The sequence below is a fragment of the Chiloscyllium punctatum genome, chromosome 26 (assembly GCF_047496795.1).
Source record: "Chiloscyllium punctatum isolate Juve2018m chromosome 26, sChiPun1.3, whole genome shotgun sequence".
NCBI classification, from domain to species: domain Eukaryota; kingdom Metazoa; phylum Chordata; class Chondrichthyes; order Orectolobiformes; family Hemiscylliidae; genus Chiloscyllium; species Chiloscyllium punctatum.
In genome coordinates this window covers 51859319-52003497 of record NC_092764.1, presented here as the reverse complement: position 1 = coordinate 52003497, position 144179 = coordinate 51859319, and the positions used below count along the sequence as shown (strand labels likewise).

The 144179-nt window shown below is 43.5% G+C and overlaps 1 protein-coding gene across 1 annotated transcript; it reads right to left on the bottom strand.

Moving 5' to 3' along the window:
• Positions 1 to 61253: 61253 nt before the first annotated feature.
• On the bottom strand, positions 61254 to 133377 carry lpcat2 (lysophosphatidylcholine acyltransferase 2). Its single transcript, XM_072547391.1, has 14 exons — positions 133183 to 133377; positions 130557 to 130699; positions 121214 to 121434; positions 118618 to 118730; positions 118444 to 118504; positions 117282 to 117340; positions 116265 to 116299; positions 87677 to 87731; positions 74974 to 75056; positions 74210 to 74335; positions 70505 to 70658; positions 67896 to 67994; positions 66532 to 66673; positions 61254 to 61710 (listed from the first exon to the last, which is right to left on the bottom strand). The coding sequence occupies exons 1-14, from the start codon at positions 133327 to 133329 to the stop codon at positions 61523 to 61525; spliced, it is 1626 nt and encodes a 541-aa protein (XP_072403492.1). The 5' UTR covers positions 133330 to 133377; the 3' UTR covers positions 61254 to 61522.
• Positions 133378 to 144179: the final 10802 nt, after the last annotated feature.

The window sequence follows — 144179 nt, the reverse complement described above, 5'->3', positions numbered from 1 at the left end:
GAATGCAGGTAAGTGGAGTTGAAGTGCCCATGAAGAGCCATGATTGAATGGCGGAGTGGACTCGATGGGCCGAATGGCCTTACTTCCACTCCTATGTCTTATGGTCTTATGGGTTGTACGGTTTTGGAAGTGGTCCTCCTGGGAGCAGATGCGGTGGAGACGAAGGAATTGGGAATATGGGATGGTGTTTTTACAGGGGGCAAGGCGGGAGGAGGTGTAGTCTAGGTAGCTGTGGGAGTCGGTCGGTTTATAATAAATGTCCGTGTTGATTCGGTCACCAGAGATAGAAATGGAAAGGTCTAGGAAGGGGAGGGAGGAGTCTGAGACGGTCCAGGTGAATTTGAGGTTGGGGTGGAAGGTGTTGGTAAAGTGGATGAACTGTTCAACCCCCTCGTGGGAGCACGAGGCAGCGCCGATACAGTCATCGATGTAGCGAAGGAAAAGGTGGGGGGGTGGTGCCATTGTAGCTGCGGAAGATGGACTGTTCCACATATCCTACGAAGAGGCAGGCATAGCTGGGGCCCAAGCGGGTGCCCATGGCTACTTCTTTGGTTTGGAGGAAGTGGGAGGGTTGGAAAGAAAGGGTGAAGACCAGTTCAGTCAGTCGGAGGGTGTCAGTGGAAGGGTACTGATTGGTACGGCGGGAAATGAAGAAGCGGAGGGCTTTGAGTCCTTCGTGATGGGGGATGGAGGTGTACAGGGACTGGATGTCCATGGTGAAGATAAGGCGTTGGGGACCGGGGAAGCGAAAATCATGGAGGAGGTGGAGGGCGTGGGTGGTGTCCCGAACGTAGGTGGGGAGTTCTTGGACTAAGGGGGATTGTGGGTCAGAGAAGTGGGTTTGTGGGTCAGAGGCAAGGAAATAAAGTGGGTTAGGTGGCAGTCAGAGGCCAGGACAGAAGGTGGGTTCGATGCCAGTCAGAGGAAAGGACAAAAAGTAGCTTAGGTGGGTCAGAGGCAAGGTTAGAACGTGGGTTGGGTGGGTCAGAGGCAAGGACAGAAATTGGGTTAGGTGGGTCAGAGGCAAGGACAGAAAGTGGGTTAGGTGGGTCAGAGGCAATGACAGAAATTGGGTTAAGTGGGTCAGAGGCAAGGACAGAAAGTGGGTTAGGTGGGTCAGAGGCAAGGACAAAAGTTGGGTTAGGTGGGTCAGAGACAAGGACAAAAGTTGGGTTGGGTGGGTCAGAGGCAAGGACAGAAGTTGGGTTAACTGGGTCAGAGACATGGACAGAAAGTGGGTTAGGTGCCAGTCAGAGGCAAGGACAGAGAGTGGGTTAGGTGGGTCAGAGGCAAGGACAGAAGTTGGGTTAACTGGGTCAGAGACAAGGACAGAAACTGGGTTAGGTGCCAGTCAGAGGCAAGGACAGAAAGTGGGTTAGGTGGGTCAGAGGCAAGGACAGAATGTGGGTTAGGTGTCCGTCACAGGCAAGGACAGGAAGTGGGTTAGGTGCCCGTCACAGGCAAGGACAGGAAGTGGGTTAGGTGCCAATCACAGGCAAGGACAGAAAGTGGGGTAGGTGGCAGTCAGAGGCAAGGACAGAAAGTGGGTTAGGTGGGTCAGAGGCAAGGACACAATGTGGGTTAGGTGTCCGTCACAGGCAAGGACAGGAAGTGGGTTAGGTGCCCGTCACAGGCAAGGACAGGAAGTGGGTTAGGTGCCAGTCACAGGCAAGGACAGAAAGTGGGGTAGGTGGCAGTCAGAGGCAAGGACAGAAAGTGGGTTAGGTGGTTCAGAGGAAAGGACTGAAAGTGAGTTAGGTGGGTTAGAGGCAAGGACAGAAAGTGGGTAAGGTGGGTCAGAGGCAAGGACAGAGAGTGGGTTAGGTGGGTCAGAGGAAAGTACTGAGATTGGGTCAGGTGGGTCAGAGGCAAGGACAGAAAGTGGGTTAGGTGGGTCAGAGGCAAGGACACAAAGTGGGTTAGGTGCCAGTCACAGGCAAGGACAGAAATTGGATAAGCTGGGTCAGAGGCAAGGACAGAAAGTGAATTTGTGGGTCAGAGGCAAGACAGAAAGTGGGTTATGTGTGTCAGAGGCCAGGACATAAAGTGGGTTAGGTGGGTCCGAGGCAAGGACAGAAAGTGGGTTAGGTGGCAGTCAGAGGGAAGGACAAATGTGGGTTAGGTGGCAGTCAGAGGCAAGGACAGGAAGTGGGTTAGGTGGGTCAGAGTCAAGGACGGAATGTGGGTTAGGAGGTCAGAGGCAAGGACAGAAAGTGGGTTAGGTGGGTCAGAGGAAAGAACAGAAAGTGGGTTAGGTGGGTCAAAAGCAAGGACAGAAAGTGGGTTAGGTGGGCAGGGGCAAGGACTGAGATTGGGTTAGGTGCGTCAGAGGCAAGGACAGAAGTGGGTTAGGTGGCAGTCAGAGGCAAGGACAGAGAGTGGGTTAGGTGGGTCAGAGACAAGGACAGAAGTTGGGTTAACTGGGTCAGAGACAAGGACAGAAAATGGGTTAGGTGCCAGTCAGAGGCAAGGACAGAAGTGGGTTAGGTGGGTCAGAGGCAAGGACAGAAGTTGGGTTAGGTGGGTTAGACACAAGGACAGAAAGGGAGTTAACTGGCAGTCAGAAGCCAGGACATAAAGTGGGTTAAGTGGGTCCGAGGCAAGGACAGAAAGTGAATTTGTGGGTCAGAGACAGGAGAGAAAGTGGGTTCGGTGGGTCAGAGGCAAGGACAGAAAGTGAATTTGTGGGTCAGAGGCAAGGACAGAAAGTGGGATGGTGGGTCAGAGGCAGGGACGCAGATTAGGTTAGCTGGATCAGAGGAAAGGACACACATTGGGTTAGGTGGGTCAGAGGCAAGGACAGAAAGTGGGTTAGGTGGGTCAGAGACAAGGACGGAATGTGGGTTGGGGGGTCAGAGGCAAGCACAGAAAGTGGGATAGGTGGGTAAGAGGCAAGCACAGAAAGTGGGTTGGGTGGTTAAGAGGCAAGGACAGAAGGTGGTTTAGGTGGGCCAGAGGTAAGATCAGAAAGTTGGTTTGATGGGTCAGAGGCAAGGACAGAATGTGGGTTAGCTGGGTCAGAGGCAAGGACAGAAAGTGGGTTGGGTGGGTCAGAGGCAAGGACAGAAGGTGGTTTAGGTGGGCCAGAGGTAAGATCAGAAAGTTGGTTTGATGGGTCAGAGGCAAGGACAGAATGTGGGTTAGCTGGGTCAGAGGCAAGGACAGAAAGTGAATTTGTGGGTCAGAGGCAGGGACTGAAAGTGGGTTATGTGGGTCAGAGGCAAGAACAGAAAGAGGGTCATGTGGGTCAGAGGCAAGGACAGAAAGTGGGTTATGTGGGTCAGAGGCAGGGACTGAAAGTGGGTTAGGTGGGTCAGAGGAAACGACAGACAGTGGGTTAGGTGGCAATCAGAGGAAAGAACAGAAAGTGGGTTAGGTGCCAGTCACAGGCAAGGACAGAAAGTGGGTTAGGTGCCAGTCACAGGCAAGGATAGAAAGTGGGTTAGGTGCAAGTCACAAGCAAGGACAGAAATGGGTTAGGTGGGTCAGAGGCAAGGACAGAAGGTGGTTTAGGTGGGCCAGAGGCAAGGACGGAATGTGGGTTAGGAGGGTCAGAAGCAAGGACAGAAGTTGGGTTAGGTGGGTCAGAGGCAAGGACAGAAAGTGGGTTAGGTGGGCCAGAGGCAAGGACAGAAAGTGGGTTTGTGGGTCAGAGGCAAGGTCAGAAAATGGGTTAGGTGAGTCAGAGGCAAGGACAGAGAGTGGGTTAGGTGGGACAGAGGAAAGAACAGAAAGTGGGTTAGGTGGGTCAAAAGCAAGGACAGAAAGTGGGTTAGGTGGGCAGGGGCAAGGACAGAAAGTGGGTTAGGTGGGTCAGAGACAAGGACAGAAAGTGGGTTAGGTGCCAGTCAGAGGCAAGGACAGAAGTGGGTTAGGTGGCAGTCAGAGGCAAGGACAGAAAGTGGGTTAGGTGGGTCAGAGGCAAGGACAGAAGTTGGGTTAACTGGGTCAGAGACCAGGACAGAAAGTGGGTTAGGTGCCAGTCACAGGCAAGGACAGAAATTGGATAAGCTGGGTCAGAGGCAAGGACAGAAAGTGAATTTGTGGGTCAGAGGCAAGAGAGAAAGTGGGATATGTGTGTCAGAGGCAAGGACAGAATGTGGTTTAGCTGGGTCAGAGGCAAGGACAGAAAGTGCATTTGTGGGTCAGAGGCAGGGACTGAAACTGGGTTATGTGGGTCAGAGGCAAGGACAGAAAGAGGGTTATGTGGGTCAGAGGCAAAGACAGAAAGTGGGTTATGTGGGTCAGAGGCAGGGACTGAAAGTGGGTTAGGTGGGTCAGAGGCAAGGAAAGAAAGTGGGTTATGTAGGTCAGAGGCAAGGACAGAAAGTGGGTTAGGTGGGTCAGAGGCCAGGACATAAATTGGGTTAGGTGGGTCCGAGGCAAGGACAGCAAGTGGCTTAGGTGGGTCCGAGGCAAGGACAGAGAGTGGGTTAGGTGGGTCAGAGGCAAGGACAGAAACTGGGTTAGGTCGGTCAGAGACAACGACAGAAAGTGTGTTAGGTGGGTCTGAGGCATGGACTGAAAGTGAGTTAGGTGGGTTCGAGGCAAGGACAGAAAGTGGGTTAGGTGGCAGTCAGAGGCCAGGACATAAAGTGGGTTAGGTGGGTCAGAGGCAAGGACGGAATGTGGGTTAGGTGGGTCAGAGACAAGGACAGAAAGTGGGTTAGGTGGGACAGAGGAAAGGACAGAAAGTGGGTTAGGTGGGTCAGATGCAACGACAGAAAGTGAATTTGTGGGTCAGAGACAAGGAGAGAAAGTGGGTTAGGTGGGTCAGAGACAAGGACAGAAAATGGGTTAGGTGGGTCAGAGACAAGGACAGAAAGTGGGTTAGGTGGCACAGAGGAAAGGACAGAAAGTGGGTTAGGTGGGTGAGATGCAACGACAGAAAGTGAATTTGTGGGTCAGAGACAAGGAGAGAAAGTGGGTTCGGTGCGTCAGAGGCAAGGACAGAAAGTGGGTTTGTCGGTCAGAGGCAAGGACAGAAAGTGGGATGGTGGGTCAGAGGCAGGGACGGAGATTAGGTTAGCTGGGTCAGAGGAAAGGACACACATTGGGTTAGGTGGGTCAGAGGCAAGGACAGAAAGTGAGTTAGGTGGGTCAGAGACAAAGACGGAATGTGGGATAGGTGGGTCAGAGGCAAGCACAGAAAGTGGGTTGGGTGGTTAAGAGGCAAGGACAGAGAGTGGGTTAGGTGGGTCAGAGGCAAGGACAGAAGTTGGGTTAGCTGGGTTAGAGACAAGGACAGAAAGTGAGTTAACAGGCAGTCAGAGGCAAGGACTGAAAGTGGGTTAGGTGCCAGTCACAAGCAAGGACAGAAAGTGGGTTAGGTGGGTCAGAGGCAAGGACAGAAGGTGGTTTAGGTGGGCCAGAGGCAAGGTCAGAAAGTTGGTTTGGTGGGTCAGAGGCAAGGACAGAATGTGGGTTAGCTGGGTCAGAGGCAAGGACAGAAAGTGAATTTGTGGGTCAGAGGCAAGGACAGAATGTGGGTTTGTTGGTCAGAGGCAAGGACAGAAAGTGGGATGGTGGGTCAGAGGCAGGGACGGAGATTAGGTTAGGTGGGTCAGAGGCAAGGACACACATTGGGTTCGGGGGCTTAGAGGCAAGGACAGAAAGTGGGTTAGGTGGGTCAGAGACAAGGACGGAATGTGGGTTAGGAGGGTCAGAAGCAAGGACAGAAGTTGGGTTAGGTGGGTCAGAGGCAAGGACAGAAAGTCGGTTAGGTGGGTCAGAGACAAGGTCAGAAAGTGGGTTAGGTGAGCCAGAGGCAAGGACAGAAAGTGGGTTTGTGGGTCAGAGGCAAGAACAGAAAGTGGGTTAGGTGGGTCAAAAGCAAGGACAGAAGTTGGGTTAAATGGGTCAGAGACAAGGACAGAAAGTGGGTAAGGTGGCAGTCAGAGGCAAGGACAGAAAGTGGGTTAGGTGGGTCAGAGGAAAAGACAGAAACTGGGTTAGGTGGCAGTCAGAGGCAAGGACTGAAAGTGGGTAAGGTGGGTCAGAGGCAAGGATAGAAAGTGGGTTTGTGGGTCAGAGGCAAGAACAGAAAGTGGGTTAGGTGGGTCAGAGGCATGGACAGAAAGTGGGTAAGGTGGGTCAGAGGCAACGACAGAAAGTAGGTTAGGTGGGTCAGAGGCAAGGATAGAGATTGGGGAAGGTGAGTCAGAGGCAAGGACAGAGATTGGGTAAGGTGGGTCAGAGGCAAGGACAATAAGTGGGTTAGGTGGCAGTCAGAGGCAAGGTCAGAAAGTTGGTTTGGTGGGTCAGAGGCAAGGACAGAAAGTGGGTTAGCTGGGTCAGAGGCAAGGACAGAAAGTGAATTTGGGGGTCAGAGGCAAGACAGAAAGAGGGTTATGTGTGTCAGAGGCAAGGACAGAAAGTGGATTATGTGGGTCAGAGGCAAGGACAGAAAGTGGGATGGTGGGTCAGAGGCAGGGACGGAGATTAGGTTAGGTGGGTCAGAGGCAAGGACACACATTGGGTTAGGTGGGTCAGAGGCAACGACAGAAAGTGGGTTAGGTGGGTCAGAGACAAGGACGGAATGTGGGTTAGGAGGGTCAGAGGCAAGGACACACATTGGGTTAGGTGGGTCAGAGGCAAGGACAAAAAGTGGGTTTGTGGGTCAGAGGCAAGGTCAGAAAGTGGGTTAAATGGGTCAGAGGCAAGGACGGAAAGTGGGTTAGGTGGGTCAGAGACAAGGACAAAAGTTGGGTTAGGTGGGTCAGAGGCAAGGACAGAAGTTGGGTTAACTGTGTCAGAGACAAGGACAGAAAGTGGGTTAGGTGCCAGTCAGAGGCAAGGACAGAGAGTGGGTTAGGTGGGTCAGAGGCAAGGACAGAAGTTGGGTTAACTGGGTCAGAGACAAGGACAGTAAGTGGGTTAGGTGCCAGTCAGAGGCAAGGACAGAAGTGGGTTAGGTGGCAGTCAGAGGCAAGGACAGAAAGTGGGTTAGGTGGGTCAGAGGCAAGGACAGAATGTGGGTTAGGTGCCCGTCACAGGCAAGGACAGGAAGTGGGTTAGGTGCCCGTCACAGGCAAGGACAGGAAGTGGGTTAGGTGCCAGTCACAGGCAACGACAGAAAGTGGGGTAGGTGGCAGTCAGAGGCAAGGACAGAAAGTGGGTTAGGTGGGTCAGAGGCAAGGACAGAAACTGGGTTAGGTTGGTCAGAGGCAACGACAGAAAGTGGGTTAGGTGGGTCAGAGGAAAGGACTGAAAGTGAGTTAGGTGGGTTAGAGGCAAGGACAGAAATGGGTAAGGTGGGTCAGAGGCAAGGACAGAGAGTGGGTTAGGTGGGTCAGAGGCAAGGACACAAAGTCGGTTAGGTGCCAGTCACAGGCAAGGACAGAAATTGGATAAGCTGGGTCAGAGGCAAGGACACAGAGTGAATTTGTGGGTCAGAGGCAAGACAGAAAGTGGGTTATGTGTGTCAGAGGCCAGGACATAAAGTGGGTTAGGTGGCAGTCAGAGGGAAGGACAGAATGTGGGTTAGGTGGCTGTCAGAGGCCAGGACATAAAGTGGGTTAGGTCGATCAGAGGCAAGGAGAGAAAGTGGGTTAGGTGGCAGTCAGAGGGAAGGACAGAATGTGGGTTAGGTGGCAGTCAGAGGCCAGGACATAAAGTGGGTTAGGTGGGTCCGAGGCAAGGACAGGAAGTGGGGTAGGTGGGTCAGAGTCAAGGACGGAATGTGGGTTAGTGGGGTCAGAGGCAAGGACAGAAAGTGGGTTAGGTGGGTCAGAGACAAGGACGGAATGTGGGTTAGGGGGGTCAGAGGCAAGGACAGAAAGTGAGTTAGGTAGGTCAGATGCATCGACAGAAAGTGGGTTAGGTGGGCAGGGGCAAGGACAGAGATTGGGTTAGGTGCATCAGAGGCAAGGACAGAAGTGGGTTAGGTGCCCGTCACAGGCAAGGATGGGAAGTGCGTTAAGTGGAAGTCAGAGGCAACGAGAGAAAGTTGGTTAGGTCGATCAGTGGCAACGACAGAAAGTGGGTTAGGTGGGTCAGAGGCAAGGACTGAAAGTGAGTTAGGCAGGTCAGAGGCAAGGACAGAGAGAGGGTTAGGTGGGTCAGAGGAAAGTACTGAGATTGGGTCAGGTGGGTCAGAGGCAAGGACAGAAAGTGGGTTAGGTGGGTGAGGGGCCAGGATGGAAGGGGGGTTAGGTGGGTCAGAGGCAAGGATGGAAAGTGGGTTAGGTGGATCAGAGGCAAGGACAGAGATTGGGTTAGGTGGGTCAGAGGCAAGGACATAAAGTGGGTTAGGTGGGTCAGAGGCAAGGACAGCAAGTGGGTTAGGTGGATCAGGGACAAGGACGATAGTGAGTTAGGTGGATCAGGGTCAAGGACAGATAGTGGATTAGGTGGATCAGAGGAAGGGACAGAAAGTGGGTTAGTTGGGTCAGAGGCAAGGAAAGAATGTGGGTTAGGTGCCCGTCACAGGCAAGGACAGGAAGTGGGTTAGGTGCGTCAGAGGCAAGGTCAGAGATTGGGTTAGGTGGGTCAGAGGCAAGGACAGAAAGTGGGTTAGGTGCCCGTCACAGGCAAGGACAGGAAGTGGGTTAGGTGCCCGTCACAGGCAAGGACAGGAAGTGGGTTAGGTGCCAGTCACAGGCAAGGACAGAAAGTGGGTTAGGTGGGTCAGAGGCAAGGACAGAAACTGGGTTCGGTTGGTCAGAGGCAACGACAGAAAGTGGGTTAGGTGGGTCAGAGGAAAGGACTGAAAGTGAGTTAGGTGGGTTAGAGGCAAGGACAGAAAGTGAATTTGTGGGTCAGAGGCAAGACAGAAAGTGGGTTGTGTGTGTCAGAGGCCAGGACATAAAGTGGGTTAGGTGGGTCTGAGGCAAGGACAGCAAGTGGGTTAGGTCGATCAGAGGCAAGGACTGAAAGTGGGTTAGGGGGGTCAGAGGCAAGGACAGAAAGTGGGTTAGGTGGGTCAGAGACAAGCACGGAATGTGGGTTAGGGGGGTCAGAGGCAAGGACAGGAAGTGGGTTAGGTGGGTCAGAGTCAAGGACGGAATGTGGGTTAGGGGGGTCAGAGGCAAGGACAGAAAGTGGGTTAGGTGGGTCAGAGGCAAGGACGGAATGTGGGTTAAGGGGGTCAGAGGAAAGAACAGAAAGTGGGTTAGGTGGGTCAGATGCAAGGACAGAGAGTGGGTTAGGTGGGACAGAGGAAAGAACAGAAAGTGGGTTAGGTGGGTCAGATGCAACGACAGAAAGTGGGTTAGGTGGGCAGGGGCAAGGACAGAGATTGGGTTAGGTGGGTCAGAGGCAAGGACAGAAAGTGGGTTAGGTGGCAGTCAGAGGCAAGGACAGAGAGTGGGTTAACTGGGTCAGAGGCAAGGACAGAAGTTGGGTTAACTGGGTCAGAGACAAGGACAGAAAGTGGGTTAGGTGCCAGTCACAGGCAAGGACAGAAATTGGATAAGCTGGGTCAGAGGCAAGGACAGAAAGTGAATTTGCGGGTCAGAGGAAAGACAGAAAGTGGGTTATGTGTGTCAGAGGCAAGGACAGAATGTGGTTTAGCTGGGTCAGAGGCAAGGACAGAAAGTGAATTTGTGGGTCAGAGGCAGGGACTGAAACTGGGTTATGTGGGTCAGAGGCAAGGACGGAAAGAGGGTCATGTGGGTCAGAGGCAAGGACAGAAAGTGGGTTATGTGGGTCAGAGGCAGGGACTGAAAGTGGGTTAGGTGGGTCAGAGGCAAGGAAAGAAAGTGGGTTATGTAGGTCAGAGGCAAGGACAGAAAGTGGGTTAGGTGGGTCCGAGGCAAGGACAGCAAGTGGCTTAGGTGGGTCCGAGGCAAGGACAGAGAGTGGGTTAGGTGGGTCAGAGGCAAGGACAGAAAGTGGGTTAGGTCGGTCAGAGACAACGACCAAAAGTGTGTTAGGTGGGTCAGAGGCATGGACAGAAAGTGAGTTAGGTGGGTTCGAGGCAAGGACAGAAAGTGGGTTAGGTGGGTCAGATGCAAGGACAGAATATGAGTTAGGTGCCCGTCACAGGCAAGGATAGGAAGTGGGTTAGGTGGGTCAGAGGCAAGGACAGAAAGTGGGTTAGGTGCCCGTCACAGGCAAGGATAGGAAGTGCGTTAGGTGGCAGTCAGAGGCAAGGACAGAAAGTTGGTTAGGTCGATCAGTGGCAACGACAGAAAGTGTGTCAGGTGGGTCAGAGGCAAGGACTGAAAGTGAGTTAGGTGGGTTAGAGGCAAGGACAAAAAGTGGGTTAGGTGGGTCAGAGGCAAGGACTGAAAGTGAGTTAGGTGGCTCAGAGGCAAGGACAGAGAGAGGGTTAGGTGGGTGAGGGGCCAGGATGGAAGGGGGGTTAGGTGGGTCAGAGGCAAGGACGGAAAGTGGGTTAGGTGGGTCAGAGGCAAGGACAGACTTTGGGTTAGGTGGGTCAGAGGCAAGGAAATAAAGTGAGTTATGTGATTCAGAGGCAAGGACACAGAGTGGGTTAGGTGGTCAGAGGCAAGGATAGAGATTGGGTTAGGTGGGTCAGAGGCAAGGACATAAAGTGGGTTAGGTGGGTCAGAGGCAAGGACAGCAAGTGGGTTAGGTGGATCAGGGGCAAGGACGAAAGTGGGTTAGGTGGATCAGGGTCAAGGACAGAAAGTGGGTTAGGTGGATCAGAGGAAAGGACAGAAAGTGGGTTAGTTGGGTCAGAGGCAAGGAAAGAATGTGGGTTAGGTGCCCGTCACAGGCAAGGACAGGAAGTGGGTTAGGTGGCAGTCAGAGGCAAGGACAGAAAGTGGGTAAGGTGCGTTAGAGGCAATGAGAGAAGTGGGTTAGGTGGGTCGGAGGCAAGGACAGAAAGTGGGTTAGGTGGGTCAGATACAAGAACAGAGTTTGGGTTAGGTGGGTCAGAGGCAAGGACAGAGAGTGGGTTAGGTGGGTCAGAAGCAAGGACAGAAAGTGGGTTAGGTGCCTGTCACAGCCAAGGACAGGAAGTGGTTAGGTGCCCGTCACAGCCAAGGACAGGAAGTGGGTTAGGTGCCAGTCACAGGAAAGGACAGAAAGTGGGTTAGGTGGCAGTCAGAGGCAAGGACAGAAAGTGGGTTAGGTGGGTCAGAGGCAAGGACAGAAAGTGGGTAAGGTGGGTCAGAGGCAAGGACAGAGAGTGGGTTAGGTGCCAGTCACAGGCAAGGACAGAAATTGGATAAGCTGGGTCAGAGGCAAGGACAGAAAGTGAATTTGTGGGTCAGAGGCAAGACAGAAAGTGGGTTATGTGTGTCAGAGGCCAGGACATAAAGTGGGTTAGGTGAGTCCGAGGCAAGGACAGCAAGTGGGTTAGGTCGAACAGAGGCAAGGACTGAAAGTGGGTTAGGTGGGTCAGAGGAAAAGACAGAAACTGGGTTAGGTGGCAGTCAGAGGCAAGGACTGAAAGTGGGTAAGGTGGGTCAGAGGCAAGGATTGAAAGTGGGTTTGTGGGTCAGAGGCAAGAACACAAAGTGGGTTAGGTGGGTCAGAGGCATGGACAGAAAGTGGGTAAGGTGGGTCAGAGGCAACGACAGAAAGTAGGTTAGGTGGGTCAGAGGCAAGGATAGAGATTGGGGAAGGTGAGTCAGAGGCAAGGACAGAAAGTGGGTTAGGTGGGTCAGAGACAAGGACGGAATGTGGGTTGGGGGGTCAGAGGCAAGCACAGAAAGTGGGATAGGTGGGTCAGAGAAAAGGACAGAAAGTTGGTTTGATGGGTCAGAGGCAAGGACAGAATGTGGGTTAGCTGGGTCAGAGGCAAGGACAGAAAGTGAATTTGTGGGTCAGAGGCAGGGACTGAAAGTGAATTATGTGGGTCAGAGGCAAGAACAGAAAGAGGGTCATGTGGGTCAGAGGCAAGGACAGAAAGTGGGTTAGGTGCCAGTCACAGGCAAGGACAGAAAGTGGGTTAGGTGCCAGTCACAAGCAAGGATAGAAAGTGGGTTAGGTGGGTCAGAGGCAAGGACAGAAGGTGGTTTAGGTGGGCCAGAGGCAAGGACGGAATGTGGGTTAGGAGGGTCAGAAGCAAGGACAGAAGTTGGGTTAGGTGGGTCATAGGCAAGGACAGAAAGTGGGTTAGGTGGGCCAGAGGAAAGAACAGAAAGTGGGTTAGGTGGGCCAAAAGCAAGGACAGAAAGTGGGTTAGGTGGGCAGGGGCAAGGACTGAGATTGGGTTAGGTGCGTCAGAGGCAAGAACAGAAAGTGGGTTAGGTGGGCCAAAAGCAAGGACAGAAAGTGGGTTAGGTGGGCAGGGGTAAGGACTGAGATTGGGTTAGGTGCGTCAGAGGCAAGGACAGAGAGTGGGTTAGGTGGATCAGAGGCAAGGACAGAAGGTGGGTTAACTGGGTCAGAGACAAGGACAGAAAGTGGGTTAGCTGCCAGTCAGAGGCAAGGACAGAAGTGGGTTAGGTGGCAGTCAGAGGCAAGGACAGAAAGTGGGTTAGGTGGGTCAGAGGAAAGGACAGAAGTTGGGTTAACTGGGTCAGAGACCAGGACAGAAAGTGGGTTAGGTGCCAGTCACAGGTAAGGACAGAAATTGGATAAGCTGGGTCAGAGGCAAGAACAGAAAGTGAATTTGTGGGTCAGAGGCAAGGACAGAATGTGGTTTAGCTGGGTCAGAGGCAAGGACAGAAAGTGGGTTATGTGGGTCAGAGGCAGGGACTGAAACTGGGTTATGTGGGTCAAAGGCAAGGACAGAAAGTGGGTTATGCGGGTCAGAGGCAGGGACTGAAAGTGGGTTAGGTGGGTCAGAGGCAAGGAAAGAAAGTGGGTTATGTCGGTCAGAGGCAAGGACAGAAAGTGGGTTAGGTGGTTCAGAGGCAAGGACAGAGATTGGGTTAGGTGGGTCCGAGGCAAGGACAGCAAGTGGCTTAGGTGGGTCCGAGGCAAGGACAGAGAGTGGGTTAGGTGGGTCAGAGGCAAGGACAGAAAGTGGGTTAGGTCGGTCAGAGACAACGACAGAAAGTGTGTTAGGTGGGTCTGAGGCAAGGACTGAAAGTGAGTTAGGTGGGTTCGAGGCAAGGACAGAAAGTGGGTTAGGTGGGTCCGAGGCAAGGACAGCAAGTGGGTTCGGTCGGTCAGTGGCAAGGACAGAAAGTGGGTTAGGTGGCAGTCAGAGGGAAGGATAGAGATTGGGTTAGGTGGGTCAGAGGCCAGGACATAAATTGGGTTAGGTGGGTCCGAGGCAAGGACAGCAAGTGGCTTAGGTGGGTCTGAGGCAAGGACAGAGAGTGGGTTAGGTGGGTCAGAGGCAAGGACAGAAAGTGGGTTAGGTCGGTCAGAGACAACGACAGAAAGTGTGTTAGGTGGGTCTGAGGCAAGGACTGAAAGTGAGTTAGGTGGGTTCGAGGCAAGGACAGAAAGTGGGTTAGGTGGGTCCGAGGCAAGGACAGCAAGTGGGTTAGGTCGGTCAGTGGCAAGGACAGAAAATGGGTTAGGTGGCAGTCAGAGGGAAGGACAGAATGTGGGTTAGGTGGCAGTCAGAGGCCAGGACATAAATTGGTTTAGGGGGGTCAGAGTCAAGGACAGAAAGTGGGTTAGGTGGGTCAGAGGAAAGGACAGAAAGTGGGTTTGGTGGGTCAGATGCAACGACAGAAAGTGAATTCGTGGGTCAGAGACAAGGAGAGAAAGTGGGTTCGGTGCGTCAGAGGCAAGGACAGAAAGTGGGTTTGTCGGTCAGAGGCAAGGACAGAAAGTGGGATGGTGGGTCAGAGGCAGGGACGGAGATTAGGTTAGCTGGATCAGAGGAAAGGACACACATTGGGTTAGGTGGGTCAGAGGCAAGGACAGAAAGTGGGTTCGGTGGGTCAGAGGCAAGGACAGAGAGTGGGTTAGGTGGGTCAGAGGCAAGGACAGAAAGTGGGTTAGGTGGGTGAGAGGCAAGGACAGAAAGTGGGTTAGGTGGGTCAGAGGCAAGGACAGAAGTTGGGTTAGCTGGGTTAGAGACAAGGACAGAAAGTGAGTTAACAGGCAGTCAGAGGCAAGGACAGAAAGTGGGTTAGGTGGGTCAGAGGAAACGACAGACAGTGGGTTAGGTGGCAATCAGAGGAAAGAACAGAAAGTGGGTTCGGTGCCAGTCACAGGCAAGGACAGAAAGTGGGTTAGGTGCCAGTCACAGGCAAGGACAGAAAGTGGGTTAGGTGCCAGTCACAAGCAAGGACAGAAAGTGGGTTAGGTGGGTCAGAGGCAAGGACAGAAGGTGGTTTAGGTGGGCCAGAGGAAAGGTCGTAAAGTTGGTTTGGTGGGTCAGAGGCAAGGACAAAATGTGGGTTAGCTGGGTCAGAGGCAAGGACAGAAAGTGAATTTGTGGGTCAGAGGCAAGACAGAAAGAGGGTTATGTGGGTCAGAGGCAAGGACAGAAAGTGGGTTAGGAGGGTCAGAAGCAAGGACAGAAGTTGGGTTAGGTGGGTCAGAGGCAAGGACAGAAAGTGGGTTAGGTGGGTCAGAGACAAGGTCAGAAAGTGGGTTAGGTGGGCCAGAGGCAAGGACAGAAAGTGGGTTTGTGGGTCAGAGGCAAGGTCAGAAAATGGGTTAGGTGAGTCAGAGGCAAGGTCAGAAAGTGGGTTAGGTGGGTCAGAGGCAAGAACAGAAAGTGGGTTAGGTGGGTCAAAAGCAAGGACAGACGTTGGGTTAAATGGGTCAGAGACAAGGACAGAAAGTGGGTAAGATGGCAGTCAGAGGCAAGGACAGAAAGTGGGTTAGGTGGGTCAGAGGAAAAGACAGAAACTGGGTTAGGTGGCAGTCAGAGGCAAGGACTGAAAGTGGGTAAGGTGGGTCAGAGGCAAGGATAGAAAGTGGGTTTGTGGGTCAGAGGCAAGAACAGAAAGTGGGTTAGGTGTGTCAGAGGCAACGACAGAAAGCAGGTTAGGTGGGTCAGAGGCAAGGATAGAGATTGGGTAAGGTGAGTCAGAGGCAAGGACAGAGATTGGGTAAGGTGGGTCAGAGGCAAGGACAGAGATTGGGTAAGGTGGGTCAGAGGCAAGGACAATAAGTGGGTTAGATGGCAGTCAGAGGCAAGGTCAGAAAGTTGGTTTGGTGGGTCAGAGGCAAGTACAGAAAGTGGGTTAGCTGGGTCAGCGGCAAGGACAGAAAGTGAATTTGGGGGTCAGAGGCAAGACAGAAAGAGGGTTATGTGTGTCAGAGGCAAGGACAGAAAGTGGATTATGTGGGTCAGAGGCAAGGACAGAAAGTGGGTTTGTTGGTCAGAGGCAAGGACAGAAAGTGGGATGGTGGGTCAGAGGCAGGGACGGAGATTAGGTTAGGTGGGTCAGAGGCAAGGACACACATTGGGTTAGGTGGGTCAGAGGCAACGACAGAAAGTGGGTTAGGTGGGTCAGAGACAAGGACGGAATGTGGGTTAGGAGGGTCAGAGGCAAGGACAGAAGTTGGGTTAGGTGGGTCAGAGGCGAGGACAGAAAGTGGGTTTGTGGGTCAGAGGCAAGGTCAGAAAGTGGGTTAAATGGGTCAAAGGCAAGGACGGAAAGTGGGTTAGGTGGGTCAGAGGCAAGGACACAAAGTGGGTTAGGTGCCAGTCACAAGCAAGGACAGAAATTGGATAAGCTGGGTCAGAGGCAAGGACAGAAAGTGAATTTGTGGGTCAGAGGCAAGACAGAAAGTGGGTTATGTGTGTCTGAGGCCAGGACATAAAGTGGGTTAGGTGGGTCAGAGTCAAGGACGGAATGTGGGTTAGGGGGTCAGAGGAAAAGACAGAAACTGGGTTAGGTGGGTCAGAGACAAGGACGGAATGTGGGTTAGGGGGGTCAGAGGCAAGCACAGAAAGTGGGTTAGGTGGGTCAGAGGCAAGCACAGAAAGTGGGTTAGGTGGGTCAGAGGCAAGGACAGAGAGTGGGTTAGGTGGGTCAGAGACATGGACAGAAAGTGGGTTAGGTGGATCAGAGGAAAGGACAGTAAGTGGGTTAGGTGGGTCAGATGCAACAACAGAAAGTGGGTTAGGTGGGCAGGGGCAAGGACAGAGATTGGGTTAGGTTCGTCAGAGGCAAGGACAGAAAGTGGGTTAGGTGGATCAGAGGAAAGGACAGAAGTTGGGTTAGGTGGGTCAGACAAAAGGACAGAAAGGGAGTTAACTGGCAGTCAGAAGCCAGGACATAAAGTGGGTTAGGTGGGTCCGAGGCAAGGACAGAAAGTGAATTTGTGGGTCAGAGACAAGGAGAGAAAGTGGGTTCGGTGGGTCAGAGGCAAGGACAGAAAGTGAATTTGTGGGTCAGAGGCAGGGACTGAAACTGGGTTATGTGGGTCAGAGGCAAGGACAGAAAGAGGGTCATGTGGGTCAAAGGCAAGGACAGAAAGTGGGTTATGTGGGTCAGAGGCAGGGACTGAAAGTGGGTTAGGTGGGTCAGAGGCAAGGAAAGAAAGTGGGTTATGTAGGTCAGAGGCAAAGACAGAGAGTGGGTTAGGTGGTTCAGAGGCAAGGACAGAGATTGGGTTAGGTGGGTCAGAGGCCTGGACATAAATTGGGTTAGGTGGGTCCGAGGCAAGGACAGCAAGTGGCTTAGGTGGGTCCGAGGCAAGGACAGAGAGTGGGTTAGGTCGGTCAGAGACAACGACAGAAAGTGTGTTAGGTGGGTCTGAGGCAAGGACTGAAAGTGAGTTAGGTGGGTCCGAGGCAAGGACAGAAAGTGGGTTAGGTCGATATGAGGCAAGGACAGAAAGTGGGTTAGGTGGCAGTCAGAGGGAAGGACAGAATGTGGGTTAGGTGGCAGTCAGAGGCCAGGACATAAAGTGGGTTAGGGGGGTCAGAGGAAAGGACATAAAGTGGGTTAGGTGGGTCAGAGGAAAGGACAGAAAGTGGGTTAGGTGGGTCAGATGCAATGACAGAAAGTGAATTTGTGGGTCAGAGACAAGGAGAGAAAGTGGGTTCGGTGCGTCAGAGGCAAGGACAGAAAGTGGGTTTGTCGGTCAGAGGCAAGGACAGAAATTGGGATGGTGGGTCAGAGGCAGGGACGGAGATTAGGTTAGCTGGATCAGAGGAAAGGACACACATTGGGTTAGGTGGGTCAGAGGCAAGGACAGAAAGTGGGTTAGGTGGGTCAGAGACAAGGACGGAATGTGGGATAGGTGGGTCAGAGGCAAGCACAGAAAGTGGGTTGGGTGGGTCAGAGGCAAGGACAGAAAGTGGGTTAGGTGGGTCAGAGGCAAGGACAGAAGTTGGGTTAGCTGGGTTAGAGACAAGGACAGAAAGTGAGTTAACAGGCAGTCAGAGGCAAGGACAGAAAGTGAGTTAGGTGGGTCAGAGGAAACGACAGACAGTGGGTTAGGTGGCAATCAGAGGAAAGAACAGAAAGTGGGTTAGGTGCCAGTCACAGGCAAGGACAGAAAGTGGGTTAGGTGCCAGTCACAGGCAAGGACAGAAAGTGGGTTAGGTGCCAGTCACAAGCAAGGACAGAAAGTGGGTTAGGTGGGTCAGAGGCAAGGACAGAAGGTGGTTTAGGTGGGCCAGAGGCAAGGTCAGAAAGTTGGTTTGGTGGGTCAGAGGCAAGGACAGAATGTGGGTTAGCTGGGTCAGAGGCAAGGACAGAAAGTGAATTTGTGGGTCAGAGGCAAGGACAGAATGTGGGTTTGTTGGTCAGAGGCAAGGACAGAAAGTGGGATGGTGGGTCAGAGGCAGGGACGGAGATTAGGTTAGGTGGGTCAGAGGCAAGGACACACATTGGGTTCGGGGGCTTAGAGGCAAGGACCGAAAGTGGGTTACGTGGGTCAGTGAGAAGAACAGAAAGTGGGTTAGGTGGGTCAAAAGCAAGGACAGAAGTTGGGTTAAATGGGTCAGAGACAAGGACAGAAAGTGGGTAAGATGGCAGTCAGAGGCAAGGACAGAAAGTGGGTTAGGTGGGTCAGAGGAAAAGACAGAAACTGGGTTAGGTGGCAGTCAGAGGCAAGGACTGAAAGTGGGTAAGGTGGGTCAGAGGCAAGGATAGAAAGTGGGTTTGTGGGTCAGAGGCAAGAACAGAAAGTGGGTTAGGTGTGTCAGAGGCATGGACAGAAAGTGGGTAAGGTGGGTCAGAGGCAAGGATAGAGATTGGGGAAGGTGAGTCAGAGGCAAGGACAGAGATTGGGTAAGGTGAGTCAGAGGCAAGGACAATAAGTGGGTAAGGTGGCAGTCAGAGGCAAGGTCAGAAAGTTGGTTTGGTGGGTCAGAGGCAAGGACAGAAAGTGGGTTAGCTGGGTCAGAGGCAAGGACAGAGAGTGAATTTGGGGGTCAGAGGCAAGACAGAAAGAGGGTTATGTGTGTCAGAGGCAAGGACAGAAAGTGGATTATGTGGGTCAGAGGCAAGGACAGAAAGTGGGTTTGTTGGTCAGAGGCAAGGACAGAAAGTGGGATGGTGGGTCAGAGGCAGGGACGGAGATTAGGTTAGGTGGGTCAGAGGCAAGGACACACATTGGGTTAGGTGGGTCAGAGGCAACGACAGAAAGTGGGTTAGGTGGGTCAGAGACAAGGACGGAATGTGGGTTAGGAGGGTCAGAGGCAAGGACAGAAGTTGGGTTAGGTGGGTCAGAGGCGAGGACAAAAAGTGGGTTTGTGGGTCAGAGACAAGGACAGAAAGTGAGTTAACAGGCAGTCAGAGGCAAGGACAGAAAGTGAGTTAGGTGGGTCAGAGGAAACGACAGACAGTGGGTTAGGTGGCAATCAGAGGAAAGAACAGAAAGTGGGTTAGGTGCCAGTCACAGGCAAGGACAGAAAGTGGGTTAGGTGCCAGTCACAGGCAAGGACAGAAAGTGGGTTAGGTGCCAGTCACAAGCAAGGACAGAAAGTGGGTTAGGTGGGTCAGAGGCAAGGACAGAAGGTGGTTTAGGTGGGCCAGAGGCAAGGTCAGAAAGTTGGTTTGGTGGGTCAGAGGCAAGGACAGAATGTGGGTTAGCTGGGTCAGAGGCAAGGACAGAAAGTGAATTTGTGGGTCAGAGGCAAGGACAGAATGTGGGTTTGTTGGTCAGAGGCAAGGACAGAAAGTGGGATGGTGGGTCAGAGGCAGGGACGGAGATTAGGTTAGGTGGGTCAGAGGCAAGGACACACATTGGGTTCGGGGGCTTAGAGGCAAGGACCGAAAGTGGGTTACGTGGGTCAGTGAGAAGAACAGAAAGTGGGTTAGGTGGGTCAAAAGCAAGGACAGAAGTTGGGTTAAATGGGTCAGAGACAAGGAGAGAAAGTGGGTAAGATGGCAGTCAGAGGCAAGGACAGAAAGTGGGTTAGGTGGGTCAGAGGAAAAGACAGAAACTGGGTTAGGTGGCAGTCAGAGGCAAGGACTGAAAGTGGGTAAGGTGGGTCAGAGGCAAGGATAGAAAGTGGGTTTGTGGGTCAGAGGCAAGAACAGAAAGTGGGTTAGGTGTGTCAGAGGCATGGACAGAAAGTGGGTAAGGTGGGTCAGAGGCAAGGATAGAGATTGGGGAAGGTGAGTCAGAGGCAAGGACAGAGATTGGGTAAGGTGAGTCAGAGGCAAGGACAATAAGTGGGTAAGGTGGCAGTCAGAGGCAAGGTCAGAAAGTTGGTTTGGTGGGTCAGAGGCAAGGACAGAAAGTGGGTTAGCTGGGTCAGAGGCAAGGACAGAGAGTGAATTTGGGGGTCAGAGGCAAGACAGAAAGAGGGTTATGTGTGTCAGAGGCAAGGACAGAAAGTGGATTATGTGGGTCAGAGGCAAGGACAGAAAGTGGGTTTGTTGGTCAGAGGCAAGGACAGAAAGTGGGATGGTGGGTCAGAGGCAGGGACGGAGATTAGGTTAGGTGGGTCAGAGGCAAGGACACACATTGGGTTAGGTGGGTCAGAGGCAACGACAGAAAGTGGGTTAGGTGGGTCAGAGACAAGGACGGAATGTGGGTTAGGAGGGTCAGAGGCAAGGACAGAAGTTGGGTTAGGTGGGTCAGAGGCGAGGACAAAAAGTGGGTTTGTGGGTCAGAGGCAAGGTCAGAAAGTGGGTTAAATGGGTCAGAGGCAAGGACGGAAAGTGGGTTAGGTGGGTCAGAGACAAGGACAAAAGTTGGGTTAGGTGGGTCAGAGGCAAGGACAGAAGTTGGGTTAACTGTGTCAGAGACAAGGACAGAAAGTGGGTTAGGTGCCAGTCAGAGGCAAGGACAGAGAGTGGGTTAGGTGGGTCAGAGGCAAGGACAGAAAGTGGGTTAGGTGGGTCAGAGGCAAGGACAGAATGTGGGTTAGGTGCCCGTCACAGGCAAGGACAGGAAGTGGGTTAGGTGCCCGTCACAGGCAACGACAGGAAGTGGGTTAGGTGCCAGTCACAGGCAACGACAGAAAGTGGGGTAGGTGGCAGTCAGAGGCAAGGACAGAAAGTGGGTTAGGTGGGTCAGAGGCAAGGACAGAAACTGGGTTAGGTTGGTCAGAGGCAACGACAGAAAGTGGGTTAGGTGGGTCAGAGGAAAGGACTGAAAGTGAGTTAGGTGGGTTAGAGGCAAGGACAGAAATGTAAGGTGGGTCAGAGGCAAGGACAGAGAGTGGGTTAGGTGGGTCAGAGGAAAGTACTGAGATTGGGTCAGGTGGGTCAGAGGCAAGGACAGAAAGTGGGTTAGGTGCCAGTCACAGGCAAGGACAGAAATTGGATAAGCTGGGTCAGAGGCAAGGACACAAAGTGAATTTGTGGGTCAGAGGCAAGACAGAAAGTGGGTTATGCGTGTCAGAGGCCAGGACATAAAGTGGGTTAGGTGGGTCCGAGGCAAGGACAGCAAGTGGGTTAGGTGGGTCAGAGTCAAGGACGGAATGTGGGTTAGGGGGGTCAGAGGCAAGGACAGAAAGTGGGTTAGGTGGGTCAGAGACAAGGACAGAATGTGGGTTAGGTGGCAGTCAGAGGCCAGGACATAAAGTGGGTTAGGTGGGTCCGAGGCAAGGACAGGAAGTGGGTTAGGTGGGTCAGAGTCAAGGACGGAATGTGGGTTAGGGGGGTCAGAGGCAAGGACAGAAAGTGGGTTAGGTGGGTCAGAGACAAGGACGGAATGTGGGTTAGGGGGGTCAGAGGCAAGGACAGAAAGTGGGTTAGGTGGGTCAGATGCATCGACAGAAAGTGGGTTAGGTGGGCAGGGGCAAGAACAGAGATTGGGTTAGGTGGGCAGGGGCAAGGACAGAAGTGGGTTAGGTGCCCGTCACAGGCAAGGATGGGAAGTGCGTTAGGTGGAAGTCAGAGGCAAGGACAGAAAGTTGGTTAGGTCGATCAGTGGCAACGACAGAAAGTGTGTTAGGTGGGTCAGAGGCAAGGACAGAAAGTGGGTTAGGTGGGTCAGAGGCAAGGACTGAAAGTGAGTTAGGTGGTTCAGAGGCAAGGACAGAGAGAGGGTTAGGTGGGTCAGAGGAAAGTACTGAGATTGGGTCAGGTGGGTCAGAGGCAAGGACAGAAAGTGGGTTAGGTGGGTCAGAGGCAAGGACAGCAAGTGGGTTAGGTGGATCAGGGGCAAGGACGAAAGTGGGTTAGGTGGATCAGGGTCAAGGACAGATAGTGGATTAGGTGGATCAGAGGAAGGGAGAGAAAGTGGGTTAGGTGGGTCAGAGGCAAGGAAAGAATGTGGGTTAGGTGCCCGTCACAGGCAAGGACAGGAAGTGGGTTAGGTGCGTCAGAGGCAAGGTCAGAGATTGGGTGAGGTGGGTCAGAGGCAAGGACAGAAAGTGGGTTAGGTGCCCGTCACAGGCAAGGACAGGAAGTGGGTTAGGTGCCTGTCACAGGCAAGGACAGAAAGTGGGGTAGGTGGCAGTCAGAGGCAAGGACAGAAAGTGGGTTAGGTGGGTCAGAGGCAAGGACAGAAACTGGGTTAGGTGGGTCAGAGGAAAGGACTGAATGTGAGTTAGGTGGGTTAGAGGCAAGGACAGAAAGTGGGTTAGGTGGGTCAGAGGAAAGTACTGAGATTGGGTCAGGTGGGTCAGAGGCAAGGACAGAAAGTGGGTTAGGTGCCAGTCACAGGCAAGGACAGAAATTGGATAAGCTGGGTCAGAGGCAAGGACAGAAAGTGAATTTGTGGGTCAGAGGCAAGACAGAAAGTGGGTTATGTGTGTCAGAGGCCAGGACATAAAGTGGGTTAGGTGGGTCCGAGGCAAGGACAGCAAGTGGGTTAGGGGGGTCAGAGGCAAGGACAGAAAGTGGGTTAGGTGGGTCAGAGACAGGCACGGAATGTGGGTTAGGGGGGTCAGAGGCAAGGACAGGAAGTGGGTTAGGTGGGTCAGAGTCAAGGACGGAATGTGGGTTAGGGGGGTCAGAGGCAAGGACAGAAAGTGGGTTAGGTGGGTCAGAGACAAGGACGGAATGTGGGTTAAGGGGGTCAGAGGCAAGGACAGAAAGTGGGTTAGGTGGGTCAGAGGCAAGGACAGAGAGTGGGTTAGGTGGGACAGAGGAAAGAACAGAAAGTGGGTTAGGTGGGTCAGATGCAACGACAGAAAGTGGGTTAGGTGGGCAGGGGCAAGGACAGAGATTGGGTTAGGTGGGTCAGAGGCAAGGACAGAAGTGGGTTAGGTGGCAGTCAGAGGCAAGGACAGAGAGTGGGTTGACTTGGTCAGAGACAAGGACAGAAAGTGGGATAGCTGCCAGTCAGAGGCAAGGACAGAAGTGGGTTAGGTGGGTCAGAGGCAAGGACAGAAGTTGGGTTAACTGGGTCAGAGACAAGGACAGAAAGTGGGTTAGGTGCCAGTCACAGGCAAGGACAGAAATTGGATAAGCTGGGTCAGAGGCAAGGACAGAAAGTGAATTTGTGGGTCAGAGGCAAGACAGAAAGTGGGTTATGTGTGTCAGAGGCAAGGACAGAATGTGGTTTAGCTGGGTCAGAGGCAAGGACAGAAAGTGAATTTGTGGGTCAGAGGCAGGGACTGAAACTGGGTTATGTGGGTCAGAGGCAAGGACAGAAAGAGGGTCATGTGGGTCAGAGGCAAGGACAGAAAGTGGGTTATGTGGGTCAGAGGCAAGGACAGAGATTGGGTTAGGTGGGTCCGAGGCAAGGACAGCAAGTGGCTTAGGTGGGTCCGAGGCAAGGACAGAGAGTGGGTTAGGTCGGTCAGAGACAACGACCGAAAGTGTGTTAGGTGGGTCAGAGGCATGGACAGAAAGTGAGTTAGGTGGGTCAGATGCAAGGACAGAATATGAGTTAGGTGCCCGTCACAGGCAAGGACAGAAAGTGGGTTAGGTGGGTCAGATGCAAGGACAGAATATGAGTTAGGTGCCCGTCACAGGCAAGGACAGAAGGTGAGTTAGGTGGGTCAGAGGCAAGGACAGAAAGTTGGTTAGGTCGATCAGTGGCAACGACAGAAAGTGTGTTAGGTGGGTCAGAGGCCAGGACTGAAAGTGAGTTAGGTGGGTTAGAGGCAAGGACAAAAAGTGGGTTAGGCAGGTCAGAGGCAAGGACTGAAAGTGAGTTAGGTGGCTCAGAGGCAAGGACAGAGAGAGGGTTAGGTGGGTCAGAGGAAAGTACTGAGATTGGGTCAGGTGGGTCAGAGGCAAGGACAGAAAGTGGGTTAGGTGGGTGAGGGGCCAGGATGGAAGGGGAGTTAGGTGGGTCAGAGGCAAGGACAGAAAGTGGGTTAGGTGGGTCAGAGGCAAGGACAGACTTTGGGTTAGGTGGGTCAGAGGCAAGGAAATAAAGTGAGTTATGTGATTCAGAGGCAAGGACACAGAGTGGGTTAGGTGGTCAGAGGCAAGGATAGAGATTGGGTTAGGTGGGTCAGAGGCAAGGACATAAAGTGGGTTAGGTGGGTCAGAGGCAAGGACAGCAAGTGGGTTAGGTGGATCAGGGGCAAGGACGAAAGTGGGTTAGGTGGATCAGGGTCAAGGACAGAAAGTGGGTTAGGTGGATCAGAGGAAAGGACAGAAAGTGGGTTAGTTGGGTCAGAGGCAAGGAAAGAATGTGGGTTAGGTGCCCGTCACAGGCAAGGACAGGAAGTGGGTTAGGTGGCAGTCAGAGGCAAGGACAGAAAGTGGGTAAGGTGCATCAGAGGCAATGAGAGAAAGTGGGTTAGGTGGGTCGGAGGCAAGGACAGAGAGTGGGTTAGGTGGGTCAGAAGCAAGGACAGAATGTGGGTTAGGTTGGTCAGAGGCAAGGACAGAGAGTGGGTTAGGTGGGTCAGAAGCAAGGACAGAATGTGGGTTAGGTTGGTCAGAGGCAAGGACAGAGAGTGGGTTAGGTGGGTCAGAAGCAAGGACAGAATGTGGGTTAGGTTGGTCAGAGGCAAGGACAGAAAGTGGGTTAGGTGCCCGTCACAGCCAAGGACAGGAAGTGGTTAGGTGCCCGTCACAGGCAAGGACAGGAAGTGGGTTAGGTGCCAGTCACAGGCAAGGACAGAAAGTGGGTTAGGTGGCAGTCAGAGGCAAGGACAGAAAGTGGGTTAGGTGGGTCAGAGGAAAGGACTGAAAGTGAGTTAGGTGGGTTAGAGGCAAGGACAGAAAGTGGGTTAGGTGGGTCAGAGGCAAGGACAGAGAGTGGGTTAGGTGGGTCAGAGGCAAGGACAGAGAGTGGGTTAGGTGGGTCAGAGGCAAGGACAGAAAGTGGGTTAGGTGCCAGTCACAGGCAAGGACAGAAATTGGATAAGCTGGGTCAGAGGCAAGGACAGAAAGTGAATTTGTGGGTCAGAGGCAAGACAGAAAGTGGGTTGTGTGTGTCAGAGGCCAGGACATAAAGTGGGTTAGGTGAGTCCGAGGCAAGGACAGAAAGTGGGTAAGGTGGGTCAGAGGCAACGACAGAAAGTAGGTTAGGTGGGTCAGAGGCAAGGATAGAGATTGGGGAAGGTGAGTCAGAGGCAAGGACAGAGATTGGGTAAGGTGGGTCAAAGGCAAGGACAGAGATTGGGTAAGGTGGGTCAGAGGCAAGGACAATAAGTGGGTTAGGTGGGTCAGAGGCAAGGACAGAAAGTGAATTTGGGGGTCAGAGGCAAGACAGAAAGAGGGTTATGTGTGTCAGAGGCAAGGACAGAAAGAGGATTATGTGGGTCAGAGGCAAGGACAGAAAGTGGGTTAGCTGGGTCAGAGGCAAGGACAGAAAGTGAATTTGGGGGTCAGAGGCAAGACAGAAAGAGGGTTATGTGTGTCAGAGGCAAGGACAGAAAGAGGATTATGTGGGTCAGAGGCAAGGACAGAAAGTGGGTTTGTTGGTCAGAGGCAAGGACAGATAGTGGGATGGTGGGTCAGAGGCAGGGACGGAGATTAGGTTAGGTGGGTCAGAGGCAAGGACACACATTGGGTTAGGTGGGTCAGAGGTAACGACAGAAAGTGGGTTAGGTGGGTCAGAGACAATGACGGAATGTGGGTTAGGAGGGTCAGAGGCAAGGACTGAAAGTGAGTTAGGTGGGTCAGAGGCAAGGATGGAATGTGGGTTAGGGGGGCCAGAGGCAAGATCAGAAAGTTGGTTTGATGGGTCAGAGGCAAGGACAGAATGTGGGTTAGCTGGGTCAGAGGCAATGACAGAAAGTGAATTTGTGGGTCAGAGGCAGGGACTGAAAGTGGGTTATGTGGGTCAGAGGCAAGAACAGAAAGAGGGTCATGTGGGTCAGAGGCAAGGACAGAAAGTGGGTTAGGTGGGTCAGAGGCAAGGACAGACTTTGGGTTAGGTGGGTCAGAGGCAAGGAAATAAAGTGAGTTATGTGATTCAGAGGCAAGGACACAGAGTGGGTTAGGTGGGTCAGAGGCAAGGACAGCAAGTGGGTTAGGTGGATCAGGGGCAAGGACGAAAGTGGGTTAGGTGGATCAGGGTCAAGGACGAAAGTGGGTTAGGTGGATCAGGGTCAAGGACAGAAAGTGGGTTAGGTGGATCAGAGGAAAGGACACAAAGTCGGTTAGGTGCCAGTCACAAGCAAGGACAGAAATTGGATAAGCTGGGTCAGAGGCAAGGACAGAAAGAGAATTTGTGGGTCAGAGGCAAGACAGAAAGTGGGTTATGTGTGTCTGAGGCCAGGACATAAAGTGGGTTAGGTGGGTCAGAGTCAAGGACGGAATGTGGGTTAGGGGGTCAGAGGCAAGGACAGAAAGTGGGTTAGGTGGGTCAGAGACAAGGACGGAATGTGGGTTAGGGGGGCCAGAGGCAAGATCAGAAAGTTGGTTTGATGGGTCAGAAGCAAGGACAGAATGTGGGTTAGCTGGGTCAGAGGCAATGACAGAAAGTGAATTTGTGGGTCAGAGGCAGGGACTGAAAGTGGGTTATGTGGGTCAGAGGCAAGAACAGAAAGAGGGTCATGTGGGTCAGAGGCAAGGACAGAAAGTGGGTTATGTGGGTCAGAGGCAGGGACTGAAAGTGGGTTAGGTGGGTCAGAGGAAACGACAGACAGTGGGTTAGGTGGCAATCAGAGGAAAGAACAGAAAGTGGGTTAGGTGCCAGTCACAGGCAAGGACAGAAAGTGGGTTAGGTGCCAGTCACAGGCAAGGACAGAAAGTGGGTTAGGTGCCAGTCACAAGCAAGGACAGAAAGTGGGTTATGTGGGTCAGAGGCAAGGACAGAAGGTGGTTTAGGTGGGCCAGAGGCAAGGACGGAATGTGGGTTAGGAGGGTCAGAGGCAAGGACAGAAAGTGGGTTTGTGGGTCAGAGGCAAGGTCAGAAAATGGGTTAGGTGAGTCAGAGGCAAGGACAGAAAGTGGGTTAGGTGGGTCAGAGGCAAGGACAGAGAGTGGGTTAGGTGGGACAGAGGAAAGAACAGAAAGTGAGTTAGGTGGGTCAAAAGCAAGGACAGAAAGTGGGTTAGGTGGGCAGGGGCAAGGACTGAGATTGGGTTAGGTGCGTCAGAGGCAAGGACAGAAGTGGGTTAGGTGGCAGTCAGAGGCAAGGACAGAGAGTGGGTTAGGTGGGTCAGAGACAAGGACAGAAGTTGGGTTAACTGGGTCAGAGACAAGGACAGAAAGTGGGTTAGGTGCCAGTCAGAGGCAAGGACAGAAGTGGGTTAGGTGGCAGTCAGAAGCCAGGACAGAAAGTGGGTTAGGTGGGTCCGAGGCAAGGACAGAAAGAGAATTTGTGGGTCAGAGGCAAGACAGAAAGTGGGTTATGTGTATCAGAGGCAAGGACAGAATGTGGTTTAGCTGGGTCAGAGGCAAGGACAGAAAGTGAATTTGTGGGTCAGAGGCAGGGACTGAAACTGGGTTATGTGGGTCAGAGGCAAGGACAGAAAGTGGGTTAGGTGGTTCAGAGGCAAGGACAGAGATTGGGTTAGGTGGGTCAGAGGCCAGGACATAAATTGGGTTAGGTGGGTCCGAGGCAAGGACAGCAAGTGGCTTAGGTGGGTCAGAGGCAAGGACAGAGAGTGGGTTAGGTCGGTCAGAGACGAAGACAGAAAGTGTGTTAGGTGGGTCTGAGGCAAGGACTGAAAGTGAGTTAGGTGGGTTCGAGGCAAGGACAGAAAGTGGGTTAGGTGGGTCAGAGGCAAGGACAGAAAGTGGGTTAGGTGGCAGTCAGAGGGAAGGACAGAATGTGGGTTAGGTGGCAGTCAGAGGCCAGGACATAAAGTGGGTTAGGTGGGTCCGAGGCAAGGACAGGAAGTGGGTTAGGTGGGTCAGACACAAGGACAGAAAGTGGGTTCGGTGGATCAGAGGAAAGGACAGAAAGTGGGTTAGGTGGGTCAGATGCAACGACAGAAAGTGAATTTGTGGGTCAGAGACAAGGAGAGAAAGTGGGTTCGGTGCGTCAGAGGCAAGGACAGAAAGTGGGTTTGTCGGTCAGAGGCAAGGACAGAAAGTGGGATGGTGGGTCAGAGGCAGGGACGGAGATTAGGTTAGCTGGGTCAGAGGAAAGGACACACATTGGGTTAGGTGGGTCAGAAGCAAGGACACACATTGGGTTAGGTGGGTCAGAGACAAGGACAGAATGTGGGATAGGTGGGTCAGAGGCAAGCACAGAAAGTGGGTTGGGTGGGTCAGAGGCAAGGACAGAGAGTGGGTAAGGTGGGTCAGAGGCAAGCACCGAAAGTGGGTTGGGTGGTTAAGAGGCAAGGACAGAGAGTGGGATAGGTGGGTCAGAGGCAAGCTCAGAAAGTGGGTTGGGTGGTTAAGAGGCAAGGACAGAGAGTGGGATAGGTGGGTCAGAGGCAAGCACAGAAAGTGGGTTGCGTGGTTAAGAGGCAAGGACAGAGAGTGGGTTAGGTGGGTCAGAGACAAGGACAGAAAGTGGGTTAGGTGGATCAGAGACAAGGACAGAAAGTGGGTTAGGTGGGTCAGATGCAATGACAGAAAGTGAATTTGTGGGTCAGAGACAAGGAGAGAAAGTGGGTTCGGTGCGTCAGAGGCAAGGACAGAAAGTGGGTTTGTCGGTCAGAGGCAAGGACAGAAAGTGGGATGGTGGGTCAGAGGCAGGGACAGAGATTAGGTTAGCTGGGTCAGAGGAAAGGACACACATTGGGTTAGGTGGGTCAGAAGCAAGGACAGAAAGTGGGTTAGGTGGGTCAGAGACAAGGACAGAATGTAGGATAGGTGGGTCAGAGGCAAGCACAGAAAGTGGGTTGGGTGGGTCAGAGGCAAGGACAGAAAGTGGGTTAGGTGGGTCAGAGGCAAGGACAGAGAGTGGGTAAGGTGGGTCAGAGGCAAGCACAGACAGTGGGTTGGGTGGTTAAGAGGCAAGGACAGAGAGTGGGATAGGTGGGTCAGAGGCAAGCACAGAAAGTGGGTTGGGTGGTTAAGAGGCAAGGACAGAGAGTGGGTTAGGTGGGTCAGAGGCAAGGACAGAAGGTGGTTTAGGTGGGCCAGAGGCAAGATCAGAAAGTTGGTTTGATGGGTCAGAGGTAAGGACAGAATGTGGGTTAGCTGGGTCAGAGGCAAGGACACAAAGTGAATTTGTGGGTCAGAGGCAGGGACTGAAAGTGGGTTATGTGGGTCAGAGGCAAGAACAGAAAGAGGGTCATGTGGGTCAGAGGCAAGGACAGAAAGTGGGTTATGTGGGTCAGAGGCAGGGACTGAAAGTGGGTTAGGTGGGTCAGAGGAAACGACAGACAGTGGGTTAGGTGGCAATCAGAGGAAAGAACAGAAAGTGGGTTAGGTGCCAGTCACAGGCAAGGACAGAAAGTGGGTTAGGTGCCAGTCACAGGCAAGGACAGAAAGTGGGTTAGGTGCCAGTCACAAGCAAGGACAGAAAGTGGGTTAGGTGGGTCAGAGGCAAGGACAGAAGGTGGTTTAGGTGGGCCAGAGGCAAGGACGGAATGTGGGTTAGAAGGGTCAGAGGCAAGGACAGAAAGTGGGTTTGTGGGTCATAGGCAAGGACAGAAAGTGGGTTAGGTGGGCCAGAGGCAAGGACAGAAAGTGGGTTTGTGGGTCATAGGCAAGGACAGAAAGTGGGTTAGGTGGGCCAGAGGCAAGGACAGAAAGTGGGTTTGTGGGTCAGAGGCAAGGTCAGAAAATGGGTTAGGTGAGTCAGAGGCAAGGACAGAAAGTGGGTTAGGTGGGTCAGAGGCAAGGACAGAGAGTGGGTTAGGTGGGACAGAGGAAAGAACAGAAAGTGGGTTAGGTGGGTCAAAAGCAAGGACAGAAAGTGGGTTAGGTGGGCAGGGGCAAGGACTGAGATTGGGTTAGGTGCGTCAGAGGCAAGGACAGAAGTGGGTTAGGTGGGTCAGAGGCAAGGACAGAAGGTGGGTTAACTGGGTCAGAGACAAGGACAGAAAGTGGGTTAGCTGCCAGTCAGAGGCAAGGACAGAAGTGGGTTAGGTGGCAGTCAGAGGCAAGGACAGAAAGTGGGTTAGGTGGGTCAGAGGCAAGGACAGAAGTTGGGTTAACTGGGTCAGAGACCAGGACAGAAAGTGGGTTAGGTGCCAGTCACAGGTAAGGACAGAAATTGGATAAGCTGGGTCAGAGGCAAGGACAGAAAGTGAATTTTTGGGTCAGAGGCAAGACAGAAAGTGGGTTATGTGTGTCAGAGGCAAGGACAGAATGTGGTTTAGCTGGGTCAGAGGCAAGGACAGAAAGTGAATTTGTGGGTCAGAGGCAGGGACTGAAACTGGGTTATGTGGGTCAGAGGCAAGGACAGAAAGAGGGTCATGTGGGTCAAAGGCAAGGACAGAAAGTGGGTTATGTGGGTCAGAGGCAGGGACTGAAAGTGGGTTAGGTGGTTCAGAGGCAAGGACAGAGATTGGGTTAGGTGGGTCAGAGGCAAGGAAAGAAGTTGGGTTAGCTGGGTTAGAGATAAGGACAGAAAGTGAGTTAACAGGCAGTCAGAGGCAAGGACAGAAAGTGGGTTAGGTGGGTCAGAGGCAGGGACAGAAAGTGGGTTATGTGGGTCAGAGGCAGGGACAGAAAGTGGGTTAGGTGGGTCAGAGGAAACGACAGACAGTGGGTTAGGTGGCAATCAGAGGAAAGAACAGAAAGTGGGTTTGGTGCCAGTCACAGGCAAGGACAGAAAGTGGGTTAGGTGCCAGTCACAGGCAAGGACAGAAAGTGGGTTAGGTGCCAGTCACAAGCAAGGACAGAAAGTGGGTTAGGTGGGTCAGAGGCAAGGACAGAAGGTGGTTTAGGTGGGCCAGAGGAAAGGTCGTAAAGTTGGTTTGGTGGGTCAGAGGCAAGGACAGAATGTGGGTTAGCTGGGTCAGAGGCAAGGACAGAAAGTGAATTTGTGGGTCAGAGGCAAGACAGAAAGAGGGTTATGTGGGTCAGAGGCAAGGACAGAAAGTGGGATGGTGGGTCAGAGGCAGGGGCGGAGATGAGGTTAGGTGGGTCAGAGGCAAGGACAGAAAGTGGGTTAGGTGGGCCAGAGGCAAGGACAGAAAGTGGGTTTGTGGGTCAGAGGCAAGGACAGAAAGTGGGTTAGGTGGGTCAGAGGCAAGAACAGAAAGTGGGTTAGGTGGGTCAAAAGCAAGGACAGACGTTGGGTTAAATGGGTCAGAGACAAGGACAGAAAGTGGGTAAGATGGCAGTCAGAGGCAAGGACAGAAAGTGGGTTAGGTGGGTCAGAGGAAAAGACAGAAACTGGGTTAGGTGGCAGTCAGAGGCAAGGACTGAAAGTGGGTTTGTGGGTCAGAGGCAAGAACAGAAAGTGGGTTAGGTGGGTCAGAGGCATGGACATAAAGTGGGTAAGGTGGGTCAGAGGCAAGGACAGAAACTGGGTTAGGTGGGTCAGAGGCATGGACAGAAAGTGGGTAAGGTGGGTCAGAGGCAACGACAGAAAGCAGGTTAGGTGGGTCAGAGGCAAGGATAGAGATTGGGTAAGGTGGGTCAGAGGCAAGGACAGAGATTGGGGAAGGTGAGTCAGAGGCAAGGACAGAGATTGGGTAAGGTGGGTCAGAGGCAAGGACAATAAGTGGGTTAGGTGGCAGTCAGAGGCAAGGTCAGAAAGTTGGTTTGGTGGGTCAGAGGCAAGTACAGAAAGTGGGTTAGCTGGGTCAGAGGCAAGGACAGAAAGTGAATTTGGGGGTCAGAGGCAAGACAGAAAGAGGGTTATGTGTGTCAGAGGCAAGGACAGAAAGTGGATTATGTGGGTCAGAGGCAAGGACAGAAAGTGGGTTTGTTGGTCAGAGGCAAGGACAGAAAGTGGGATGGTGGGTCAGAGGCAGGGACGGAGATTAGGTTAGGTGGGTCAGAGGCAAGGACACACATTGGGTTAGGCGGGTCAGAGGCGAGGACAGAAAGTGGGTTTGTGGGTCAGAGGCAAGGTCAGAAAGTGGGTTAAATGGGTCAAAGGCAAGGACGGAAAGTGGGTTAGGTGGGTCAGAGGCAAGCACAGAAAGTGGGTTAGGTGGGTCAGAGGCAAGCACAGAAAGTGGGTTAGGTGGGTCAGAGGCAAGGACAGAGAGTGGGTTAGGTGGATCAGAGGAAAGGACAGAAAGTGGGTTAGGTGGGTCAGATGCAACAGAAAGTGGGTTAGGTGGGCAGGGGCAAGGACAGAGATTGGGTTAGGTGCGTCAGAGGCAAGGACAGAAAGTGGGTTAGGTGGGTCAGAGGAAAGGACAGAAGTTGGGTTCGGTGGGTCAGACACAAGGACAGAAAGGGAGTTAACTGGCAGTCAGAAGCCAGGACATAAAGTGGGTTAGGTGGGTCCGAGGCAAGGACAGAAAGTGAATTTGTGGGTCAGAGACAAGGAGAGAAAGTGGGTTCGGTGGGTCAGAGACAAGGACAGAAAGTGAATTTGTGGGTCAGAGGCAAGGACAGAAAGTGGGATGGTGGGTCAGAGGCAGGGACGGAGATTAGGTTAGCTGGATCAGAGGAAAGGACACACATTGGGTTAGGTGGGTCAGAGGCAAGGACAGAAAGTGGGTTAGGTGGGTCAGAGACAAGGACGGAATGTGGGATAGGTGGGTCAGAGGCAAGCACAGAAAGTGGGATAGGTGGGTCAGAGGCAAGGACAGAAAGTGGGTTAGGTGGGTCAGAGATAAGGACGGAATGTGGGTTGGGGGGTCAGAGGCAGCACAGAAAGTGGGATAGGTGGGTCAGAGGCAAGCACAGAAAGTGGGTTGGGTGGTTAAGAGGCAAGGACAGAGAGTGGGTTAGGTGGGTCAGAGGCAAGGACAGAAAGTGGGTTGGGTGGGTCAGAGGCAAGATCAGAAAGTTGGTTTGATGGGTCAGAGGCAAGGACAGAATGTGGGTTAGCTGGGTCAGAGGCAAGGACAGAAAGTGAATTTGTGGGTCAGAGGCAGGGACTGAAAGTGGGTTATGTGGGTCAGAGGAAAGTACTGAGATTGGGTCAGGTGGGTCAGAGGCAAGGACAGAAAGTGGGTTATGTGGGTCAGAGGCAAGGACAGAAAGTGGGTTAGGTGGGTCAGGGGCAAGGATGGAAGGGGGGTTAGGTGGGTCAGAGGCAAGGACAGAAAGTGGGTTATGTGGGTCAGAGGCAAGGACAGGAAGTGGGTTATGTGGGTCAGAGGCAAGGACAGAAAGTGGGTTAGGTGGGTCAGAGGAAAGGACAGAAAGTGGGTTAGGTGGGTCAGAGGCAAGGACAGAAAGTGGGTTAGGTGGGTCAGAGGAAAGGACAGAAATTGGGTTCGGTGGGTCCGAGGCAAGGACAGAAAGTCGATTAGGTGGCAGTCAGAGGCAAGGACAGAAAGTGGGTTAGGTAGGTCAGAGACAAGGACAGAGTTTGGGTTAGTTGGGTCAGAGGCAAGGAAAGAAAGTGGGTTATGTGGGTCAGAGTTAAGGACAGAGATTGGGTTAGGTGCGTCAGAGGCAAGGAAAGAAAGTGGGTTAGGTGGGTCAGACGCACTTACAGAAAGTGGTTTATTTGGGTCAGAGGCAAGTACAGAAAGTGGGTTAGTGGGTCAGTGGCAAGGACAGAAAGTGGTTTAGTTGGGTCAGAGGCAAGTACAGAAAGTGGGTTAGTGGGTCAGTGGCAAAGACAGAAAGTCACTTAGGTGGGTCAGAGAAGAGTACGGAAGGAGTGTTAGGTGGGTCAGAATTTAAGTTAGCGACAAGGAGAGAAAGTGGGTTCGGTGGGTCAGAGACAACGACAGAAGGTGTGTTAGGTGGATCAGAGGCTAGGACAGAGAGTGGGTTAGGTGGTTCAGTGTCAAGGACAGAAAGTGGGTTCGGTGGGTCAGAGGCAAGGACGGAAATTGGTTACGGGGCAGTCAGAGGCAATTATAGAAAGTGGGTTTGTGGATCAGAGGCAAGGACAGAAAGTGGGTTAGGTGGGTCAGAGGCAAGGACAGAAAGTGGGTTAGGTGGGTCAGAGGCAAGGACAGAAAGTGGGTTAGGTGGGTCAGAGGCAAGGACAGAAAGTGGGTTAGGTGGGTCAGAGGTAAGGACAGAAAGTGGGTTGGATGGGTCAGAGGCAAGGACAGAAAGTGGGTTGGATGGGTCAGAGGCAAATTCAGAAAGTGGGTTAGGTGGTTCAGAGGCAAGGACAGAAAGTGGGTTAGGTGGGTCAGAGGCAAGGACAGAAAGTGGCTTTCAGTACCTTTCCCCTCTTTTTCCAGTATAGAATCTCTTGATTTGACACTGTTTAAAATTGAGGCACTCTGATGCCACATCTAAAATAAATGAGAAATTACATGTGTTAGAAGACACCATCACTAATATTTGTACATTTGTAGTTAGTCTTCCAATTTTTTTTCTGAACGTCTCATTTACCACCCCTCTACTCCCACCGCAGAAAAAAATCATGCCTCACCCACTGCAGCAGCTCTTTTCATCGAATCACTACAGTGTGGAAACAAGCTGTTCGGCCCAGGAAGTCCACACCGACCCTCCAAAGAGTATGCCATCCAGACCCATTCCCCTAATATTCTACACAGAATCATATTTGGATGCCAGAGCCTATGCAGGGCCCTCTTGTGGCACAGAGGTAGTGTCTGTACTCCTGGAACAAGCAACCCAAGTTTCAGTCCCACCTGTTCTAGAGTATCTTTGAACATCTTTGAACAGACTGCTTCAAAAAATGTTTCAGTTTTGTTGCCTTTTTTTAAAAAAAAGTCTAAACTTGGAGCTAAGGTTCATCATACAAGTTATAGTTAGAAGCAATTCAAGTGGTATGTTATATCAAGATTGGACTTTTAAATATATATATATTTTATAAGGAAAGGTTCACTAAAGTCAAATTTCTGGATTTCACAGTTTACAAGTTTCATACAGGTGAATTTTGAATAGGTGATAGACTCATCCTGATCTTAGGGAGGAGACAGATGGTTTTATACAAAATGCAGGGATAAAATAAATTAGGCTTTTAGGGAGATGTTAAGCTATAGAAATAGTTGAGTCCCAATTTTCGGAAAAGAATGATGACTGAAGATTGTCAGAGTAACAAGGTTACATTACATTCTTGTAAATGTTTCAGGAAGTGTTCATTTTTACTTTTTCCAAAAGCAAAATTGAATATTTGCACTGTATCTTTACAAAATGGATGGGAATATGAATGGCAAGTGTTTAGCGTGAAATGGCAAATGAGCCTGGTCAGATTGGGATGTGTGTGGGATGTGTGTTCAGTGTGGATGGGTTGGACCAAAGGGTCTATTTCTGTACTGTATGACTGACTGTAAATGGATTCCATACAGTCAGGTGACTTGCGGTTTCCTCCAGAAACAGACATGCTTCAATATATCTCTGGTGCTGATTGATCTTTTCACCATTCACCATTTCAACGAAAGAACTGAAACCATTAACAACTGCTGGACTTGCGAGGCCCATGAACACTGACTGAAAAATGTGTTGTTGGAAAAGTGCAGCAGGTCAGGCAGCATCCAAGGAGCAGGAGAATCAACGTTTCCAGCAACACATTTTTCAGCTCTGATCTCCAGCATCTGCAGTCCTCACTTTCTCCTCCATGAACACTGACTTATATTTGTAATTCACTCAGGAGGATAATCATAGCTGGAGTGATGAAATATCAAACAAACATTCTCCTCCCTCTTCACCTCATCCCACTCTGTATTAATTACATCAAAATTCAACCCATTGTGTGGACAATCCTCGCTACCGCTATCACATGATAGGAACAGGCAGGCGCAAGAACCAGCACTTTATTAATTCGAGGGTAGCCTCATGTCAATCTGGGGTATGGCAACTGGAGGGAAGCCATCGCTTGCCTGGCAGAAGACAGGAACCTACTTCAGATGATACTTTAGGCAGAAGCAAAAAGTTCCTTCTGCAAGATTATGTATGACTTCACCACAGGAGCTCAGCCACATTATTTTTCTGAAACAGCCAAAACCTTTTAATGTTTATTTTTGAGGAACTGAAAGAATCCTTTAGGTCTGCAATATTTCACCCACCACTGGATTGTGCAAACACGTGACCTGTTGTTTTCATCTTTGTCAGCAATTTACAGGCATGTCACATCTTTAGAAATCACCTGTCCTTGCTTGGATCTACTATCGGTGTAGATTAAACATTTATTGTTCATTTTAGGAGTTGAGAAATAAACATTTATCTTTTTTTCTTGAACAAAAGCCCGTTTCATGTCTTATTTAAGATGAGAAGAGGTTAAAACACTAAAAAGTGTTTTGTAGCAGTCAGCTGGAAGGTAGGTAAAGGGGGTAAATTACCATCTCCCCCCCAGCCATAAAATACAAGAGATGGTGGCAGCTGTTCAGATTTATGAAACACAAAATAATGGTCTCTGTAAAGAAATGAGAGAAGCAAGGATTTCATTGCATGTTTGATGCTCTATAATAGTATGAAGTTGTAAAATTCAACTGCTGCATGATGAAGGAAATAAGGAGCTTGCACTGATAGAATTTCAGCTGAAAACACAAACAATTCATTAAATAGAGGAGTTAATTGATCGGAGGAACAGATGGAATGGGAGAGGAACAGGAACTTCAAAGAAATGTACAGATGAAAGAAGAATCAATGGAAAAACCATTATCTACACAATTGTCTTGGAGGAAACAAAATAGTTATGAATGTAACTTTCACAAGGACAGTTTGTTCAGAAGTGTACATATCAAAATGTATGAAAGGCTGTAGAAATGTCATAACTGATGATAAACAAAAATTAATATTCAAGTGTACAATTTAAAAGGGATGTAACAAGAATAGGATGATCACTGAAAGAATGGTTATCTTAATTATAAATGGACAGTAGTGATTACTTTCTATAACATTTGGAAGTAAAAATGTTATATTTAAGAATAAAAAATATAGCAGCCCTTTACAAAACAAGCAAATTTCCAATGGGAAGGAAACAGAGGATAAGTTTAAGTGAGAATAGACAATAGACAATACACAATAAGTGCAGGAGTAGGCCATTCTGCCCTTCAAGCCTGCACCACCATTCAATATGATCATGGCTGATCATCCCTAATCAGAATCCTGTTCCTGCTTTAATCTCCATAACCCTTGATTCAACAATCCTTGAGTGCTCTATCCAACTCTTTCTTAAATGAATCCAGAGACTGGGCCTCCACTGCCCTCTGGGGCAGAGCATTCCACACAGCCACCACTCTCTGGGTGAAGAAGTTTCTCCTCATCTCTGTCCTAAATGAGGAAATGTCTTAGGATCAGTATCAGTTTAGAGGAATTCTTCCAAGTAAGAAGTGTCTAGAAAACAGGAAGTACAAAGTTTTAGGGACAGAACAGAATATAGTAATGAAGGTGAGGGAAAACAAAATTTAAGTATCTCTTTGGAGCAGAAAAGGTCAAGGGTGACCCAATTTAAATTGATTGGAGGTGTGATAGTTTTATTTTTCTCTATCTATTCTATTCTCTTTGGCATGTGGTTTAAGAGCTAGGGTGAGTGTTACAAAAATCATCTAGTCGGATTCAAGGTCTGGACCAAGTCTCTGGAGAGAGGTATGCACGGAAGGTCTTTTTCAAAGAAAACTGTAGGGATCAGGAATGCTTTCTCCCAAAAAGATTGCAGAAGCAAATTCCACAGGTCATTTTGGAAAACAAAAACTTGAGGTGTAGGACGACATTTGAGAATGGGAATTTATGAAGTTAAAGAAAAAGTGATATTGAGGGACAAAGCAGCGTTCCAAAGAGCCAGGTCAGTGAATATCCTTCTTCTGTGATGCAAGTTTCTAATGATCTTTTCATGATTCATCAAGGGCTTTTTTTAACGTTAAAGTTGGGAGTGGAAATGGTTCAGATGTTTTCTGATTGGATTGCTATTTCTCCAAAACAATCAGGATAAAAGGAGAAAATTTGCAGGAGTTAAGAGTCAATGCAGTCAAAAGACCAGATAAATAACTTCTATATCAACAGAAATATTGCAGTTCATGCTTCAATAAAATGTTTTTCTTTCCCAGCAAGTTTTGAGAATTCACTTAAGAAAATAGAAGTAATTTTGGGATGCTAGGCAGTCAATTAGATTTTTAAAGCAAATGCAATATTAAGCTTGAATATTATTCCTTATCTTGTGATCAGGAAAATAAAAACCATGTATACCAGGTAGATTATCAATTACTCCACAATGACATACTAGGTTCAAAGAGGGAGTTATTGAACAACAGAAAAGGCACTTCAAAACCCTGCTCGTGGTATACGTTTATCACCAGCAATTATTCCCTATTTCTAACTGCCCTCAAGATGGTAGTAGACAGGCAGGAGGCTGGAAGAACACAGCAAGCCAGGCAGCATCAGGAGGTACAGAAGTCGATGTTTCAGGACTGCCTTTTTGAACCACTGTAGTCCTTAGGCTGTAGGGATGACAGAATGTTGGGAATTCCAGGATTTTGATGCAGCAACAATGATGGAACAGGAATACACTTCCGATCAAGATGGTTCATGGTTTGCAAGGGAACTCGTAGGTGGCCTTATTCCCACATATTTGCTCTCCTTGCCTTTCTAATTGGTAAAGCTCACAGATTTGCACAGCATTGTTGAAGGAGCCTTGGTCAGCTCTAAGCCATCTTGTAGACAATGCAGTCAAATAAAAGCAAAATACTGTACTACAGATACTAAAAATTTGAGATAATAGCAGAAAATGCTGGGGAAACTCAGATCTAGCAGTATCTGGGGAAAGAGAAACAGTTAACATTAAACCCAGTTATGTCTTATTTGAATCTAAAGGAGTTACAAAAAGCCACATTGGACTCAAATGTTTCTCTTTGCTGATGTTGCCAGACCTGCTCAGTTTCTCCAGTATGGTTTTTAAAATTGTAGATTACACAAGCTGCCACCACAGCTTAGAAATCTTTCCTCATCCCCTCTAAACTTCTTGCCTCCTTCCCTTATCCCTTATGCCCCTGATCCCTCTGTGAAGAGGAGGGTTGCTTCCTGACCATCTTACACATCCCTCTCAATCTTATGCATCTCAACCACATCCACTCAATCTCCTCTGCTTCAAGGAAAGCAACCCCAAGTTTGTCTAATCTTCCTTCGTAACAAACTCTCCAACCCCTGGCAACAAGCACCCATTCCAGTGCTATCACATCCCTACTATAACTTGGATTCTAGAATTACATACAATATTCTAGCAATGGACTAACCAATGTTTTAAACTGTTCCAGTATAAACTCCCTGTTCTTTAAACTCATGCCTTGACTAATAAAGGTAATTATATACCTTCTGAACCACTTTATCCACCAATCTTGATACATTATGGGACCAATGTACACGTATACCAAGGTCCCTCTGATCCTCAGTACTTCCCATTTGAGTCTTCCTTATTTTCCTGCTTTAAAAGCATACTCTCCCAGCACCATTTCTTTCTTGGTGTCCACTTTATGGTATTCTTTATCTAGAACTGCCTCATCTTAGCTTCAATTACTCTGACTAATGCTCTGTAACTCTCCAGTAGGTAGTGCTTCACATAGCCTCATTGACACTTAGTAACATGGAGATATCCTGGTCAAACAAATGCATCACACTATGTTCAAAAAAAGGTCAAGTAAAGTCATTATTAAAAACTTAACATTTCAAAAGAAAAACTCCTTTACTATAAATAAGTTACCCAACAACAATTAATACAAAATATCAAGTACATCTTACATAACTTTCTTTTATCCTTATTACTAAGCATTTAATTCCAACAAAGATATTAAGTAAGTGATAAGGAACTTCCAGCTATTTTCTTCAGCACCGCTGACCACAGTGTAATTGAATTTACTTAAGGTATGGAAAAGAGGGGACAAATTATACATAGCTGTCATTCACCAGTTGGGGGTTAAAAATCACACAACACCAGATTATAGTCCAACAGGTTTATTTGGAAACACTAACTTTCGGAGTGCTTCTGAATAAACGTGTTGGACTATAACCTGGTGTTGTGTGATTTTTAACTTTGTACACCCCAGTCCAACACCGCCACCTCTAAATCATTTCCTACCATTTGGAAGATTGACTACTTTTGGAAAAGTCAGGCTTCGTTTACTGGCTATTTAATCATTTCTAGACTAACTTTAATCACCTGCCCCTTTCATCTGACTTGAACGCACATCATCATAACTCAACTCCAATTTTAACAACCCGCGGGGACATCTGTATGTCGTTAGTGGTTGTTGTGTTCCTCTTCCGATCGAATAAGAGCGAACGAATGCAACAGGTTCCGGCACAAATTAAAGGATTTTTTCGCAAACCCGTTTATCAACCAGAGGCTGCACTAAAGTTTGGTCAACGGCTACATATAATTAGAGCTCACGGTGTGCATTGGGTCAGCTGATTGCAAAATACAGCGGCATTAAACTTTCCCCGTTCTAATGATAAGAAGAAAAAAGTCTATCTCTTGAAGGAGGTTTGTGGTACAAACACATGAAGGAATGCTTTGATATTTTGGAGCTAACGCCACATGCAGGAATCTTCTCAAACTCACTGTACAGGCATCCCCCTTTTATTAAGGGAATCTTCAAGATCATACCTAACAGCTCTGGTATCATCCCAACTATCTAAATGTATCGTCTAGATCTAATATATACAGCGGTTTAATATTTCGGTACAGACTTGTCCAGTTGGAATGGGTGAGAGATTTGGGACTGTTTCGCTTTTACTGCGGATTAACAATGACCTGTAACAAATTCATGATCAAACATAACTGCTTAAAGGCTTAAAAAATTAAACGCATGCTTTCCTAACGCAGACTTCTTATTGGAAACGTTCTCTCTTTCCAGCTGAGAACCGAACAGGGCAATGCAGGTCTGCTACAGATCGTTAGATACGTGCTCAACACATTCAATCATTCAATGTAAAGAAAACACCCCAGAACGGTGTCTCGCTTTTTTTTTGAAAATTAAAGAGCAACAGAGCGCATCGCATTGTAAAATGGGAAACAGGGTTTGAAACGTGTTGCTATTCATTCTTCAGCGATACCATTGCCCCTCCAAGTGGACACTCTTACGAAGTACAAACCTTCCTCCCCCCTCCCCGCCCCCACCGCCACACTTTTCACTACTACACAACAGACATTAAATGGTTCATTCACTGAAATCCATTATTTTCAAACCGATTTTCGAAACGGGCTGTCTCGCTTTTAGTTCTTTACCTGAGACGAAATATTGGTCACGCAGATTATCGTCCGAATTTCCATAACTAGAAACATTTATTTCCAGATGGGCTAAGTCAGCATTTACTGGCCATCCCCAATTATTATTGAGAACAGCCAGCCAGGCCCTGCTCTAACACAGCCAACTCGACTTACTACTAAATCGCCAGTAAAGTGATGGAAGTTATTAATAATACTATCAAGCTACAATTATACAGCAATAAACTGCTCAAATAGAAGTGCACTTGGCTCCCGCTATCATTACAGTTCTGGTACAATAAGGCAAGGTGAGGTTCCTTAACATCAGGAAATCCTAGAACAATCAATCCAGTAGATGTTCATCAGAAGGGTGTCTCCACTGCTTGAAGTTATACTGAAAACAAGAAAAATGGCTATTTTTATTGGAGGTCAACCATCCCAGCCTCAGTACACCTTTACCGAAATTATTCAGAGTAGTGTGCTTGGTCTAACCCATAGTCAGCTGCTTCAATGATCTTCCCTCCATCAGTAGGTCAGAAGTGAGGATGATTGCACAATGTTCAGTACCATTCTTGGGATCCTGAAATATTGAAGCAGTGCATGCCATTTTGCAGCTAAACCTAGACAATATTCAGGCTTGGGCTGATAAATTGCAAGTAGCATTTGCACCACAACTACCAGATAACAAGTCAGAATCTAAACGTCTATTCTTGATGTTCATTGGAATTACTATCACTGAAATCCCATTACCGAAATCTAGCAGGTTACCATGATATGGAAAATGAACATGACCAATCATATAACTATAGTAGTTATCAGAGTAGACAAAAGGCTAGGAATTTTGGAATGGATAAGTCATATCCAAACTTCCCAGAACCAATCATTTACAAGATACAAGTCAGAAGTACAATGGAACATTCCTTATTTTCCCTAATGAGTGTATCTCCAACAACATTCAAGAAGCTTGACAACATCCAAGGCAAAGCAGGCCACTTAATCAGAACCCCCCTCTACCACCTCAAGTGTTCACTACTTTCATTTCCTATGCAATGTATGGCAACAGAATGCACTATCTACAATACGCACTATACCAGGTGTCCTTTATCAGCTCCTTACAAACCCTTCAGTTTACCACCTAGAAGGACAAAGACAGCTGTTACATGGGATCACTGCCATTTGCAAACTTACGTTAAGACACTCTGTCCTGGCTTAGAACTGTATTGCCATTCCTTCACTGTCATGGAGTCAAAATAATGCTCACATCAGCACTTAAAACACAGAGGGGCAGTCGATGAAGTTACACCCATAATCCCTAAAGTGACCAGGAGAATTCAGTCATGGGGATGACCGAGGATTTCCTCAGAGAAAAATTGCCTCCATAGTAGAATTGGACAGAATATCTGAGGAAAGAAAGAGAAGCTGCAAGATGCAAAAGGGGTGGCTGTACAGAGGTTGTGGAGAGGGATAAGCTGAGAGGGGTGGCACTGAAATAGTGAGTTACAAGTGGTGAGGAAGGAGAAGGATGGAAGTCTGCAAGGAAGAGTAGAGAAGAGTAGATCATAGTGTAGAGGCAGTGACTGCAAGAAAGGATTCTGGATTAGTGGTGCTGGAAGAGCACTGCAGTTCAGGCAGCATCTGAGGAGCAGCAAAATTGACATTTCGGGCAAACGCCCTTCATCAGGAATACAGGGGGGATTCCTGATGAAAGGCTTTTGCCCGAAACGTCAATTTTACTGCTCCTCGGATGCTGCCTGAACTGCTGTGCTCTTCCAGCACCACTAATCCAGAATCTGGTTTCCAGCATCTGCAGTCATTGTTTTTACCTACTGCAAGAAAGGAGATGGTTATGAAAGGGATGGGACAGGAAGAGAAGGAGGAGGTACCTGCAATGGTGTTGGGTTGGGAAGAGGAGGTTTCAGGGGTCAGGAAGAAAGAATGGTTTAAATCCTGTTAAAAACGAATAGTCAATTAATGAGCCAGAAAAACTTGAAATCAATTAAGTATTTCCTTTTTTGCTTATGATACCGAATCTCTAGCTCAAGGCTGCATATTTTCAGGAACTTTGATACAGGGAAATGTAGTAGCTGCTTTTGCAGAAATAAATACTGTCTCCATTAAACTTAAGTTTGAGATTGATACAGTGAAAAGTGTAGTCACTGCCTGGTTATAATGTTCTAGCTTTGTGAATAGATGAAGGAAGTATTAACTGTAGGCTTGCCAAGCTGTGGAAGGTCTATTTAGGCAGAAGAGTGTATCAGTTATTTTGAAAACAAAAATACTTTTTGTTGCTAACTTTTTAAATTGGCATAAGACAACAACATATCAATTACATTTAATTATGAAGGGAACCCCTCTCCATACCAATTGAAGATAACCTAGTCAAAATTCTAACAAGTAACTGTATCTCCCATGAGGGTGGATTTGAACATAAAAAACAATCATCACTTCTGTTTCTCATCTCCAAAATGAAAATACAGACTTTGTCAACTCATTATGGCCTATCATAGACAAGCTCTCATTTCTGGAGTGGCACTGTGGCTCAGTGGTTAGCACTGCTACCAAAAGCCCCAGGGACCAGGGTTCAATTCTGGCCTCAGGGAAGTGTCCATGTGGAGTTTGCACATTCTCCCTGTATCTGCATGTGCTCTGATTTCTGCCCACATTCTAAAAGATGTGCAGGTCAGGTGAATTGGCTATGCTAAATTGCCCATAGTGTTAGGTGTATTAGTCAGGGGTAAATGTAGGAAAATGGGTCTGGGTGGGTTACTTACTCTTTAGAGGGTTGGTGTAGACTTGTTGTGTCAAAGACCCTGATTCCACACTGTAGGGAATCTAATCTAATCTAGACTACTGCATTAAATCAGATGAATTGGATGAGGCACTGGACAAAAGTAATGAGTCAGTGTCCTCAGAAGCAAACACTGTAAAAGTGTAGGCAAAAGAATACTGTAGAAAAGGGGCTGTGTTCTGGTTTTGCAAATCTCTCAGTTCTGAGTTGATTCTTGGTCCTGACCAGTTTTCAATTTGATGAAAACTAAATTGCATAGGTTATCTTATGAGTAATTACTTTCTTTTTAATAAACACTGTGGCATTGCAAGCCTGACTTTGCATTTATTTTCAGAACACAGCAGGGTGTGATCATATTGAAGTGTTAAACTCTATTTGTAACTTAAACATTGTTGTAAAATGAAACACAGTGTTAATTGCATTTAGAGTTTTTTTCAGACAATTGTCTTAACTACAGGCAGAGTTTAACCCATTTAAATTGGAAATCTCACAATGGATTAACTTAAACAAAACACTTTTGCAAAAGACTTGTTAACTTTCATGTCAACCCATGATTTTGCTGGTTATCTTTTAAATATTTAAAATGTCATCAGCTGGAACAACACCCTGGATGATTGCAACAAGAAGATAATAGGAACTAAATGGTCATTAATTGACATCACAATAATTTTTATTGACTTATTTTGTGGAACTCAATTCAATCATTTTCTCATTTTTCCATAGAGTTCATCACTATGCATTATCTATCAGCTAGATATGACCAAACACAGAGTGTAAAATGTGGACGGTTTTGATGTTGAGATTTTTGTCAATTTACAAATGAACTTTAGATAATAAATCTTTCTGCAACAAATGAAATTTTCAAACATGGAAAGCATGGTAACAATTCTTTTTTTTAAAAAAGCTATATAATTAATCTATTTTTCCTGCAGGATTAACCATTCCTTAGCAATAAAACAAAATCAATTTTCTTTAAATACACATAATAACCAAATTTTCAAGTTTAAAAAATTCTATGGACTTATTTTGTTGTAATATGTTTAAGTATCCTTACCAACAATAGTATCTTTTGCAAAGTTTCATACTGCAAACAGCAAGAACAGTAACATACCTGACTAGCACCATCTTCTGGACAATTTGTAAGTTGACGTTAATTTTAAAAATATATTTACAATTGGTGGCTTGAGATAATATTCAGTCATGGTGTGTCATGCTTGCATAGTGTTATGTGCAATTAACTTTTCCATTATAAATCAGTAGTCTGTCTTGCCATTATTTGAGAAGAAGATGACCATGTTTATCATCTAGAGTGTTTGGATTCTGATAGTCATATACTTTGCAGCCAGAAGATTTTGCTCCGTTTTGGTCAGGATACCAGGATTGAATTGTGGACAAAATGCCGGCTTGGGATTTTTTTTTCTCCTTATGTTTTCCTTCTGCCTCTGATATGTGCTTGCTTACAAAGTTGGCTGTGTTGTTTTTATATTTAATTGCACCAAGTGCAGTCATCTTGGCCAAGTCTCCATCAAGGTTCAAAATTGATATCAAAAGTTCTTTCAGAGTATTCTTGTGATGATTCTTCTGACTGTCATGAAAGTACTCCAGATTCAAGCTCTGCACAGAAGATGTCTTTCGTTAATCAAGTCTTAAGTCTGGCTACACAACCAGACCGACTTAGTTTTGATTGACTCTCTATGCTGTGGGAGTTTGATGTCCACTCAGGTGAGCACATCAGTGTCTGGTATTTTGTTCTGCCATCTCTCTTCATAAATTTCTGAAGGCAGTTCATATCACTGTGGTTGAGCTTTTTGATGAGGTGTTTTATACACATTCCAAGTCTCTTATGCATGTTCACATTTATACCAAAAACTGGCCATGTAAACATGTCATGTGCTGTTAACACCAACATAAAGCATCAATGCCTCCACTGCAGAAGAACATGTAGACCCAAAATTGGGGTCTTCAGTTCTCTGAAGTCTCATCTAACTTGGCAGCCATCATCTTGATTCTGAGGACTGCTGACAACACCATTCCAACACTGGTATTACTGTCAATCCTGGGGTTTGCACTTCCACCAATCTCCAGAGAGACAATGATCAATTATCAGCTGACTACATTTTTGCTTTTCAAATTGCTATCAAGCTATGCTATTTGTCCATAAATAACATAAATTTGAAAATTTATATTTTGGTACTCTGGGATCACAAGTAATCCAGGATTCTTTTAGGTTGCTGGCTGTTTTTATGGCAAGGTTGATGATGGTTCATTTGCTTGAAGCAGTGATGCACACGTGATATATAAAGGTATCAGTGGTGTAAACTGTCCAGAGAAAAAAATCATCAACAAGAACTAGCAACAGCACCTACCTCTGTGAAGCTCTCACTTTGGAAATTGTGGGAGAAAAATCTAATTGAGTGCAATCTGCTCCAAATTCCTGGTTTTGAGATATAACTAGGAAACTTACAACAACTTTCAATGGAAGACAGCATCTGGAGGTAAAATAGAACAGGAAATTGCAATTCCTACCCAAGGAGCACCAGGATTGTATAACTGCCAGTGTGTGTGATAAACTGCTGATCAATTGTTCTTTGTATCAGATAAAAGTCATCACTGTTACCAATATAGCATTAATTTGGAACAACTTTAAAGGGTCCAAGAGGGTATAATTTTATCCTAATTTTATAAAATAGTAGAAGTAATGAAAATGAGACAAGACAATAGCTTTGTCCCTGCCTCTCTCTCATGGAAAATTGGATATGGAGGAAGTTTTAAAAGTGAAGGACAGCCTTCACCAATCCAATCTTTTCCATTTTGAATAATTTTTTACAGAGGTAGATCAAAGACGAAGTTGAGAGATCTGACAAACATGACAGACATGGCTCAATGTATGTTCAACCACTGCAGAGCAGTAACCAACAGATCCAACTTACTTCACATTCATTGAGCTAAAAAATAGAATAAGTCAGAAGTTTTATTTTACTCTTCTGATCCAAGATCACTTGCTGGGGCAAAGACAGACATAGTCGACAGATTCCTGCTTGAAACATCGATTTTCTTGCTCCTCGGATGCTACCTGACCTTCTGTACTTTTCCAGCACCACACTAATCTTGACTCTGACCTCCAGCATCTGCAGTCCTCACTTTCACACAATCAACTAATGCATACTGCAATTTACTAAAGTCTTTGAGGAGACAGTTCAATTCAACAGATTACACAATAGCCACATTTTAACAGGTTCAAAAATGTACAACAGGTAAGAAGGTCTAGGTACGTAATAAATTGTACATCCAAATTTGGAACACAAATCTTGAACTTACATCATACTTCAAGATTCAGTAGTTGCTTTTCTGGTGGGTGGCATGATGGCTTAGTGGTTAGTACTGTTTTCTCACGGCACCAGGAACCTGGGGCTGATTCCAGCCTTGGGTGACTATCTGTGTGGTGTTTGCATGTTCTCCCTGTGTCTGCATGGGTTTCTACTTGTTGCTCCAGTTTCCTCCCAATATGCACTGGTTAGATGGATTAGCCATGCTAAATTCTCTGCATTGTTCAGGGATGTGCACGACAGACGGATTAGCCATGGTAAGTACAGGGTTACAGGGAGAGGGTAAGGGGCTGGGTTTGGGTGGGATGCTCTTTGGAGTGTTGGTGCAGACTTGATGGGTTGAATGGCCTCTTTTCACACTGTAGGGATTCTATGTTATATCAGAAAATACACTAAAGTTTGTAAATTCCATATTTAACAATCATATTTTACATACAAGTATAATCTCCACAGGATTCATCTGCATTTAACACTTACAGAAATTTCAGAACCTGGCACGACCATAAGTATAAGCCAATATTGGCCCAGCTTTAATTTAGAAAAGGACTCTGAAAAGTTTTTAGGGTTGATGACTTTTCTAGTAGGAAATATGGTGGAATGATGAAAACAATCTATTCAGCTCTACTTTCTCAATGTCTTCTAAAATAACTTTGGATCAAAAATAGCCCAATGCTCAATATCTAATGAAAAGCATTTTATTCAAATAATCAATGCTTAAGCATTCCACTAAATGAGCGGTTAGCAACTTTGAAATTGCGAACACTTTTTTCCAACTTTACATCTTGGAACACTTTCCTGACAGCTAAGTGATATCCATTGAGCTCAGGCATGTTTTATAGACAAGCATGCTTTTTCACAGTCTTAAACAATGCCCTGGCTGCACCAAAGGAGTACCTTCCAAAACCAGAGAAATAGAAAAGAAAATCCTCCAACTCTCATACCCCCTGCAAAATTCTCATGCCCCTCCCACGACAACCTGTGCAACCCAATAACATCTCCTTTACCCATCCACACAGACGTATGCTCCCACCAACCTCGTGCTTATTTCCACCCACTAACTTTTTCCCCTTCACCTCTATGCTAATTGAATAGCTACAAATATTCCCATGCATATTGGAGAAAAACTGTAATTCTATTTCTTAAATTTCTACATTGCAGATGACACTCTGTTGAGAAAATAACTCATCAAACACACATATTGACACTTCCTGACAGATTTATGCTTGTTGATATTTCTTGACATGGCTTGCCAAGTTGGACAATATCATCAGGTTTACTCACTTTTGTGTATGTTTCTCTCTGTTAATATTCTAAAAGGGCATCCGACCCTCTCCAAATGACTCCTGACCCCCAGCACCAAGGTGTCCTACTACCATATCCACAATAGTACTCTCTTCGAAAGGAATCACTTGCCATCCAAAATAAATGCATTGAGAACGAATCTTGGTTTGGCAGGAGGGCTTAAGATTCTTGACTTCTTCCAGCATTTTTGCCAGAATGGAGGGGCTTTCTGTTGTGGTGAAAATGGGGGTCTAATATATTCCCAAGACACGATGGGCCAGGATTTTAAGTTATTTGATGAAGAAAAGGAGGTTGCTACTGTTTTTGAAGAAAATTACCCATAAAGATCTAGCAAACTCTCTAGTAGGAAACTCTTCCTTTTCTGGTTTATATCAGGTTCTGAGTCAAGAGAATATCTTAGCATGTAATAGCATTAATGTCAACAATCAGAAGGGAAACCAATAAATTGAAGTTTTCACAACAAGCAAAGCACAAGGATAAAAACACTTTAAATTTTTTAGTTTTACGTTTACAGATAGCAAAACAAAACTGATTGGATTAAGGTTGAGGCAAAATAAACCACTGATTTAGAATGTATCAGTCTTAAAGATATTGAATATTTTTTAAAAAAAGATGGAATTTCACATTCCATATAGAATTCTTTGTTCAGGTCAGTGAGGGTGCTTAGAAATAATTATGACTTTAATATGCCACAAAAATCTCAGTTATTACTCATTCAACAAAGTAGAGCTTTTTCAAGGGGTTTTACAGCTATAACATAGAAGTGGAAGTTCCTGTCTGTTCATGACTAAAATAAACATTTGGTTCCTCTAAAAATTAGGTTCATTAACAGCAAATTTCCAAATTTCTATACATGTTGAGACTCATCAATTTATTGTAAATTTCAGTGGATTGATGACAGTGAACATTATTGATTTTACTCTTGTTACCACAACAAAATCTAGGCCATTTTCTTTCATAAATAGGATTTTTTTAAAAATCAGCTTTCAATCAGTTGTGTTTTTCAAAGAAATTATTAGATGAGAATCCAGAACAGTTATCCAGGAAATAAATTATTAAGCTTCAATTGTTATAATTCCTCTGCTTTTAATAGAAGGTGTGTTTAAAGATTTCTTCTTGGGCTCACAACAAAAATGCAAGGTCGCATTAAATGTGGTTGGGTGAAATGTGGTTGGGTGAAATGTGGTTTTATTGAAACATTTATTCAATGATCTAATGTGAAAGAAAATTGGTTTTAACAATGTTCGAAAAATAAACTGTAGTAGTGCCTTGCGGAACTATCGGATTTCTGCAGTTTCAAGTACTGTTTAAAAAGAAAAGAATGCCCATAGCCCCAGAGCAAATATATTTATTTTGAATGAGAAATTCTAAATGTTTAGATCTCTTTTAGACATCGGTAAGTTAGAATACTCATATATGAATCAGCTGCATTTCCTACTGCCATTTGTGTCCTTAAGCACTAATTTATGGGAAAACCCAAAAATGGCCTTGCGCTGAGGAAAGAAATGACATGAGAAATAAAATAATAAAAATAACATTTATAAACACAAGTGCAAAAGAGGAAGCTCAGGTTCAAACATAGCTCAGTGGTAAAGGCAGTGCATTGATAATTCACAGCAACCACCAGGCTTCAGGTGAAATTCCCAGTCTCCACTGAGTTAACCCATGTTAACAAGGGCAGCAATTTCCTTTGGCAACCCAATTAGGTTTGTGAGAAGAGGAGGAAAAAAAACACATAAGTCATCAGGCAGAGTCTTTATGACTGATTGCTCGTCAGCAACCTTGTTTGGAAACATGCAACTGCGAGCATCTAGTTAGCATTGGTTCAATTGTGTTGTACTCTGGTAGACAAGCCCTTCTCCCCTAACTGCATTCTGGGATTATGTTCCCTCTGGATGCCCCTAATTCTGGTCATTGTTATGTATGAAAGAACATCAAATGCCACTGTACTACCTTAGCAATGTTTAGCAGAAAGTGAGGACTGCTGATGCTGGAGGTCAGAGTTGGGAGTGTGGTGCTGGAAAAGCACAGCAGGTCAGGCAGCATTTGAGGAGCAGGAGAATCAATGTTCCGGCCATAAGCCCTTCATCAGGAATGTGCTGTGCTTTTCCAGCACCAAACTCTCGATGCTAAGCGATGTTTAGCTGTGCTTCAAGATGAAGGGCAGACACAGTTTGCTATTTTTATTTTCAATACAGTAAAATATGGGATAAAACTCAAAACAAATCTAACACAGCTCAGCAGCAACAATGTTTCTTCGACATCATTAAAGTTACAAATCACTTTATGCATTGACTTTAACAAGTGACTGAAAATAAATGTAAAATTGCATTTCTAAGGATTGTTCTTATCTCATGGATATTAGTTCATGTTCCTTCATAGTGTTTATTTGCCTTAATTTGGTTATATATTTTTGCACAGTGGAAGGCACAATAACGTCTCTCCACCTGAATTATTAAATTACAAATTGATCTGGTCTAGGCTACCTTCATTCAAAAATCCAGTCTGAATCATTATAAAAAACTGTAAATTCTCTACTATGGCTGGAATTTTCCGATTAAAGTCGAGATTAGAGTCGTGCTGGAAAAGCACAGCAGTTCAGGCAGCATCTAAGGAGCAGTAAAATCGATGTTTTGGGCAAAAGCCCTTCATCAGGAATAAAGGCAGAGAGCCTGAAGCGTGGAGAGATAAATGAGAGGAGGGTGGGGGTGGGGAGAAAGTAGCATAGAGTACAATGGGTGAATGGGGGAGGGGATGAAGGTGATAGGTCAGGTGGGAAGGGGTTGGAGTGGATAGGTGGAAAAGAAGATAGGCCGGTAGGACAAGTCATGGGGACAGTGCTGAGCTGGAAGTTTGGAAGTGGGGTGAGATGGGGGAAGGGGAAATGAGGACACTGTTGAAGTCCACGTTGATGCCCTGGGGTTGAAGTGTTCCGAAGCGGAAGATTAGGCATTCTTCCTCCAGGCGTCTGGTGGTGAGGGAGCGGCGGTGAAGGAGGCCCAGGACCTCCATGTCCTCGGCAGAGTGGGAGGGGGAGTTGAAATGTTGGGCCACTGGGCGGTGTGGTTGATTGGTGCGGGTGTCCTGGAGGTGTTCCCTAAAGCGCTCTGCTAGGAGACGTCCAGTCTCCCCAATGTAGAGGAGACCGCACCGGGAGCAACGGATACAATAAATGATATTAGTGGATGTGCAGGTAAAACTTTGATGGATGTGGAAGGCTCCTTTAGGGCCTTGGATGGAAGTAAGGGAGGAGGTGTGGGTGCAGGTTTTGCAATTCCTGTGGTGGCAGGGGAAGGTGCCAGGATGGGTCGGTGGGTTGTAGGGGGACATGGACCTGACCAGGTAGCCACGGAGGGAACCGTCTTTGCGGAAGGCGGAAAGGGGTGGGGAGGGAAATATATCCCTGGTGCTGGAGTTCGTTTGGAAGTGGTGAAAATGTCAGCAGATGATTTGGTTTATGCGAAGGTTGGCAGGGTGGAAGGTGAGCACCAGGGGCGTTCTGTCCTTGTTACGGTTGGAGGGGTGGGGTCTGAGGGCGGAGGTGCGGGATGTAGACGAGATGCTTTGGAGGGCATCTTTAAGCATGTGGGAAGGGAAATTGCGGTCTCTAAAGAAGGAGGCCATCTGGTGTGTTCTGTGGTGGAATTGGTCCTCCTGGGAGCAGATACGGCGAAGATGGAGAAATTGGGAATACAGGATGGCATTTTTGCAGGTGGTAGGATGGGAAGAGGTGTAATCCAGGTAGCTGTGGGAGTCGGTGGGTTTGTAAAAAATGTCGGTGTCAAGTCGGTCATCATTAATGGAGATGGAGAGGTCCAGGAAGGGGAGGGAGGTGTCATAGATGGTCCAGGTAAATTTAAGGTCAGGGTGGAATGTGTCAGTGAAGTTGATGAATTGCTCAACCTCCTCGCAGGAACATGAGGTGGCACCAATGCAGTCATCAATGTAGCGGAGGAAGAGGTGGGGGGTGGTGCCGGTGTAATTACGGAAGATGGACTGTTCTACGTCGCCAACAAAGAGACAGGAAAAGCTGGGGCGCATATGGGTGCCCATGGCTACCCCTTTGGTCTGGAGGAAGTGGGAGGATTCGAAGGAGAAATTGTTAAGGGTGAGGACCAGTTCGGCCAAACGAATAAAAGTGTCGGTGGAAGGGTCCTGTTGGGGACGTTGGGAAAGGAAGAAATGGAGAGCTTGGAGGCCCTGGTCATGGCGTTTGGAAGTGTAGAGGGATTGGATATCCATGGTGAAGATGAGGCGTTGGGGGCAGGGGAAACAGAAGTCTTGGAGGAGGTGGAGGGCGTGAGTGGTGTTTCGAACCTATGTGGGGAGTTCCTGGACTAGGGGGGATAGGACAGTGTGGAGGTAGGTAGAAATGAGTTCAGTGGGGCAGGAGCATGCTGAGACAATGGGTCAGCCAGGGTGGTCAGGCGTGTGGATCTTGGGAAGGAGGTAGAACCGGGCAGTGCGGGGTTCCCGGACTACGAGGTTGGAAGCTGTGGGTGGGAGTTCTCCTGAGGTGATGAGGTTCGGTATGGTCTGGGAGATGATGTTTTGATGATGGGGGGGTGGGGTCATGGTCGAGGGGGCGGTAGGAAGAGGTGTCCTTGAGTTGGCATTTAGCTTCACCTCCCTGTGGCCCAATATTTCAACTCCCCCTCTCACTCTACCGAGGACATGGAGGTCCTGGGTCTACTTCACCACAGCTCCCTCACCACCAGACGCCTGGAGGAAGAACGCCTCATCTTCCACCTCGGAACACTTCAACCCCAGGGCATCAATGTGGACTTCAACAGTGTCCTCATTTCCCCTTCCACCACCTCACCCCAGTTCCAAACTTCCAGCTCAGCACTGTCCCCATGACTTGTCCTACCTGCCTTTTTTTTTTCACCTATCCACTCCACCCCCCCTTCCCCCTGACCTATTACCTTCATCCCCCTCCACCACTCACCTATTGTAATCTATGCTACTTTTTCCCCACCCCCACCCTCCTCTCACTTGTCTCTCCACCCTTCAGGGTCTCTGCCCGTATTTCTGATGAAGGGCTTTTGCCCGAAACGTCGATTTTACTGCTCCTCAGATGCTGCCTGAACTGCTGTGCTTTTCCAGCACCACTCTAATCTAGACTTTGGTTTCCAGCATCTGCAGTCATTGTTTTTACCTATTTTTCGATTAAAGTACAATCATGGGTTTCTTAGAGGGTATAATTTCCACCATGGTCCAGGGCAAGTTTTCTTATAAGTGCACCCAGTTTTCAGCTCATTAGGTATTCATGCAAAAAACTGGGTCCTAGATTTAATGAGATCTTACCAGATGTCATGCTCCAGGCTGTCCAGAAAAGAAAGGATGTCCTCTTCTTCTGTGATGGCACCTGGGAGTACTCCCAGCAGAGTTTCGGGTCATCAGGGAGAAGATCATTTCGAAGTCAGCATCTATGGGCCTCACCTAAGAACTCAGACCTGATGCAGGAAGAGATTGATCTGTGTTCTCACTGCAAGTTCTGTCACGGGGGCATCAATCAGTCTGTGCCACAATGTAATCATATCACATTGACTTGCAAGCCTCAGCATCACATGCATCATGTGACTGCTCGTCTACCTTATACCGCCAATGTCCTAACGCTGCAGGTATTGTGCTACCGACTCACTGAAGGGCTTACTACCTGACATATATATCCTCAAAGCACCTGTGGATACATTGCCATCACACTCAAACCTTCTTTTTCACTCATCTCATCACTCAATGGCAGAAACATTAACCCATCATGAGGTACAGGAACATAGGAATTAGATCCAGAAAGAGGCAATTTAGTCATTCAAGCCTGCTCTGCCATTTAACATGATCATGGTTGATCTTATCCTGGTCTAAACTCCACTTTCCAGCCTGCTCCCCAAGGACCTTTATCCCACATTTCATCAAAAACATGTCTATTTCTTTTTCGAATGTGTTGATTGATTCTGCCACTATTGCACTCTGGGTTAGTGAAGTCCACAGATTCACAACCTTCTGAGAGAATTAGTTTTTTTCTCATTTCAGTTCTGAACCTACCTCTTCTCACTCTATATCAATGACCTCTTGGTCTAGACTGTCCTACAAGGGAGAACTTCTTTGCAATGTCCACCTGATCAATCCCCTTGAGCATTTTATAAACCTCAATCAGATTCCCTCTCATTTTTCTAAAATCCAGCAAGTAAAAAGCCAAGCTAGTCAACTGCTCCTTGTACGACAGGCCTATCATCCCTAAAATCAACCTGGTGAACCTCCACTGAACTGCAGCCAGGGCCACCAGATCGTCCTTCAAGTAAGGATGTCAAAACTGGACACAATACTGCAGATATGGTGTCACCAATAGCTTACACAATTGTAACAACATTTCATTACTTTTACAATATAGTCCTTTTGCAATAAATGCCAAGATTCAATTTGCCTTTCTCATTATATGCTGCACCTGAACACCCACTTTCTGTGATTCATACATTAGGATCCCTCTGCATTTGAAGCACTTTAAATCTCCTTCTCATTTCAATAATAATATGCCCTTTTTTTTCAAACAAAATAGATAATCCTGCACTTATCCAGATTAAACTCCATCTGCCAGATTCTAAACCATTCTCCTGGCTTATTAATATCCATCTGTAAACCTATCTCCTTATCACAGCCTGTTTCCCCCCCTATTTTGCGATGTCCTGCTTGTAGTTCATTTACATAGGTAGGAAATAGTTAAGGTCTGAGAACTGAACCCTGCTGCACCCCAGTTCGCCATCCAGAGGAGGACCCACTTATCCTGACCCTCTGCTTTCTGTCAGTCAATAAATCCTGTATCCAAGCTAATCCTCTACTTCTTAGCCCCCCTAAGATCTAACCTTCTGGTTCAGTCTTTTATGTGGTAACTTGTCAAATGCCTTCTGAAAATCTAGATATACCACATCCATTGGATCCCCATAAACCACCTTGCTGGTTAAATCCTCAAAGAACTCCAGCAAGTTTATCAAGCATGACTTGTCCTTCATAAAACCATGCTTACCCTGGTGAATTGAGCTTCATTTTTCCATGTGTTCACTTATCTCCTTTATGATTAACTGTAGCAGGTACCTCACTATGGAGGTGAAACTAACTAGTCTATAGTTTCCCATTTATTGCCCATTTCCTTTTTTGAATGTTTGTCAATATTAGAGTCTTTCCAATCCACTAGTATCTTTCCAGAGTGCAGTGAAGTTTGGAACATAACAACTAATGCATCTATTGCCATCTCCTTTAATATCCTATGGTATATACCATCAGTGCCAGGGATTTATCTGCATTTAATTTCATCACTTTACTTAAAACTTTCCCTATTTATAATAATTTCACCAACATCCTCTGTAGTAACTGCAGGTTTTGAGAAGAAATGATCTGCCTCAGTGACACAAAATATTGGGTTAGTGCCTCTGCAATTTCTGAGTTTTTCATTATTACTTCACTATTTTAATCCTTGAAAGAGCCAACACTTACTTCCATCACTAACTTTCTTCTCAAACACTTGACCTACCCTTGAGAAATAAGGCAGGGCAGGTGACTGAGGTGTCAGTGAGGGAGCACTTCGGGCCAGCGACCATCATTCTATTAGATTTAAAATAGTAATGGAAAAGGATAGACCAGATCTAAAAGCTGAAGTTCTAATTTGGAGGTAGGTTAATTTTGACAATATTAGGCAAGAACTTTCAAAAGCTGATTGGGGACAGATGTTTGCAGGTAGAGGGACGGCTGGAAAATATGAAGCTTTCAGAAATGAGATTACGAGAGTCCAGAGATGTATATTCCTGTTAGAGTGAAAGGTAAGGCTGGTAGGTGTATGGAAAGCTGGATGACTAAAGAAATTGAGGGTTTGATTAAGAAAATGAAGGAAGCATATGTCAGGTATTGACAAGATAGATTGAATGAATCCTTAGAAAAGTATAAATGCAGTAGGAGTATACTTAAGAGAGAAATCAGGAGGGCAAGAAGGGGACATGACATAGCTTTGGCAAATAGAGTTCAGGATAATCCAAAGGGTTTTTACAAATACATTGAGGACAAAAGGGTAACTAGGGAGAGAACAGGGCACCTCAAAGATCAGCAAGGCAGCCATTGTGTGGAGCTGCAGGAGATGGGGGAGATACAAAATTCGTATTTTGCATCAGTGTTTACTGTGGGAAAGGGCATGGAAGACAGAATGTAGAGAAATAGATTGTGACATCTTGAAAAATGTCAATATTTCAAAGGAGAAAATGCTGGATGTCTTGAAACACATAAAAGTCGATAAATCCCCAGGACCTGATAAGGTGTACCCTAGAACTCTGTGGGAAGCAAGGAAAGTGATTGCTGGGCCCCTTGCTGAGATATTTGTATCACCGATAGTCACAAGTGGGGTAGCAGAAGACTGGAGGTTGGCTAACGTGGTGCCACTACTTAAGAAAGGTGGTAAGGACAAGCTAGGGAACTATAGATCAGTGAGTCTGATGTCAGTAGTGGGCAAATTGTTGGAGGGAATCCTGAGAGACAGGATGTACATGCATTTGGAAAAGCAAGGACTGATTAGGGATAGTCAACATGGCTTTGTGCGTGGGAAATCATGTCTCACAAACTTGATTGAGTATTTTGAAGAAGTAACAAAAAGGATTGATGAGGGCAGAGCATTGGACGTGATCTATATGGACTTCAGTAAGGCGTTCAACAAGGTTCCCCATGGGAGACTGGTTAGCAAGGTTAGATCTCATGGATTACAGGGAGAACTAGCCATTTGGATACAGAACTGGCTCAAAGGTAGAAGTCAGAGAGTGGTGGTGGACAGTTGTTTTTCAGACTGGAGGCCTGTGACCAGTGGAGTGCCACAAGAATTGGCGCTGAGTTCACTACTTTTTGTCATTTATATAAATGATTTGGAAGTGAGCATAAGAGGTATAGTTAGTAAGTTTGCAGATGATACCAAAATTGAAGGGTGCAGTGGAAAGCGAAGAAAGTTACCTCAGATTACAAGAGGATCTTGATTAGATGCCAAAGCGCCGAGAAGTGGCAGGTGGAGTTTCATTTAGATAAATGCAAAAAGCTGAATTTTGGGAAAGCAAATCTTAGCAGGACTTATACACATTAATGGTAAGGTGTTAGGGAATGCTGCTGAACAAAGAGACCTTGGAATGCAAGCCCTTGAAAGTGAAGTCACAGGTAGATAGGATAGTGAAGACGTTTGGTACGCTTTCCTTTATTGGTCAGAGTAATGAGTACAGGGACTGGGAGGTCATGTTGTGGCTGTACAGGACATTGGTTAGGTCGCTTTTGGAATATTGCGTGCAATTCTGGTCTCCTTCCTATTGGAAAGATATTCGGAAACTTGAAAGGTTCAGAAAAGATTTACAAAGATGTTGCCAGGGTTGGAGGATTTGAGCCATAAGGAGAGGTTGAATAGGCTGGAGCTGTTCTCCCTGGAGCATCAGAGGCGGAGGGGTGACCTTATTGAGGTTTATAAAATCATATGAGGGGCATGGATAGGATAAATAGACAATGTTTCTTCCCTGGAGTGGGGGAGTCCAGAACTAGAGGGCATAGATTTAGGGTGAGAGGGGAAAGTTATAAAAGACACCTAAGGGGCAACTTTTTCACGCAGAAGAATGAGCTGCCAAAGGAAATGTTGGAGGCTTGTACGATTGCAACATTTAAAAGGCATCTGGATGGATATATGAATAGGAAGAGTTTGGAGGGATATGGGCCGGGTGCTGGCAGGTGTGACTAGATTGGGTTGAGACATCTGGTCAGCATGGACCAGTTGAATCAAAGAGTCTGTTTCCGTGCTATACATTTCTATGACTTTCTGACTCTAAGCTTTGGTACCAGTGCTTATGTTTCCTGCTACTTTCCTTTTATAGTTTATCTTAGCTCTTTTGATTTTCTTGTAACCTTTTGCTAACCGTTGAACTTTGTTTAAAGTTCTCGCAATCTTCCAGAATGACATTAATATTGTTGAAGTACCTATTTGATACAGCTCAGGGAATCCGTGATGGACTTGATCTGTAAGCCTCTCTTGCTTTGTCTCTGTGGTAATCTGGAATATAAAACTCTTACAGACAGTTTAGTTTAAATTATTACCTTTATTTACCAATGGCATCAATGTTACACAATAACATTGATCCTTATAAGCCAGGCTTGAGTTAAGGTTCTAAAACCATTAGCAGAGTAGTGGTGCCAGCTCTCACCTCAAGGGCTCTCTCAGGCTACTCCCCTTAGTGCTGCAAACAAGCTCTCTTTATACAGAAATATGTATTAAAATTACAAAAACGCCACATGTCCTTAATCAGATAAGCAGCAATAAAGTGGCAAATTTTGCAGAGCAATAGAAACTCATTGACAAGTCTGTGCATACCTGACTGATTAAGCGACATACACATCAAAGTGGGAAACCTTGATCCAGTCAGACCCCAAATGGCTGATTCCTTTGCCTAAATAACTTTCCCTTTTAACAATACATCATCACGAGGAACTAGTCTAAACTATGTGGAAAGGTCATGAGGTAACCTCGCTCAGCTAACATGTCCTACAAAATGGCTTTTTCTTTTAAAATCATTTTAGATTCCCAGAATGCAAATTAAATTCACAACATTCCTGTATCTCAAGCTCCATGGAAGAACACACAAACATTCAATCCATGACAAGTCAGTGCTCACTCAAATCAGACCACAAAGAGTTCATCTCTCTACTAGCTTCTGTCTTGTCTGTCTGTCTCTCTCGCTTTCCTGGTGTCCCCTGAACCCTTCAGTCAGTAAATGTAATTTACAGATGAATGCTTTCTCCCACTCACTCACATATGAACATCTTTCAACTTCCTTACTATGTCAGTTTCAACCTTCATGTTTTTTTAGCCTAAAAGGATAATGAGACATTCACATTCCAGAACAGTCAAGGTGAGGGAGCTGAGCCTTTTAAATTCAAATCTGCTCAGTGCTATACATGAAAACGTATTAGGATTGTTCTATTATATACACACTCCACTCAGCTTATTAAATTACAAGATCTTTTCCTATTAAGTATGAATTGTGTTAAGAGTCTTTGATATGTAAACAGAAATTTAGTTACCCGACACCCTACTGTGAAATATGTGCAATCTTCCAGCCTCTGGCATGAGAAGGAAGTACTGCCACACATTCCACAAATGTTATCACCTTATTTACACAGATCCACTGACACTAAGAACAGATGTCCCCAATTCTTCTGAACAAATGACCCCCACCCCTACCCCCTGCCCCCGTGGTCAAGCGCTTTCCCACATCTCCTGTAGCAAATGTGTCACATGTAAGGCTACAAGCTTTCTCAATATGGTATGCCCTCATTTTTGTCTTTATGTTATTACTGACATCCTTGTTAAGTCATAGAGCCATACAATCATAACAATCTATAGCGCGGAAACATTCATTCCAACTTGTGCATGCCCACCCAATATCCTAATTTAATCTCATGATGATGATTTTTCATCCTTTTTACAATTCCGCTTCTTCTTAGCAATGTACTTTAATATAGAAATATTTATCATCTCCCTAAGCATTTACCATTGCTCTTAAACTATCCTGTCCTTTAATATCTTCTTCCAGTCAATGAGGGCCAACTCCTCTTTCAGGCCTGAATAATTACCTTTTCCTAATGTTAAGACTCTAGCAACCAACTCTGTGTTCACTATTTTAATCTGAACTTGAAACTCTACTATGATCAATCCTTCTTCATTACATAATATCAAATCTAAAGTAGCCAATTCTCTAAAACAATCCCTCATACACTCCATGAACCTTTCCTCTAGCCAAAGCTATGTCATGACCCCTCTTGCCGTCCTGATTTCCCTCTTAAGTATACTCCTACTGCATTTATACTCTTCTAAGGATTCATTCGACCTATCTTGTTGATACCTGGCATATGCTTCCTTCTTTTTCTTAATCAAACCTTCAATTTCTTTAGTCATCCAGCATTCCCCACACCTACCAGCCTTACCTTTCACCCTAACAGGAATATACTCTCTCTAGACTCTCGTTATCTCATTTCTGAAGGTTTCCCAGTTAACGTACATGTTACAATCACCGCTATTATTGTTGTGCTCTTCATTATCCTGGTTTATACTATGCACTAATTTGGAAGTACTGCTCAGGGGCTTGTAAATTACTCCGACCAAGGGATTTCTGTCCTTGCTTTTATTTCCACCCAGGTTGACTCAACATTTTGGTCCCTAATGCCAATATCATTTCTTAATACATCCTTGATATCATTGTTAACCAATAAGACAACTCCACTCCGTGCTTCTTCTTGTCTATCCTTTTTGACATCTGACTCCAAGTCCTGATTTTCCTGAAACCACATTTCATTTAACCTGACCAGGTCGTACCTATTTAACTCTACATGTGCCACGCGCTTCTCAACTTCATTCTGAATACTGCATACATTTAGCTACACTGTTTTTAAATAAGATCTTTTAATTTGTCTTTCTCAGAAAGAAGCGGGAGAACTTAATCGCTAATTATCCTAACAGTGAATTGGTTTAGCTCAGTTGGCTGGGCCATTGGTATACAGAACAGTGTGATGCTAACAGTGTGGGTTCAGATCCCATCACTAGTTTGAGGTTACCATGAAGTGGTTGAGAGGGTATGCATTCATGTCCATTTTATTATCCGCTCTCCTTCTCAACCTCTTCCCTCGCCTAAGATCTGGTGGCCCTCAGGTTAAATCACCAACAGTCACTTCTCTCTAATGAGAGAGCAGCCCTATGGTCTGGTAAGACTATGGTGACACAACAACAGCCCTAACATCTGATGAGAATCTGATCTTTTGACTCTCGACCCATTAGGCTTACCCACCCTACCATCTTTTCATCTCTTTTGGGACCAGAAAGACACACTCGATAGCTCAGAAAGAGACTAATTCAAATATTTTCATGGTTTCCTTGATAACAAAGCCTTCAAGTTGCCACAGCCCTGGGCTTAGGAATTCCTCTGAAAATTGTTCTTTTGCCTCTCAATGTCTAAGGTTTCTCAATACCCAATTTTATGGCCAAACATTTCATCATCATTTGAGTCTCTTCTTTCCTGCCATATCATTCATTTATTTCTCTTATGAGAAGTATCTTGGCTTTTTTAAAAATGCTAAGATAACTATATAAACGCACATTGCCGTTGTCATGAATGAAAATACACAAATAAATTTTGATTGATTTTTAATTTTTTTAAAAAGCTGGAAAAAAATGAAAATGACCAAACTATATTTTGATTTTTTTTATGAGCAGTTACAATAAAAAAGTTGAATATTATTTACAGGATGAAGCATCATAAAAATGACAGACAATATATATTTACACCATAATAAAAGAACAGCGAGCAGATCTTACAACAGGAAGATCTGAATCGTGTTTGGACCTCAAAGATATTTTGGTAATTTCTATTCACAACACAAAACAAGCAATTTGAACTCAGTCAGCCTTCTTGTCTGAGCTACTCAAACTTTCTTCAGAGGTGTTAGGTGACTGTGCCTTTTTAAGTGTTTCCGCATCATCACTGTCATCTTTTGTCTGCAATACTTTGTACCGCTGAAGTTCAAGGTAGGTGGTAAACAACTTGGCGTACTCTGGATGCGCCAGAGCAAATTCACGGAATATTTCTAGGAATGAAAAGAAATGCTTCATCTGAAAAGAATTCATTTCTCATACTTCAGACTTCCATTTTTATGTTTCCCCAGAAGGTGTTTCACAACATTTCATTTCAAGAAATTGCAAAATGTTAGAAACCAATAATGCAACTGTTGCTGCATTGCCTCATGTGAATCGTGCCACTAAGACAGGGCAAAGGAGAAATAAAGAAGCCTGATTGTGGCCACCAACTTCAAATGCATAATTCAACATCCTTGAAGTTCGTGTCCAGACAGAGCTGTTTCTAAAACATGACGGTGGAATGGTCAAACCAACAAAATGATGGGACATTCCTGGAGATCTTGGATAACATGATTTCTTCAGAACAATTCCTTCAAGGCATCAACTGCGAACAGGAACACTACTATACCTTAAATTGGGTGGGTCGGGGGCATCAAAGATTGGTGACAATATCTCCAAGCAGAGGGTGAGAAATGATTTCTGATATGAATGTGAAGAGCCCAACCAAATCCATGATCACTGCCGAATGGACTCTCCAGTACAGCTATACCTCACTTAATACTCTTATCACATTCCTAAGAAATGGCAGGCTTAATAAAAATGTTCTAAATGAAAATCACTTCCTTGTTTACAAAAAAATGTAAAGGCTGACTTTTAATATTTAAAGTAAAACATGTATTGACTGACTTGATTGTAATTGATCCAAACATGTTTTTCTACTTATTACCTAACTAACTAATACTCTTATTACTTACTATTTTTTCCTGTTTACTGCTCACTTACTACCTCCTACAACGTACTTATGCTTGCTCTCTCTCCCATACCTCTCACTCACTCCCACCATCTCTCACATTTTTGCTCATCACATCGCTTGGCTCCCTCACAATTGCTGCCCCTTCCACCCACTTGCTGCTCCTTTCAACACTATGATAAAGGGCTCAGGAGAGGTGGCAAGTGAGATAGCAAGAATGGCAGACACAGAAGCAGTGAGAGCATCAGACAGCATGAAGACTTCCAGCAGAAAATGTGGGAAGTATTTGGAAACAAGGTGTTCAGAAGAGGCAGCAAGTAGGTTAGCAGAGATGACATTTGGGGACCAGCGAGGGACTCGGGAGAGACGAGCAGCTGTTCAGGCACTCAATTGGAAATTTATTTAATTAATGGTACATTCCACTCTTAATATGGCACATTAAAAAACCTGAGAAAATTCGACCTTGTTGAATGAGGTCTAACTTGGTTTTTAAAATATAATAATTACTTAAGAATAACTAATTTTATATGAGCGAATTGGCAGCTATTTTGACAACCTTCCTCACAACTAGTTTCCTTTAAGCATCCTTCCATACCAGCCTCTTTCATCAGTCAAGGCTACCAGAGTGGTTGAGAGGGTATTCATTCATGTCCATTTCATTACCTGCTCTTCTGCAGCCGCATCTGTCAGACTCAGAAGCCTGGTAGGATTTACTTTGTACTCCCTGGGCATCTCACCAAGCAGTCTACTAAGGAAATCATTCTCCGCCAATTCTGCAATCTCTAACATGCAATTAGCAAAGATTTCTTCTTTCCCCCTTTCAACATTCCATGAAAAGCTTTTCCTTGTGATACCCTGGAAAACTCCTGTATCACCTGTCCTTATACCCCCACCCTTTTCGAAGTCCAAGATTACAAACATTCGTTCTAGGTGAAGCATTAATTTACTTGCATTTGCTGTTCACAAGAGCATCTCCTCTACTTTGGCAAGACCAATGCAAACTTCTGACTGCTTTGCAGACATCGCCATTCATCTACAAGCATGAGGGATTGAGGACTGCAGTTGCTGGAGATCAGAGTCGAAGAGTGTGGTGCTGGAAAAGCACAGCCAGTCAAGCAGCATCCGAGAAGCAGGAAAATCGATGTTTCGGGCATAAGCCCTTCCTGATCTACAAGCATGACCCAAGCTTCTGGATAGTTGACATTCCAACTCCCTATCAAACTCTCACTGACATCTATGTCCTTGGCCTCCCACTCTTTTAATAAAGCTCAATGCATCTTTAAGGTTGAGCATCACATTTCTTGGCTGTCAACTTTCCAGCTTTCCAAGCACAAAAATGAGTTCAATACCTTCAGATCAGAGCCCCACTTTAATTTTGCATTTGGATGACAGCTACTGGTGACAATTCTGCTTGTCTCATTTTAATCTCCTCTAGACACATCTGTTCATCTTAATTGTCCCGTTTTTGCTGAACACTCTCATCCTCTTTGACATTTAATTTTCCTTGCTTTCTAGCTGATCACAGGTCTCTTCTCTTTTGTTCTTTTTTCCACATTCATCTTTGCTTAAAGTTCTGATGAGGGTCAGTGACTTAACCAGGATAGTATCTGAATAAGTCTAGTGGTAAAAGAGTATGTTGAGAGTTTAAGCAGTGGACAAGTTGAGGCAAGTGTTCGTAAGGTTAATTCTATGGCACCAGGATTAGACAGTCTGAGTGATAGCAAGGATCTGGCTTCGGAAGCGTTGCTCAAGGTCAAATAGGATGCCAAGGTAACAGTAATGTGGTTGGATCAGAGAGGGTAGTCATAGAATCATAAGGAATGAGTGGCTAGGGAACGAAATTTGGCATAGGGTCAGAGAAAATGGCTTTGGTTTTCCCAATATCTAACTGAGAGAAATTTTGTTGATCCAGTATTGGATCTGGAAAAGCAGCATGATAACAAAGACAGTGGAGGAGTTCAGAGAGATGATCACAGAGCCATACAGCACAGAAACAAACTCTTTGGTCCAACCAGTCCAATGTCGAACATAATCCCAAACTAAACTAGTCCCACTTGCCAACATCTGACTCAAGGTAAAAACAATGACTGCAGATGCTGAAAATCAAATACTGGATTAGTGGTGCTGGAAGAGCACAGCAGTTCAGGCAGCATCCAACGAGCAGCGAAATCAACGTTAAGGGCTTTTGCCCGAAACGTTGATTTCGCTGCTCGTTGGATGCTGCCTGAACTGCTGTGCTCTTCCAGCACCACTAATCCAACATCTGACTCACATCCCTCTAAAGCCTTTCCTATTCATGTACCTATCCAAATGTCTTTTAAATGTTGTAACTGTACCTGTATCTACCACTTCCTCTGGCAGTGCATTCCACATACGAACCACCCTGTGTTAAAAACATGCCCCTTAGGTTAAAAATCTTGTTCCCCTCACCTTAAAAATATGCCCCCGCTATTCACTTGTTTCTTTTATGAACCCTCTCCAATTTAATAATATCCTTCCTCTTGCATAACAACCAGAACAGTACTCCAAAAGTGGCTAGTTTTAGTTCTGAACCCAGACAGATTGATTGACTACAGTTAGGGAAAAGCCTTTCAACTCCACCATGCTGCTGGATGGGATTTTATACAATCGACAGAGGTTCATCAGCAAGGCTTCCATGGTCACCATTAGACTATTAAGCCCAGGCTTATGAATGGAGTTTTAAATTCCACCAAGTGCCAACTGATGGGCTTTCAATCTACCTCCCCAGAGCATTAGTTTAGCCCTCCAGATTACTTGTCCAGTGACATCACCACTACAACACTGCCTTCCGTGATCATTGCGAATCAAAGGGATTCAAGACGACCTTTTGTGATGAAGGGAAGAAAGTTAGTGGTTAAAAGGATGACCCTGGAACAATCAGCAGTTTTGGCATAAAACAGCAGAACCCCATAGTGCTTCAAGAAAAATACTGTGGATGCTATAAATCTGAAATTAGAACAAAATATTCAGCAGGCCTTTAATCAAAATGAAAGACAATTGACCCGAATGTTTATTCGCAATCCAGAGATATTGCAAGAGCTGTTGAGTATCTGCACTTTGATTTTACAAACCAGTTAGTTCAGGGGTAGAGAACCTGCGGCCTTAAGCCTTCTGGTTTTTTGAATGAATCCAAATTTTGCAGAACAAATCTTTTATTTTTTATTAATTTTTTTTCACCCTTTATTATTTTTATTTTAATCTTAAAATGAATGTATTTAAAGTACCAGAGAGTAAAAGAAAGTTCAACAAAATAATCCTCACAGACTGACCGCCACAATTAAAAAATTGGTAAGTCATAAGGGTTATTTCGACACCTGCTATGCTCATGATTTAATTATAATGTGACTCTAGTTAGATTTTTACAAAATAATGTGAATTTTGAAGAATATATAATTGAAGTTTCTTGGATGCGGCCTTATTAGATTACAACTAACATAATGCAGCCTTCCAACATGAAAAGGCTCCCCACCTCTGAGTTCGTGCTTAATGCTTCCAGTCAGATCTAGTGATGAACACCTCACCCAGTTGCTCATTATAAACATCAAATTTGCATTTCAGTGACTTAATGAAGGGAAATCAACAAACCAGAGACTTTAAATGTTTTATTTTGAAAAATGGATAGCTCAAGGATTTTGGAAGATGGAGAGCCAAATCTGGACCATTGTAATTTGCTTGACAGTGTGTAGCAGGGTGGTGGAGGATGTGAATAGAAATGTTTTTTCCCAGGCACAGATACAGAAGATGCAAGGAACTAGCTTTCAAGGATCTAGCTTCTGATCACTATTCAGCACCCATATTACATTTACACAGCGGTTAAAGACAGAACAACTAATGGTTGTAATGGTTCTCTAATGTTTGCACATTGACCTTGAAAGGATATACAAATGACAATCAATGAGGAGCAGTGGTGCCTTACTCCCATCTTCACAAGGTGAAAAGAAAATCAGAGGGGAGATTATTAAAACTACTTTTTAAAAATGTTTTAGCAATTCCATTAACTGCAGAGAAGATGTGAAACCATTCTCTTGTGACTCGAAATTGCATAACTAAATTTACTCACCGTATGAGATCTTTCCTGCACCTTCCACGTCGATATCGGAGAATAATTTGGAAACATCAAGATCATGCACACCCAAAGAGGATCTCAGGAGAGCAGCAAACTCCTCTTCACTTATATATCCATCTTTATCCAAGTCAAATAACTGCACGAGCAGAGAGAGAATCAACAGAAAATATTTGTATATTATTTAATAAATACTACAACTTGATCAAGTAACTTTACTTAATGCAAAAGACAAAACAGTATGAAAAATTTGCAAATGTTTGGAAAATAGCATGACTTTCTTGACACCCAAACTATTTGCCAACTTCTTAAATTTTAAAGCAAAAGTCAACTCTCTTCAAATAATAAAGAAATACTCTTTCTCATCCTTGATTGACTTAAATTTGTTGATGGTTTAAGCACAGACAGCTAAATTATAGATACAGATTATTTGTATCAAGAAACTAACTGACTCAAAGCAATTATATAAAAAGTTCCAGACTCAGTCACTGTAATGGCAGGGACGCCGACTTCCTTTTTACATAATGAGATCCTAACAATTTTATGTTTCACAGCACCAGCTAAAAAAGAAGCAAGAAAGTTCTGGGATGGCCAGAGGAAAGAAATGGAATCTGGCGTCAGGTACAGATTTTGGGAAAGACTTGTAGCAGGCATTGAGAACTTTTTCACGTAGCAAGTGGTAATAATCTAGAAGTTGCTGCCTATGAGAATGGTGGAAGTAGTTAATAATTTCAAACAAACACTGAACGGGCACTTCAAAGAAATAATCTGGCAGAGCTATTGGGACTACAGCAGGGAGTTAGATTGACTGGAAGGATCTGCAGGGAGCTGGCAAGGACTCGATAGGTTGAATAGCTCCCTCAGTGCCATAAGTGACTATTTCTTGTTCTCACAGCCACAGATCAGCAGCTGTCACATTATTCAATAGAGAATTAGTCAAGGTTCTCAAACTAATCCAGCCGCCAGGATGATAAAATAGACTATGAAGAAGACAGACAAACTCTTGGCACTAACAGATTGTTTAACCAGTCTAAAGGTTGCTTTGTCTTTTGTTGTTCTTATATTTCACTAGCAGGAGGAATTATGCAGTAAATGCCCCCCAAATCAAAAGCATCTTAAAAGGAAGACAAGCATTTCATTTTCCCTACAGAACAGCTTCATGATAGTGAGATCCTAAACCAGGAAAAATGGCAAGTAATTACTTTTAACAGTTTATTTCAAGGATATGTTAACTCTCCATTCAGTTACTTTAACATCAAATGTAAGCATATATAAATGTTTCATTCAATTTGGAAAACACACAGGAGATAGCAAAATCAACAGCTCAAACTCTCCTTGTGGCAATATTGTACTATTTTTACCTTAAATGCAAACTGAATAGTTTCCTCTGTGTTGGCAGGACTACAAAGAACCACCAAACCAATTATATATTCTCTGAAGTCAATGGTGCCATCGCCATTCTAAAAAGACAAAACATCAGTTGGTTATCTTTATATCAATCTCCACTACAACTGCTTGTTAAACTTCAAGTAACTTTAAGAGGGAATTAAATGGATATTTCAATGACAAACTTGCAAGGCTATTGGACTGTGCAAGGGAGTGGGAATGATTAGAATGATCTGCAGGGAACGGGCATGGACTCAGTGGGCTGAATAACTACTTCCTATTCTCACATCCACTAATCAACAGCTATCATATCATTTTACACAACTACTAGTAACTCACAAGGAGCTGTACCATATATTGACGAGGTAACAAAAAGTGACGGCAAAGCTGTTGATGTGATTCACGTGGATTTCCAGAAGGCTTTTAATACAGGGCCACACAATAGACCTACTAGGAAAATTATAGATCACGGGTTGGTGGAAGGTTGGAGATCCACAGGGGGTCAGTATTTGGACCCTTGTTTGTCCTGACCTAGATTAATGATCTGTTTTTCGTGTGCAGGGGACAATTGCTAAGTTTGCAGATGACATTAAACTTGGAAGAATTGTAAACTGCGAGGAGAACATTGTGGAACTCCAAAAGATCATTGACAAATTGGTGTAGAGGGCATACAGGTGGCAAATGAGGTTCAATGCAAAGTGTGAGGTACTACACTTTGGTCAGAAGAATATCGAAAGACAACATAAAATACAGGGAACAATTCTAAAGAGGGTGCAGGAACAGAAGGGCCTGGGTATTTATCTGCATAGATCATTGAAGATGGCAAGACAGGTGGAGAGAGCAGTCACAGAAGTGTACAGAGCTCTCGGATCTATTATTAGGGAGGTTTATTATTAGAGTACAAGAGCAGGGAGGTGATTTGAACTTGTACAATACACTGGTTAGATCTCAGGTTGAGTATTATGCATGGTGTAAACACCACCTGAGTGTGAAATGGGAAACAGTGCAGACTGTGCTAAAGCAATTTACAAGAATAGTTCCAGTAATGAGAAATTTCAGTTGAGGATAGATTAAAGAAATTGGCACTGTTCTCCTTGGAGAGAAGACGGAGAGGAGATTTGTTTAGGTTTCTGGAATCATGAGTGAGCTGGATAGAGTAGATAGGAAGAAGCTGTCCATCCTCGTAAAGGAACGGTAAAGAAAAAGAGGGCATAAATTTAAAGTGATGTGCAAATGAAGCAAGAGTGAAGTGAGTATAAACATTTTCACACAGCAAGTAGTTAGTACATGGATTGCATGCTTGGAATTGTGGTGGAGACAAGTTCAATTGAGGCATTTAAGAGGGCTTTGGATGACTATTTGATAGAAATGGTCTGCAAAGATATGTTGAAAAGGCAAGAGTTTAGCACAAGTGAATGAACCAGGGCCAGCAAGCCTCCTTCAATGCAGTAACAATTCTGTGATTTGTTATTTCTGTGAAATTGTGTTTGAAACTATAGTATTGCATTGAAAACCTGATATAATATTACTTTAAATGCTCAATTTAGAAATAAATTTTCATCTGGACTGAATCAAATTGAAAATTCCATTTCCAGATTTACCCCTGCGGCAAACAGTAACTTGGCACATGGCTAAAATTGAGGAGAAAGTGAGGACTGCAGATGCTGGAGATCAGAGCTGAAAATGTGTTGCTAGAAAAGCACAGCAGGTCAGGCAGCATCCAAGGAACAGGAGAAGCGACGTTTCGGGCATGAGCCCTTCTTCAGGAATGAGGAAAGTGTGTCCAACAGGCTAAGATAAAAGGTAGGGAGAGGGGACTTGGGGGAGGGGTGTTGGAAATGCGATAGGTGGAAGGAGGTCAAGGTGAGGGTGATAGGTCGGAGTGGGGTTGGGGGCTGAGAGGTCAGGAAGAAGATTGCAGGTTAGGAAGGCGGTGCTGAGTTCAAGGGATTTGACTGAGACAAGGTAGGGGGAGGGGAAATGAGGAAACTGGAGAAATCTGAGTTCATCCCTTGTAGTTTCCCTCCAACCACAAGGGATGAGAGCGCCTCATCTTCCACCTAGGAACCCTCCAACCAAAAGGGATGAACTCAGATTTATCCAGTTTCCTCATTTCCCCTCCCCCCACCTTGGCTCCGTCAAATCCCTCGAACTCAGCACCGCCTTCCTAACCTGCAATCTTCTTCCTGACCTCTCCGCCCCCACCCCCACCCAAACTCTGGCGTATCACCCTCACCTTGACCTCCTTCCACCCATCACATTTCCAAACACCCCTCCCCCAATTCCCTCCTCCTTACCTTTTATCTTAGCCTGCTGGACACACTTTCCTCATTCCTGAAGAAGGGCTCATGCCCAAAACGTCGATTCTCCTGTTCCTTGGATGCTGCTTGATCTGCTGTGCTTTTCCAGCAACACATTTTCAGCTCATGGCTAAAATTGCTCAATTACTCATTCAATTATGGACAAAATTCTTCAAACATATTGAATTCTGACAAAAATCTGGGGAAATTTGGGCTTCTTCCTTCCTGAATATACATTTCACTATGAAAAATTATGCTTTGAATAAAATATATAAATAACCTACCCGATCAAAAAGAGAAAACACATCCCTAAGTGGAGGTGTAATTGGCAGTTTCAAGTGATTGGCAAATTCTTCAATACCAATCCTTCCACCCTTGGACACATTGGCAATTGCGGCAAAATTGTCCAGTTGGCTCCGTACATTGTCCCAGTTTAAACTGCAAGAATAAACCAAGCAATCGGAAATAGTTCTAAGTTTGCTAGTTTAATTACATACTTTTTAACTAAGACTTCCCACTTTCGATAAAAGCTGGGTTGGTTTATCACTGGTAATGTTCTTACTTGAGGAATTATTATATCACATGCAATAGGTAGATAAAATGGAAAGAGAGAATGAAATTAAAAGTTACTACAAGTTCTGTCTCTGAAATTTTATGTTTTCTATTGACAACTACAAGATGGTTGGGAGGCCAAGTTCAACGTGCTTCCACAAAATAACCCAGAGCAAAACCTTGGGATTGATTTACATTTTAATAATCATTATTTGATTGAAGAACATACAACAGAAAACCTGACAAGAACCAATCCAGAATACTAACCAATCAATGCTGAAATGGAAAACTGATCTTGATGTGCAAAATAAACCGGTGTTACTGTGGAAAATCAGATTTACATATATTACTATATATAAATAAACAAAATAGTCATGTCAGCCATGACTCAATTGGCAGTGCTCTTGTCTTGGAGTTAAAAGGTTCTGGACTCAGAATCCAGACCACACCAGAACTTGAACATACAAATCAAAGCTGCAAGTTTTTTTTACACAGGGAAAGGTTATTTGAACAATCACTATTCAGCTTCACATTATTAACCCTAGCCAGATCCTACCATTTAAATTATATTCTAAATACTTAGAACATTTGGTGGTGGGTTTTAGTGTTATGATATTCATACGGATCAATAAATTTTAAAAGGTTGAATTTTCCATCCACTGTTGGAAAGAATCAAGTCAGGATTTCATTTCAAGACATTTTCTATAATGAATAAACTAAAATAAACTGATGCAACACATTACTTCAGCAATTAAAACACTAAAAATACATTACAATACAACTTAATTTTATGCCAAGCTCTCCATACTTATATAGCATCAAAAGTTAAGTTTCAACTTCCTTCTAGCTTTCCAGTAGTCTTCCTTCTCCCTGCCACATCAGGGTGAATCTTTCAGTGTCCTTTGAAAGTTAACCCATTGCTCGAGTATCTCCAAAACAGCTCCTCGCAGCTAAATCTATTCTGGAGACTTCTTTTCCTTAAAACTCCGTATGTCTTGTATCTTCAAACAGAGAACTAGCACTAAACAGCTAATGGCTGAACAAAAATAATGTCTTGCCCATTGCTATTCACAACAGCAGCAGCTGCTATTCCCCTTTCCATCTCTCCATGTATATGGTTGTTTTCAGAAAACCAGATGACCCTTCTTTTGTAACAAGGTAAAAAAACTTTCACATGATTTTCTACAGATTTTGCTCACAGGTCACATGGGTCTATCTATGAGCATTAGTGATTTAGTGGCCATACCATCTGTCCAGGTCATTTTGTTCTACCTCAAATTAAAAGATGCATTTTAATATGCACTTTGTTCAGCCATTAGCTATTTAGTGCTAGTTCTCTGTCTGAAGATACAAAACATTCGGAGTTTTAAGAAAAAGAAGTCTCCAGGATATTAAAATCTGATTTTCCACAGTAACACCGGTTTATTTTGCACATCAAGATCAGTTTTCCATTTCAGCATTGATTGGTTAGTATTCTGGATTGGTTATGAAGCGTTGGCATTTGTAACAATAGTGCATTGCCATGATTTGATCATGGCTGTATAATGTTTTATTTGTTATTTAATTCATTAAAGCTCCAGCAGGATAGCTGCAAGGAGGTTACGATATTCTTTTCCCTTCATTTGGTGCATTAAATGGAAACTGGTTCTCTTTGAATGCGTTTCTAAAGATAACCATTTGATGTTTTTTCTTAAACTCATCAACTGACTTTCAAATCAGCTCACAATACCAAACAACCGCTTGTCCATAACTGGTCTTCTTGGCCATCAGTTTTGGTTGAAACACAGCCATGACAGAGTAGTCACAGAGCTGATTTTATTCTTACTGCTTACAGGTTCAAAGACAAAAAGATTCATAAGATCTAACAGGTGATCTTGCAGCCACCTGCTTACCAGTCTGACTTCTTTAAACTTTTATGGAGGAGAGGGAAATATTGAATGGTTCACCTACTGATGGGTTCATTGGGGCTTAAAGTGGACAATTAATGGTCACTCAGGGGCCATGTTCTGCTTCCATCGGTATCTTATTCATGACGGGGAGATCAATGATATGCAGGAAGCTCAGCAACTTGAGCTCGATTGACTGGTTTTGGACCAGTGAGGAATGGGGTGGGAACCTCCTTTACAGGTCTCTTGGTCCATCAGAGGCACACCCTCACACAGAGTCACATCACCTCTTAAGTTCCTTCCAACATCTTCAACCAAGGGTCCCTAACCTCCTCATTGGGGTATGTCCTCAGAGTTAATGCTTCAAGACCGCCCTGCTGAATGCTAAAGAGGAGTCATTTGACTTGAAGCATCAACTCTATTTCTCTCTCTGTAGGTGCTGCCACACCAACTGAGTTTCTCCAGCATTAAGCTTCTGAAACAAAAAGCACGAAGTCAGACTTCTTGTACTTCCCATTTTTGTATGTAGGTTTTCACAAAATGCTTCTGTTGCACAACCACATTAAATGAAGATGTGTGCAAATATAGATGCATAATTTCAGTTGAGAATCTGCATTCAGCAGCCATTTGCACCACTACTGAGATTTATTTATATAGTATTCCTGCCCTGCTAGTTTCTTTTGGGCTTCTTTCTTGCTTTAATTTTTTTCTCATCCTCTCTCCATCACAATTAATTTGATCCTCTTTTTCCATCCATTAACCATTTCAATCCAGCTCTTTTTTTTACTTAAACTGCATAGTTTAACTTTTGGGGGGTGGGGGGGAAAAGGGTGCTTGGAAAACCAGAGGTGACAGTCACCAAATAGAACAAATAGTAAACGCTTAAAGGAAATCAGCACTAAAAACAAAGAAAAATGCTTTGTTGCCTGCTAATTTTAATTGGGAGTGCAGCAGGAAATTAATGAGCAAATTAATATTTTTCCAGCAATTTATGATTTTGTAGCAAATTAATAAGACTGAGTTCTTCTTCAAGTCTTCCTTAAGTTGAAGCAATTAAAATTTGTACCTTGAAGAAGAAAACAGTTTGAAAAAGAAAGCTTTGCAGCACTGTGGAAAAGAAAACTGAAGCCTTTGGGTTAGGACATTGGAATACAAAGAGTCAGACTAATCAAGTACCAGGTTAGAAAGCAGCAAATACCTTACAAAAGGCAATTTCAGAATGCTTTACTAATGAAAATGCATAAGTCCTCCATTTGGATATGAAAAAAAATCAAAGCGGTTAGTCCCTATCTTTCTCTTTTTATGTGCATTGAGGAGATATTTAAAATGCTTAACCTTTGATCACCAGCAGAGGTCAGTGCCTTTCAAAGTGCATCAGATACAGCAAAAGGCTGATTTGACACTGGTTCGAGATACACTTGTATTCATTCGATCCAACTAATTTTGGAAAAAATGCATTTGACATCTAAGTATTTATACTATCATTTAAATATTCAAACTTTCAGCCAAAAACAAGATTCAAAACTATTTCATATAGCCAGATTAGCATACTTGAGCTTTTTGTTAATTTTGGTAAACTCCACCAGGCCAGCTTCCATGGGCAAAGTGAGTTCACCGGCTGAAATCATCAGTCTGCAATCTTCAAACGTGTGATCCGTAACTGGCACATCCAAAGCTCTACAAAAATGACAAAATACATCAAAGCAGACATTTTGCTATGACCAAAATAAATCACGACATTATGTAGCTACAAATTACTGCAGATGCTGGAATCTGTACAAAAAACAACAAAAGGAGATCACAGCCGGTCAGACAGCATCCATGGAGAGACAGCAAGCTACTGTTTCAAGTCTAGATGACTCTTCATCAGAGCTGACAGCAGAGTTGCCCAGCTCTGACGAAAAGTCATTTAGACTCAAAACATTAGCTTGCTCTCTCTCCAAGGATGCTGTCTGACCTGCTGTGATCTCCAGCATTTGTTTTCAGTAAATTGTGACATTAACTGAACAATACTCAAGTTATTTATATTAGGAAGTCACATTTAATAGCCAATTTATTTTGCCAGCATAATAGATGTGTATTAATGATTTTCTATTAAATTCTCAAAATGATACTAAAAACCATCCCCAAAATGTGATAATAGGAGGGAAGCGGAGTAATTATTGAAAACAATTAGTCTTTTTTGTAGTCTTATAGCTTTCTATTTACAAACAAAGTGAAATGATCAGTTTGACAAGGAACTTTGTAAATGAAAATAAAAAAAATCTACAAAATCTTTTATGCAAAACAAATAAAACTTGTTTCAAGTTACTTACAAGGCCATAACACTACGAACTCTATTACCATATAGGAGAGGATCACATTTTTCTTCTTCACTTGGTACATACACAGGCAAAAACTGAAATTGTTAAAGTAAAATTTTATTACCATAGTTTTATTCAATTCAGACAGCGGTATGAAATATCTAAAGCACAAAAATGAAGAAGCTAACTAGCAACATTAAAACAAACCAAATCTGTTTCACTTTATGCCAATTATTCACAACACCAACACAGAAATAGCTGGTAAGGTTACATAATGTAAAACTGACATTAAAACTACAAAGGAGCTGAAAATGTGTTGCTAGAAAAGTGCAGCAGGTCAGGCAGCATCTAAGGAGCAGGAGAATCGACGTTTTGGGCATGAGCCCTTCTTCAGGAATTAAAACTACAAACCAAACTATTGAATGAATATTAAGCAGCTTGACTTCACAGTCTTTGAAAAAATGCTAGAGTCCATTAATAAGGAAGACAACAATAGGAGTTAGAAAAATTTAACACAATCAGAAGCGACACATTTTGTGAAAGTTAAATCATGTTTGACAAATTTGCTGGAGTTCTTTGAGGATAACGAGGAGAGTTGATAAAAAGAGAATCAATACATGTCATGTATTCGGACTGCCAGAAAGCATTTCACAAGGTGCCTTATAAAAGATATCAGATAACCAAGGGGCAAAATGGGAGAAAAGGTCTAAGATCGGTCTCTATCATGAGTGAAAAGTATTTGACAAACTAAGGGGACTGAAGGCAGACAAGTTCTCAGGACCTGACGGCCTACATCTAAAGATTTAAAAGAAAGTGGCTGTAAAGATAGTGGCGGTGGATACAAAGATGTGGGGGTTGGGGTTGATGCATTTTTGAAATATTCCATAACTCACTGGATTCTGGAAATTTCCAATGAATTGGAAACGTGCCAATATGATGCCCCTCTTTCAAGAACGGAGGGAGCCCAGAAAACAGGAAACTATAGGCAAGTTAGCTTAGCATTTGTCTTTGGAACAAATGCTATTAAAGAAGAAATAGCAGGACATTTAGGTGAGCTTAATGCAACCAGAGTCAACATGGTTTTGTGAAGAGAATAATGTTTGATAGGTTTGCTAGAGTTTTTTGAGGATATAACAAGCAGAGTTGATAACGGGAAACCAGCAAATGTAATATATTTCATTTCCAGAAGGATTTCAATAAGGTGTCGCAGAAAAGGTTTTTGCACAAGATAGGAGCTCATGCTAGTGGGGATAATGTATTTGCTTGAAGTGAGGATTGTTTAACACACAGAAGTTAGAATTGCGATTGATGGGTATTTTCAGCTTGGGAAGATGTGGACTGCCACCAGGATCTTAGGACCTCAATAATTTACTATCAACATTAAGACCTGGAGGAGAGGGCAGCGTAATATATCCAAACTTGCCAATGAAATAAAAATAAATAGATGGAAGGACATGTTGTGGTGAGGACATGGAGAATCTGCAAGATAAGTGAGTGAATAAGCAAAAACCTGGTAGATGAAGTTTATCGCAGGAAAATGTGAGGTGATGCATTCTTTGATGTGAAGAATGAAAAGGCAGACTACGATTTAAGTGAAGTGTGTGTCCAGGAAAATGCAGTACAAAGGATTCTGAGTGTTCTTGTGCATGAAACAGAAGAGGTTTGCACGCAGGCACAGCAATTATTTAAGATGACAAATGGACGTTTGACCTTTATTGCGATGAGATTGGGTTATAACTGTATAGGGTGGTGATGGTGAGACTATGCCAAGTGTACAGTTTTAGTCCCTAATTTGAGAAAGATAAACTGACTGAGGGAAATTCACTTAACTAATTCCTAGAATAAAGGAGTTGACTTATTGAGAATGGCTAAGCAGGTTATGTCTTTAAAAATTAGAATTTCGAAGAATGAGGGGCAATCTTATTGAAACACATAAGGTTCTTAGGGGACTTGACAGGGTAGATTTTGTGACTTCTACTAGTGGTGGAATTGGCATGAAAGATAATTTCTTCTTGAGATGGCCATTACCGGGCACTTTAGTGATCCAAACATTACTAGCCACTAGTCTGCTCAAGCCTAGGTCGTGCTGCATTCGGTCATGGATTATTTCAGTATCTGATGGTGCCAAACATTGTGAAATCATCAGTGAACATCTCTACTTCTAACCTTGTGATGGTAGGGTGGTCATTGATGAAACAGTTGAAAATGTTTGGACTTAAGACACTACACTCAGGAACTTCTGTACAGATATTTTGGAGCTCAGATAACTGATCTCCAACAAATACAAATATTTTCCTTTGTGCTGGTGGTTATTCCAATCAGTAGAAAGTTTTCTACCTGATCCCCCCGACTCCAGATTTTTTAATGCTCTTTGACACCATACTTGATCAAATGCAACTTTGATGTCAAGAGCAGTCACTCTCAATGCACTTCTGGAGTTCAACTCTTTTGTCCAAGTTTGAAGCAAGTCTGTAATGAGGTCAGGAGCCAAGTGGCCCTGGCTGAACCCAAACTGAATGTCAGTGAGCAGGTTATTGCGAGGCAAGCTCTGCATGATAGCGCTGTTGATGATCCCTTTTATCACTTACATTGACAATAATTGGCAGGTTGCAAGATACTATATTTTGCATAAGACATGCCAGGGCAATTTCCAACATTGCCAGGTAGATGCCAGTGTCACAGCTGCATTGGAACAGCCTAGCCGGGAGGGGGCGGGGGGGCAAGTTCTGGAGCACAAGTCTTCAGCATAAATGCTGGTGTATTGTCAGGGACCATAGCCTTTGCAATTTTTTTCAGCCATTTCTTGATATCACATGGGTAACATGAGGTGCTGCATTTTGAAAAGGCCTATCACAGTAGGACTTCTACATTTAATGGTAAGATCCTGGGGAATGTTGCTGAATAAAGAGACCTTGGAATGCAGGTTCATAGTTCCTTGAAAGTAGAGTTGCAGGTAGATAGGAGAGTGAAGGTGGCATTTGATATGATTGCCTTCATAGGTTAGGAGCATTGAGTATAGCAGATGGGAGGTCTTGTTGCAGCTGTACAGGACATTGGTTGGGCCACTATTGGATTACTGCATGTAGTTCTGGTCTCCCTGCTTTAGGAAGGATGTTGTGAAACTTGAAACGTTTCAGAAAAGATTTACAAGGATGTTGCCAGGGTTGGAGGATTTGAGCTACAGGGAGAGGCTGAAAAGGCTGAGGTTATTTTCCCTGGAGCATCAGAGCTGGAGGGGTGACCTTATAGAGATTTATAAAATCATGAGGGGCATAGATAGGATAAATAGACAAGGTCTTTTCCCTGGGGTGCAGGAGTCCAAAACTGGAAGGCAATTGTTTAAGGTGAGAAAGGAAAGATTTAAAAGGGGACCTTTTAAATCGCAATGTTTTCAAGCAGAGGGTGGTGCATGTATGGGAATCAACTGCCAGAGGAAGTGGTAGAGGCTGGTACAATTACAACAATTAAAAGGCATCTGGATGGGTATATGAATAGAAAGGGTTTAGAGGCATATTGGCCACATTCTGAAAAATGGGACTTGATTTAATTTAGGATATCTAGTCAGCAGGAATGAGCTGCACCAAAGGGTCTGTTTCTGTGTTGTACATCTCTATGGCTGAATCAACTGGTTGAAGATTGGCATCAGTGATGCTGGGTTCTTCTGTAAGTTCGAGATAGTGAGGACTACGGATGCTGGAGATTTTCAGAGTAGATGAAGTATGGCATTGGAAAAAGCACAGCAGGTCAAGCAGCATTTGAGGAGCAGGAGAGTTGACATTTTGGGCAGGACCCTTCATCAGGACTGGCCAAAACATCAACTCTCTTGCTCCTCAGATACTACCTGACCTGCTGTGCTTTTTTCCAGTACCACTCTCTAACTTTTGTAAGTTGCCAAGCTAGATCAGACACATAGCATTTCTGGTTGAAGATTGTTGCAAATGCTTCAGCATTATCCTTTCCAATAATAGTTTGGGTTTCTCCATTATTGAGGATGGGGACACGTGTAGAGGTCCTCTTCCAGTGAGTTATTTAATTGATCCAGGTCCATTGATTCTGGAATCAATTTGCTTGATTTATCATTTGCTGTTTACACTGACAGGCGTGCAAATAGACCAATGTTATTGCTTTAATTACTCATTTTTGCATCTGGTGTTGGTCTCTGCACACCCTCTTGCACTCTTCATTGATTAGGATTGACCCCTTGGTTCAATCATAATAGTATTGGCAAAAGAGGGGAATATGCCAGGTCATGAGAACTGTGCAGTGGTCACCCCTACTGATACAGACATGAGAAGATGCATCTATGGCATAAAGAGAAGCAAAAAGGTTAAGCATTATTTTTGCCTCTAGTTGGTTCCTTCATTCCGTGCCACAGAGTCATTCTAGCAACAAAGACCTTTCAGTCTTGACCAGCTTAGTCAGTACTATAGCTGCAGAGTCATTCTTGATGGTGGATATTTAAATCCCTCACACACAGCACATTCTGCACCTTTGTTACCCACAGTACTTTGTCCAAGTGCTGTTCAACATGGAGAAGTACTGATTATCAGTCGTGGGGGGGGGGGTGATAAAAGTATATTTGTATAAAGTACAAGATCAGAATAGCTAAAGTGAACTGAGGAAATAGGTCAACAGGTAAGAAAGCAGAGAAACAGTAGAAGACAATGAGATATTGCAAACCTCTCAGCCATATTTCACTCGGAAAACATGATTGAGAGAAGGATGTGCCATCCCTGGTTGACTAATAAAATTAAAGATAGCATCAAACTGAAAGAAAGTGTCCAACACTGTGAAGATTAGTGGTGAGTTAGAAAATTGTTAATTTATAAAATCTGTAAAAAAAAAAGCACTATTTAAAAAGGAGGAAACTTTAACTATGACAAAAATCAAACTCAAATTTCTAAACGGATAGTAGTAAGCATCTCCACAAGGATAACAGGCAACAGGGAGTTTAGTTTATTGTTCTCCTCTTTTGTTTGTAAATTATGATACTGAATTACTTTTAAAACATCATTTCTGTTTCTTTGCCATCTTAAAAGAGGCCATGACTGGTTTCCCCTAAAGCCTCTGCTGATGAAGCCCATTTTTTAAATGATCTGAAGCAAACTAATTCTAGGGTTTTAAAAGGATAGTTTATTCAATGTTCAAACACAGGGCTAAATTTTCAGCATACGTATAGGCATAAACACACAAGGAAGAAAAAAAACAAAGGAAAAGTCATGATTCCAAACAAATGGAGAGAAAGATTCTTGTGTGTCAGAGTCCAGCAAGTCAATACCCAGTGAAAGGTTCTTATAGTTGGCTGTTCAGGCAGTTTAGGAACTAGTTCAGTTTTTTGTCCAGATTTCCTCCGAAAATGAGACTTCAAGAGAAGTCAAAAGTAGAGGTAGACTTTGGTTCGGCCTCAAGTGCCCTTTTGTCTATTTCAATTTTTGTCCTAAAAAATGTCTCAATAGAGAGTGAGAGTTGTACACTTAAAGCTAGTTTTAAAAAATGTCATGTGACAAGAGTTTCTGAAATGGGGCATTTTACTCCTCCAACCATTGTGTGGTGGGAGATAATTGTGGGGCTGGTAGCACCATTTCAATCATAATAAGTTTCAATGTTTTCCCTTTGTACAAAATTAGGAAGGGTAGACACTGTCTGTTGCTCCTTTGGGTTTTATTGCAACACTCAAAGTGGAAGTGCAAAATTACAGAGGGATGATGATTTGGATCTTTCTTGGTAATTGCTGGAAATTTCTAAAAGCAGTCAAGTTGCCCAGTCTACATCTGATAGTGGCTATTTTATGCATGAATCAATTTTATAAAATAAACGAGAGTACAATTGCAAAATTCAAAAAATTGAGATTTCTTTGCATGTCTTGCAGGTATAATATTCTAACGGCTATCAGGAAGAAAATTAATTCTATATCATTTTTAAAAAGGATTTTCTTGAAAAATTTTTTTTAAATCTACACATGCATTCGGGAAATAATTCCTGACAGTTAAACATACAACTAGCAGGAGAATATCTTTCTCTGTTGAATTCTGTGCGTTCATACTCAGAACAGGATGCTGTGTCAACTAATGTTAATATTTTTTCTGTAGCTTTAAAGGCTGTAAGAACCAACTCCAATCAAACAATGTCATGTTGATGCTTTGCACTTCAGAAATTATCAAAAGCCTCATGGCTTGCACACTTAGTAGGGTGGTTTGCAAATTTTGTAAAAACTTCTGGGCACACTTCTTTTCACATTCTGAGATTTTGTTTTATTTGCACTGTGGTTTAACAGGGCATCCAGGTACAAACAAGGACTGCAGATGCTGGAAACCAGAGTCTAGATTAGCGTGGTACTGGAAAAGCACAGCAGGTTAGGCAGCATCTGAGGAGCAGGAAAATCGCATAAACCACATCATCCAAAGACATTTCTGTCACCTCCAAACAGACTCCACCACCAGGAATATATTTCCCTCCCCACCCCTTTCCGCAAAGACCGTTCCCTCCGTGACTACCTGGTCAGGTCCATGCCTCCCCCCCCTCCCCCCGCAAAACCTGCGCCCACACCTCCTCCCTCACCTCTATCCAAGGTCCCAAAGGAGCTTTCCACATCCACCAATGTAATTTATTATATCCGTTGCTCCTGATGCAGTCTCCTCTACATTGGGGAGACTGGACGCCTCCTAGCAGAGCGCTTTAGGGAACATCTCCGGGACACCCGCACCAATCAACCCCACTGCCCTGTGGCCCAACATTTCAACTCCCCCTCCCACTCTGCCGACGACATGCAGGTCCTGGGCCTCCTCCACCGCCACTCCCTCACCACCCGACGCCTGGAGGAAGAACACCTCATCTTCCACCTTGGAATACTTCAACCCCACATGGCATCAATGTGAATTTCACCAGTGTCCTCATTTCCCCTTCCCCCACCTCACCTCAGCTCCAACCTTCCAGCTCAGCACCGTCCTCATGACCTGTCCTACCTGTCTCTCATTACCTGTTAGTTAATCTGAGAACTTCCTTGTTCCCCTTCCATGTTGGAAAGGTAGTGTCAACAAAAGGCATCTGGATGGGTATATGAATAGGAAGAATTGGGAGAGGTATAGGCTGGGTGCTAGCAGGTGGCAATAGATTGGGTTGAGATAGCTGGTCGGAATGGACAAGTTGGACCAAAGGGTCTGTTTCTGTGCTGTACATCTCTATGACACTAAGCCAGACTTTCTGCACATCCGCTAGGGTGGGAGTCTCCTTCCATTCAAAATTTTCTGCTTGGTTCAGGACTCAGGTCCCTATTCTGTCCTATACTTTTGGACAGACATCCTGCTCATCAGGCAGGGGTATGAGCTATTTCTCATGCAAAGCAAGGGGAGGCTGTTAGGATGTGTTTGCAGGACCTTCCCGGTGTCTGTCCCTAACTGCAGAAGGTGGAATTCAGACAGCCAGCCCTTATTCAGCAGAGGCCCAGCTTTCCTTCCTTGTAAAATAGGAGGTAGGTAGCTTTCTCATCTGGAGCTGGAACCTCTCTGGTCTCACATTAAATAGGAAAAGGAGGTCTCAAACATACGTCCATCCGTTACGATAAATTTGCCATCTAGGTTTGGGAATGTTCTGTGCCTGTATTTAGACCTAGGAGAGAGATTTGACGAGCCACACTTTGGCTGCATCTCCTTAAACCTTTCCTACTCCCATCTCAGCCTTTTTTGCTTCTCTCTAGCTCAACTGAGTACTGCGCACCAGTTCTGGAAGCTTCGGAGTTAGCAGCCTCTGAACTGATTTTTGGGTGAAAGTAAGCACATCCCAGCCACAAAATGGTTGATAAAGCTGCAAGAGAGGATCCTAAAGAGGGTACCTCTTGCTTACAAGGTAATTAATTACCCAATTTAGTAACGTTGAATGGGCTGGTCCATATTTTACACTATGTCTTTTAGCATACCCTGGTTATTCGCTTTTACTGTCAGTTCATCTGCATTAGAACCATTCTAGGCCTCATTTCAACCTAGCAAGGAAAGTATGCCAATTTGATTCCTTGGCTCATTTCCTTCTTTTCATGAAATATATAGGTCCATTCTTGACCTCTTAATTTTACTGGTCTGCTCTCAGCCTATAGCTTCCTCAAATCAGCTTATCCCCAATGAGTTTTGCACCCCCTGCAAAGCTTCTGGCACATACTCCAGCCTTCCGACAACTGTGCAGAGCTGTGGTTAATTGATTAGTTTGTATAGCCTCTCATGACTGTCTCCTGATGCCTATCCTGACATATTTAGACACAATGGACTCTTTGCTGAACTTTTCAATTCTATGATTCTGTCCTGATGTCTTTTCATCAGCAAGTTGAGATTTAATATTTTTGTGACACACTCACATAAGCATGCAAAGAAAGAGGGAAAAAAGAAAATTAGTTATCATTCTTGATTTGTTAATGATATGGTTATTAATTCAGGTGTTGGTCAAAGTCAAAATCCAGTCGGTCAAAATGTGGTGAAGATGTTTGCAGTTGGCCAGAAATCATTTTCATAGAAGCTCAAATGCAAATGAAAACAACATATGGCCCTTTAAGGCTGTGAACTAATTTACATTTCATGCAAAATACAAGACTCTTCCTCGGAGACAGGCTTCAAAAGGAATGAATGAGAGACTGGGGGCAAGTTTCAGATCATAAGATATGGGAGCAGAAGCACGTTGTTCAGCTATTCGATCACAGTTGATTGGTATTGAGAAATCTTTCTCCCGCCTTCTCCCTGTAATCCTTGCTCCCCCAATCACAAGTCTGTTTTCAACGCTTGACCTCGACAGCCTTCTGTGGCAACATGTTCCATAGGTTCACCATCTCTTAAGTGTAACTGGGGCTGATTTTATAATCTTCAACTCCACTTTGCTACCTTATCCGCATAACGCTTGATTCCTTTACTGATTAGAAGGTGTCTATCTCAGACTCAACAGCCCTGTGATAAAGAATTTCACACATTCACTCTCCTCAGACAGAAAGGAAAACTGCCTCTTCTGTCTTAAATTGGTGATCCCTTATTGCAAGATTAAGCTCTCAGGTGACAAACAGAGTAGACAGGGAAAACTTTCCCGTTAGTGGAGGGATCAATGACCAGGGATTATTATTTTGAAGTGAGGGGCAGGAGGTTTAGAAGGAACATGAGAAAAGCTTTTTTTTAAAAAAATCCAGGTGGTGGGAATTTGGAATTCAATGTCTCACACCATTTAAGAAGTCGCTACAGTCTTAACAGACTCCATTCTCTCATTAGTGTGAGACTCTCAGTATCTATGTATCTACATTGTCAATTCCTCTAAGAATCTTATATATTGCAATAAGGTCTCTCATTCTTTTAAACTCCAATGAGTACAAGCCCAACGACTCAACCTTACCTCGAGAAAATCCTTGTATACCTGCAATCAACCCAATAGGCCTTATCTGGACTGCCTCCAAAGCTAGTACATCTTTCCTCTGATAAAGGGACCAAAACGTCGTTTTCCAGCTGGTCTGACTAGTACCTTGTATAGCATTCTGGATTAGTGGTGCTGGAAGAGCACAGCAGTTCAGGCAGCATCCAAGTAGCTTCGAAATCAACGTTTCAGGCAAAAGCCCTTAATCAGGATAAAGGGCTTTTGCCCGAAACGTTGATTTTGAAGCTACTTGGATGCTGCCTGAACTGCTGTGCTCTTCCAGCACCACTAATCCAGAATCTGGTTTCCAGCATCTGCAGTCATTGTTTTTACCTTGTATAGCATTAGCAAGGCCTCCCTAGTATTTTTATACTCCATTTGTTTTGGAATAAAGGCCAGTATCCACCTGTGTTCCCTATTATCCACTGAACTGGATGTTAGCTGCATCTGATTCGTGCCAAATCCATGTTGCAGCCTTCCTCATTTAAATAATATTCAACTTTTCTATTTATCTTGCAATGCACATAACCTCACATTTCCTACATTTTATTCCATTTGCCAAGTTTTCGCCCACTCACTTAACCGGCCTATACTTTAAGTGTTATTGTCTCACCCTCAGTACTCAGCTGCTCACCTATTTGTGTCATCTGCAGACTTGGCGATAATACAATATATATTATTGACATGAATGACGAAATGAATGTAAATAACTGCAGCCCCAGCACTTTTCCCTGTGGCACTCCAGTAGTTACAGACTACAATCCTGAAAATGCCCCATTAATTCCAACTCTGTCTTCTATTAGCTTCTCGATCCTCTATCTGCACTCATACATTATCCCCAATACCATGGGCTCCAAGAGAGCCTTGTTATCTAAGGGACCTGTGTTCACTGTGGTCTCTCTCTTCATATTTACAGATGTTCCTCCTGCCTGTTTTTGTTACTCGTTAGTTTGCCCACGGTTTATTTTCTGCGCTGTTTTAGTCATCTTTTGTTGGCTTTTAAAATATTCCCAGTTCTCTGACCCAATATACCGGCCACTACAGCGGACAGCTCGAACTGACAACCGGAAGCAGCAGAGACAGGCCACTATAAATGCAGGAAGAAACAGCACAGATGAGCTTCACAGGAGGCTCCCAAGCACTGAGGATGTCACCGAGACAGGGGACGAAACGTTTGCAAGACAAATTCCCAGCTCGGCGAACAGAACCACAACAACGAGCACCCGAGCTACAAATCTTCTCCCAAACTTTGAATCTCTGATTTAAGTCTAATCTTTGCCATATCATTTTTTTTCTTTCAATTTTATACTATCCTCCAATTTGTTAGTTAACCACGGCTGGTTAGGTTCTAGAATCCTACTTCCTCACTGGCCTGAGCCAAACTGCTTATTGTCTGTTCCAATGTTAAAAAACACTCTCAAAAATGAAGTTCAGAGCTGTATATTAAAAAGCTACCGAAACATCTGACTTTCAAATAATATGGACAAGGCAATTCAACCAAATTAGGTGGTTTCAACGTGTCTAAAAATCATTTAAGGAGGTAACTGTGGGGCTGTTAGTATCAGGTCAGCCATGAGTTTCAATGCTGCCCTACATTCAGAAGTGGTTGTGGTAGACAGGGTCTATTGCTCCTTTGCGTAACGCTTGTCAAACAAATGAGAGGTGCAAAATTCTATAGAGTCAAGAGTTAGTTTTTGCCTTGGCAATTGCTGAAAATTTTTAGAAGTAGCCATTGTGCTAATCTGCATTTAATAATAGACATTTTAAAACTGGCAAGAGTTCATTTGAATGAGACAGTATAGCCTTTTGTTTTAGAAAGGACAGTATTATCTCCTTCCAGGCCTTGCAGGCATGGCTTTCCTTCAGCCGTCAGGAATAAAGATCTATTTAACTTCAACAGGACCTCTTGCAGAAAGAAATAAAGTATAGTTATTTACGCCTGATAGATAAAACTCGCAAGAGAAGTTTCTTTGTTGCATTCTAAGGGTTCATACTTGGGAAAACTTGTCAGCTAATGAGGGATTTCTTTTCTTTAGGGTATAAGGCTTCAACAGCCAATGTAACATCTCTGCTCAGAGGAAATTAAGGAATTATAGGGCAGTTTTGATGTCTGCCATAGGGAAAATGCACTAATAAGATAATATGACCAAACAGGCAGGAGGCAAAAATTGATAGTTTTTGAGCTGCAAGCAATAATGAGTGGAATGTCACAGGGATTAGTGCTGGTGCCTCAACGATTTACAATTTCAATCAATGAAATGGGTGAAGAGACTGAGTGTATGCAGAAAGTAAATTGTCCCGAAGTCAGAGCCTACGCAAATCTCTGTAGACTGTAACGGAGCAGTCTAAAAATAGGCCAGTAGAGTAAAGCATGAGAATAACTTGACTACTTTAGCCAGAAGAATAGAAAAACAATATATTGTGCAAACCAAGAGACAGCAGAATTCTACAAGTCATAGGGATCTGGGTGTCCTTATATATATATTATGTAAAGCTGATATGCAGGGGCACAAGTGAAGGAAGGCAAACAAAAAGCATTTTTTGCAAATAAAATCAAGAATAAACATAGGGAAGTAATGCTACATCTGTACAGTGAGATCCTGGTGTAGTGTACACACTCTTGGTCTCCATAACAAAAGGCATAGCTGCAGTTGAAACAATTCAAAAAAGGTCTACTCATTTTGTAAGCATTTTGTAATGAAAAGTTGAACAGGACAGATCTGGTTCCATTGGAGTTAAGAAAAAAAGTTGGGCAATCTTACTGAAATATGTGACTTGAGGGGGCTTGACAGGACGGATGCTGACAGAGAGGATGTTATCGCTGCCTGTGTGTTGGGGTCTCGAACTATGGGACAGAGTCTAAAACATGAGACATCTCCCTTTTAAGAGGGAGGGGTAGGGAGCATTTTCTTTTGTGCTGTTAAGTCTACAGAACTCTCAACACCTGAATGCTGTGAAGGCTGAGTCATTGAACACATTCAAGGCTGAATTAGATAGATGTTTGATCAAGGGATCAAGGGATCAACTCACAGGCATGGAGTGAGTTGGGGCAGGCAATAAATGGAGTTCGTAATGATTGCATCAATTGGTCAGGCAGGCACAAAGGGTGAATGGCCTGCTCTTCTAATACTTATGCTGTGATTCATGTTCAACCCAAAAAACAATTAATCATTCTTCGCATTCGAATTATCCATTCCATTTGGAACATCTTGATCACGTCTCCTCCTATTTTTTCTTTTCCTCAATAAAAGATTCGTTTCAAATTTCCTATAATCATGAGGTCCAAGTGAATGGAAAGATATATTCAACGGCAGAGGCCAAGAACTATCATTTATATCCTTACCTCAACTTCCACTTTTGAATAGGGTTGACATAATGTTAAAAACACAAGTGTCATCCTGCAAAACAAACAGAAATATTTGAAAAACAAAAATAGAGAATTCTGAGAGCAAACTGTGCATGTTTTTACCAAAGATGACAAAGTCCACTGTATTGTAAACCTAACGAGATTACCAAGAGTGTTCATTTAACAGGTCACTTAAAAATAATTCATCAACAGCACGTGTGCATATTTGAACACACTACCATGCAGTTTTGGGATTCTATATTCACAGTGAATCATTTCCATCAGCTTACATGAGCTATTGGGGATATTAAAGACATTTCCTAGTAAAAGACAGCAAATGAATATGTAACAGCTAACCCATGCACATACCCACTGGTGTTAAAGACTTTTGATCATCAATAACTGCAGGCAAGGTAGATTATTTGGGTCACCTTGAGTTACACCAGAAGCTCACCCTAATGCAGCAAATTATTGACGCTTAAATAATTTCAGGATTTTCATTTCCATTACTTTCTCAAGTACACATCCCACAAAATTACATGTTATGTAAAATCTTTGAAGTCAAACCTACATTTAGTTTTCATTAATGTGAAACTGAATCTATGGAGAGTTGATGGTGGATTGAAAGTCAAGATATGGCTTTCCTATATGGAATCACACAAATAAAAGCTAAATGCTGGAAATCTGATAGAAAAATAGGAAGGGCTGGGAAATGTCAAGTCTGGCAACACCTATGGAGAGGGAAGAGAGTCAATGTTGAGTCATGACAGTAAAAGGAGGAGAAAGTTTAGACTAAAAACATTAACTTTGATGAGTTTCTCCAGGGACTTTGTTATTATTTTAAAATCTCAGTTGGAGACAGAGATTTAATTTTAAAAATCAGACTGAAAAATTGAAAATTCTCTCAAAACTGTTTTACTTTTGAAAGATATCATGATACCTTCCTCCTCATACAAAAATGAAACAAAGGCTGTTTCTGAAATTTGAAAGCTAGATTTTGCATTTAAGGACAATTTTTTGACTCTCCTTAACTCTTTTTTAGATGACACAATCATGTAGGAACAATACCTTCTGTATTTATATGACATATGGGATATTTGAACTCGCACAGAATTAAAATCACTAAGAATTATTAACCCTCAAGTAAACTTAAAGATATAACACAGGGAGAAAGCAATAATTTCCTAGACAATAGTATTTAAGTTGGTATGAGACAACAAGCATACGTTACCAAGAGTTTTTTTCAAAGTAACTGGCATGGATGTACTTGCACACACAAAAAAAAGTTATCACCCTAACCACACCTTGCTGTGTCTGGTGAGGTCTCAGCTAACATATCTCCATCACATAAACACAAAGCTGGAAGAATGTAATCAAGCAGTTTTCACTGCTTTTCACTGCATCTCATCTCAAGTTCAGACTGAAATATAACAATGGGCATTATTCATTACAAACAGGATCCTCTGCACCAATCTCCCCCTGAAAACCGATGGGGCTAAAGGCTAATGGGTTGGATTCTGGGATAATTCAGGAAATAGCTACAGAGTGGGATTCTAGAAAAATTCCAGAGGATTGAAAAACTGTTAATGTAGATGTGGTAAAGCAACTGAGAGAGAAAGAGGATTGCTGTGAGGGCTCTTGAAAGCTTTTAAAGCAAACCTTCAGTAAGCAGCCAATGAGCAAGAGGAGATTATGACTTCCAAGAAGCAGAAGATATTACAGGCAAACAATGTGATGCCAGTCTATTTAAATGGTAATGTGATAGATGACGTGCTGTTGCGAGTAACCATGGGCCTCACTGTTGTGGGTACAGTCTATGTTATGTATGAACTCTTTTACATTGCCAAGCCTGCTTGGTCAAGATAGCAGCAAGGTAAGACACTCCAGTTGGAATTCCTCTTTTTCTTCCCTCACCCCCAACGCTTAACTACCCCTACCTAGAGGAGTCGTTGCGACCGGAGACTTGGCAGGAGCTGAGCGCATGGGCCCTGTCCCGCAATGGTAGCAAAAGGAACATGGGCCAGGGACAGCAGGAGTGACAGAATAGGAGAAACCAGGGACCAGAGTGGCACATAATGAAGGAAATCCTGGTACAATTGTTTGACTTTGCCCTGGCAACACGTGCTGAACTACTGTTTGGAATTCTCTATTGACTGTAATAAAAATCCTTTTCACAATATTATAACCATCTCATTTCTTACTCCCATTCTCAGACTCTAAGTAATCCTACTGTTTTCCTTTTTAATTCTCTTTTGTATAACACGACTGTTTTTTCACCACCCCCATTCCCCCTACCATCACACCCACTCCAGTTACAGGTTCCGCCCCCACTCCCAGCTCTACACCCACACCAGATCCCAGCTCCCAGCCCTGCCAAGTTTTCACCATCCCCCAGACCTCCCCTTCACTGAGGACGAACGATCAGTCCTCAGCAAAGGACTCACCTTCATCCACCTCCGTCCAGGCATCAATGAATTTAATACACGCCGTGACGTCAAACAATTCTTCCGTTGCCTCTGCCTCCGAGCTTACTTTCACAATCAGGACTCCCGCCCACCTTCCGAGGACCCCTTCACCCACCTCCAACACACTGCATCCACCTGGACACCCCGGGCTGGCCTATTACCTGCCCTCGACCTCTTCATTTCCAACCGCCGCCGGGACATTCACCGCCTCAACCTGTCTACCTCCCTCCCCCACTCCAACCTCTCACCTTCACAACACGCAGCCCTCCAATCCCTCTGCTCCAATCCCAACCTCACCATCAAGCCAGCGGATAAAGGGGGTGCAGTGGTAGTCTGGCGCACTGACCTCTACACCGCTGAGCCAAACGCCAACTCGAGGACACCTCTTCCTACTGCCCTCTCGACCATGACCCCACCCCCCATCACCAAACCATACAGAACCTCATCACCTCAGGAGATCTTACACCCACAGCTTCCAACCTCATAGTCCGGGAACCCCGCACTGCCCGGTTATATCTCCTTCCCAAAATCCACAAGCCTGACCACCCTGGCCGACCCATTGTCTCAGCATGCTCCTGCCCCACTGAACTCATTTCTACCTACCTCCACACTGTCCTATCCCCCCCCAGTCCAGGAACTCCCCACGTACATTCGAGACACCACCCATGCCCTCCACCTCCTCCAAGACTTCCGTTTCCCCGGCCCCCAACGCCTCATCTTCATCATGGATATCCAATCCCTCTACACCTCCATCCACCATGACCAGGGCCTCCAAGCCCTCCGTTTTTTCCTCTCCAGACATCCCCAGCAGTACCCTTCCACCGACACTCTCATTTGTTTGGCCGAACTGGTCCTCACCCTTAATTTCTCCTTTGAATCCTCCCACTTCCTCCAGACCAAAGGGGTAGCCATGGGCACACGTATGGGCCCCAGCTATACCTGTCTCTATGTAGAACAGTTGATCTCTCGTAATTACACCGGCACCACTCCCCACCTCTTGCTCCGCTACATTGATGACTGCATTGGCGCCACCTCGTGCTCCCGCGAGGAGGTTGAGCAATTCATCAACTTCAACACATTCCACCCTGACCTTAAATTTACCTGGACCATCTCTGACACCTCCCTCCCCTTCCTGGAGCTCTCCATCTCCATGAATGACGACCGACTTGACACTGACATTTTTTACAAACCCACCGACTCCCAAAGCTACCTGGATTACACCTCTTCCCACCCTACCTCTTGCAAAAATGCCATCCCGTATTCCCAATTCCTCCGCCTCCGCCGGATCTGCTCCCAGGAGGACCAGTTCCACCATAGAACACACCAGATGGCCTCCTTCTTTAGAGACCGCAATTTCCCTTCCCACGTGGTTAAAGATGCCCTCCAACGCACCTCGTCTACATCCCGCACCTCCACCCTCAGACCCCACCCCTCCAACCGTAACAAGGACAGAACGCCCCTGGTGCTCACCTTCCACCCTACCAACCTTCGCATAAACCAAATCACCCGCCGACATTTCCGCCACCTCCAAACAGACCCCACCACCAGGGATATATTTCCCTCCCCACCCCTCTCTGCCTTCCGCAAAGACCGTTCCCTCCGTGACTACCTGGTCAGGTCCACACCCCCCCTTACAATCCACCATCCTATACTGGCACTTTCCCCTGCCACCGCAGGAACTGTAAAACCTGCGCCCACACCTCCTCCCTCACCTCTATCCAAGGCCCTAAAGGAGCCTTCCACATCCATCAAAGTTTTACTTGCACATCCACTAATATCATTTATTGTATCCATTGTTCCCGGTGCGGTCTCCTCTACATTGGGGAGATTGGGCGCCTCCTAGCAGAGCGCTTTAGGGAACATCTCCGGGACACCAATCAACCACACCACCCCGTGGCCCAACATTTCAACTCCCCCTCCCACTCTGCCGAGGACATGGAGGTCCTGGGCCTCCTTCACCGCTGCTCCCTCACCACCAGACGCCTGGAGGAAAAACGCCTCATCTTCCGCCTCGGAACACTTCAACCCCAGGGCATCAATGTGGACTTCAACAGTTTCCTCATTTCCTCTTCCCCCACCTCACCCTAGTTCTAAACTTCCAGCTCAGCACTGTCCCCATGACTTGTCCAGACTTGTCCTACCGGCCTATCTTCTTTTCCACCTCTCCACTCCACTCTCTCCTCCTTGACCTATCACCTTCATCCCCTCCCCCACTCACCCATTGTACTCTATTCTACTTTCTCCCCACCCCTACCCTCCTCTAGCTTATCTCTCCATGTTTCAGGCTCACTGCCTTTAGTCTTGATGAAGGGCTTTTGCCCAAAATATCGATTTGGAAGCTTCTTGGATGCTGCCTGAACTGCTGTGCTCTTCCAGCACCACTAATCCAGACCCAGGTGCTTATACCTAAGCTGACGCCAAAAAAGGCAATCATTGTAAAGACTTTTCACTGTACTTCCATACCGGAGTACAAGCGATAACAAAGGATATTCTGATTCTGAAGAAGTAACTCAGCTTGCAGCCATGCCAAACCCTCTCTTACAGTCGACAACACTACCTAAATGTTAAACTGTAAATTATCAGAAAGTTGACTTTTCAAGTGTCTGTTCACGATTTAAGGGAACAGTTTTTACTTGATAATGTAGCTTACATAACTAAGCATGTGATTTATCACGTGAAAAAATGATGAAATTTAGAGTTTAATCTCAACTTAAAGGTGGAAATATTTGCAACCAGAAACTGGATAATAAATACCGTCCTGAAGAATGAGAACATACTTTCATGAGTGTTTCACCACTGATGTATAAATTAGAGGACATTCACACCACAGCTTCTGCTTTTACAGTTCCTCATTTGTTTAACAGGAATGCATTTACCACTTTGATCCCAGAAACATTTTCATCCTATTTATTATTCACAACTTCAAAAAAATTATGTTCATTTGAATTTGCTATAGGATAATACCACTCATTCAGATCACGTTCGCCTTACTTTCAAAAGCTGCCTTTTTGTTTTTACAGAAATCAGGTATCACTGTGCACAAGATTTCCCTTTATCCGTTCAAGCTGCCCAAGTCAAACTGACTGTTCCCAGTGACACACACGGAGTCAACCAATAACTATGCCTGGACCATCAACTTGGTTTAAGATACTCTTTGGTCTGCTCAAAATTTGTTGGTCATCTTGTTGTAAAGTCATGTTCTTGGCTGACTAAGAGACTGGCACATTTCAAGTTTCAGGATTACGTGCTTAGATTCACACTAAGCCTTAGGGTAAAAGTGAGGACTGCAAATGCTGGAAACCAGAATTTAGATCAGAGGGGTGCTGGAAAAGCACAACAGGTCAGGCAGCATCCAAAGAGCAGGAAAATCGACGTTTCGGGCAAAAGTGCTTCATCAGGAAGAGAGGCAGCAAGCTTCCAGGAAAGATAAATGGGGGGAGGAGGGGGACTAGGGAGAAGGTAACAAAGAGTACAATAGGTGAGTGGGGGTTGGGATGGAGGTGATAGGTCAGAGGGGAGGGTGGAATGGATAGGTAGGAAGGGAGATTGTCAGGTAGGACAGGTCATGGAGACGGTGCTGAGCTGGAAGGTTGAAACTGAGGTAAGGTGGGGGGAGGGGAAATGAGGAAACTGGTGAAGTCCACATTGGTGCCCTAGGGTTGAAGTGTTCAGAGGCGGAAGATGAGGCATTCTTCCTCCAGGCGTCGGGTAGTGAGGAAACAGTGGTGGAGGCAGCCCAGGACCTCCATGTCCTCGGCAGAGTGGGAGGGGGTGTTAAAATGTTGGGCCATGGGGCGGTGGGGTTGATTGGTGCTCTGCTAGGAGGCGTCCAGTCTCCCCAATGTAGAGGAGACTGTATCAGGAGCAGCGGATATAATAAATTACATTGGTGGATGTGCAGATGAAACTTTGATGGATGTGGAAGGCTCCTTTAGGGCCTGGATGGAGGTGAGGGAGGTGGTGTGGGCGCTGGTTTTGCAATTCCTGCTGTGGCAGGGGAGGGTGGGTTGTTGGGGGGCGTGGACCTGACCAGGTAGTCACGGAGGGAACGGTCTTTGCGGAAAGCAGAAAGGGAAATATACTTCTGGTGGTGGGGTCAGTTTGGAGATGGCGGAAATGTCGACTGATGATATGGTTAATGCGAAGGTTGGTAGGGTGGAAAGTGAAGACGGGGGTGGGGGGGGTGCTGTCCTTGTTACGGTTAGAGGGGTGGGGTTTGAGGGCAAAGGTGCAGGATGTAGAGGAGATGCATTGGCGGGCATCTTCAACCACGTGAGAAGGGAAATTGCAGTCTCTAAAGAAGGAGGCCATCTGGTGTGTTCTGTGGTGGGACTGTAGAGGAGGAGGAATTGGGAATATGGGATGGCATTTTTGCAGGAGTTAGGGTGGGAAGAGGTGTAATTCAGGTAGCTGTGGAAGTCGGTGGGTTGGTAAAAAATGTCAGTGTCAAGTTGGTCGTTATTAATGGAGGTGGAGATGCCCAGGAAGGGGAGGGAGGTGTCAGAGACAGTCCAGGTGAATTTAAGGTTGGGGTAGAATGTGTGCTTTTCCAGCACCACTCTGATCTCAGCCTTAGTACTGTAAAGGTCACTGTCATAATATATCCAGAAAAGGACACAATGTGTAGAACCCTCAGGCAGTATGCTTGAAAAGAAATGTTTATGATTCAATATCATATGTATTTGAAATTGGACTGAAACACTTAATAATGTAACTTACTTAATTCAGAAAAGCAGGATTCCAATGTATGCTCTGTAATGTACTTCGCAATATTCTATGAATACCAGCATATTTTTGCTACCAAGAAAATAGTGTTGGAAGGTCAGCCACTTTCTGTCACAAGTGGCAAGGGGCTGGTAGCTTATGGAATCGTTTGGAGTGTATGCCGTAATGGAATGTATATAGTTAACAACATTTTTTTTGCATTTGGATGGAGACAATTGAGATTGTACACAACTGAGGAGTGTGATATTTTATGTTATATAATATCCTAATTAGTTATTTTGTAACACAATTCTAGATTTTTGTGAATTAAATAAATTTTTGTAAAAACATTTCCAGAGGATTAGTTTCAAGTCTCTGCCTAACACTGGCTCAGTGGTTAGCACTGCTGCCTCACAGCACCAGGGTTCAATTCCTGCTTCGGGCAACTGTCTGTGTGGAGTTTGCACATTCTTCCTGTGTCTGCATAAGTTTCCCTCCAGGTGCTCCGGTTTCCTCCCACAATCCAAAGATGTGCAGGTTAGGTGAATTGGCTATGCTAAATTGTCCATAGTGTGTCAGGCATGTGTAGGTTAGGTGCATTAGTCAGGAGTAAATGCAGGATAATAAAGGAGGGGAATGGGTCTGGGTGGGTTACTCTTCGGAGGGTCAGTGTGGATTTGTTGGGCTGAAGGGCCTGCTTCCACACTGTAGGGGTTCTATGAACATCCACATAGAAATAACCTCCATCATTTAAATAAGTTCTTAATGGTAATTCAGATAAAAGTAAACACCAACATATAAATCTTAAATGAAAACAAATTGGACTACTACAGCTAATTGTTAGAGTGGTGCTTGAAAAGCACAGCAGGTCAGGTAGCATCCGAGGAGCAGGAAATTCAATGTTTCAGGGAAAAGCCCGTCATCATTCCTGGAACGTCGGATGCTGCTCGATCTGCTGCGTTTTTCCAGCACCACTCTAATCTTGACTCTATCTCCAGCATCTGCAGTACCCACTTTCGCCTATTACAGTTAATTCAACATCTGGAAAGTATCTATGGAAAGGTCAAAACAGTGTACACCCTCAGAATAAAAAGCATTTGAAAAGAAACAAACTAAATTCAGCATGGAAGAAATAGTTTGTTACTTAAAATTTATTTCTTTTGTTATGCTTCTTCCTATTGTCTTATATTAGTTAGCAATGATTTAACCATCTCAATTTCCCTTTAAGTATTTATCTTATTCTAATTACCATTATTTTATTTACATGGGAACATAGGCAGTAAATACATGTTAGCAGATTACATGGATCTTTGGGGAAAAAAAAGTGTTCTTTCCAGTTGCAAGGTACTATTCTATAATTGTGAAGATCTTTAAAAACTCAGTTGTGTGTTGAGGAAAAAATAAAGTCTTTCAAACATAACATCCACACCCTAAACTTAGCTGATATTCTTTATTTTAATTCAAAAGTAACTCATGCAAATGCACTATCTAGCAGGAAACTATATTGAACTAAATCATAAATAATCTGCTCATTAATGTGTGACAGTAACAGACCCAGCTTTAAATTGGGTTACTTATAGACACAATGACAAAATCATTGGAAACAAACAATTATTTTATTATAAAGACTCAAAATATATGTAATAGGAGCCACAATACCATGACCATTCCCACAAACCTTCCACCAAAGGACAGTACCCACAGAATAATAAAAGTTAACCTAATCAAGGAGTTAGTTGTTTCAAACAGTAGAATCAATAGCTTCATTGCTTTGAATTGAGAGAAGCAAGTTTATCTTGATTGAGGATGTTGGTTAATGTTTTAGTAGACAATAAGAACATTTTTAAAGGTAAAATTTACATTATGCAAAACAAATACAACATGAAAGCTAAAATTGACACAAAATGAATATTCCACCTTAATTTGATTAACAAAGTGAGATGGAGAGGAAGCACTGCCTATGCAAATTCCTCAGGATGAGAAGAGGATCATCGGACTGATGATAAGAAAATACTGAAACAAATTAAAAACTGGATTAGAGGGGCAAAGAGATCAAATCCTAGCCACCATTTCCATTCATTCTCCCTATTTGTAAAGCCAAGTAACCAAGTCTGGGAAAATTGGAGTTTGTCCACTTTGTTAAGAAGAATAAAAGACAGAATAGAGACACACCACAGATTGCTACAGTGCAAAGTAATCCAAAAGCTCTTCTATGTGAGTTTCAAAAAGTTAGCATACAGATGCTGCAACCTTTATTACAAAGTGGACACAGCGTAAAAATAGGGAAGCCTTGTTACAACTTTACAGGGCACTAGCGTGACTACACCTATGGTATCACAGTTTTTTTTAAAAAGGAAAATAAACCTGCCTTAGAGGCGGTTCAGAAAGATTCACCAGATCAATTACTGGGATGAAGGAGTTGTTTTATGAGGAAAGATTGAAAACGTTTGGCCTACATTCATTGGAAGAATTAGGTGATCTGAATAAACTGAAAGGCTAAGTTTATTAAACACAATAATACAAATTCTTGACCGATGAAGGTATTAAGGGTATGAGATAGGGTTGCTGCACAAGTAGTGAAGTGGAATTAAAATCATGCTGAGATTGACGAAGGGCTTTTGCCCGAAATGTCGATTTCGAAGCTCCTTGGATGCTGCCTGAACTGCTGTGCTCTTCCAGCACTAATCCAGAATCATGCTGAGATTTGTCATGATCTGACTGACAGCCCACCTATCAATAAAAGGGCCAAATGGCTCACTCCTGCTCCATGCACTGTCACGTTTTCCAGTATATTTCACAAAATGAGAGCATAGTTATTTGTGAATTTGCTCTTGCCAAACTTTATTTGCAGATACATTCTATTTTCCTTAAAAACATACAATCTGCAGGCAGCCAATCCATGTAATATTTTATAAATGCCACTTTGGAAAGAGAACCAGTCTGACTCAAGATTGGGATACAGACAGACTCTACCCTCACACCTTTAATGCATTGCCTGAGCTGAGATGTCACTTTTCTTTTAATATAAAACCTGAAGTTATCGAGAGAATGCGACTTGAACGTAGTTCTGGGATTTACATATTAATAAACCAAAAACTGCAACCCATTCTAAAAGATGAAAGACTTAACAGCAATCTAGGTTTGTTCAATACATCATTTCAGTTGCATGATACTAATCTTTTGCTATAAATTCTGTCTTATGGTCCTGCTCCACAGCTATCTGAAGAAGGAGCAGCGCTTCGAAAGCCAGTGCTTCCAAATAAGTCTGTTGGGCTAAAACCTGGTGCTGAGAATTTTAACTTTGTCCACCCCAGTACAACACTGGCTCCTCCACATCATCTTTTAACTCATCAGCTAGCTTTATTCATTACTACTAGGTTCCCGTTCATTCATTCATAACCCTTCACAAACCCATTATTTACTATAACACTGCTTCATAAGATGGACCAAATTTGAAACAACCTTTCTAATCAAAACAGCCTTTTCACACCCAGCACTGCATTTTCACATCTTATCAGCCCTAGCTGCAGGCTATGTTTACCTGCGAATAAGTGTCACATACAGAACACCACTATACCCGTCACGTCTCCACAAAACATTATAATATTAATCAGCCCTTACCAACCATCTCCTGGACCTGAATAGATTCCTCAATTAGTAACTACCTGTTAAATATCTTTTAACTGGGCCATTATCCCTTTAAGAAACTAACTGACAAAACAGTGCTTCCATGAAATTGCATGAATGAAAGAAACTTATACTGACTAACAGTAAATAAAGGGAAGTTAATGACTACACAAAGATAAAAAAGTATAACATAGCAAAGACAAGCAGGAAGCTAGAGGACTGGGAAACTTTTAAAGAGCAACAGAGGATAACTGAAAAGGCAATAAGTGGAGATAAAATGAGGTACAAAGGCAAACTGGCCAAAAATATAAAGAAGGAAAGTAAAAGCTTTTTTAGGTACATGTGGAAAAAAAATTGGTTAAGACCTAAAATTGGGCCCTTGAAGACAGAAACAGGTGAATGTATTATGGGGAACAAGGAAATGACAGAGTTGAAGAGGCACTTTGGATCTGCCTTCAATGGGGAAGACACAAGCAATCTTCCAAATGTCATAGTGGCTGAAGGACCTAGGGTAATGGAGGAACTGAAGGGAATATATATTAGGCAGGATATGGTGTTGGATAGACTATTAGGTCTGAAGCAGGAAATTTGACGTTTCGGGCAAAAGCCCTTCATCAGGAACGTCAATTTTCCTACTCCTCGGATGCTTTTCCAGCACCACTCTAATCTTGACTCTGATCTCTAGCATCTGCAGTCCTCATTTTTACCCTGTTAGGTCTGAAGGCTGAGAACTTCCCAGGACCTGATAGTCTGCATCGCAGGGTACTTAAGGAGTGGCTCTGGAAATCGTGGACGCATTGGAAATCATTTTCCAATGTTCTATAGATTCAGGATCAGCTCCTATGGATTAAAGGGTGGCCAATGTTGTCCCACTTTTCAAGAAGGAAGGGAGAGAGAAAACAGGGAATTATAGACCAGCTAGCCTGACGTTAGTGGTGAGAAAGATGCTGGAGTCAATTATAAAAGATGAAATTACGACTCATTGGGATAGCAGTAACAGGATAAGTCAGAGTCAGCATGGATGTATAAAGGGGAAATTGTGCATGACTCATCTTCTGGAATTTTTTGAGGATGTAACTGTGATGATGGACAAGGGAGAACCAGTGGATGTAGTGAAAGCCTTTGATAAAGTCCCACATACGAGATTAGAGAGCAAAATTAGGGCACATTGGATTGGGGGAAAAATACTGACTTGGATTGAAAATTGGCTGGCTGACAGAAAGCAAAGAGTAGTGATAAATGGGTCCCTTTCGGAATGGCAGATGGTGACCAGTGGGGTACCACAAGGTTCGATGCTGGGACTGTAGCTGTTTACAATATACATTAATGAGAAGGCATTAAAAGTAATATTAGCAAATTTGCTGATGACACAAAGCTGGGTGGCAGGGTAAAATATGAGGAGGATGTTATGAGAATACAGGGTGACTTGGACAAGCTAGATGAGTGGACAGATGCAGTTTAGTGTGGATAAATGCATGGTTATCCACTTTGGTGGCACGAACAGGAAGCCAGATTACTATCTAAATGGAGTCAAGCTAGGTAAAGGGGAAGTACAATGAGATCTAGGTGTTCTTGTACATCAGTCAATGAAAGTAAGCATGCAGATACAGCAGGCAGTGAAGAAAGCTAATAGCATGCTGGCCTTCATAACAAGAGGAATTGAGTATAAGAGCAAAGAGGTCCTTCTGCAGCTGTACAGGGCCCTAGTCAGACCAAACCTGGAGTATTGTGTGCAGTTTGGGTCTCCAAATTTGAGGAAGGACATGCTGGCTATTGAGGGAGTGCAGTGTAGGTTCACAAGGTCAATTCCCGGAATAGCGGGATTATCATATGTTGAAAGATTTGAGCTTTGTATACACTTGAGTTGAGAAGGATGAGAGGGGATCTGATTGAGACGTTTAAGATTATTAAAGGATTGGACACTCTGGAGGCAGGAAGCATGTTTCTGTTGATGGGTGAGCCCAGAACCAGAGAGAGTTTAAAAATAAGGGGTAGGCCATTTAGAGTTGAGGAGAAACTTCTTCACCCAGAGAGTGGTGGGTGTATGCTCTGCCCCAGAAGGCAGTGGAGGCCAAGTCTCTGGATACTTTCAAGAAAGAGATGGACAGAGCTCTTAAAGATAGTGGAATCAAGGGTTATGTAGATAAGTCAGGAACAGGATACTGATTGCGGATGATCAGTCATGATCATAATGAATGGTAGTGCAGGCTCGAAGGGCCAAATGGCCTACTCCTACACCTATTGTGTATTGTCTAAATCTCACAACCCAGCTACAGCAATCAATTTAATATTCTTTTTTATTTTATTAAGTACAGGTACAATTTCTAACTTATTTAGAGCATATAAGCCCAGTATTTTTACTATCATTTACTAACTTAAAAGACAAAAGGACTAATACCTCCTAATTATGCAAGCAGACTGGACAGAAACTCTTAATCCTATCAGAAGTAGCAGCCAACACTTTGCACATGTTTTAACCTATCTCCTGTCTACTGGGACAGAGGCTCTTCAAAACTCTGTACAGAGGAACATTGATTATCCAGAAGTTGATTATCCGAATATCAGATTACCCGACAACATTACAAGGTCTTGATGCTTGGCAAAATTATGTTATCCGGCATTTGATTATCCAGAATTCGATTAACTGAATGAAATACTCCCCACCCACATCCTTCGGATAATCGAGGTTCCTCTGTACTATAGAAAAAAAAATGTAATGTTAAGTAATGGAATTTTAATGTAGGTAAGAATTGCGTATAAAGGGATTCTTGTAAGAACTATATTTTAGGATTCTACTGCCACCTCAAACTTGTGCTGTGGTTGCTGAACAAAAGGCTATTTTCGCCACTCACTGATTCCGGTTGTTATTTGAACAGTATCCCACACCAGGGACAATGAAGAAACAGAAATATATTTCCCAGTCTGGAGGAAAACTTGCAAGTAGTTCAATATTCCCTCAAATTATTTTTCTTGAATCTCTGAGATCCATGCACGGTTGTAGCTTCTAAAACTGGAAGTCAATGCATCAGCATGCATATTGTCATTTGTGGGTCCTCAGAGCTGCTGCACAGCTTAAAGTAAATACTGGTGTTGGTCCAACATGTCTGCTACCCTGCACTTCTCTGTGGTATAGAATATGGGTTGGGAGGTGATGACAAATGAGACTTTAAGAGTCGATTCATAATAATGAGGCTAGATTGTTGTTAAGTGCAATTCTGCAGATGGTCACAGTGATAGTGCCACTTAACACAGTTTGCTGTGTATCCTCACCTGTGCAAAGACTGTGGTTTGGCCACTTCTACTAAACTGTCAAGAACAGATGCCATTGGCATCTGGTAGACTGATGAAAGAGGGGACTCTAGATTTTCCATGGTTGTTTCCTTCACCACTTGTCAGAGTCTGGTAGACATGACCTTCAGTCCTGAGTCCAATCCATTAGTAGTGTTGCTACTGAGTTAACCTTGGTGATGGACATTGGAAGTGCCACTCAGAGCATGTTCTGCGGCCTTACTACTCAATACCTCTCCCAAGTGAGATTTAACATGAAGTAAATTTATCAGCTGAGGTACAGTCCTGAGTAGCAATCAGGAGGTTTCCTTATTTACCTGATACTATGAGAAATTATAGGATCTAAAGATCAATGTTGAAGACTTCGAGGACAATTCCCTCTGGTCTATAACATTGATGGCACCTCTAGTGGATTTGATCTGCTGCTGAGATGGGCTATACCCATGGATCATTAGGATTGGGACATTACACAGAAGATATTATTACGTAAATATGACTTATCAGGTTATTGCTTGACTAATCTGTGGGGCAAACCTCCCAAATTTGGCACTGATTCCCAGACAATGATGAGGACTTTGTAAGGACAGTTGGACAGGATATAATGTTATCACTTCTGTTGTTTGGGTTCATGCTAAATGTTCAATTCAGTTCTTTTATGTGACTCTTCTTTAGCAGCTTGAGGTAACTGAGTGGCTGGCTTCTCAGGTCATTTTTGAGGGGCGGCACAGTGGCTCAGTGGTTAGCGCTGCTGCCTCACAGCTCCAGAGACCCAGGATCGATCCCTGCCTTGGGTAACTGTCTGTGTGGAGTTTGCACATTCTCCCAGTGTCTGCATGGGTTTCCTCCAGGTGCTCCGGTTTCCTCCCACAATCCAAATATGTGCAGATTAGGTGAATTGGTCATGCTAAATTGCCCACAGTCAGGGGTGAATATGGGGAATTGGTCTGGCTGGGCTACTCTTCGGAGGTGAAAACAATGACTGCAGATGCTGAAAACCAAATACTAGATTAGTGGTGCTGGAAGAGCACAGCACTTCAGGCAGCATCCAACGAGCAGCGAAATCAACGTTTCGGGCAAAAGCCCTTCATCAGGAATAAAGGCAGTGAGCCTGAAGCATGGAGAGATAAGCTAGAGGAGGGTGGGGGTGGGGAGAGAGTAGCATAGAGTACAATGGGTGAGTGGGGGAGGAAATGAAGGTGATAGGTAAAGGAGGAGAGGGTGGAGTGGATAGGTGGAAAAGAAGATAGGCAGGTCGGACAAGTCAAGGAGACAGTAACTGAGCTGGAAGTTTGAAACTAGGATGAGGTGGGGGAAGGGGAAATGAGGAAACTGTTGAAGTCCACATTGATGCCCTGGGGTTGAAGTGTTCCGAGGCGGAAGATGAGGCGTTCTTCCTCCAGGTGTCTGGTGGTGAGGGAGCGGCGGTGAAGGAGGCCCAGGACCTCCATGTCCTCGGCAGAGTGGGAGGGGGAGTTGAAATGTTGGGCCACGGGGCGGTTTGGTTGATTGGTGCGGGTGTCTCGGAGATGTTCCCTAAAGCGCTCTGCTAGGAGGCGCCCAGTCTCCCCAATGTAGAGGAGACCACATCGGGAGCAACGGATACAATAAATGATATTGGTGGATGTGCAGGTGAAACTTTGATGGATGTGGAAGGCTCCTTTAGGGCCTTGGATAGAGGTGAGGGAGGAGGTGTGGGCACAGGTTTTACAGTTCCTGCGGTGGCAGGGGAAAGTGCCAGAATGGGAGGGTGGTTCGTAGGGGGGTGTGGACCTGACCAGGTAGTCACGGAGGGAACGGTCTTTGCGGAAGGCGGAAAGGGGTGGGGAAGGAAATATATCCCTGGTGGTGGGGTCTTTTTGGAGGTGGCGGAAATGTCGGTGGATGATTTGGTTGATGCGAAGGTTTGTAGGGTGGAAGGTGAGCACCAGGGGCGTTCTGTCCTTGTTACGGTTGGAGGGGTGGGGTCTGAGGGCGGAGGTGCGGGATGTGGACGAGATGCATTGGAGGGCATCTTTAACCACGTGGGAAGGGAAATTGCGGTCTCTAAAGAAGGAGGCCATCTAGCGTGTTCTGTGGTGGAACTGGTCCTCCTGGGAGCAGATACGGCGAAGGGAAATTACTCTTCGGAGGTTTGGTATGGACTTGTTGAGCCGAAGGGCCTGCTTCCACACTGTAGGGAATCTAATCTAATCATTTCATAAGAATCAGAGTAGTCATTACAGTCCTGTTGGCATGGGAACAGGCCCAGGCGTTTCTGAATGATCATTACAAGCTTTTTATTCCAATGTCATTTATTAAGTGAATGAAAATTCCTCCAACTGGCATGTTAAAATCTAAATTCATGTCCAGGTCTTTAGGTTATCTCTCCAGAAACATTACCATCATGCTTTACTCTGCTCTCTCCACTCAGGATCTTCCTGGATAGATGAATTAAAAAGGAATGGCTTGTTACCGATTTACCTTCAACCTTATAAACTATTAGTTACTGCACAAAACACCATAAAAACAAAACCTACATTCTTTTCGATGAACACTTGAATAACACCAAAGTGTAGCATATTCTCTACTTTTAGAAAAGCAAAACCACACTTAGCAACCAAACCTTTAGTATGAACAGGAAATTGATTAAAACTTTAGATTAGTAGTAACTTCCTTTACTGCTGATTAATCTAAGAGACCGGATACTTTAAAAAAAACTTGAACTAGAAAATTAAAACAAAATACTGCTGTTTAAGAAAATGCATCCATTTAAAAAAATATCCTGTTATATTTTTTCCATTTATCATTTTTGCCATCTCCTAAAGAATATATTTGGTATTTTTTCTTAAAGTAAAAAGGACATCACATCACATGCAGTTCTCATGATCATTAAAACTACTCCTGACACGTTTGCACTCGATACCTTCAAATCATGTCTTACTATCTTTCAAAAACAACTAAATATTTTCCACTGACCTCAATTAGCAGAAGTCTTTTAGCAAGATTTCCGATCTATGAGTAAGACATGCATTTACACTATATTAGATGAGAATTGGGAAACCTCAAGTCAAAGTCAAATTTCAGATGGGCTAGTTTAAGAAATACAACTAAGATGTTCTCAGTACACTTACAAGACAGTCTGCCATTAAGAAAGGTTCAACAGTATCAGTTATTTTACAGGCTACCAAATATTGCACTGTAGGATGGCAAATAAATATGTGGTAAACCATAGGGATAGGTGAATCTCAACCATGTCACCAAACATTAAGCAGACACCAAATACTATTAATAGATTAATATATTAATAAACTAGAGAGCCTAAAGACTCCATTTTCTTGCAAGAAACTTCAGAATACCATTAGAAGATCCACTAGAAAGACCAATGTTGGAAGGAAATTCTTTAAATATGTTCTAGTCCTATTTTTGACTTTAGTAAAAATTATAGCATTGTACTCTATCTAATCAAAGATAAATTACAGAAAGTTCTGTCAGACATTAGGACAGAATCTCACCACACAAGGATGGTCTTAATCCCTAGAGTCAGCTTCAGTTCCTCAGAACAGTGGCCATGTGGCTAACAAGGTAAACAAATAACCACTATTATTTGAACACAATACTTTCATTCTTGAGGACAGGAGAGAAAATGACAAAAATTGGCCTGTACTTCTAAGTATTTTCTACACAGAAGTCTTCAAACTCCACCCTAGTCTTTGGAAAAGTAGAACATTTCTCTGTTCTGACTCTCCACAACTGAGAGCTCCAACACCATAAGCACAGTATTTCCACTAACTGCAGCAGTAACAGGAAGTCAAAAGGAGCTTCCTAAAATTCTTTCATAGTGCCCTCGGAGAGTGGATCTATAGGTTCTAAAGTGGCAGTTTAGCACCAAATCAGCATTAGAGACAATGTCATTATGTTCTGCCCATCCTGCATGATTCAAAAACAGGAATGGTCCATCCAAGTGTGGTGAGCTTCAGAGACCTGCAGAAGTAGACAGTGCCATTTTTAACTCCTGTCGGCTCCTAAGTATTGATACCAGCGGCACTGTGAAACTCAATTTTTTAATCTTTATGTTGAAGTAAGGATTTATTTCTAGACATACAGGGAGACGGAAAACTTGTTCATTTCACTTCTCATTTTCAGCATTTGCAAGTGACTTTTATGAAATTGTGAAAACCAACTACAACCTGTACTGGGCTTTCCTGTGAATCCTTAAGAATTACATTTGAACCAAAACTACTAAATATAGGACAACATGGTACTGGCAAGGATGGTTTCTTTGTGGCAAACACAACCCAACCCTTAATAATGAGGAGAACAAAAGGATTTAAACAATCCCTACAATCCCACAGGGTTCTCTTATGTACAGTACTTCAGCAAGGAAAATGCAAGATTGTACAATTCCACTCATTTGAAGTTTGTGGAAAGTGATGGACGTATATTCATCCCCTATTCTATCAAAAAATGCAGACTGTAGTGAACAAGGACATGCAGATTATTGTTATTAATAATGACATGCCTGCACAATGTATTGTACACACAAGTCATACATACATTGTATGCAATAATTTTGGCCTCATGGAGACTATGCCGTTTTATATCAATACAGAAAACCCATCATTATTAATTTAGTATATAGCAACACCCAAAGTGGAATTTCATTCAAGTCCTCAAAATCAATGAAAATATTTCCAGGACATGTGAAAGGCATTCTGATCCCTGTCACAAAAATTGCTGAGAGAAAACTGAAGGTCCAAAATGATGTGTTTCACCATCAACAGAATCTACATTTTAAGGAGTGAAAGACATAACTTAAAATGTTGCAAAACCAGGATAGACTACCAGATATTGACTAAAGCAGGAGAATAAAGAACCACAATCTCAACCCTGTTAAAGTTGCAAAATCCTTCTTACCATCATTGTGAAAGTCTTATCCCAGAGGCAGGGTAGAAGCAGCAAAGATTGCAGAACATTATCATAGCTGGGAGGGAGGTGCCCTGGGAGTACTCAACATTGATCCAGGACCTCATGATGTCACACATTAGGTCAAACACAGACAAAGAAACCTCTGGCTGATTACCACATACTGTCCTCTCTTGACTAATGAATCAGCACGCTGCATGTTAAACACTACTTGGAGGAAGTAGTACAGGTAGCAGGAGAATAAAATGTGTTCATGGTGAGGGCGTTCAATGACCACCACCAGTGATGGCTTAGTAGCATCAGTACAGACTGGGCTGGTCAAGTCTGAACAACGTAGCTGCTAGATGGGTCTGTGGCAAATGGTGATGGAACAAAGAAAAAAAACAGTGAACCTCAACCTCTTTTTTTTTAATTTTCACTCATCGGTTGTTGGCGCCACTACCTGGGCATGCATTTATTCCTGAACTCTAGTTGCCCTTGAGATGGTGGTGAGCTGCCTTCTTGAATTGCTCCATTAAAGAGGGAATTCCAGGATTTTGACCTAACGACACTAAAGGAATGATGATGTATTTTCAAGTCAGAATGATGATTGGCTTGGATGGTTCCAATGTATTCATGTTCTTGCCTTTCCGGATGGTGCTGCTGATAGATTTGGAAGGTACTGTTTGAGTAGCCTTTGTGAATTTCTGCTATGCACCTTATGGATGCCATTCTCTGCTGCTAATGAGCATTAGTGGTGGAGGGGGTGGATATTTGTGGTTGTGGTTACAAGTGAAATGCCTTGCCCTTGACAGTGTTAACTTTCTCGAGTGCTGTTAGAGATGTACACATCCAGGCAAGAGGGGAGTATTTAATCACACAGCTGACTTGTGCCTTGTAGATGGTGGGCAGGCTGTGGGGAGTCAGGAGGTCAGTTACTCATTTGCAGGACTTTTAGTCTCTGACCTGCTCTTGCAGCCATTGTATTTAAATGGTTAGTCCAGTTCAGGTTCTAGTTGATAATAACCACAAGATGCTGAGAAAGCCTGCCACGAATGCAGCTGTCCATGACTGTTTAATTTGAGTGACCAACAAACACATAGCCCTTATGGAGATGAAGTCCCGCCTTCATAATTGAGAATACCGGTCATTGTGTTATGTGGTACTATCAAGTGTTAGATGATATAGACTTCAGTATATCCAGCAACCAAGGCTAGGCATTCATGAGACACGATGGGCCAACTGCAGCAGAATTTAGTCCTAAATACTCTACACCTCATGGTCCAGTATATCCTCCACTCTATCATTACTATCAAGCCAGGGGATTAACCCTGGTTCAATACACAGCACAGGAGGACACGTCAAGAGCAGACCAGATCTTAACTGAAGTTTTAACTGGAAGCTACCAAACATGGCTACTTATGTGCAAGCAACATAAGCAGCAAGTAATGGACAGAACTAAGTAATTCCAGAAGACATGAATCAAATCTAAACTCTGCAGTTTTACCACATCCAACATGCAAGGAGGTGGACAATTACAAATTAATGGAGGAGCAGGAGGATCCAAAAATAGCCCATTCCTCAATAATGCATCATCACAAAATACAAGGCTGAGGAATTTGCAACAATCTTCTGTCAGAAGTACTAATTAAAAGATCTATTTTGGCCTTATGCTAAGGTTGCTAGCATTTGGCTTCAACCAAATTAATTCACTCAACATGATATTAAGAAACAGTTCATTACATTGGACACGGCAAAGGCTATGGGTCCTGACAAGATTCCAGTAACCTTGAAGATGTGTACTCCAGAACTTGTTATGTCCCTGGCCAAGCTGTCCCAGTACTGCTTTTACAATGGCACTTCTCAGACAATTTAGAAAACTACTGTCCAGGGATATCCCTAGGAATGCAATTAAGAAACAGGTCCGCAAGGGTCATAATCTCTGGATTATTGCCCGAGCCAGGTGCAAATTTGCTTAGGGATAAGAAAATTAGAAAGTAAACACGTGCGAAGGGAATGGTGTGCGAAAGCGGGGTTCCATTTCATGGTGAAATGGCATCAGTTTTGGAACAGGAGGATCTGTACTGATGGGACGGTCTCCACCTGAACTGATATAGAACCGGTGTTCTAGAGAAAAAGGATAAATAGGCTGGTCACTAGGACTTTAAACTAGTGAGTCGGTGGGCGGGGAGAGTGACAGGAAGTACAATGGTAAATAAAAGTTAAGTACCAGGTTATCATATGTGCAGGAGAGTTCAAGTACAAAGCAGACTATGAAAGAAGCAAAAAGGAAGGATAAAACAGGAGATTAGTATCCCTATAGTGTGGAAACAGGCCACTTGGTCCAACAAGTCCACATTGACCATCTGAAGAGTGATTTGGAGACGCTGGTGTTGGACTGGGGTGTACAAAGTTAAAAATCACACAACACCTGGGTTATAGTTCAACAAGTTTATTTGGAAGCAATAGCTTTCAGAGCGCTGCTCCTTCATCAGATAGTTGTGGAGAAGATGACAAATAAACCTGTTGGACTATAACCTGGTGTTGCGTGTTTTTTAACTTTGCACATCAGAAGAGAATCCCACCCATACCCTGACACTTATTATTCTACATTTCCACTAACTAATGCACCTAGCCTGCACATCTCTGAGCACTATGGGCAATTTAGAATGGCTGATTCACCTAACCTGCACATCTTTGAGTACTGGGAGGAAACCCACGCAGACAAGGGGAGAATATTCAAACTCCACACAGAACGTCGCCCCAGGCTAGAATTGAACGAATGTCTCTTGCACTGAGGCAGCAGTGTTAACCAATGAGCCACCGTGCCAACCCAATACTATTAGAGATGTTGGAAATCAGGAAGGCAAGAAAACTAGCATAAGGGCATTTTAGCTGAATGCTTGTAGCATTCGTAACAAGGTCGATGAGTCAATGGCACAAATCATCATAAATGATTATGATTCAGTAGCCATTATAGACACATGGTCACAACTGGGAGTTAAATATCCAGGGGTATAAAACTATTCGGAAGGACAGACAGGAAGGTAAGGGAGGTGGTGCATCTCTGATATTCAAGGACAACATCAGGGCAGTAGTGAGAGATTATATAGGTTCTATGGAGAATATGCTTTAATCCATTTGGGTGGAAATTAGAAATTCTAAGAGGAAAAAAAATCACTAATAGGCATAGTCTTTGGTCACCAAATAGTAACATTACATTGGGGCAGGCTATAATCAAAGAAATAACTATTGCCTGTAAAAATGGTAAGCAACTATCATTGGTGATTTTAATCTGCATGCCGATTGGTTGAACCAGCTCGATCAGGGTAGCCTTGAGAAGGAGTTCATTGAGTGTACCCCCGAATGTTTTCTTGAACAGTATGTAATGGAACCGATGAGGGAGCAAGATATCTTCGATCTGGTCCTATGTAATGAGCTGAAAATGTGTTGCTGGAAAAGCGCAGCAGGTCAGGCAGCATCCAAGGAGCAGGAGAATCGACGTTTTGGGCATGAGCCCTTCTTCAGGCTCATGCCCGAAACGCCGATTCTCCTGCTCCTTTGATGCTGCCTGACCTGCTGTACTTTTCCAGCAACACATTTTCAGTTCTGATCTCCAGTCCTCACTTTCTCCTGTGTAATGAGACAAGAATAATTAATGACCTCATAGTTAGGGATGCTCTTGGAAGGAGTGATCACAGTATGGTTGAATTTAAAATACAGCTGGACAGTATGAAGATAAAATCCAAAATCAGAGTCTTGTGCTTAAACATGGGAGACTACAATAGAATGAGGAAGAAGATGGCTAAAGTAGACTGGAAACAAAGATTTTAGGGTGGCAGTGTTGACTAGCAGTGGAAGGCTTTCAAAGCAATTTTTCAAAGTGCTCAGCAAAAGTATATTCAAGTAAAAAGGAAGGATTATAAGAAAAGGGGTAATCTGCCATGGGTGTCTAAGGAAATAAGGAAGGCTATCAAACTGAAAGAGAAGGCATACAAAGTGACCAAGAATAGCAGGAAACAAGAAGATTGGGAAAACTTTACAGGTCAACATAAAGCCACAAAATGAGTTATAAAGAGAACCAAGATAGAACATGAGAAAAAACTAGCCCAGAATATAAAGACAGACAGCAAACATTTCTATAAATATATAGAATGAAAATGAGTGGTTAAAATAAACATTGGCCCTTTACAGGATGAGAAGGGGCATTTAGTTATGGGATATAATGAATTGGCTGAGGCATTGAACAGGTGTTTTGTATCAGTCTTCACAGTGGAGGACACTAATAACATGCCAGTAATTGACAAAGAGAAGGTAGGTGAGGACCTGGAAACTATATTATTATTATAGAAGTGGCAGCGTTGGACAAGCTAACGGAGCTAAGGATAGACAAGTCACCTGGCCCTGATGGAATGCATCCCAGGGTACTAAAAGAGATGGTGGGAGAACCAGCAAAGTCACTGGTGGTAATTTTCCAAAATTCACTGGACTCCGGGCATTTCCAGCAGATTGGAAAACATCAACTGTGTCCATTGTTTAATAAGTAAGGTAGACAATGGGGACTTTATAGACTGGTTACCTTAACCTCTGTAATGGAGAAGATGCTTGAGTTTTATTAAGGAAGAAATAGCAAGGCATTTAGATAGAAATGCAGACGCAGCATAGGTTCATGAAGGGCAGATCATGCTTAACTAATCTATTGGAATTCTATGAAGACATTACGAACAAGGTGGACAACGGGACCCAGTGGATGTGGTGTAACTAGATTTGCAAAAGGCCTTCGAAAAGATGCTACATAAGCTAAAGATGTATGGCATATGGACAAAGTATTAGCATGGATAGAGGATTGGTTGACTAACAGGAAGCAAAAAGAGTGAGAATAAATGAGTGCTATTCTGGTTGACAATTAGTAACTAATGGCGTGCCTCAGGGATCAGTGTTGGGAGTACAATTATTCACAATTTATATAGATGATATGGAGTTGGGGGATCACGTGTAGTGTGTCAAAGTTTGCATGACACTAAAATGAGTGGCAAAGTGTACAGAGGACTGTGAAACTTTGCAGAGGAACAGAGATACTTTAATTGAGTGGGCAAAGGTGTGACAGATGGAATGCAATATTAATAAATGTGAAGTGATCCATTTTGGTAGGAGTAATAGTAAAAAGGATTAGTAAAAAGTTGCAGTATGCTGCTATGCAGAGGGACCGCTGTGTCCTTGTGCATGAATCACAGAAGGTTGGTCTGCAGGTACAACAAGCAATTCAGAAGGCAAATGGAATTTTGTCCTTCATTTCTAAAGGGATTGAGTTTAAAAGCAGGGAGGTTATGTTGCAGCTGTATAGAGTGCTGGTGAGGCCACACCTGGAGTACTGTGTGCAGTTTTGGTCTACTTACTTAAGAAAGGATGTACTGGTACTAGAGGGGGTGCAGACGAAGTTGACTAGGTTGATTCCGGAGTGGAGGAGGTAGGTTTATGAGGATAGATTGAGTAGAATGGGATTATTTTCACTGGAATTTAGGAGAATGAGGGGCTTCTAATAGAAACATATAAAAATATAAAAGGGAATAAATAAGATATATGTAGAAAGGATGTTTCCACTAGCAGGTGAAATCGGGACAAGACGACATTGCCTCAAGACGGAGCAGATTTAGGACTGAATTGAGAAGGAACTTCTTCACCCAGAGGGTTGTAAGATCTATGGAATTCGTTGTCCAGTGAAGTAATTGACACTACTTCAGTGAACGTTTTTAAAGATTTTTTTTATCAATTAAGGAATTAAGGGATACGGTAAGAGTGTGGGCAAGTGGAGTGAGTCCACGAAAAGATCAGCCATGATCTTATTGAATGGTGGGACAGGCTTGAGGGGCCAGATGGCCTACTCCTGCTCCTAGTTCTTATGTTTTACCCCTTCCAAATGGGAGGACAAGTTCAACCAGGCCAGCTACTACCTCAGTCTACACTTGATCACCAGTAAAGTGATGGACAGTGTCACCAACAGAACTATCAAGCTGAACTTCCTTAGTTATAACCTACTCAGTGTCACACAGTTTGGGTTCCGCCAGTGATAATCAACTCCTGACCTCAATAAAAGCCTTCGTTCAAAACTGGAAAAAAAGAAAGTTCTAGTCTTGAGTTTGGTGGGGGGGGGGGGGGGGGGGGGCGGGCGGGCAGCGGAGAAGAGATTCATCTGGGTCCAGCTTCAAGGAGCCCTGAAAATAAAAGTCAATGGAAATTAAGGAAAAACTTCTCTGCTGGTTAGAGACATACCTGGCACAAAGGACAATGGCTTTGGTTGTTGGAGTTCAGACATCTGAGCTCTAGACCATCTCTGTGGGAGGCAGTATCCTAAGACCAACCATATTCACTTGCTTCACTAATGACTTTCCCTTATTATAAGGTCAGAAGTGATGATGTTTGCCAATGAGTGCACAACGTTTAACACTATTCATGAATTCCCAGAGACTGAAGCAGTCCACATTTAATTGCAGCAAAATTTAGACATACCCAGGTGCAGGCTGAAAAATGGCAAATATTATTTGAGCTATGCAAATACTCAGCAATGCAATCTTCACCGGGAAAGAAGTTAAACATTGCACCTCGACATTCAATGGCATTACCATCACTGAACAGCTCACTAACACCCTGGGGGTTTGTAGCGACCAGAAACTGAACTGGACTAGCAATATCAGTACAGTGGTGAAGAGCAGGTCAAAGGCTGGAAATTCTGTAGCACGTTACTCTCTTCCAATTCTACCATTTAGAAGGCACAATTCAGGAGTATGATGGAATATTTCCCATTTGCCTGGCTGAGTGCAGCTCCAACATCATAAGAAGCTTGACATCATCCAGAACAAAGCAGCCTGTTGAACTGGTACCACATCCATAACCATCTGTTCACTTCAACACTGCTGAATAGAAGCAGTGTGTACCATTTAAAAGGTGCACTGCCAAAATTAAACAAAGCTCCTTGGACAGTACCTTCCAAAGCAATAACAACAACACCTAGAAGGACAAGAGAAGCAGATACATGGGAACACCAACACACCTGTAAGTTGCTCTTTAAGCCAATCATTATCCTGACTTGGGAAAATATCATTGTCCCAAATTCCTGGCATCCCTTCCTTGATAGCATTGAGAGCTTGCGCATTCCAAATGGACTTCAGCAGTTCAAGAGACAGCTTACCTTCTCAAGGGGCAACGAGGAATGAATAATAAATGTTGGCTCATCCAGTGATACCTCCATCCCATGAATCAGTTAAAAAAAGCCCACATAGTTTTCATGTTTTAAATCAGCAAGGAAAACATACAGGAAAAAACTTACTTAAGAATGGAAAGATATCAATATTAATTTACACAGCACACGTGATACAGGAGAGTTTGCATGCTGATGTGGCTAGGAGAGTAAACAGGGGCTCTTTGGTATCCTACTAAGCAGGACATGATGGAAGGTCAGTCTATGATCCAATAAACATATCCTGTGGCTAACTAATATCTCTAGAAGATTTGCCTTGACAAAACCAGGAGAACAAAGAATCGGTCTTCTGTTGAAAGTCATTTGAGAACAATTATGAGCCTGAAGGAGAGAAACTTTACCAATTAAGTGATGTCATAACTCAAGTGAACCTATGGAAACATGAACCCATTGGAATCTTGAAGCTACAGTGAACTGTTTCCTATCAAAGCAGTAATTGTGTGGAAAGAAGGCTGTCAAGTATATACATGTATTGTGGTTTATCAGTGGTGTTAGAACATTAACAAGGATTTGTCTTTTCTGAAATTTACATTATTAGTTACCTAAGTAATGCTTAGTTAATGCTGATTGTCACAGTATAAAAGTTTAAAACCTTAAAAGGAACTGAACAAGATGTTCAAGTTGGCAATTAAAATCGCTGTTTAAAGTTGTATCTACAGGGATCACAATAGATTAGATTAGATTACTTTTAGATTAGATTAGATTACTTACAGTGTGGAAACAGGCCCTTCGGCCCAACAAGTCCACATCGCCCCGCCGAAGCGCAACCCACCCATACCCCTACATCTACCCCTTACCTAACACTACGGGCAATTTAGCATGACCAATTCACCTGACCTGCGCATCTTTGGACTGTGGGAGGAAACCGGAGCACCCAGAGGAAACCCACGCAGACACGGGGAGAATGTGCAAACTCCACACAGTCAGTCGCCTGAGGCGGGTAATGAACCCGGGTCTCTGGCGCTGTGAGGCAGCAGTACTAACCACTGTGCCGCCCTAATTTCAAATAGACAGATTTGAAATAGAAACCTTCAGAGGAGTCAGCATTGATTCGAGGAGTTGATAACATTTTCAAAGATTTCATAAGGAAGGGCTTTTGGAGATCGGTTGCAACTTCAAGTTGATATCTATCAAGGCTGAGTTTCTCTGAAGTATTACCAAAAGCATTCTCTATGTTGGCCCCATTATCAGTCTGTCAAAAAATTTTAACTCATGCAAAACCGTTGTTCAACTCCTATTCTGTCCAAGCCTAATGTGCTTGTTAATTCACACAAATTCTCTATTCTTCAATTCACACATGCAGCTCTCTCTGCAACTTTACCCCTTCTCTCCACCTCCTAATCTCCTATTTGGCTAGCCCCTCTTTTCTCCCAACCTCAAACTCAGGATCTTCCATGAGATCCACCATCTGATCCCTTAACTGTAATGAGCTCTACTAAAGGACACAAGGGGTAAAACTCCACAAAATTGTTGTTCCAAACTCAGAGCCGGAAGACATTTTTATCAACTATTCTACTGTGGTCACTTCAAATAGTCAAAATATTTGCACACATGCAGCACTTTTCTTTTTGTCGAGTATCTTTTGTGATTAACATAGGTCCAAATGCACGATGAGCTCATGATTTCACCAAAGTTTTCAGAGGAAATACAAAATTAAATAACCAATCAGCATTAAAACATGATATGGAAACAATGATTGAAGGATGACACAAAGTAGTTTGGGGCCGAGTTATGATGTCAAGTAATAATGCACAGAGGGAGGAAAGTATGAAAAAAGGAAAATGAAAAGAATAAAATTGAAAAGAAAAAATTCTTAGCCCTATGTCTATTTTACTTTAGTATTTTTCTGGAAGATGGATGACAAGAAAAGAAAAGCTACAATGTTCCCTGACAAAATGACTCACACGTTCTCTTGCGTCTCGTTTGACTATGAATATTAACTGAGACAGAAATTAACACACAGGAATTTAAGCACTATGAATGATCACATTTTACTTGAAGTAGTTGGCACCAAAATAGAAAAGCACTTCCCATCTCTGCTTAGTGCCAGGTCACCTTATTCCTAAATATGGTGCCACAGTCATAAGTACTGAATGGCCAAGCAGCTTTCTAACAATTTGGAAAGACATTTTGTTCATTGTGGAAACAACACTGCATTGATTTTGCTCAGCTTCTTCCCCTATTAAAACTTCCACAACATTTCATTCATCTTCAACTTTATTTATTTTGTAAAGAGATATTTTACATGCTCCTATAATTTTACACAGCTTTTAACAGAATCTTGATATAAACCCTCAAGCTGGTTTATTACCAGCCATTATTCAACTTGTCTAAATTACAAAATAAATTACACTACAAAACTTACGCATTAGGTCCTTGCCAAGTCCAAGTAACTGTGTCCTGTTGGAAAATATTTTTAATAATCAGTTTAGCCACTTACAACTTAATGCTTGCGAAATATTAAACATTTGTGAACGCTAATCAAAATTTAACGGAGTCACATATTGAAATCACAACTTAATTGTTGTGAAATTGGTGAGGAAGATCTAAGAATAATTTGCAGCTTGCTATAAAGAGTGTAGATACTATACAGAGTAAGTCACATGACTTTAGAAGCACTTCCTCAATCAAATAATGAAGTTATTCCAGTGCAACACTAACATTCATACAGCAACGTGAAAAATTGCCCAAGTTCCAAATCTCTCCAATATCCATAAGTAAACACTCTTGGGAGTCTTTAGACAAAGTAACATTTGAGATAATGTGGCTTGTGTTGACAAATGGTTGTGCATTTGTAATTACATTACTTACACTTCACAAGTTATGATCTGGTCATACTTCTGACAGTCACATTGATATTTTTACTGTAATATGTCAATTTTTTAAAGTCACATCTTGTGACATGATTGATGTTCCACGTGTTCTATTCGGATTAACTGAAACTGTAGTTATTTATTTCAATCTATTATTTTGAACACTTTAATATTTATACAAGTCAAATAAACTTACATTTTTAAGATATAATAAACAAATCAGAACATAAATCTTAGATCGACTGTTTCCTGAAGAAATGTTATTTGAAAGTCCTCAACATTAAAATGTTGAGCTTAAAATCTTGATGTTTTTGAGCAATTGCCTCAAGCAACTCAGGAGAAGCTAACTAGTCCCTTTACTTAAAGAGACTGAGTGAACTGGCACAGTTTCAGCCAATAGTGAAAAAAAAAGACTCATTAGTTTTTTAAAAATAAAATTACACTCTCTGACAGTGGCACACTACAGAAGGTAAAAGTTGCACCCATCTTGTATCTATTGTTACAACAGATTTAGGGACCAGATGAGATGGAAAATGAAATAAAACAACATTATACACATAAAAACTCACCAGTCTGTTTGGATATCGAATAATTACAGGCTGAACAGGGACTCCAGGAATAAAAGCACCTGCAAATATCAGAAACAGTTAAGATTCTAATAATTATTTGAAGCTAGAAAACATTAAAAGTGTTAATAATTCTTGATTTAAAATTTTGCAAGTATTAAATGTCGCGACTGGAGAGACCAAAGATTGAATAATATGGCAAGATATTGTGTAACATGAATGCGATCTTTGAAAATTTGAGAGATGAAATATTTGGACCTTTTGGCATTCGTTAAGTTTATCCTATCCCTATCCAGTAACCTGCTACAAAAGGCAGTTTTAGGAGGGTAATAATTAATATTTGCCCATAAGTAAAATAGGTTTTCCAATTAGTAATAGATCATCAGAAATCCCTGTGAAAATAAGTTGATTTGCGAATTACATTTGCTCAGGGCTTTGAAAGAAAATGAATTCTTACCACATATCAGATATGTGGAAAGAAATGAGGTTTGATATCTTTATAAAGTAGATCCTTTCACCCCGGGTGGGTACCAGGGTGGGCTGTCCTAGAGGTGGTTGAAAGGTATAAGGGCAGACCGAGAACTGGAAGGTGTGTAGGGGCGGGCTGCCTTAGAGTGGCCGGAAGGTGGGAGGGACGGGGGCTTGCTGGGTCTGTATTGTATGCACTGTTTTCATTTAACTGGATTGGCTCTTTACATACAAATGTCATTGTTGATGTCTTTTCATGTTTGAAACTGGGATTTCAGGTTTGTCCTCATCTCCCTGTAAACTGGTTGACCAGTAGGGTTTGGGGCCTGGTTTTGCTGCTCCTCTCCCTTGTAAAGTTGCTGTTGTATATAGCTGTAAATGTTAATTGTTTTTTGTGAACTGTATGTTTTGTAAACTGTTTTGTAATTGCTCAATAAAATAATAAAAAAAACAAAGTAGGTCCTTCTACTAATTTACTCAAGTTATATTAAAAAAAAGTCAAATAGCAAAAAAAGTACAAATTCAAATTCCATCAATTGCTCTTTCGTAGTTTTAACTCTTTCTTTACTAACTAAATAGGATATTCTTAGTTGGAACTATTGAACTCTGATTACTCTTCAAATTTTAAAGTCTCTGTATAAAAATTGCATGTGCACAAGGATACGAGCATAAAAATTTGACAGAACAACGAGCTCACCTGATTTAAAAGTGATGAGGCAGGTACGATTTGTACAGGTACCTTCTGGAAAAATCATCAGCTTGAAAGAAAAAGAGTAGTATTTCAAAGATGCATACTTAAAAATGTACCAGGTCTTTAAAATAAACTGTCAGAGTTTAGACAATCATATTTAGTTATGTTTGCTTAAAATACCTGAGGCCATTTTCCTCTGGATTGTGCACGCTTTGTAATCTCTTCAACAGTTTTCCTTCGAGAATTTGTCTCTTGGCGTGATACCAATACAGGTTGAGAACACTGCAGTAATACTAATGCACAAAACAGAAGGACTTACAAACTATTTCTTCTCTCATTACACTATTTTAAATCAGTCACATTACCTGAAAAAAAAACTTGAAGAATAACATAGTTAGTGGAAGGTAGAAGTGCAAATTAACGTAAAGAATAAAGTTCACCTATTCAAACTGAAAACCTCAATTAATAAGGCATTGATATAATTTTGACTACAATGGTTTTATTCAGTCCCATGTTACACACTGTGTTGTATGATATATTTTACTTAGTACTTTTTGCTCTGCCTCTGTTAGGCTACTTAGAAATTTTTTTTTTCAGTGCTTGTAGTTGAGTTCTTCGGTAAAGATCTAATTTTTAAAAAAAATACTTGACATGAAGGAATAAAATTCTCAGTAAGGGATCAAGTTTCCACTTTGAACAGTCACTTTAAACATTAAGCAATTCTGGTTGGGAATATTGTCAGATTGGTGTAGAATAAAGCTTTTTCTGCTCCAGGCCAACAATGTACCAAACTTTTCCTTCGAAAGGACTTTTAATGCAGAAATCGGATTTTGTCTTCACTTCTACCACCAGGCATCATTTATGGCTGGTAATTGGAAATGCATTCCAATCATTTATATTAATATAGCATCTATATAACAAAGCATTCCAAGGCATTTTACAAGGTCACAATAAAACAAAATATGAAATTAATCCATGTGTGAGAATTTCTAGGTCAGGTACCCAAATGTTTGATCAGAACGGTAGTTTTAAGAAGTATCTTTAATGAGCAAAGTATGATAGTGGAGTGTATGAAGGGAATTTCAGAGTTTAGGACTCCAGTATTTGAAGACTTGGAGTGGAACAGAGATGTTTAACAGGCTAGAATGTTGTAAACGAAGATCTGATGGAGGGACGAAGATCTGCAGGAAATTACAGGGATGGGGAAGAGTAAGACCATGGATTGATATGAAAACAAGGAAGAGAATTTAAAAACCGAAATGTTAATGGAATAGTGTCAATCTACGTCAGGAATGAATGGAGCTGGTTTGAGTTAAGATATCAGCAGAGTTTCAGATGTTCCCAAATTAACAGGGTAAAACATGGGAAATCAACAAAAGTGAATGGAATAGTCAAATCTAGAGATGACAAGAATTTTATAAGTAGGGATCAAGTGAACTTTACTCTTAACTGGAAGCAGGCAACTGTGGGCTGATACATAGGGGGTCAAATATCACTGATTACAAACAAACTAGCCCAGTGTCAGACTGTTGTCAGAGGGGGTAATGGAGTAAGTTGTTACAAAAGGGAATTTAGATCAGGAACTGGAAACAATAGTTTCAGTCTTCACAATAGTAAATTGAAGAAAATATTTGTGCATCCAGTAACTGATTTGAATAAAGAATCAAATTCTATTGAATTACTAATCTCAGTTTTTCTTTTAAAAAGGTACATTTTCACTTAACAGAGACACGATTCAGACACAACCTAAAAGTTGAACAAAGTCCTAAGCTGCTTCACAGTGGTGAACAGAACAGTCACTGAACCAAAAATAAGGAAAGAGATCAAAACTTTATCGGGACTGATTAATGTCTATACATCAAACTACAAAAAGACAACAGTACGAACAGATAAAAATAAGCAAAAATGTCCTGGAGTTATTGCATTTTGTCTTAGACCAAGGTTGCTTCTTTTAAACTCACTCATGAGATGCATGCTTCACTGGCTCAGCAGGCATTTATTGGCAACCCAGATTGTCCTGGGGAAGGTGGTGGTGAGCTGCCTTCTTGATCACCTGCTGCCCTTATTAGCTGAGATGCAGACAACCCAGTCACACCTCCAGACCAATGTCTGTTCACAGCCAAAACTCACTTGCTGGTACAGTTGATCACAAAGTTGAAAAACCTGATCCCTTCCTTAGCTTTGACACTCTGATTACATACCTGAATACATAACCTTTACTGTCTTGAGTGACCATTAGTTTTTCAAACAAAAAACTTAAATTTTACTAAAATGCAATTTGTTTTACTGAGAGTTGCGAAGAAAAAGTTAAATTGTGACAGTGGGAATTGTGGTGGGAATCGAAAGAAACAAATGTGTATAATAGCTCACTGATGTGCGCAATAGTTACAAGGCAAAATATCATCGTACTGATAAATATCATGGTAAGATCGCATTTGTGAGGTTAATTAGCTTTATAAGAATGCAAGATTGTTAAATAAGCCTCATGAGCATTATATTACTTATGATCGCAATTTCCACTACTTTAATTTGTAAATCCTTTCCCGTTGTCCTTCAGGCAGTGAAATACTTGAAATGGATCAAGAAAGGAAAATGTCTCTGAAGCTATTTACTGATTTTTTGTTTACATAGATATTGTACTCCATGAAAAATACTCACAAAAGTTACATTTTAACAACCTTGTTATCACATATCAAGTTAAGCACTTAGCAACATTTTGAGACTCTTAATGCAAACAATGAATTAGAAACAACGATTAAATTCTTAAAGAACTCACATCCAAACAGCGGAATGTCAGCATTCTCAGCTCTCGAGACGGTTGATGGCATATCAGCTACGATATTCACAGCTGCATCAAAGAAGCTTGAGTGGGGAGCAACGACAAGAATCGGTGCCTCTGCTGCATCGGCCTTTTTTCCCTTCACCTTAATTTCCATGAAGCCCATACAGAAGAAAAATGCACGACCCAAGGTCTTCAACACAAATCTTGAAGCACGGCTGTAAGTGAAGTTCAATGATATGAAAACTTAGTACTTCTTTCAACTTAGACAATGAAAACAAATCTGACTTATTTTGTTCGGAAAAGGAAGAAAATGGAAAGCCCTTCCTGCCAGAAAATAATTTTTAAACTAAATTCAAAACCATATAGATTGAAGATTTGTCTTTATGCTTCCTTTGCAAGATTGGTATCAAAAGAGATGATCTTAAATAACCTTAGTAACAAGGAAAATATCAAAACTTCTCTCAAGTGTTAGCAAGTTTTGAGATTTGTGATTCTCTCAAAAGGTATATTCAAATGCTGGGAGTCCAATTTTAAAACAAACTTGATTTTAGATACATAAGTAGTCGTGTGCACTGCCTGATCAGAAAGGATAGCTAACAAAGTCAGGTGCTAGGAATTGCAAAATGAACTTCTGGTTACTTTTGAAAAAGACCAATAGTTGGCACGTGAGGATAGTATCATTTGGAATAATACAGCATGATAGGATCCCCATTAGGAAGACAGCACCTATATCATAACCATTACTGCTCGTGCATCCACTATCTCTTAGCTACTTACATTAATATCCTAGAATGCAATCTATCAGGTCCAGGAGACTTATAAATTTCCCCAGTGATTGCTACTGTGTTTACAGTGGGCCCCCATACCCATGGGGGATATTTTCCAAGACTTACCACAAATGCTTGAAACAGCAGATAGTAGTGAACCCACTCATTTAAATGGGAAACATACTTCCCCTGCAACTCCCTGGTCCCTGGTTCTGGAATGTTCCATGTAATATGTTCAGGCCACAGTAAACCGTGGGTAACCGAAACCATAGTAAGTGGACCCGCAGATACGATGGTCGCCCTGTGTTTCTTTCCCACATTTTGCATCTTCATTACATTGTATATTTAGAATGCTACTGGTGCCTTTTACCAGGAGCCACCTCATGCTCCCGCGAGGAGACTGAGCAGTTCATCAACTTCACCAACACATTCCACCCCGACCTTATATTCGCCTGGATGATCTCTGACACCTCCCTCCCCTTCCTGGACCTCTCCATCTCCATCAACGATGACTGATTTGACAGTGCCTTTTTTTAAAAACAAACCCACCGACTCCCACAGCTACCTGGATTACACCTCCTCCCACCCTATCTCCTGCAAAAATGCTATCCCGTATTCCCGATTCCTCCACCTCCACCGTATCTGCTCCCAGGAGGACCAGTTCCACCACAGAACACACCAGATGGCCTCCTTCTTTAAAGACCACAATTTCTCCTCCCACGTGGTTCAAGTTGCCTTCCAACGCATCTCATCCACATTCCGCACCTCTGCACTCAAACCCCACCCCTCCAATCGTAACAAGGACAGAACCCCTCCTGGGTCCTCACCTTCCACCCTACCAACCTTCCCATAAACCTCATCATCCGCCAATATTTCTGCCACCTCTAAACAGACCCCACCAGAGATATATTTCCCTCCCCACCAATTTCCACTTTCCGCAAAGACCGTTCCCTCCGTGACTACCTGGTCAGGTCCATGCCCCCCAACAACCCACCCACCCCTCCTGGCACCTTCCCCTGCCACTGCAGGAATTGCAAAACCTGGGTCCACACCTCGCCCCTTTCCTCCATCCAAGGCCCCAAAAGAGTCTTCCACATCCAAAGTTTCACCTGCACATCCACCAATGTCATTTATTGTATCCATTGCTCCTGATGTATGGTCTCCTCTACACTGGGGAAATTGGACGCCTTCTCACAGAACGCTTTAGGGAACATCTCCAAGACACCCACATCAATCAACCCCACCGCCCCATGGCCCAACATTTCAACACCCCCTCCCACTCTGCAGAGGACATGCAGGTTCTGGGCCGCCTCCACCACCACTCCCTCACCACCCGACGCCTGGAGGAAGAACACCTCATCTTCTGCCTTTGAACCCTTCAACCCTAGGGCATCAATTGGACTTCACCAGTTTCCTCTTTCCCCTTCCCCGCGTTAGTCCAGTTCCAACCTTCCAGCTCAGCACCATCCTCATGACCTGTCCTACCCGCCAATTTTCCTTCCCACCTACCCGCTCCACCCTCCTCTCTGACCTATCACCTTCATCCCGACTCCCATCCACCTATTGTACTCTTTGCTACCTTTTCCCCAGCCCCATCCTCCCCTACTTATCTCTCCATCCTGGAAGCTCCATGCCTACATTCCTGATGAAGGGCTTTTGCCGAAACATCGATTTTCCTGCTCCTCAGAGTGTAGGTTTGCTCGCTGAGCTGCAAGTTTGATATCCAGACGTTTCATTACCTGGCTAGATAACATCAGTGGCAACCTCCAAGTGAAGCGAAGCTGTTGTCTCCTGCTTCACCACAAACCCCATCCAGGAGAAAGATATAAATAGCTGTTGTTTCCTGCTTTCTATTTATATCTTTCTCCTGGATGGGGTTTGTGGTGAAGCAGGAGACAACAGCTTCGCTTCACTTGGAGGTCACCACTGATGTTACCTAGCCAGGTAATGAAATGTCTGGATATCAAACCTACACCCCAGCGAGCAAACCTACACCCTAAATGTTTTGAATGCTATTTGCTAGTATTCTCAAAGTGCAGTTTCTCCCTCATTCTTTTCAATTTTTAAAATTTTTTTTCGAACATTAACTTTAAACCAAAAGACTAGTAATCTTTGGAACATTGAATGGTTTCCTTTCAATTCAATTCTATGTTTAACTTTTTTGGCTAATCTTGGTTGATACATCCCATTACTAGAAATGTTATCCCTCACTTCAAAACCTGACTCTTTGACCTGATTTCTGGCCACCCACCCTCTGTCTATTTTTTGTTTTACAATGCTCCTGATGTGCTTTTGGCCATTTTGCTTTGTTAGAAATGCCGCATAGATATATGGTGCCATTGCTAAATGTTGCCCACCACATTGTTCCAGAAGATTGGCAGTGTATCTTAAAGTTAAAGTTAATTAAATAGGGGCGTGGATGAAAAGACCGACCAATGATTGGTCAAGGCAATAAATATATAATCAAATTATGTAGACACAGCTAAATAAAACCTGCCAATCCGTCATTTTAATGCAATGAATATGCTTAACAGATTAATTCTGTAGCCATCTGGTGCAACTAGTGGATTAGTATTGAACTACACTTCTTTCAGTAGAAGTCTGAGGGGATCTGTGTTTTTAAAGGAATGCTTGATATGATTTTATAATTTCTTACCAATATAATTCAAATTCACAAAATTAGACAAAAACACTTTTTATTAAATTCCAGGAATACTATTGGACAAACAATCATACATCAGACTCTCAAAAAGAAAATGTAGTCACATTCCTAAAATCCTGAAACTGCCTCCTTAAATTTGACATGTTTGCAACAGCTTGAAGAAATGCTACAAGATTATTCCAATAAAATGATTTTAGTTTGAGTTAATGAATTCAACTTAAAAAGTAATGACTACTTAGCAAGAAGACAGATGCATAGCAGATCCAAAGCCCTGATAAAACCTCTTGAACGATTCCAAAATTACATTCCAATATAAAGCAATCCAGAATTTGTACAGCAACTTTAGAACAGACAAAATATAGAAATCAGTGAAACTAAAAATTATATTACAAAATCAAAGTTACTGAAAAATGTAGGCTGACTGGTGATGCTGCATTCATAGTGGAGTACTTCTGAAACAAATGCTTCAACTCTAAACGTTGTGCTACAATTTACAACATTATCATCCTTTTATACTACCATCCTTTAATCTTTGCATGAACAATTATTCTTAATTTTCGATGCATCAATTTCTTGAGGGTTTAATGAATAAATCTCACTTGGCATTTCATAATCTGCTCTGATCCACATCTAGCCAATCCCAAATTCCCATCAGGCCATAAAAATCACCATGAACCTTAATAGTGTCCATTAGAACATGGCTTCTTAAAACAATGAAGTTAAAAATCACAACACCAGGTTATAGTCCAACAGGTTTAATTGGAAGCACTAGATTTCGGAGCACTGCTCCTTCATCAAGTGGTTGTGGAGTAAAAGATCATAAGATAGAATTTATAGCAAAAGTTGAGTGTGATGTAACTGAAATTATATATTGAAAAAGACCTGGATTGTTTAAGTCTCTCATCTTTTAGAATGAACGTGTTGGTTTCAGTTCACTATATAAAATGAACTGAAACCAACACGTTCATTCTGAAAATTGAGAGCCTTAAACAATCCAGGTCTTTTTCAATATATAATTTTAGGTACATCACTGTAAACTTTTGCTATAAACTCTGTATTTTATAATCTTATATTCCATAATCTTGAAGGAGTAATGCTCTGAAAGCTAGTGCTTCCAATTAAACCTGTTGGACTATAACCTGGTGTTGTGTGATTTTTAACTTTGTACATCCCAGTCCAACATCAGCATCGCCAAAGCACAAAATAAGAAGCTCCTCATTAATGCATACTTGAAGCAGAATATCTCAGTGGGTTGAGGAGCAAGACATCAAAATGATGTGATTTTGCACAACCCATTGACAATTAAGATATGAAGCACATTCCATTTTTCAAGAAATTGTTTTTGGTGTCTCTCCCTAGGATATGACCCCACCTTTTTTAAAAGCCACACTGCTCACAGTAACACACCATTAGTCCAATCAAAACAACCGTTTTGGACATAGTAACCACTAGAGTACATTATGTTGCAAAAGAAACAGCAACTGAAATGAGCACATCATTTGACATTTCCATTCATTATTTTAAGTTGGAAATGGATCTTGAGATATCACTCCCTCATTTATGAGAGTTGAGCTACATATCTGAAAAGCATAGTGAGGTAAATCAACAAAATAATCTGAAGCCAAGTCGCAGGGTGTCAAATAAATTCAGTAGGAGCAGGATCCCAAAACTTTGTATCTAGAACTTTGAAATATCACTGTTGCAGCATTCACAAACTATTTTCTAGGAAAATTTGGAGTAAGGTCATCATAAGTAGATCAGTGCACAAGACGAGGAACATTTTGGCAAATGAAGTTTACCACCTATTCCACTCCCTTAACAGCGCCCAAGTTCATACAGGGGTCTGTGCTATACTTGACTTTTTGCAACTTACATCAATGGCTTAGATGAGGGGAGCAAAGCAGAGTAATTAAATTTGCAGATGACACCAAGATATATTGCAACGACATGAATAAGGTGCAGGTGGGTAGATAGATTGAATGAATGCAAAAACAAATCTGAGACTGAGGATAATGTGGGAAAATGTGAACTTCACTTTAGCAAGAATGAAAAAGCACAACATTACTTAAACAGAGAATGACTGCAGCACAGTGAATTAGGTCTTTGAGTGTAAGTAACAAACAGCTAGTATACGTAATCAAGACAACCAATGGAACACTGTCCTTTAAGGATGTTATGCTTCAGTTTTACAGGGCATCTGTGAGACAGCATCTTGAATATCGTGCACAGATTTGTTCTCCTTAAAGAAGGATGTAAATGCATTGGAAGTAGTCAGAGGTGGTTTATTAAATTGATGTTTGTAATGAATGTTGCCTTATTAGGATAGGTTGAACAGGATGGGCTTGTTTTCACTGGAGTTAAGAGGAGAACCAACTTGATTAAAGTCTTTAAGATCTTGATTAGTTGCGACAATGCAGACATGAAGAAGATATTTCCACTTGTGGTCAGCCCAGAACTCGAGGGTGCAGTATTAAAATTAAGGGTTGCCCTTTTAAAAACACGCAGGAAGGGAAATTTCTTCTCAGTGTTGCACAACTTTGGAATTCTCTGTTTCAGAAATTTTATTGATTTTTTTTTTAAGATGTATGTAGATACATGCTTGTTGGGCAGTGGAATCAAAGGTTACCTGGCATCAAAAGGAAAGTGCTTGCTGGCTAACACTGCTTCCTGTTCAAGGGACAGCTTGATTCCATGACCTTGCCTTCCCAACAAACTAATAACCCTCCAGGATATCTGCTCTCATCGGATTTTTGGTTTCCAACATCCTCCTGATTTAATTGTTCTCCAGCTGGTGGCCCTACTTTGAACTACTTGGGTTCTAAGCTCCCTTTCGACATCTCTCCAATTCTCTACATCACCTCCTTCCTTTAATGCTCCTTAAAATCTACCTGATTTACCAAGGTTTTCGGCTGTCTACACTAATATTGCCTTTGCGACTGTATCAGATTTAAGTTTACTGTAACTAAAAACTGAACTGCATTTTTACAAGTTTGCTTGAAACTAAATAGTTGCTGTTTCACCCAAAATATTTTGATGAATCAAATCCAATAAATGTGTTATGTAGTGTTATTAGTTGCATTCTTGTCTATGTAACTCTGCTGTAGCAAGTGTGCAGAATTTTGTTGGACATTCTGGTGCAAAGAGACTATGTTTATTATATTCTACCAGGCGTGTGAACCTGCCTATTATACTACTTTCCTGCTGTTACAATGATTATGCTACAGATTACTTATGTTTCTATTGTGGTGTATAAGAAATGTTGTAACATTGTGACTGTACTTGTCAATGGCTACATGCTTTTTCACAGCCAAATTAAGTTAATCGCAGCAAAATTATATTATACTCATGCTCCATTATGGCCCCAGGCAAAGCAAATTACTCCTTGTACTGATAAGTTTTCATTTGCAGTTTTTAGCAAAAGCTTGAAGGTCAGTGGGAGGGATGGAATAAACATGGAAGAAAACACTCATTTATATTGGAAATCTTATTCAAGGATTAACAGATTAGCTCATGTACAGTCTTCATACATCAAAATGCATTATGGGATAAACCCATTAAAAAAATGATTTTGATTGGAGCTGTAGCTTTATATACAAGGATGTTGACAATTATTCAAATCCAATTTGTAAGTCTAAACAACATGCAATCTATTATGGCAGCATCTGTGCAATGTACCTTTTCCTAGATATAATTATTTCTGCAGGGTCACTAGACCCAAAACAGTAACTCTGCTTTCTCTCTGCCAGACCTGCTGAGTTTTCCCAGCAGTTTCTGCTTTCATTTCTGATTTCCAGCATCTGCAGCCCTTTAGGTTTTATGCAATCTATTGTTCCTTGTAGGACTAATGTATTGAAAGATTTAATAAATATAAAGATTTAATGTATTGAAATACCCAATTGAGACAATTTATAGAGCATTAATATGCATACATAGGAAGAGCTCTTGTAGCACAATGGCAGTGCTACCACTACCACTGAGTCAGGAGGTCAAGTATAAGTCTCACCTGCTCCAGAGGTGCATCATAACATCTCTGAACAGGTTAATTAGAAAATATCCATACATATGTAGGATGAAGGTTTAGGGGTGCAGTGGGGGTGAGGGCACGTTCAGATGTAGATGGGTGGGTACAAGTGCGGGTGAGTGGGAGATGTTGAGGGGAACAAAGAAATGGAAAATTATTTCCATCAGGTTACAACAAAAATCAGGAAAATTATTAGCAATAAATCTTTAATAGATACTTGCTGAAATATGCTAACAACAATTTAGCTGTGAAGTTACAAAGCATGAATGAAATCAGGTGATATGAAAGAGGAGAATTATCTATAACCACATTCAGGACTACTGTCATTGTCCACCTTCATCTTTACAAGTGATGTCAGCAATTACAAAAATGTAAAATTCGCTTTCTCCATTGAGAAATTAGAAGACTAGAAGTGAGAAATCCAAAATTAGGCAAAATGATTGCTTCAGAACTTAACTTCCTGTTGATGCATAAATTGCAAGAAATGGGCAACAGCTAAAAGGGAAGGGCTTGTTCTCTAAAAATGAGAAAATAAAGTGGCAGAGAAAGCCATTCTGTCTTCTAGACATATTGCAGACTAGTTTACAATTGATGCTGACATTTCTCAGTATCCTAGATCTTACCTCAAATTCCCTAAAATTGCAAACAAAAGCTCTACAAAAACAACTTGAGTTCAACCTCTACAGAAGTAAAAGTAGAATGGGACATAAAAACACAATTGGCAATGCAAATCAATGCACAATGTAACACCCTAGCATGGCTGACTGGGACAAGGTTTACTGGCAAAGTGAATAGTCTGAGCTCAATAGCTACATTAACTAGATGAATTTACAGAAATCAAAAATCTGCAGCAATTAAACAAAAAGATATCAACAACATCATATTTTAATTTATTTGAAAATATCACCTGAAATCAGTGCTTTCCTGTTCTTTCAATGTTTATCCTATCTAAGTCACACATTGATTGTTTACAGGTTCCAATCTGACACACAGTTTACTGACATTTTCCATTTAGATGGTGAGGAAAAATATTTATTCGCAAGAGACACTGAAATCCTGCTGTCATTGCCAATGTCAAATACTCCCTTCAGAAAATGAGACAACAAAATATATATACTAGAAGTATCTGGGTGACACTGCATTTTTTTAAGTTAACTGTGTGTACATATTATGACACATCTCAATGGGAGCTGGGACTTGAACCCAGACCTTCTGGTCCAATGGGGACAAGACGATTACACCACAAAAGCCCCTTGCATTTCATTTCCATTAGTGCCAATACTGATTTGGTTACAGATTAACTTGAAAAATAAATGCAACAGTGCTTTATGTCCCAAAGAAAGCAAAGTAGACTAAAGGCAAGTTGTGAGATCCCTCAGGGATAAGCTCTGCAACCATATCATGTGACAGCAGCCTGAAATGAAAAGTGGCCAGAGATTAACAAACCACTAAGCAAACTTTGATTGGACGCCATATGTTAGAAGAACATGTAGAGCTCAGTTATTATCACACATTGGATACAAACGAGGCTCAAGAAACAAGAGCTGGAGGAGACCACAAACCTCTTGAGCCTGCTCCATTCTATATAATCATGGCTGATAGAACATAGAACAGTACAGCACAGAACAGGCCCTTCAGCCCACGATGCTGTGCCAGCCATTGATCCTCATGCAAGGTAAACCTAATGTATCTTTTATCTTAACACCATTTCCCATCTACACTCCAGATACAAGGGACTGCAAACTGCATATAGCATCCAGCCAATTCGTGTCAGTTTCTTGATATGGAAGAGAGATACAGCTTAAGGACATCCGCCAGTAAGACAACGATTGCTATCCTGCCTTGACAGTGAATATCTATTTCTAACCAAAAATGACCAGAACTTACCGTTTCCAGTTTGGAATTGGGTCTGAATTTGCACATACTGGGCAGCACACCCGTCCTAAAAGTGCACATGGCCAAGCGACGAGGGCAACAAAGAAAATACAGAGAAGACGCAGAGGTACAAGGGTGATGCTGGCCACAGCTATCTAAAGACACAAAATAAGTTAAATGATTGTCAACTAATTGCAATAATAGCAGAAAAATAATTACCATTAAAAAAGGTAATCAATCAATCCTCAATTTTTAAGTACTGCACTCAGGATAAAGGTAACTCACCCAATAAAACAAAGAACTGAGCCCCACAAACTACACACTGCATATAGACAAAGAGATACAAAAACAAATGATGACCATAGCAAAGGCAAATCCTAACTTCTGATGACCCCCTACATCCCTGACTTCATATATGAATTGCAGGCAGTCAATCCATAACATTTTATAAATTCCTACATTGGAAATAGAACCAGTCTGACTCAAGACTGGGATATAGACAGACTCTAACCTCACAACTTTAATGCATTGTCTTAGCTAAGATGCCAGTTTTTAAAATAAAGTTATCTCGAGAATGTGATTTAAAAGAAGTTCTGGGATTTACATATTAATGAACCAAAACTTGCAACACATTCTAAAAGATAAAAGCCTTAACAGCAATCTATGTTCGTTGAATATATCTATTTAATTGCATCACACCAATGTTTTGCTCTAAATTCTGTGCTTTATGATCCTGCCCCACCATTTACCTTATGGAGCAGTGCTCTGAAAACTAGTACTTCCCAATAAACCTGTTGGACTATAATCTGGCATTGTGATTTTTAACTTTGTTCACCCCTGTCCAACACTAGCATCTCCACATCTTTTGACACCCCCACCCCCCAAGTGCTGACCCCTCACTCTGACCCTCTTGGACTACCCCAATACCAACCCCTCACTCTTACCCTATTCAACCCCCCAGTGCCGACCCCTCACTCTGACTCTTGTTGACTCCCCCCTCAATACCAAACCCTCACTGACCCCGTTGACTCCCCCGTACCGATCCCTCACTTTGACCTTGTTGACTCCCCCTCCAGTGTTGACCCCTCACTCTGACCGTTGACCCAAGTGCCAATCCTTCATTCTGACCCTGTTGACCACACCCTGTGCTGACCCCTCACTCTGACCGTTGACTCCCTAGTGTCAACCCCCTCAATCTGACCCTGTTGATCACCACCCACCCTGTGTTGACCACTCACTCTGACCCTGTTGGATTCCTCCCAGCACTGATTCCTCAATCTGACCCTGTTGACTCCCCCAGTGCTGACCCCTCACTGACCCTGTTGAGCCCCCCCCCCCACCCTGTTGACTCCCCCAGTGCTGACCCCTCACTGACCCTGTTGAGCCCCCCCCCCACCCTGTTGACTCCCCCAGTGCTGACCCCTCACTGACCCTGTTGAGCCCCCACCCACCCTGCACTGACACCTCACTCTGACCCTGTCGATCCTCACCCACCCTGTGCTGACTCCTCACGCTGACCCTGTGGACTCCCCCCGACACACCACCGATCCCTCACTCTGACCCGGTTGACTCCCACCCACCCCATGCTGACCTCTCTCTCTCTGACCCTGATAATCCCCACCCACCCTCCTCATGCTGACCCATCACTCTGACCCTGTTGACCCCAACTCACCCACCCTCCTCGTGCTGACCCCTCACTCTGACCCTGTTGACCCCCACCCACCCTCCTCGTGCTGACCCCTCACTGACCCTGTTGACCCCCCCACCCACCCTCCTCGTGCTGACCCATCACTCTGATCCTGTTGACCCCCCCACCCACCCTCCTCGTGCTGACCCATCACTCTGATCCTGTTGACCCCCCACCCACCCTCCTCGTGCTGACCCATCATTCTGATCCTGTTGACCCCCCCACCCACCCCATGCTGACCTCTCTCTGACCCTGGTGACCCCCACCCAATGTTGACCCATCACTCTGATCCTGTTGACCCCCCCACCCACCTCCTCGTGCTGACCCATCACTCTGACCCTGTTGACTCCCCCACCCACCCTCTTCATGCTGACCCCTCACTCTGACCCTGTTGACCCCACACCCACCCTCCTCGTGCTGACTCATCACTCTGACCCTGTTGACCCCCCCACCCACCCTCCTCGTGCTGACCCATCACTCTGACCCTGTTGACCCCCCCACCCACCCTCCTCGTGCTGACCCATCACTCTGACCCTGTTGACCCCCCCACCCACCCTCCTCATGCTGACCCATCACTCTGACCCTGTTGACCCCCCCCACCCACCCTCCTCGTGCTGACCCATCACTCTGACCCTGTTGACCCCACACCCACCCTCCTCGTGCTGACCCATCACTCTGACCCTGTTGACCCCACACCCACCCTCCTCGTGCTGACCCATCACTCTGACCCTGTTGACCCCCACCCACCCCATGCTGACCTCTCTCTGACCCTGGTGACCCCCACCCAATGTTGACCCATCACTCTGATCCTGTTGACCCCCCCACCCACCCTCTTCATGCTGACCCCTCACTCTGACCCTGTTGACCCCCCCACCTATCCACCCCGTGCTGACCCTGTTGCCCAGTAACGGCTATCCCACTCGCACAGTCGCCTCCCAATTCTTCGCGTACCTTGAGCTTGTCGGTCACGCTGAGGTGGACGTGATAAATGAACGGGTTGATAATGGGTGGCTGAAGGAGCGAGTTCTGCCTGGGCACCGGGAATACCCTGTTGACGGACCGGCTCCTGCCCGTATTCATGGCACAAGAGCCCGACATACCGCAGAGAATCGGCTTCACCGCCGACTGCACCCGACTCAACCCGGAGCATGCGCAGGACGGCCAAAGCGACGCCTCTGCCCCGCCACGAGCATGCGCAGAGCAGTCCCTGTAGCCCCCGCCCCACTGCGAGCATGCGCAGAGCGGCCCGTGTGACCAAGCCCCGCCTTTCATGCCCTGCCCAGGGACATGCGGAGTGTAGGTAGTGACTTTGACAGAGGATTAAATTGACTTACTTTATTCAACCCTAATCGGATTAGCTATGTGAAGCCGCAACTGTTTTATAATGCAGCAACGAAAACAAAATGTTATAATTTCATTATTTTGAGTCTGATAGTGCAGAGGCATTCCGATCCATAACAAGTCACTGCAAGATCTTTAGGTGAAATTTGGTTCATTTATCTCATCACAGACACACACCAAGGGCTCTTGTTGTGCTGTGGTTTTGCCACCACTTCTGTGCTACAAGGTTTCAAGTCCTCCCTCCTCTAGAGTGTGTTATAACATGTCTGAACAGAATAAAAATACTTGGAGGTGTTTTTTTTGGTCTTTAGGCGGGGAACGTAGCGCAGTTGGCTGAACGAGTATTTATCTCCATTCTGTACTTGCCGTTGGGGCGGTGGTGGTGAGCTGCCTTCTCGTACGAATGCATTTAGGGAGGGAATGTTTCAGACTTGTTTATTTTAGTACATGGTCAATTTCAATTCCATGAGGTCCTAAAAACATGTCTTTTCTTTGCTCCCCTTTTTTTTTAGGAGTTCTGTTTTACATGCAGCCTTCCGTGAAGAGGAAAGTCAGTTTGTAAATCTGAAAATTGTTTAACTCCAACATTTAAATTGAAAATTAACTGTAAGGTCACCATATCAGGCAAAGATTTAAGGTGGGACAATCATTTTTCATTGAAGATTTCATTTTGCAACGACAAAGAGGCGATTTTCTCAGTTAAATGATTGTTTTTCATTAATTCTCACGCCCTGGAGGGTACCAGCACAAAATGAAGAATGCATAAAAAGGCATTTGTCAGAAAGAAGGGAACAGTGCTGTCGCAAAACAATTTTTTTTAAATGAAAACAATCTGTAAAACTCTTTACGGAGACGGAAGTTCACTCTGTTCAAGTTTGTCTCTGCTCTATTGACTTACCATTTGTAAGAGACCAGAACATAACAGCATGAACATGAAACAGACCAGAGACTACATAAATGAGAGGTATTTCACTGGAATAGAGAGAAGCCCTAAAAGAAGTGTTGACATCAAAAAAAAGTTTTAGTTCAGTAAAATGGGAACAGCTAAGACCATGAGTTGATGAGTCAGTGATTTGCCAGAAAAAGATCATCATGAAAGAGGTTTAGAGAAATCGTTTGTGCAGACAGCTGTTTGAACAAGCTACGTCACATCACCAACAAGTCAGAATCAAAACCATTGTTGCTTTTAAAAAGGAAGTAGTGTGCACAATATTTGTAAAATAGCTTTAAATGTTTGAGGATGATTGATGTAGTGAGCAAGGGGAAAGAAGGGAAGATTCATTGCTCATATGCTCATACAATTTGAGGACTTGGGCATGCAGGGCTACCCAGTCGTTGGCCATACTACAGCACCAACCCTCCCTGTGTGTTGCACCTCCTTGCAGAGATACCACTGGACAGCTCACTGACAGCTAAATCTTTGTACAAAGGAGGAAGCAAACATTAGGGATGAAGAATAGTGCAGGGCAAAGGTGTTAACAGGACCCAATGCTATGACTGTGCATTGTTTCCTTGTCTGCAGGTGGTGTAGTAGGCAGATCCCTCTCAGTTGAAACTCATGTGTGGCCATGGACTGATACTAGATGGTGAGAAAACTTTGGCTATTCTAATCTAACCTACGCCAAGTTCTGATCAGCCATGAGTATTCCCTTGTTGATCTATATTTGCATCTACTCTTCCAACATGTGAAACATAGAAAAGTTACAGCATAGAAGGAGGACATGTTGAAATAAGTAATGAATCTAAATTATTAGGAACTGCTTATTCTTTGCTTCAGAAGAAAGCTGGTTTACAAGAAATAATGAAGCATGTGATTGCAGTACTTTAAAAATGTTCTAAGTAAAATTGATGTTTATAGAAAAGCAACAAAATGGGCTCAGGATCTAACACTTATTCTATAAAAGTATTTTAAACAAACTGAAAGATGAACTTAAAATTGAAATAATTTGGTGAGTGGGACATTCCTTCTGAAAAATCAGAGGAAGAAGAGAATGGGAGACAGGAAGTACTACAGATGCTGCATGTCAGAGTCAGTAGATTTGAGGCTGGAAAAGTTATCTCTCCACGCTTCAGGCTCACTGCCTTTATTCCTGATGAAGGGCTTTTGTCCGAAACGTCGATTTCGCTGCTCATTGGATGCTGCCTGAACTGCTGTGCTCTTCCAGCACCACTAATCCAGTATTTGGTTTTCAGCATCTGCAGTCATTGTTTTTACCTAGAAGGATTTTGGTCTGAACCATTGACTTTGCTCTCCACAGATGCTGTCTGACCTGCTGTGCTTTTCCAGAATGAGAAAGGGATTATCTTCAAGCAGTTCTGCTCTGCCTTCTCACGCCATAGAAATTAACTTCTGAGTAGGAAGGTCTTGCATTCTAGAAACTGGAATAGTCAGGATACTGTTAGAGAAAGCCCAAGTAGAGCAGCAGAGATTCAAGACAGAATGCTATCTGACCTGCTGTGATAGAGTAATAGAGATGTACAGCACAGAAACAGAAGCTTCAGTCCAACTCATGCCAACAAAGTATCCTAAACTAATCGAGTCTTGTTTGCCAGTACTTGGCCCATATCCTTCTAAACTCTTCCTATTCACATACTCATTCAGATGCCTTTTAAACGTTATAATTATACCAGCTTCCACCACTTCCTCTGGCAGCTCATTCCATACATGCACCATCCTTTGCCTGAAAAAGTTGCCTCTTAGGTCCCTTTAACATCTTTCCCTTCTCACCCTAAACCTGTGCCCTCTAGTTTTGGACTCCCCCACTCCAGGGAAAAGACCTTGTCTATTTATCCTATCCATGCCCCTCATAATTTTATAAACATCTAAAAGGTCACCCCTCAGCCTCGGACACACAAGGGAAAACAGCTTCAGCCTCTCCCTTTAGTTCAAACCCTCCAGCATTTGTTATTTTCAGAATAAAGGGAAGATAATTCCAGGAAAGAAACATGAGAATGAGAGAGAAAATAAAAGATAAAGAAAGAAAAATGGAGAGAGGAGGAAAAATTCCAGGGAAGGGAAAGAGAATGAATTTGTTAAAAGAAATATTAGGAAAGAGAGTTAAAAATTCTTGAACTGGTCTGCAAATTGTGCTCACTGAAGGCATTCTGATAAAGGAATACATCCATTAGTTTTGTATATAATGTCAGATTATTTGCTGCTGACTACTTAAATCTCTAAATTAGATGAGGAAATGGCAAAGGCCTTCTACATTTCCATTGAAAAGTGTACATAATAATTAAAGTGACCAGAGGATCGCTGAACACTACTACAAACTAGCAAAGGATATTTTCTCATTGTTACTTCATAAGAATTTGGCAAATAATGAGATGGCAAAATGGGAAGTCAATACATACTGGTGCTGGAGGTGTACCGTCAGAAGTTCTCTATCCTCAGAAAACAAAGCAGTATACATTGAATGTGAATGATTTAATCAATTTGCTTTTGACTGCTGGATACAAGTGCATCAAATCAAAGCCTCTTATAAGAATTTCTGAGAAATAATTCTCTTTGAAGAGTTCAAACACTCACTGCCTCTCTCTGCCAAGACCGTTGTAGAAAAACAGTAAAATCCTGGTTGATGGTTATGAGTTAATGTACAGACCCATGAACTCAAGCTGACTGGGTTCTGGAACCTTGTGCAGACCAGAAATGTTAAAGGAGAAGTAAATAGCCCAGAGAAAAAGGAGAGCAAAGCAGAAATGTCCCTGAACCTGAAAAAAGATATTTACAGAACACAAATGGGGAGGGACCCTAAATGCTTCCAAAGTAGTAGCCAGGCCTTTTAAAAGAAAGTTCCTACTGACAATCACTGACTTTATAGCTTAAAAGAAAAATGGAGAAAGAGAGAGAGAGAGTAAATTTTTCAGGTTCTCTTGTTAAGAGTTCATATTTTTCTTTCTGCTGTTCAAAGGCAGCAATTGATATTGTGCCGATTTGTACATTCCCGAGTCTCACTCCATTGTCCTTTTAAGTTGCAAGGAATCCTTTATCGTCCAGCATGTGCAATTTATCATGCATGTTTGAGTAAACAGAAGATACAAATTTCTTGATGTTAACTTGATTATTTGATTTCAATATCTTTGGTATAATAATCTCAGTGCAGCTGTTTATTGTGCATTTCATCCTAGTTTCACAAATGTTTGCATCAGCCTGCAGTCTGGTGATCATGGCAACCTTTTTACATCAGTCTTTGTCTTTTTTGTAAGTCAGTTCACTCCATGAGCTCTCAGGTATTAAAAATCAGATGACTGAAATTGAATATTGGTGGTCTGTGTTTACCACATTGTAACACTGCCTAACTGGGACTACGCAACAAAAGAACAGGTATTGCAATTGATACAATATAAGCTCTTCATGGACACTGAAAGAAAATATGTGAACATGAATGTGTGCCTATTGTCTCATTGTTATTATTTCTTCTCCTATTTTATAATCAGAAACACTCAATGTTGACAAGAAGAGTTGGATAATTTAAAGTAAAGGCTATTACTCTTTAAATCTCATTGACTAATGTAGTAAAACTTTGGAGTTTGGTTTCAAAGAAAACAGTAAAAACAAAAATGAGCTAGACACTTTAAACTGGCTTCCAAAGTCACTTGATCTGAAAGTCAAGCCATGCTCAACAAGAAATTACAAAGGAATGTATAAATAATATGGCTGAAATGGTCTCGTTCACCCTTAAATAGCTGTGCTGAAAATTAAAATTAAAATAGATCACAAAATGTTTTTCAAATATGTCTGAGGGATGAGAAGTTTCGCCTATAGGTATTGCTGGAACAAAAACTGAGAAATGGCAGATGGAGTTTAATTTAGATAAATGTGAGGTGCTGCATTTTGGGAAAGCAATTCTTAGCAGGACGTATACACTTAATGGTAAGGTCCTACAGGGAGTGTTGCTGAAGAAAGAGACCTTAGAGTGCAGGTTCATAGCTCCTTGAAAGTGGACTCACAGGTAGGTAGGATAGTGAAGGCGGCATTTGGTATGACTTCCTTTATTGGCCAGAGTATTGAGTACAGGAGTTGGGGGGGGTCATGTTGCAGCTGTACAGGACATTGGTTCGGCCACTGTTGGAAAACTGCATGCAATTCTAGTCTCCTTCCTATCGTAAAGATGATGTGATACTTGAAAGGGTTCAGAAATGATTTACAAGGATGTTCCCAGGTTGGATGATTTGAGTTATAGGGGGAGGCTGACCAGGCTGGTGCTGTTTTCCCTGGAGCGTTGGAGGCTAAGGGATAACCTTATAGAAGTTTACAAAATCATGAAGGGCATGGATAGGATAAATAATCTTTTCTTTGGGGTAACTAGAGAGCATAGGTTTGGGTTGAGAGGGGAAAGATATAAAAGAGACCTAAGGGTCACTTTTTCATGCAGAGGATGGTGGGTATATGGAATGAGCTGCCAGAGGAAGTGGTGGAGGCTAGTACAACTGCAACATTTAAAAGGCATTTGGATGAGTGTATGAATAGGAAGGATTTGGAGGGATATGGGCTGGGTGCTGACAGGTGGGACTGGATTGGGTTGGGACATCTGGTCGGCATGGTGAGGTTGGACCGAAGGGTCTGTTTCCATTCTGTACATCTCTATGACTCTATGCTCAGTATTAGCTGTTTGTAGTTGATTGAGAAGGTGCTCTAATTTTCTCCCTGTCTCCCTGGGATCCACTGCAGGAAGGCCATTTCTGCTTATCCTTTCTTAAGGAATTTTTTTTTACCTTCATTGATATTCAGGGAGGTAATCTTATATTTAGTGATGTTGAAATTTTTGTTGATGTTTGAGAGAACTTTGGATTATCCAAACGTCGGAGCATTCTGAATTGGAAGAGAATGAGATCATGATTGTAGGAGTCACACATATGCCACATCCCTGCTGGTATCCCCATGTCCAGAGGGAGTGCTTCTCTTGCAAATAGCTATAATGCCATCTCAAATATAGTACCTTGCCAAATATTTGAAACATGTAGCTCTTTCATTTCCTTCCTACTCCCCATTCCTATTTTAAATTCTTATTTAGCTATTTGAGATATAAGTACTATCTAGTTTCACTTTGGCTACACCCTTGTCCTCAATCTACTCTGATACAATGTATGTGGATTCACTAAATGTTTCAATATAAATATATCCTGACCAATATTTATTGCATATTCAACATCAACAAAACAGATTACTTAGTAATTATTACTTTGCAGTTTGTTAAAGTTTGCAGTGTGCAATTTATCTGCTGTATTTCTTGCATTATAACTTCAGCAATTCTTCATTGGCTGTAAAGTACTTTATACTATCAAGTGGCCATGAAATAAATTTCTTTACTTCAGGAACACTAACTTTTTGTGAGCCATTAGCTCATGAGAGGTATCACATTTATATTAATCAAAATGCAATAGATCAATTTTGAGAACATCGTCCAATTCAATGTTCAGGCTATCTATTTATTGATCCAGAGGAATGGTGACTCAGTGGTTAGCACTGTTGCCTCAGAGCGCCAGGGACCCGGGTTAAATTCCCACCTTGAGCAACTGTCTGTATGGAGTTTGCACATTCTCCCTGTCTGCGTGGATTTCCTTCGGGTGCTCCAGTTTCCTCCCACAGTCCAAAGATGTGCAGGTCAGGTGAATTGGCCATGCTAAATTGCCTGTAGTGTTAGGTGCATTCGTCAGAGGGAAATGGGTCTGGATGGGTTGCTCTTCGGAGGGTTGGTGTGGACTGGTTGGGCTGAAGGGCCTGTTTCCACACTGTAGGGAATCTAATCTGATCTAATAACAGGAAGGTCTACATCCTTGTTCAGATTTGTCAACCTGCTCAACGTATCTGAGGTGACCAATTTTGTACCAGATCTATAGCAGAGATTGAATTCGTCCCCTGAATTTTTGTTATTGATGGTGGGGTGCTGCACCTGTTTACATCAAGTCATCTTTGGTGGCTTGCAGTCAGTGAACCATTTATAGAACAGGCATGTGATCTTAACTACCAAAGCAAGTATGTCATGCTGTATATAGGAGTAATTGGGGTAGGCATTTGGATCTGAACACAATCAGTTTGCCTTCTTGTCTGATGCACAATATTAACACAATACGAGCTCTTTCTGTGATGTGTCGATGTCCAGGATTGTTTTCTTCCTTGGGCTGTAGTCCTGTTGTGTGCAGTTTCTGCTGACAATGTTAGTTTGAGACATTTGATCATGATATGTCTTTCTTTTGAAGCTCACTCAATGATGAGGCATTGAGGGAAAAATTCAGAATGGGTGATGCTGAGAAGGTGAAGAATCTGAGACATCTCTGTAGGTATTCTTTGTCCTAAGCGATATCCATGTGTCTTACACCTTGACCTAGCTTACATTCATTTTGTACTTGGTGTTGTTTACAAGCCCTTCATGGTGAGCTATCACTACCAGTGAGTAAGAATTCTGATCATGTTCTTCTTTCATTTTCCTTATGACCAGAAGATAAGTGCATCTGGGCACACTTCCTGTAATTCTATCCGTATGCTGCTGGAACAAATCTTGACTGACTGATAAACCAAAAGTAATCTCTGGAAGCAATGTCTTTCAAACATGTTCTGAAGGTAGTGACTTCCTGAGTATCCTTAACTAAAAGTACCAATCAATATCCGTGTTTAGCATCCAGCTTCGACAAGAATTGAGCTCTATGAACTTGGTTTTTCATTTCTTTCGTATTGGAAATTTTTTGTGGGCAGTGATTTAAATGTCTCAGATCTAGGTATAACGTGATCATGCTGACATTCCATATTATAATTGAACTACACCAGTCTGTGCAGTAAAGGACATGACAGACGATGCAATTGTATTTCATGTCAGCCAGCTTGTACTCAAGATTTTTTTTAAAAAGTGAACTGAATGTTCTTAGAGATTCAATGTCAGAATTGCATCTTCTCTGAGGTGCAACACATCATTGCCTTTAAAACACACAGTGGGATTGAAACTGACTGTGTACAATTCTAAATCCTGGACTGACTCAATGGAAGTATTCTTGCTGCCTTCTGCTGCCATGGTACATTGGTGATCTTGTGGATAGTCGCAAAGTTGAGGTCAGTACATTCCTGTCACTGCTGGTCTATCTGTATCCGACAGGTGAAGTACTGGTAGTTTCCAAGTTGAAATGCCGCAGCTGCACTAGTTTGTTAATGTGCCGATGTAAGAATGGGTGACCCTTTGTTTGCAGTTAGTGCATCAGTTGTCAGTTGTACAATTGAATTCTAATAATCTCAACATTCAGAATTTGGATTGTTTGGACACGTACTAGTTCTTAAATAGATTGGATAGAGAATTGGTTGGCTAATAGGAAACAAAGGGTAGTGATTAACGGCTCCATTTCGGAATGGCAGGCAGTGACCAGTGGGGTACCACAGGGATCCGTGCTGGGACCGCAGCTTTTTACAATATATGTAAATGATATAGAAGATGGTATCATTAACATTAACATTAGCAAATTTGCTGATGATACAAAGCTGGGTGGTAGGGTGAAATGTGATGAGGATGTTAGGAGATTACAGGGTGACCTGGACAAGTTGGGTGAGTGGGCAGATGCATGGCAGATGCAGGTTAATGTGGATAAATGTCTGGTTATCCACTTTGGTGGCAAGAACAGGAAGGCAGATTACTTCCTCAATGGTATCAAATTAGGTAAAGGGGCTGTTCAGAGAGATCTGGGTGTTCTTGTCCACCAGTCAATGAAGGCAAGCATGCAGGTACAGCAGGTAGTGAAGAAGGCTAATAGCATGCTGGCCTTCATAACAAGAGGAATTGAGTATAGAAGCAAAGAGGTGCTTCTGCAGCTGTACAGGGCCCTGGTGAGACCACACCTGGAGTACTGTGTACAGTTCTGGTCTCCAAATTTGAGGAAAGACATTCTGGCTATTGAGGGAGTGCAGCGTAGGTTCACGAGGTCAATTCCTGGAATGGCAGGATTGCCTTACACGGAAAGACTGAAGCGACTGGGCTTGTATACCCTTGAGTTTAGAAGACTGAGAGGGGATCTGATTGAAACGTATAGGATTATGAAAGGATTGGACACTCTGGCAGGAGGAAACATATTTCTGCTGATGGGGGAGTGCCGAACCAGAGGACACAACTTAAAAATACGGGGTAGACCATTTAGGACAGAGATGAGGAGAAACTACTTCACCCAGAGAGTGGTGGCTGTGTGGAATGCTCTGCCCCAGAGGGCAGTGGAGGCCCAGTCTCTGGATTCATTTAAGAAAGAATTGGATAGAGCTCTTAAAGATAGTGGAGTCAAGGGTTATGGAGATAAGGCTGGAACAGGATACTGATTGGGAATGATCAGCCATGATCATATTGAATGGCGGTGCAGGCTCAAAGGGCTGAATGGCCTACTCCTGCATCTATTGTCTATTGTCTATTGTCTATTAAATATCTGGTGCTCGTCCTTTTGGTTGATTGTGGCAAAACTTTCTAGTTGCCTGACTTCATTCACAGAACAGGTTACTTCTAAAATGTGGAAAGTCTGTTTATCCTCTGGTTGGAAGGTGTTCCGTTTGGATCTTGTCTTGAGTCTGTCTTGCTGTGAATTTTACATGACAAAGGATTCTGGTGCACTTCTTGTTGTTATCATATCATTGTGACTGTCCTCTGTTTGGTTGTCACCTGATGTAGCCTCTGGCTGCATCTTTGGAGACATATTTCTTGCACAGGTGGGCTCAGTGCTGTACTGTACACTTGCACAGATCTTGGAATGTGGGTCAGCTTCATGGTGGGTGTGATAGACTGTACTTACCACAGTTTGCTTGCTTTTTTTTGTGTCCTGGCTGCAGTGCTAATATGCCAAAAATTGGAAGGAGCATGCTAGGCAGTCCCAAGATGAGTGGATCAGATAAAGTTCTGCAGGCTTGCTGCATCCAGATGTCGGTATTTAAATGTTCCAAAAATAAGTCCAATTTTAACATTACTGGAATTTAGTAGTGGGAGGATGTTCTTATGTACATCAGCCTGGCTCCAACATTAGATTATTGTGAAGGTCACAGTCAAAGAATTACCCCCTTGCCACCTTGCTATTGCAGATAAAGATCTTCTCTTACACGAGCAGCCAGACAAAAGGAAATAAGGTCAACAAAAGGACTTTCTCTCAGCCTGAATATTGGAATTCAATCATCATTGAAAAGAATCAGAGCCACAGGAACTCAATCAATCTGAAAAATGTAAACAAACCATTCAACTAGCATTATCAATGTTAGTAGAAACCTCCAGTTCAATGGCTGCAACATTCTTGCATGCTGCCCATCCCTGATCACCTGTTCTTCACAAACCATCAAGAGACCAGCCAATATAACATTTAGTTTTATCCTTTTGGACTAACTTTAATATTTAACTGAAGTGTTGTATTAGTATCCCTTTTAGCCTGTAGAATCATAGAGTCATAGAGATGTACAGCATGGAAACAGACCCTTTAGTCCAACCCATCCATGCCAACTAGATATCCCAACCCAATCTAGTCCCACCTGCCAACACCCGGCCCATATCACTCCAAACCCTTCCTATTCATATACCCATCCAAATGCCTCTTAAATGTTGCAATTGTCTCAGCCTCCACCATATCCTCTGGCAGCTCATTCCATACACATACCACCCTCTGTG

What these genes read in the sequence shown, in the direction of transcription:
- lpcat2 (XM_072547391.1), bottom strand. Translation starts at nt 133,329, where the DNA reads ATGTCGGGCTCTTGTGCCATGAATACGGGCAGGAGCCGGTCCGTCAAC. An exon ending in TGACATTCCGCTGTTTGGAT is followed by an intron (nt 118,731 to 121,213) that starts GTGAGTTCTTTA and finishes TTTGTGCATTAG; the next exon opens with TATTACTGCAGTGTTCTCAA. An exon ending in AAAATTAACAAAAAGCTCAA is followed by an intron (nt 70,659 to 74,209) that starts GTATGCTAATCT and finishes TTATTCTTGCAG; the next exon opens with TTTAAACTGGGACAATGTAC.